At 55.6% G+C, this 139,565-nt stretch overlaps 4 protein-coding genes across 15 annotated transcripts; 2 read left to right on the top strand and 2 right to left on the bottom strand.

The window, feature by feature from the left end:
* Window positions 1-21,308: 21,308 nt before the first annotated feature.
* On the bottom strand, window positions 21,309-79,798 carry BRD1 (bromodomain containing 1). 10 transcript variants are annotated; one of them, XR_010835983.1, is made up of 16 exons: window positions 79,571-79,798; window positions 75,196-75,275; window positions 73,718-74,021; window positions 51,878-53,255; window positions 43,644-43,800; window positions 38,673-38,804; window positions 38,145-38,273; window positions 37,474-37,786; window positions 35,734-35,994; window positions 30,764-31,071; window positions 30,577-30,681; window positions 24,704-24,839; window positions 24,181-24,308; window positions 23,784-23,893; window positions 23,416-23,570; window positions 21,309-22,771 (listed from the first exon to the last, which is right to left on the bottom strand). XR_010835983.1 is itself a non-coding variant. In XM_067010456.1 (15 exons), exons 4-15 carry the CDS (start codon window positions 53,239-53,241, stop codon window positions 22,588-22,590), a joined length of 3,564 nt encoding a protein of 1,187 aa, XP_066866557.1. In that variant the 5' UTR covers window positions 53,242-53,255; window positions 73,718-74,021; window positions 75,196-75,275; window positions 79,639-79,798; the 3' UTR covers window positions 21,309-22,587. The 10 variants fall into 10 exon arrangements, 8 of the variants coding, with proteins under 8 accessions (XP_066866557.1, XP_066866558.1, XP_066866559.1 ...); XR_010835984.1 differs by having other exon boundaries at window positions 24,181-24,352; XM_067010456.1 differs by having other exon boundaries at window positions 30,577-31,071; window positions 79,639-79,798.
* Window positions 79,799-80,079: 281 nt separating this feature from the next.
* Window positions 80,080-107,871, top strand: ZBED4 (zinc finger BED-type containing 4). Of its 3 annotated transcripts, XM_059082051.2 has the most exons (3): window positions 80,080-80,212; window positions 82,141-82,222; window positions 102,719-107,871. In XM_059082051.2, the coding sequence occupies exon 3, from the start codon at window positions 103,059-103,061 to the stop codon at window positions 106,584-106,586; it is 3,528 nt and encodes a 1,175-aa protein (XP_058938034.1). In that variant the 5' UTR covers window positions 80,080-80,212; window positions 82,141-82,222; window positions 102,719-103,058; the 3' UTR covers window positions 106,587-107,871. The 3 variants fall into 3 exon arrangements, with proteins under 3 accessions (XP_058938034.1, XP_058938038.1, XP_066866562.1); XM_059082055.2 differs by lacking the exon at window positions 82,141-82,222; XM_067010461.1 differs by lacking the exons at window positions 80,080-80,212; window positions 82,141-82,222 and adding an exon at window positions 101,776-101,800.
* Window positions 107,872-118,941: 11,070 nt separating this feature from the next.
* On the bottom strand, window positions 118,942-127,764 carry ALG12 (ALG12 alpha-1,6-mannosyltransferase). The gene is made up of 10 exons (XM_059082069.2): window positions 127,575-127,764; window positions 124,790-125,035; window positions 124,585-124,717; window positions 123,052-123,225; window positions 122,271-122,465; window positions 121,688-121,791; window positions 120,881-121,104; window positions 119,994-120,163; window positions 119,830-119,905; window positions 118,942-119,753 (listed from the first exon to the last, which is right to left on the bottom strand). Exons 2-10 carry the CDS (start codon window positions 124,955-124,957, stop codon window positions 119,522-119,524), a joined length of 1,476 nt encoding a protein of 491 aa, XP_058938052.1. The 5' UTR covers window positions 124,958-125,035; window positions 127,575-127,764; the 3' UTR covers window positions 118,942-119,521.
* A 176-nt stretch (window positions 127,765-127,940) lies between these two features.
* Window positions 127,941-136,092, top strand: CRELD2 (cysteine rich with EGF like domains 2). The gene is made up of 10 exons (XM_059082079.2): window positions 127,941-128,220; window positions 128,589-128,671; window positions 129,208-129,318; window positions 129,624-129,715; window positions 130,342-130,518; window positions 131,880-131,975; window positions 132,939-133,022; window positions 133,930-134,025; window positions 134,449-134,595; window positions 135,844-136,092. Exons 1-10 carry the CDS (start codon window positions 128,098-128,100, stop codon window positions 135,891-135,893), a joined length of 1,059 nt encoding a protein of 352 aa, XP_058938062.1. The 5' UTR covers window positions 127,941-128,097; the 3' UTR covers window positions 135,894-136,092.
* Window positions 136,093-139,565: the final 3,473 nt, after the last annotated feature.

Raw genomic sequence — 139,565 nt, forward strand, 5'->3', positions numbered from 1 at the left:
TTGCTCTTCTTTTGTTAAACTTATTCCTGAGGATTTTATTCTTGTGCTGCTATTGTTAAGTGTAATCGTTTCCCTAATTTCATTTTCAGTTTGCTCGGTGCTACTGTATGGAAATACAATTTATTTTTGTATATGAATCTTGTAACCTGCAAACTTTCTGAACTTGTTTATGGGCCCCAATAGTTTTCAGTAGAGTCCTTGAATTTTCATATACAAAGTCATGTCCTCAGCAAATGGTAATGCTTTTGCTTCTTCCTTTCCAATACTGATGCCTTTCTTTTCTTTTCTTTTCTTTTTTCTTTTCTCAATGCCCTGGCTAGAACCTCCAGTGTGATGTTGGAAAGGCTATGAGGGGACATCCCCGTCTTGATCCTGGTCTTAGGGGAAAGCATTCAGTCTCTCACCATCAGGTGTTGCACGAACTCTGCCTTCTCCATAGACGCCTTTATCAGGTTGAAGGGCTTCCCCTTTATTCCTAGTTTAACTGTTTTTATCGTGAAGGGGTTTGAATTTTGCCACACGTTTTTCTTCATCTATCGAGATGATCATGTGTTTTCTGCCCTTTATTCTATTGACTTTCAGATGGGCAGAGGCTGGGCTACTTTAGTGAAGTCTGTTTCCCACCGAGTGAAGCCTTTGGTGTCACTGTCAGGTGGCTCAGCCTTGGGGACGTGCAGTCACCTGGATGACAGGCTCCCGCCTGCTGCGTCTCTCCCTGTCTCTCCGTCAGGCTTCTGCCTCACTTGGCATCACACCCAGCCTGTTCAGCTCCACTGATCACCAGCTGCTGTTCTGCTATGCTCACTGCTGGAACATAAGGTCCTCAGCAGGTAATCCAACTAAATCCAGGCCAGTCTTTGAGGTTTGCTCTGGCCCAGGGGGGCTCTTCTCAGCTGTATATTTCCGTGCTTCTTTCTAGTGTTCCGTGGGGTAGCGAGTGCTGTTAATTAAGAAGAGCTATTGCTTTTTTCCAGAGGCTTGAACTTCCACAGACTCTGTTGCAAATGAAGTAGGTTCCTCAGGGGAGCCTTCGGTGCCCTCTTCTCTAGGGACCACCTCTCCCCCTGGACAGAGTCTCTGAGCCACCACTCTGGGCAAGGCGTGGCCTGTGGTTGTCAGGCTTACTTCTCCTGGTCGGGAATCTCTGCTTGATAAAGAGCTGAGGCCACGGGGGTCAGGTCCCCGGGGGTCAGCCCACCACACCTGGGTAGAGCCTCCACCTGACGGGGGAAGGGGACCTCCGACCTCCAGGCCACTCTCACCAGGGATGCAGAGCAGGACCTCTTGGACCTGGAGTGGGTGAGGAATGCAGGGGGGCTGGTGAGATGCTGTAACGTTTGGGGGCTCGGGGGAGGGTTAGGGTAGAATGGCTTTACGTGCCTGGAGTGGGGCTTCCATCAGACTGAGCTGGCTGGGGGAGAAAGAGAGGCAGTCACGGCTCAGATGCCACAGCTCTTGGAATTCTCATCAAGTCTTAGTAAATTTTCTTGAATAAATATTTCTTCATTTGCTGTAGGCCCTGAGGACAATTTCAAGAGACTTTAAATGGTCTTTTTAAGTAGTTTTTACAAGCTTTTCTTGCTTTGCTGGGGGGCAGTGTATGAGTCCGTGGAGGTCCTTGAACTCCCACCTTGGAAGTGGAATTCCTATTATTGTCACGTTTTGAATGCCTATCTCTAGCCCAGACCACCCGCCTGGACACGCAGCTGCCTCTTGGACACCCCACCCTCTGGTTCTTTAAAATCCACGTAAACCCCCAAATTACCCTCTGTCCAGGCTCGCCGTCTGTAAAGCCTCCTCCGCCCACCAAATGGACCACGTCAGGAATGTGGGGTCCTCAGCACCCCTTTGTCCTCACGCCCCACTGGGTCCTTCCAAGCTCCATCCACAGCCTCCCCCGTCAGACCCTCACCCTCTCGCTCTTGGACGGTGGGTTATCTCCGTCCAATAACTTAACCCGTATTTACTTACCGAGGCCAGGCTGCTGCCTCAAGCTCCTCCAGGAAGCCAGGCTGACCTCGACTCCTGGGAGTGGACCGGTTGCAAGCCCCCCTCCAGACACTTGCCTGCATCTTCCCAGAGCTTATCAGAGCTCCCGTAATCTGGTGAGTGCAATGCAAAGCCCTTCAAGCTAGAACATTCTGGAACAAATCTCACATTGGAGGGTCAGATGGAGAGTTCCCACTCCGGTGAGATGGTAGACAGGACGCCACACCCAGCTCCAAGTTCAAATTCCTAGAAATGCTGGGGAAGGTGCCAGCCACCTCTGAGGACAAGCCCCCAAGGGCACAGGCAGCCGGGAGCCGAGGCTGGAGGTGTAAATCAGCTCAGCACAGGAGTGAGTGTGTAAACCAGCCCACTCTTCTGTGCAGCAGTTAAATGGATCAGCTAGAGACGCACTTATTACCGTGAATGAATCCCAAAACGTCATGCTGAGTAGGGGAAAAGGTGAGAAAGGAATCGCACAATATGATCCCATTTATGCAAATGTTTATAGCCCCCAAAACGACATCATGTATTGTTGACGGATTGATCCCCACGGCAGCAGGGCAAACATTCGGGAGAGCAGCTACCGCAGGAGAAACCAGCTGAGGAAGGGCCGGGCCACGGCCTTGTCTCTAATGCTCACCTCCGTCAAAGTGAAGCGGCGGGCAAGTGATGCGACGTGACGAAGCATTAACACCTGCCGATCTGGGTGGTGGACATGTGAGTCTATTAGATTCTTCTCTCTGTTTTTCTATATAACTGAAATATTTCATTAACTTTTTAAAGGAAATGTAAGATTATCACTGGTGAATAAATTCATACTATTGTGTAAATGACTGACTTCTCTTCCTTTCTAAAAGAGGCAGGGTGGCTGTGCGGAGAGAGCAGGGCACCAGGGCCACATCTGCCCGCCCAGAGCTCACCCCAGCCCCGCCCACACGTCCTGAACGCTGACCGCCAGGCTCTCTGTAGCCCTCAGGCTGTCCTCCACCCACCTCTGACCGCACCCAGCTGCTGCCAGGAGCGCCCCGGGGGCGGCCCGGGTTTGGTGTCTGGCTGGCGGGTGTCTTCTGGGGTCTCTGCAGGAAGAACATCTTCACTAAGAGTTGCCGTGTATCGAAGACCACCTGGTGCCCGGGCCATTCTAAGTCCTGCGGATGCAGCAGGAAACCAGAGGGACGGCGTCCGGCCCTCCGGGAGCTCAAAGTCCCCGTACAAGGAAACGGGACAACCTCTGTGCAGGAAGAGAGTTGAAGAAAGTCGTGTAGCGAGACATAGAGGTCAGACCTGTGGCTGCTGGGCCGTGGGGGGCGGGGCTGGCAGGGATGGACCGGGAGGTCGGGGTCAGCAGATGCAAACTATTACATGCAGCACGGACAAACAGCAAGGTCCTACTGTACAGCACAGGGGACTGGAGCCAGTCTCCTGGGATAAACCATCGCGGAAAAAGAACGTATATATATGTCAGTAAAACCAAAAAGAAGAAAAGAAAGCCGTGTAACAAAGCGCTCTGGGCGAGATCCAAGCGGAGGTCTGAACAGTGAGAGCTAGCCATGCCGAGAGCCCGGGAACCCCGTCCAAGGACAGGAGACACAGAAGAAATACACCAGTGGAACCCACTGGGCCCACGTGCAGGCCAGCGAGCGAGGCCTGACGGGGAGGGAGAGGCGGAGATGGAGTGGGTGGAGGTCAAGGGCCAGCCACGGGGCCTGAACGCCAGGGTCCCAGGCAGCGTGCGGTCTCAGAGGACTTGCGCAGAGGGGAGGCCCCTCGAGTGTCCTGCACGGACAGGACGGGTGCGGGGAGGGCTCCAGAGTGTCACTTGAGCTGGGAGGTAGCTAGCAGCGGGGAAGGAGCTGTTTCTGGATGGTTTGGAGCCGGCCCTAGTGAGCAGTGCTGCTCAGGGAGCTGTGAAGACCCCGGGGCCTCTGGCCTGAGCAGCTGGGCAGATGGGGGTGTGATCGCAGGAGGAAGAGAGGCCCCAGCTGTGGCCCCAAGCCAAGGTCAGCCAAGGTCAGCGGATGCACAGCGCCTGGGTGAGAATAAAGGGCTGTGACCAGGTTATCGAGTTTGTGGTGGGGATGGGAAACAGGCCTGTGTGTGTACATAGAGGCACTTAGATTTTCTAGGCGTCATAAACCCAGCCCGTGGCAGGGAGGGCAAAGGCCGAGGGAGCAGGGCACCCCCTCCGGGGCCAAGCTAAGCCCGGAAGGCAGGTTTTCAGCTGCGTTCAGGCCCCGCCCAGCAGCCCTGCCCAAGGAGGCCAGAGCCCCCAGCCCCGGCCGTGCTCCGGAGGGCCCAGGGGCCCTGGGCTGCGTCTGAAGTTGGACCAGACACCCCCGAGGTCCTGGGCTCTGCCCTTCGCTGGTGCTTCTCTAGGACAGGCTGCCCAGGGGTCAGGGACACCGGGGCAAAACCTCACCGCCCCGCCCCCACCCCCGCAACCCCGCACAGGCCCAGGACCCACCCAGAGCCGGTGCCAGAGGTGCAGAGGGCGACGCGACACCTTCCGAATGCGGGGCCACCCGAAGGGCTCCGCAGGAGCGCGGAGGGCTGCGCGCGCGAGGCCAGGACGCCTCCTCCGTCCCTCCTTCCCACGTGCCGGGAATAAGCAGCCCTGGACCCCAGACACGTGATGTCCTGGCAGCCCTGCCAGTGCGCCCCCGTCCTGCAGCCCCCATGGCACCGGGGCACCCGGACTGGCCCAGCACAGCCCTGGGGGGATGGTTCTCCCACCACGGGAGGCGAGCCAGGAGGGCAGGGCCTGCCCCCAGCACCCAGGGGAGGAGCCCAAGGGAAGGCCAGGGCGCCCCGGGCTCTCAGAGCCCTTCCCGGACACGGAGGCCCGGCCCCCTGGGCCCAGCTCAGGCCTGCACGGCTTGTCCTCCACCTCAGCAAGGTCACCTCCGGCCAAGCAGCAGCAGGGGGAGAATGAACGGTTAACGGGACGGAGGGTCTGGGACAGAGGCAGTTCCTGAGCGGGCGGGGTCAGAGCCAGGAACCCCCAGAAGGGAAGAGTTTCGGCACCGAGGCGTCCTCTGACGAGTCCTGAGAAAGCGCGGGGGTGGGGATGGAGGAGGGGACGAAGGGGGGCCCAGCGTCAGGTGGGAGGGAGCCCAGGTGGGCCTGAGGTTGCACACACAGGTGTTCCGGGGCCACGTTTGGGCTCCGCGGGGAAGGGGGCGTGGGGGGCAGGCCCAGGCCTTGTTATCTTCAAGGACAGAGCCTGTGACCACAGTCATGTATCACCTGGCATCGCCCCCCCCCCGATGGGGGAGGGATCACAGGCTCACGGCCAGGATCCCCCTGTACCCGGAGCCGGACGGACCCTGCCTGGGGCCCGGGCCGGCGGGAGGCAGACGGTGGAGGCCGAAGCCCTGAGGGGAAGAGGCTGCGAGCGAGCCGGGTCTGGGCCCCGCTTCCCGCCCTGTGCGGCCGTGAGGGGTGCAGGGCCCGCGGCTCGCTCACGAGGGGCGCAGGGTCTGAGGGGCTTCCTGGGGTTGCTGCGACGACACATAAACGGGCAAGGGGCTCGAGACGGCGCGGACGGCCATGTCACAGTCCCGGAGCTGGAGTCCGCGATCAGGGTGCAGGCTGGGCTGCGTCCCTCCAGGGGCTCCAGAGAGGGTCCCTCCTGCCTCTTCCTGCCTCTGCTGACCCAGGACTGCCTCCCAGCACCGTGGCCTGCCCCTTGCTGGTCCCGTCTGCCCTCAGAGGCCCTGGTAACCTCACAGGGACACAGACAAAGAGCTGGGCCTCTGCCCCCTGGCCACGCCCTCTGCCCCTGGCCACGCCCTCTGCCCCTGGCCACGCCCTCCAGCCTCCTGCTCAGGCCCCGCGCCCGCCCTCCTCCCCTCTGCCCCCTCTTCCAAGTGAAGCTCACTCCTAGCTCCGGAGCTCTGCCATCCTCGTCTGGGAAACACAGGTCACCACGGTTTCATCCACCGCTGAAGAGTGACCAGGCTGCAGATGTGCTTTCAAAGGGGAAGATGAACAAGACAGCATCTTGCGCCCTTGTTTCATTACCATGTTGAACGAGGGGATCTGAGCCCCCACCTTCACTAGCGCACTGCACCACCCACCTTCGGGGCGACGCCGGCGTGAGCCCCTCCACGCCAGCCCCCGTCCCCAAGCCACGCCGCGCCAGCCTCCCGCGGTCACCGTCGAGCACAGGGGACGCCCCTGCTCGGAGCTGTGCCCTGAGCCCTGTGCTCGGGGGGAGGTGGGGGGCAGCACCGGGGTGCCGCCCTTGGGGGCCCAGGCTGGGGGGAGGGGAGGGGAGAAGCCGTCACCCAGGCAGTGACCCCCTCCCCTGGGCCCTGAAGTCGCTCTGGGGGGGCAGGGGGCTTCCCAGGGGCTGCGGTGAGGGGCCGGCTGTCAGCCTCCTGCCGCCCAGGTCCAGGGCAGGGAGCCCTGTGCCCTCAGCCCTGCGTCCGCGCCTTCTCAGCCCGACTCGGTGTGCTCCAGAGATGGGGCCTGGGGGCCAGGGGACCCACCGGCCCCCAGTGTCCCCCAGCCCTGTCTCTGCAGCCCTGCCTGCGGCCCCCAACCCTGGGGTCTGGGCCCCGCCCACTGGGCCAGCGCGGGGACTGTCCCGGGTCCACAGCGTCCCGCCCACCCTGGGTGATCAGAAATCGCACACAGAACGCCCACCCGCCCCCCTGGGTGGGGGACCCCGGGTATGAAGACCCCACGGAGCCCGTGAGGCACCCCCCCGCCCGGAACCCCGGACGCCCCAGGTCCCGCCCTCCTGCTCCTGAACGCGCCGTTAATTAGCAAGGGGCACCACTTCAAAATCCAAGGGAACGTCCAAATTCTGCCCAAAATTATTATTGAAACTTTTCCTGTTATGCATTTTACGCTTTCCTCCCAAACTTTGGGTTCCCAGCAACAGTCTTGGGCTGAGGTTGGTCACAGCACCGGGTGCCCGGCCAGCAAAGAGCGCTCCTGCCACCCGGTGGCCACATGGGGAATGACGCCAGCGGAGGGAAAGGGCTTGGGGACGCCCGGCAATGGGGGACCCGGGGACCCCGCAGACAGGGGCCCCTCCGCCAGGGCAGCGGCCGAGAGAATCAACACCGACGCCTTAGATGATGCGGAAAATGTCCGCTGCCCGCCACGCTGTCCCAGGGGCCTGGGGGCCCAGTCTGCAGCCGGCCCACAACGGCCTCCCCGCTGTACCCCAGAACCTGGCGGGCACAGGGCAGATCCAGGGGAACGGGAGCCCAGGCTCAAGCACCGGGCGTGCAGGGAGGAGCCTGGGATGCCTTGGAGACCCCCAGGCCAAGGGTCTGGAAGGGACAGGTCTTGGATCCTCCTTGGGCAGGGCCATGGGCACCAGACACCTCCATGTCCTGCTGAACTTGAGGGCCCCCACCCAAGCCTCCTGTAAAGGCCCCCAGGTCCTAGTGAAGCCCCTAGCAAGGACGAAGGCAGTGCCATTCTGGACAGCCTCTGGGCCCCTTCCCTCCCCAGGCCTGAGAGGCCAGAGCAGACCCCGACGGAGCCGTGCTAGAAAAAGCAGGTGATATGATCCCTGGTCAGGTGGCCACTAGGTCAGATCCAGCTGTAGGGACCCGGGGGACGAGAAGGGCCCACCAGGTGTGCAGCCCTCGTGAGGGGTCCAGGCGCAGAGGCCGACCCGACTTTCCCCCTGGGAAAACGCTGTCCTCCCTGAAGGATTCACCCCAACTTCCTTCTCTCTTTTTTTTTTTTTTTTTTTTTTTTTTTTTGCGGTACGCGGGCCTCTCACCGCTGCGGCCTCTCCCGTTGCGGAGCACAGGCTCCGGACGCGCAGGCTCAGCGGCCACGGCTCACGCGCCCAGCCGCTCCGCGGCACGTGGGATCCTCCCGGACCGGGGCGCGAACCTGCGTCCCCTGCATCGGCAGGCGGACTCTCAACTGCTGCGCCACCAGGGAAGCCCTCATTTATTTTTAGATCAGCTACTTCACATAAATTCAAGTTCTAAATATTGTTTAATGTATTTTCTTGCTTTTAAGCAAAATTTATTTTTATTAATAAAAATCACTGCATATTGCAATGCAATTAAGAAAATCCTCCTTATAAATAGACCCTGAGCAATTTTACGGTTTGTTCCAGGAAACCCACATGGGATGGTAGACAGCCCTTGCAACAGGATCACGTTCTCAGATCGCAGGGAGGCCTAAACAGAGCTCAGAGACTCTCTGCCCTGTTCACACAGTAGGCGATTAATGGGTGTCTGCGGAATGCAGATGGTAGTGGGGCGGGAGTGCCCTCGAACGGCCGGTCCTCCAGGAGTCCTGGGCTGTCCTGGGCCCCGGGAGCAGCTGCACAGAGAGTCCTCGGGGGGTGGCTTCTGAAGGCTGCACAGACCACCAGGAGGCCCCAGGGGACCGGGGAACGGACTGGAGAGGGAGCTGGGCTGCAGATGCCCCACAAGGCTGAGCCTCCTCCTGGCCCTAGAGGACCCCCACCAGTGGGCCCAGCCGCAGGTCTCAGAAGGACCCCATGATGTCACGTGGCCTTGAGTGGGCTGTGGGAAGCCTCACCCCCCACAAACCCGCTGAGCACTGAGCACAGCTGCTGAGCCCCCCAGCTTCCCTCAGGCCGCCCCCCAGCACAGTTGGATCATTTAGAATAACAGTGTGTTTGAAGGTGGCGATTGAAGTTTTCAGACCAGGACAGTTGAGCACCATTTATGTACCTGTGATCGCTGTACAGCTGTCGAGGAGCCGAAACAAAGGCTTGGCTGCAAAGTTGGATGGGGACCACCGATTGGGCTTTAATTTGAAATGGAGTCAGACACATTTTTTTTAAGTCCCTTCAAAGCATTTTCCTGGGGACAAGTGAGCTACTGGACCAGTGCGCCTCCCGGGGCCCCTGCTGACGCCGCACCTGGCGATGGAGCAGGGCTGACAGGTGTGAACTGGAAGAGATGCAAATTTCACCACGTCCTCGGAGATCAAGATCCACAGATTAAGTGTATAGCTTGGAAAGCCTGAGAGCCAGGGTCTTATTAGACTATTTTAAATGTGAACGTTGCACCTTCGGGCTTTTAGCCTGGCAGGTAGCACTGGCTTCCGACTAGCAACTAGTGATGATTGGGTGGGGATCGGGGCTCCACAAGGAAACTGTCCAAAAAGCTGGTGCCCAGGGAGCCGTGCCGGACGTCCTCCTGTCTCACCACCCCGGACCGTGCGTAGGCCACGCGGGCCCGGCACAAACACAGACCCCGTAGCTGAGTTGGCAGGAGCCCCTCGGAGGAGCAGGTGGGCCCCGGCCCTCAAGCGCTCCTCAGCTTGCCCCAGAGCTCACCTGGTGGGTTTCACACTGAGAATGAGGAGAATGGAGACCAAAACCTCAGATGAAGCCGCAACCTCTGAACCTGAAAGGGCTGCCCCTGGGGCGTGGAGGGGGTCCCCACGGCGCCCGTGGCCCAGAGGTGGCCAACTGGCTCGCACCCCAGAGCACCCCCAGAACCCAGAAAGCACAGGCACGGAGCGTGCCTGGCACACGTGAAGGCAGCTAAGATGCTGGGAACGTCGCGAGCAGCTGGCTGCCTGGGTCCTGCCTGGTAGACGGCTGGGTATCCTGGAAGATGGGAGGGACACGGCCAGGAGGCAGCAGCCAGCCAACAAGCCTGGTGGCCCTGGTGGGGGGAGGGTCGATCCACACAGCTGGCACCTCACGCTCTGCCAGCGTCAGGATGGGGGTCAGAGAACGGACGCCCTAAGGATCCTCCCTGGCCAGCTTGGCTCCTCCAAGAAGGGGCCCTATTTCTGAGCAGCCCGGCTCTGTGTGGCCCAGAGGAGGGTCTCCATAGCTCCAGGAGGGTCGCCGTAGGCCAGCGCGCGCCTCTGTCTCCAACTCTCCACAGCTGGACACCAAGACCCTGGCCCGAGCCCCGGCAGAAGCAAAATAAGCAGACCACACTGCTGCTTTGTGTCTTCCGGTGATCGATTCCCTCAGCTCTGTACGTCTGGAAGTCTTTATTTTACCTTCAATTTTGAAAGATATTTTCACTGCAGAGTTCTCAGTTCCAGTATTTTATTCCAATACTTTAAAAATGTTGACCCACCGTCTCCTGGCTGGCATTGTTTCCGAGGCTAAACCGGCTGTCGTTTTTTTTTTTTTTTTTTTTTTTGGTGGTACGCGGGCCTCTCACTGCCGCGGCCTCTCCCGTTGCGGAGCACAGGCTCCGGACGCGCAGGCTCAGCGGCCACGGCTCACGGGCCCAGCCGCTCCGCGGCACGTGGGATCCTCCCGGACCGGGGCGCGAACCCGTCTCCCCTGCATCGGCAGGCGGACTCTCAACCACTGCGCCACCAGGGAAGCCCGCCGGCTGTCGTTTTTATCTTTGTTCCTCTGTCTGCATTTAGGATTTTCTCTTAGCACTTGTTTTAAGCAAGGCACCTGGTGTCTTTTTCTTCACGTGCTTGGAGTTTATTGAGCTTCTTAGACATGTGGATGGATGGATGGATGGATGGGTGGGTGGGTGGGTGGATGGGTGGGTGGGTGGATGGGTCGGAAGATGGATGGGTAAATGGATGGACAAGCGGAGGGATAGACAGTTGACAGTCAACATCACCAGAAATTGCCCAGAGCTCATTATGACCCTGCTGAGTTCTAAGCCTCCTCTTGCCTGGTAGGTGGGCCATAAACACTCCCAAGTAACTGCTCACTCACCTCTGAGAACTCACTCTGAGAGTCGATCACCGGCTCCCTGAGATGTGGTCCCACCCACCCATCCATCACACACAGTTGCCCACACAGTGGAGGTGACAGCCACCGGGGACCGGCTGTCAGCCCCTGGCCTGGATTCTGCACTGACCTCAGCGATCAATCACCCTCTCAGTCACCCACCCCACACCAGTCGACCAACTTCTGAACTGTGCCCCTAACCCAGATTCAGCTCCTCCCTCCAAAAGCTCCTTGAGTGACGGCTGTCACTGCAGAACTCACTCACCCCCCCTTGTGTTGTTTCACCCTGCCTTCAGCTCACCCATGCAGCCACTCGGCCAGACGTGGGAACACGGAGCCTTCCCTCGAGGAGCTCACAGGTAGAGGAGCAAGTCGAGACTGCACCAGGAGCTGTGGACCCCAGAGAAGAGGCCCCTCACTCAGGAGAGGGAGGGAGGAGTCCAGAAGGCTGCCTGGAGGAGGTGCCTCTTCACTGAGCCATCAGAAATGAGTGGGAAAGCATCTAGTGTTTCACCATTGAGTGTGATGTTCCCTGTTGGGTTTTTGTAGATGTGCAAGTTGAAGAAGTTCCCCTCTATTCCTATTTTGCTGAGAACTGTTATCAGGAATGGGTATTGTATTTTGTCAAATGCTTTTTTTGCATCTATTTTATATAATCATGTGATTTTTGTTCTTTAGCCCGTTGATGTGATAGGTTACATTAATTGCTTTTTTAATGTTGAGCCAACATTGCATACCTGAAACAAATCTCACTCGTTCATAGTCCCAGTGTGTTCTTTTATACACTGTTGGATTCAACTTGCTGACATTTTGTTGAGAATTTTTGCGTCTTATGTTCATGGGAAATATTGGTCTAGTTTCCTTTTCTTGTAATTAATATCTTTGTCTTGGTATTAGAGCGATGCAGCTTCATAGATGAGTTACGAGATGTCCCCTCTGTTTCTATTTTCTGGAACAGCTTGTAGAGAACTGATATAATTTCTCCCTTCAACGTTTGGTAGAATTCACCAGTGAAGCCATCTAGGCCTGGTGCTCTCTGTTTGGGAAGGTTATTAATTGTTCATTCGATTTCTTTTTTCTTTTTTTGCAGTACGTGGGCCTCTCACTGTCGTGGCCTCTCCCATTGCGGACCACAGGCTCCGGACGCGCAGGCTCAGCGGCCGCGGCTCACGGGCCCAGCCGCTCCGCGGCACGTGGGATCCTCCCGGACCGGGGCGCGAACCCGCGTCCCCCGCGTCGGCAGGCGGACTCCCGACCACTGCGCCGCCGGGGAAGCCCCATTCAATTTCTTTAATAGGTATTTAATCTGCTCTTCTTTTTCTAGTTTCCTAAAGTGAGAGCTTAGTTATTGGTTCCGGATTTTTCTTCTTTTCTAATGTATGCACTCTTCTGTAAATTTCCCTGTAAGCACTACTTTCATTGCATCCTACCAATTTTGATATCTTATATTTTCATTTTCATTTAATTCATAATATTTTTCTATTTCTTTTGAGATCTTTCTTTGACCTGTGCATTGTTTCTTCTCCAGATATTTTGGAGCCATCCAGCTCTCTTTCTCTTATTGATCTCTAGTTTAATTCCACTATGGTCTGAGAGCATACGTTATCTGATTACTAGGCTTTTGAATTTGTTAAGGTCTATCGTGGTGAACGTTCCATGTGAGCTTGAGAAGAATACGTATCCTGCTTTGTTGGATGGGGCGGTCTGTAGGTGTCAATTAGATGCAGTTGATGGATGGTGCCGTTATGTTCAGCTCTATCTTTATAATCGTCTGCCTGCTGGAGCTGCCCACTGCTAACAGGAGTCCACTGTCCTACCATCACATCTGTGGATGTGGCCGTTTCTCCTTGCAGTTCTATTGATTTTTGCAGCCCCGTTTTGATGCTCTGTTGTTGGGTGCAGACACGTCTGCATTTGCCCAGACGGTCGGGGTGGACAAGGAGGGGAGAGCAAAGGTCCAGGGAGTCTGGGAGGTCAGGGAGAAGGGGCCGGACAGAGGGAAGGGAGGCGAGGTCCAGGCCAGTTTGGCAAAGCCCACCAGGGGTGCCTAGACTTCCCTTCCCCGGGAAGCATGCACAGCCCGTGCTGTGGGGCTCAGGCCCCTGGGGAGTCTCGGCAGACAGACGCTGGGGGGTCCCGGGCCTCCCACGTCCAGGTGTCCCCCCTTTGCGCGGCCCCCTCCCCGTGAGTGTGGGCGGGACCCGTGACTTGCTTCTGGGCAGGAGAACGTGATACGGGTGAGGGGGCCCCTGACCACGCGCATGTGACTTCCTCACGCGGGACGGTGACCCCGTCCTGATGGGTCAGGGGGCAAAGCAGCCACGTGAGGAGCACAGCACACCAGCACCCAAGGGTGGCCTCTGGCCAACAGCCAGCAGGAAAGGAAGCCACAGTCCTACAACCAGAAAAGAAGCTGGATGGTGCCAACTGCTCGCGTGCACGTGAAGCACTGCGGCCGCGCAGGCCCTGAGCCGCGTGCCCAGCCGTGCCAACCTCCTCCCGCACGAGCTGTGGATGACGATACGCGTGCGGGGTCTGAGCTGTGGTGGCCCGCTCCACAGCAGGGGACACTAGCACGACAGCTGGCACCGCTGGCCCCCAGGCCGGGGCGCTAATGCCCAGGAGCCCAGGGGACGACATCACCAGTGGCACCGTGCCCACAGCACTGAGGGCCGAGCTCGGTTCTGAGACCTCTTGGGAAGGGAGTGGGTCAGGACCGTCCTTGTGAGCAGAGCGACAGGCGTGGGTGGGCAGCAGGGCCGGTGGGGGTCCCACGAGGCTGGGGTGCATGGCCCCCACCCCGGCCGGCCAACGGCTCCAGCTCCAGGCTCCGAGTCCAATTTCCCGGGGACGGTCAGTGTAAGTGAAAAAGCAAATGGCGCCGGTAACGAGCTGTAATGCCAGCAGACCCGGGAACCGGGCAGTGTTGGAGAGGGGCGGTGCCTCGCAGCCCAGGTATTAATACTCACAATGCACACGGCTGGGTGAGAATTACCATGTTTTTCCCATGCCTTCAAACCTTTATTTTCCCTCCACAGTCTCCAAGTTTCTCCAGCCCCGTTGCTGCTTAGTTCCAGCTAAATCTGCCTTTTCTCATCAAAAGAAAAGATCATGCATTTTATTTTCAATTAACTTTCAGGACTCTATCAGGAGCAATCCAGCTGAACCTCATCATTCACAAGCCAATTTCTCAAAACGCCAGGAGCTGCCAGGGGCAATCAAGGGTGGGCCTGGCCTCCTGCGCACCTGCCCGGGTCAGCCGAGGGGGCCGCGCCGACCCCGCTGTCTGGGTCGGGGCTGCCGTGTGCGCAGGAGGGTGGAGGGTCCTCATCACCACGTCTGACCGGGCTCCACAAGGCGCGCGTGGACCTCCCTGGCAGGACACGGGCCCTGACCGCCCACACGGGAGGGCCAGCTCTCAGAACGCAGGCGGGGCCGCCAGGCAGGTCTCTGGCCTCCCAGCCCCCCAGCAAGGCTGGAAGCAAAGCAGTCTGAGGGGCCAGCGGTCCCGTGGCTCCTGACCTCACGTCCCAGGGGCATCTGATGGGGACCCTGTGGTGGACTGTTGCTTCCCGTGGCCTGTCCCCGGGTCGCTCTGGACAAGACCTTCCCCGGGCCCCGGGTCCCCTCTGACCTTGCACCTGCGCTCAGTGTGGCCACAGAAGACTGACCGGCTCTCAGAGGCCTCCCTGTGCCCCCCGCGTGTGCATCCGCCCCGGGCACCCCAAGCCCCTGCCCTTTAGAGCCGTAGCCCCTGGGGCTTCACATAACTCGGATGATGTCACCCCCCTGGGTGACGTCCCAGTCCTCGGAGCACAGGCGCCCAGCACCTCCCCTTCCTCATCTGCCCCAGCCCCACGGCCCCTTGCCGGGTGCCCAGGTCTCTGCATTTGCCTGACCTCCACCCAGGACTGGCCACGTAACATGCAGAGCCTGCAAGACAGAAAGGACCCTCGTTCAGAAAGAACAAAGGCTTCGGGACGCCTGCCCTGTCCCGACCCGCATGTCCGCTGAGCCCCTGTGCCCGGGAAGCCCATGGGGCAGGACTGTGTCCACAGCCCGATGCCTCAGACCGGCTTCCTCTGCAGCTCAGTCCAGCCACGTCACGGCCTCCGCTTCACCCGACATGCACAACTGCCCGGCCGGCACAGTGGCCCACCTGCCTGTCCAGGTGGCCTTCCCGCCCTGCTGGGCCTCTCTGAGGGGTTCCCCCCGCCATCCCAGCCCCTCCGCCCCGCTTGACCTGGTCCATTTCCTGACCCCTCCCTGCCGTGCACCCAGGAGCGCCCCATCCTGGGAGGCGCTATGAGACACCTCCTCCAGGCAGCCTGCCCAGCATACCTGTGACTCCTCACCCTTGTTCTGGGAGCTGCCCAGCTCCTGCCTGGGGGAGGGGGTGGGGGGGTCAGCAGGCTGTCACCCATCTCTTGTCCGACATAGAGCCTGGCACACAGCAGGTCCCAGGAAACATCTGTGGACCCAGGCAGACGCATGAAGGAAGGCCCTAGGGAATGGACAGTGCTGAGGAGAGGAGGGGAGGCAGCCGGGAAGCTCGAGAAAGAGCCAGAGGTGGAGGCTGAAGGGAGAAGGGAGGCAAAGCAAGGGGGCCAGTGAGGCCGGGCCGGGGGGCTGCGCCAGGGGGCCCTGCCGGGCACACAGCCCAGGGGTCTGCGAAGGGACATGGGGAGGGCATGGCTGGCGGGCAGGAGTGGAGGGGCAGCTGGGTGGTGCCCAGCAGGGCTGCTGACGCCCAGCGGCGCCCGACCGGGGACGTGCAGTGAGGTCTGTCTCTGGGGGGAGGACAGAGGAGGTCTGGTAGCGGGTCTGGGGGAACCGTGGTGGGGCCCCTAGCGCCCGCAAGCCAGACGCAACTCCCTCCCAGGAGGCCACCGGCTCCCCAGGGCCCCCTCCTCCCAGCACTGTCCACAGAGCCCGTCCATCTTCCCCTGCGGAGCCCTCCTGGCCAGGCGTCCCTGCAGGCGGCAGGTGTGGGGCTCGCAGCCCCGTGGGGAGGCCCCGGTGGGGGAGGACTTGCTCAGGGGGCACCCGGGGCCTGGGGCACAGGCGCGTGTCAGGCTCCCAACCGGGGTGGGAAGCCGAGCAGGGAACCAGCAGCCTCTCCCCAGCCCACGGTGCCAAGCCCCCGGGTCCACAGCAGCCCCCAGCCCCGGGGAGCCCCGCTACGGCAGGCGCACCCACGGCTCGGAGCACCTGCCCGGCTCCGGCCCGTTTCATACACACAGAGGCCGCGATTCACCGGGTGAGCCAGCGAAGTTGGAGCATCTGCTACGTATAAATTAAAACAAATCTGCTGCCTCTCTAAGGACGCTCAGCTCTCATAGGCGTGGCCAGCACATCATATACTGCGACTTACGCGCAGAAAGCTTCACGCCGAGCGCAGAAGCGTCAACAAACACCAGGAAGACGCCGCTGCCCGGAAGCCACGATCAGGGCTGCCCCTCAGCAGCGGTGCCAACTGGGCGCAGAGGTCCGTCCTGCAGTCCCCACCCCAGGGCGCAGCCTCAGCCCTGCCGACAGGCAGAGCAGAAGCCCAGACGCCAAGTTCAAGTTCACTCACCGACACACGCACACGCACACGCACACGCACACACACACACACACACACACACACACAGTCAACGCTGGTGTGCGTATATATTTATGTTTATACATGACTATTATTTATTCATCAAACCACCACTTAAAGGCCAGAAATGCAGTCCTCGAGGGACACAAAGGTTCAGGCAGCTTCTCCTGCTGAGCCGAGCACGGCTCGGAGGTGCCTCGACTCCTAGCTTGACTCTGGGGGCTGAGAGGTCAGCACGGACCGGCCTGTCCACAGACCTTGTCCGTCACCCGACAGAGACCCCACACCCGCCGCAGGGACAGGTCACGGAGGCTGGGGGGTCACAGAGCCAGCGTGGAGGTGGAGGCGCAGGGGGCGGGCGGCGCCCCTGTCCCACTTGGGCTGTCTTATTAATATCGGCGGGAGGGCCTGGGCCTCCCGCCCACGCCAGCCCCTCCCCCGGCCCAGGGCCCTTCGCGCAGGGTCCCCCCACCACCCTGGGGGGCCTCTTCTGGTCTAGCAGGTGGAGGGAGGCGTGTGGGCCTGGAGCGGCTGGGGCTTCAGGTTGGGAGCTGGTACCCCAAGAGGCGCTCTTCATGTGCAACAGGAGAAGCCCTGTAATGAAATAAGGTAACAGAACCCCGTTAAAAGTGACAAGAAGAACGTTTTCAGCACACGACAGCCCCCTGTCTGTCCACACCAGCCAGCAGGCAGCCAGCGGCCGGGGCACCGCTTCCTGCCTGGGGCTTGAAGCATCACTCTGTGTCCTGGGAACGGGAGCCCAGCCCTCCCAGGCGCCTGGTCGCGGTCCGATGGACTTCCCAGGGAGCCCCTCTCTCTGTAGTTTCTCCCCAAATCTGCAGCAGAGAGCCAAGTCCCCCGCCAAGCTTGACAAATCACCACTGTGTCTCGGTGGGCCACAGATGGAGTCTCAGAGCACTCATGAATTTTTAATTTTCAATATCTTTGTGTATATTGCTTCTTAAGACCAAAGAAAATAACTCCACCAGGATATCAAAGCACTTATTTTTAAATACAAGTCTCGTGTGTGAACTGGCGGAGATAACCATGAAATTGTGCCCACGCTGAGCCCTGTAACTCAACAGCAACCAAGTGTTCTGACCACACGACAGCCGAGTTTCTTTTTATTGAAATGATGCCTTTTTAAAGTGAACGTCTGGGTTATAAACAGCTGGGATGGGAGAGGAGAGGAGGCAACACGGTGTGCCCCGAGGAGGCCCCCCGCCCCCTCCGGGCCATCCCAGTGTCCCCCGACCCGAGGCCCATTCCCCGCAGCCCCTGCTGCCCAGCCATCCAGGGGAGCACGTCTGCCCACTTGGCATCCCCGTGCTTTTACACGGAGACCAGGCGCGGCGGCGCGGCAGCCTTCATGGGACCCCAGGCTGGGCCCCGCCGGCCTCATTTGGAGGGACCCTCTCGGCCACCTGGCCCCGGACACACTCCCAGGGATCCGGGTCTCTGCACTCAGTTCCCACAAACACAAGCAAGTCCCCTCTTGGACACAAACAGCGGCAAACCCTGCTCATTTTTCCCCGCTTTGCTTTTTACACTTTATTTTGCAGATTTTCCGCATCAGTATATAAAGCTCTTCCTCACTCTGCAACAGCTGCCAAGGACTCCACCATGTGGCGTCTCCACTGATCTTGGCAAATCCCCTGTGGACAGACATTTAGGTTGTTTCTAACCTTTTGCTTTTACCAAAATGCTGCCACCTGACAGAGTCATGTCACACGGGTGAGAATATATCGGAAGGATAAATGCTCAGAGGTGGAACCACCGGGTCAAAGGGCGTTAGTCTGATGACGGGTGTGGATTCCTCCCCGGGGTATCAGCTCGGCCACTCAGCGACCAGCAGCGTCTGAGAAGGCTCATCTCCCTCCCTTGGACATTTCCTGTGGTTTTGTTTCTTTGCCAACCCAACAATTTAAAAATGGCCTCTACGGTGCAGTTTTAATTTGCATTTCTAGTACTCTGAGTGTGAAATGAAGCATTTTCTAATATGTTTAGAACCATTTGTATTCACTTTTCTGGGAAATGAGTCCGTTGTTTGCCCATTTTTTTCTATCCTATTGGCGGTCTTTTTAAAACTGATTTGTAGAACTTTTATTTCTTAAGGAAATGAGCCCTCTTTCTGTGGTTTGAGTTACAAATATTCTTCCGAATTGGTCTTTTGACCTTGTGAGTGATGGGATATTTTTGACCATGCCCGCACAAATTTTTTAATTTTACATTGTTAAATATGTTGATACTTTCTTTTATGGTTTCTGGAGGTTGTGTCATATTTTAAAAGATCACCTTCACTCCATGGTAATAAATATACACGCCACGATTTTTTCTGGAATTTTAATGATTTCATTTTGACCGATTTGAGATTTGCCTGCTCTAAAGAAAACAACTGTGGCTTTAAAAAGGCAATGTTTCTATCACATAACAAAGTCTTCAGGCCTGGTAGTGTCGACAAAAAAATTAATCAGTCTAGGGCTTCCCTGGTGGTGCAGTGGATAAGAATCCGTCTGCCAATGCAGGGGACGCAGGTTCGATCCCTGCTCGGGGAACTAAGATCCCACATGCCGCGGGGCAACTGAGCCAGCTGGCCACAACTACTGAGCTCGCGCGCCACAACAAGAGAGCCCGCACGCCACAACTGCAGAGCCCACGCAACCTGGAGCTCGCGCACTGCAACTAGAGAGAAGCCCGCTCATCACCGCGAAGAGCCCCGCGCGCCGCAACAGAAAGATCCCGCCTGCCTCAATGAAGGTCCTGTGCACTGCAACTAAGACACAACGCAGCCAAAATAAAATTAAATTAAAAGCAAATAAATAAAGAAAAATTAATCGGTCGATCTACAAAAGAAATGGAACATTTTATTCGAGCCAAATTTGAGGATTATAACCTGGGGAAGAGCATCTCAGAAAGCTCTGAGAACTGTTCCACCCACTCTAGAAGTCAAGGCACAGTTATATAAGGTTTTTGAGACAGAGGGCTGTACATCAAATGACGTATTACTGACAATTTACACAATCCAGATCTAAGTGTCATCGTCGTCTCATCGTGGGCCCTTAGGAGGTCAAGAAGGAAATTTATCTTTAAGGAGTTGTCTTGTTGCTGCTGGGAGAATATTGTTCTTTATGGTTGAGCAGGCATTTCTACCAGTGGGGAAGGTGTGGTTGATGCATCATGCAGATACACAATGCGCAGTTAAGGGGGAGAGAGACGGCCAAAGGACAGAAAAAAATTTTTTAATGTTTTTTGTCTTGCCATAAAATATGAATTGTATTTCACAACAGGAAAGCTCTGTGCTTACATCAAAGGCCCAAGCTCCATCGAGCTTGTGGCTCTGCCACTTTCCACATGGTCCAAAATGGCTGCTCCAGTTCCAGCCACCACATCCACATTCCAGCCAGCAGGAGGAAACTCCTCCCATGTGGAGGACATTTCCTGGAAGTGATGCTCCCAGTTACTTCCCATTGATCTTGTCTCCTGGCCTCACCTCACTGAAAGGGAGCTCCCCTGGGGGTTCCCTGGAGGGGCCGGGGTCCAAACAAGGGTGGCAAGACCTGACCCCACAAGTCTGTGGGGTGCGGGGGTGTGTGGACAGTCTCTCCCCAGCCTGGGGTCAGCCTCTGGTTTGGGGGGAAGTGTTTGGGGGAGACCTCTGCCCCCCTGTCCCGCAAGAAGCCAGACACACCTGGTCCAGGAGTGGGGAGTCTGCCCTACCCGCAGAGCAGGCCTGGAGGGTGAACATGGAGAAGACACGTCTGGGGTGGGGGACCCCTGAGAGGGCTTGTTGGGGGGACGCGAGGATCCCTGTGTGCTTCAGGGAAACCCTGAGTGCCGCCCACAGAACTGGGGAGGGGGCCACCCCGCGTGGTTGGACCCTGCCTGGGGGAACAGGGCCGGGAGAGCCAGTCACATGATGAGCACCGTCTACACTGCCTCGGACACGAAACGCCCCAGCGTCGGGCTGTAGTTCTGCCCCTGCGCTGGGAGCTGGATGCCGGGGCCACGCAGGCCTGCCACATGGGGACTCCGGAGGCTCGGGCCCCGCCGCTCAGACCATGAGACCCCAGTGTCCCCCAGAGTCCCCAGCCCTGTGGCCTCAAGTCTGCAGGGCCAGGGTCCCGGGCAGCGGGTCCCACGGGACTAACTGCAGGTCTCAAGGAGAGACCGCCGGCCTCCCGCGGGCTGGGCTCCAGCCTGAGGCGCCCCAGCGCCCCAGCGCCCCTGCTGGGTCCTTGCCCCCGGTTGCCCTTACAGACCCCCCTGCACTCTGAAGCTGCCCTTTCTGCCCAGAGGCCCTCCAAAAAAGAAGGAAGCCACAGACAGGAGCCCCAGGGCCGCCGGAGCCGGATCCAGGAGGGCAGTGGGGCCCAGGAGGCCCCGCTAAGTACACGGGGCACCCTCAGCGCCGCCTGCCAGGCCCCTGCTCGGAGTTGGGGCCGCGGCACTGCCACGCCCTGGGTGGGGTCGGGCGGCCAGTGCTGGGCCGAGTGAGCTTCCGAGACGGGGGCTCCTCGGGGCTGCCCCGGCCTGGCAGGGGCCCCAGGTACGGGTGAGGAGCTCCCGGGACGCTGACTTCGGTGCTGACACCACAAAGCCCCGGGCGAACGGGGCAGGCTGGACCCCCGCCCAGTGGCTCCAAGCGGCGGCAAGGGCCAGCTCCAGCGGGGCGGGCAGATCAGAGCGCGCAGGAGGCCCCACCACGAGCCCGGACACGTCCCGGCGGCCAGGGTGGCGGGGCTCCGTGGAAACCACGGCGGCAGGACTCGGCGCCAGCGGACGCCGTCAGCAGAGCTCAGGCCACAGCAGCCCCTCGCGACCTTCAGCATGACGGTGACTTGGGGCAGTGGGGGCAGAGGAGGCCCCGGGTGCAGCTCCCGGCTCTGGGGCAGGAGCTCCGGCGAGAAGACCCCGTCCCTCGGTCCCTCCCTCCCGTCCCTTCTCCGACCACAGCCGAGGGCCTCGCCCACGGCGACGTGGCCCCAACAGGCCTTCCTCGAGGACCCCAGAACCACAGCAGAGAGAAAGCGTCCGTCAGACACGGGACAAAACTATCAAAGGAAGATGTTTTATTTTCAAGTTTCTATGGAGATGTTACAAACGATGCAGACTGAAAAGAAAAAAAAAAACATTTAAAAATTTTAAACTACCATTTTAAAATAAAAATATGATTAGGTAAAATAATAAATAATGACATCCCGTGACACTTTTTGAGATGAAGGTGTGTCGCGTGCCTCAGCTGCAGGGACCCTCGCCCCAGCCCCGGCCGCCAGGCTGCACGCCCACCCGGCATTCTAATGATGTAGGAATGAAAGGGACACACCGTCCAAATCTTGATTTTATTTTTTAATATAAAAAATGCAATTTTGGAAACCCACCCTACCTTTTCCCCTAACATAATGCTTTACCTCTTAAAAATAAAAATAAAGTACTAATTCTATATACATCACGTGTACCATACAAAAATGTATCCAAAGTTTCTATTGCTACCAAAGTGTTCTAAATTAAAACAAGTTACAGAAAGCCCCTCATTGTAAACAAAAGATTACAAGTTACAAAATCAAAGAACACAGCCAGAGTCATTTATACAACAACCAACACATCCTGCTCCCGAAGCAAGTTGAATTTTTATGTGCCTGTATAAAAATGCATATCAATATACTTCTGCAAATTTATCTTTCATTATAAAGCAAATGAATACACTTTCTACAATAAATAATCCGCTAGGAGGCACACCCGTGGGAGGCTGGAGCGGACAGGCGGAGGCTGGCGAGTGGTCGAGGCTGGCGAGGCTGGCGAGGCCGGCGAGGCCCGGAGGAGGCGCCTGCCCCAGCCCTCACGGGGGCGGCGGAGTGTTTTTGGTGATTTGCAAGTGATGCACGCGGCATAAATTTATTCTCCACCTCTTTCCACAAAGTACCATTCAAAATAATGTCATTTTCTTTCTTAAAATACACATTTGTCATTGTAAATTTACATCCCATCTATTAAATAAGTGGTACTCTGTGTAAAGAGTATGATTTACAAAATTATTAAACATTCAAAAGTCTTTAAAAAAAAAAAAAAAAAAACCAGCTACAGATCAAAGAAAGTGACGCCGGCAGCGCCCCCTGGAGTGACCTGTGAGGGGCACAGAGCCACACTTGGGGGAGGCGCCCACGCCATTCACAGAGCGCCCAGATGGGGATGATTTCATAGAAAACTGGGAAATAAAACCTCCCCCTCCCTGGGAGAAAGAATTAAACTACACCTAAAAATCAGAATAAGTTAAGTGGGGAACAATATACAGCATGTACAGCGTATCGACACTATGCACAAGGCCACGGCCGCGTCAGTCTACGTCGCTGAGGTCGCTGGCCGGCTCCCCATGCACGCGGCTCAGGTGGTCCATGGCGCGGTCGAAGGCGACCCTCACCGCCTTCCGGATGCTCGAGTTCCTCCCCTCCATCATCTTCAACTTGTCTATCGTCTCGTCAAGGCCGAGGGGAACCATCTTGGACTTCGGGAGCCACTGCCTTCGAAGGAAGAGAACGGACTGTGAGGCCGCGCAAGTGTCAACCTGCCCCTCGGCCACACCGCGCACACACCCAGCCTCCACGCCGTGGGGCACTTCAGGCCAAGTGGCATCTCGGAAAGCGCCCGAGCACGGAATCAGCGGTCACCTCCTCTCCTCGGCGTCACTTCCCGAGGGGCCGCCACGGCACTCAGCCGTCCACGCCACACCTGAGTGGCCACCAAGGGGCACGCACACGCGACGACACACACACACACAGACATACGTACGACACATGCACGCACATGGCAAGCAGTGGTGGGCAGGGCCACGGGTCTGGAAGACCCTCTGAGCCACAGGGAACCCAGCAGGGGGGCGGCCCGGGTCAGCGGGAGGGAGATAAAGATGGGGGCAGGGGTCAGCAAGACACACAAACCCAATGCAGCTGCACAGGACACCGCAGCCAGCTCCCCACCAAGCAGCCTCGGGCACAGAAAGGGCCACAGCACAGAGGGCAGAGGAGCCTGGCGCCAGAAGGGCGGGCGGGGGGGGCAGTTCCCGCGGGCACGCAGGCCGGGGTATGGACCGCGGCACGTCAGGGGCCGAGGCAGGGGCATCCCCTGGCAGAGCACAGGGGGACCCACACGGAAGGCGGCGAGCGCTCACCAGCTCCTCTTGTTGTCAAAGAACAGGACAAGGAAGAGCTTTTCGTCCACCTTGGTCTGCATGTGCTCGCCGACCCTCAGCACGTCCAGCGGCGGGGCCGGGATGGTGACGCCGTTGTGGTGGCCAGGCACACGTGGCATTTTGGGGTCGATGATCTGCCGGGGAGGGCACGGGGTCACGGCGGAGCCCTCGCACCCCGTGCCCTGGAGCAGGCCAGGGCCCAACGAGAGGGGGGTCTGAAGGAACTCCGCCCACACCGACACCCCCGTGTGCATCTCCCAGGAGGTGGTCGTAGGACGCCTGTCCCAAGGGCCCGGGGACACGGCCGCGCGGTTCGGCGCCCCCGCCCCACTGGCTCCGCGGCTCACCAGGGCCGGGTACGAGGGGTAGCCACTGCACTTGGCCCACACGACCTTCAGGGGCTCGAGGACAGAGGCCGCAGCGTCCGTTGAAATCCACATGCTGTTCTGACCAACTTCTGATTAGAGGGAGGGAGAAAAGGGAGTCAGAAAGTCAGGGCCCCCGGGACCCAACATGCGCACAGCTGAGGCCGCCCCAGGGTGGCAAGACGGGCCTACGGGGTGCGCCCGGCACGGCCTGAGGGCGCGAGAGCCCGGTGGAGGCAGAGGGCCGGCCCAGCACCTGCCCTCAAGCTGCGACACCGCCTCGCCCTGCACCCCACCCCTCCCGCAGCTCCAAGGCCTCCAGCCCCCGGGACCCCAGCATCTCCCGCTCCGCGCAAGCCGGCGGCAGGCGTGGACGCACCGGCCGCGATCCGGGCTGCCTTGGCGTAGTTCCCGTTCTCGATGCAGGAGATCAGCGCGCTGCGGTCCTCCAGCGTGTGCCTGCGGACCAGGGCGGGCTTGCCCCGGCCGCACGGGGGCGCGCTAAAGCTTCAGGAGGGAAAGAGGGGCCCGTCAGAGCCCAGCCGCGGGCCCTGCATGAGGGGAGGTGGGGAGGGGTCAGGAGGGAAGGGAGATGGCAGGGCCGTGCTGGCCACCTTTTTTTGGGGGCCCCACCGTGTGGGATCTTAGTTCCCCGACCAGGGTTCAATCCCAGGCCCGGCAGTGAGTCCTAACCACTGGACCACCGGGGAATTCCCAGCCACATCTTGGTAAAGGCAAGACTCAGCAGGAAGAAACCAAGTATAGATGTAATTCGTGCATTCGCAACTCAAGTTAGACTTCTATGGGGTCTGCCTTCCCACTTCTGGTGAAGTTCTACAAAGCAGATGACTGTGGAACAGAGACACTGCCCCCGAGGGCGGGCAGCTCGGGGCGGGGCCCACCTGGAGTCGCAGAGCGGGCTGCTGCTGGAGGCGACGCTGGACTCGGAGGCGCAGCGGCGGCGGGGCGCGGCCGTTCTCCCCGGGGCGCCGCCCAGCTCCTGCTCGCCCCTCGCGGCCCCAAAGCCATTGGTGAGACCTGCAACACAGGCGCGCACGCGGCCCTGAGCTCAGCTCCCGGGGCAGATGCCCGCGCCACTGCCCTCTCTAAACCGGGGACAACGCCAGACCAACGCGCCCTGCCCACCCCGGCACCCAGCATGCTCAGAACACGGGGACAGGGGCACAAGGGGCACCGAACGGAGATGACGAACCCCGGCAAGGTCAGGACACACCGGTCTCCAGAAGGTGCTCTTAAAAAACAGGCCCCACAAAGGCAAGGAGGGCCTCCCGCGACTCCTCCCTGGACGGCCCACGCCCGCCAACAGAGGCCCCAAGTCTGGGCGGGGGCCCCGGGGGGGGCGGGGGGGGCGGAGGGAGGGAGGGAGTCCCGGGCTTCTTCAGGACCGGCATGTTCATATCTAAGGAAAACCTTCTTTCAAAATAAAGCACTAGCAGGAACCCCAAAAACGCTCGCGACCTCCTGAAACCCAAGACGAGCGTCTCGTTCACACGGGCGCCCCGTGTCCAGACGCCACTGAGACCATCAGCAACAAGGCACACGGGTGAGGACGCGCCACCAGGGGGCCAGAACTCACAGGGGTCCGAACACCCAAGCAGCCCAACAAACCAACAGCTTCACCTTAGCACCTAAGAAGTATTTTAATAGAGGCAAATCTCAAAGCCAAACCACACATCCTGCCCCTGGAAAGTCTGATGCCAGCAGGAGGCAGGAAGGACACCCCAGGTCAGAAGGTGCCGCGAGCTGCTGGCCTGTGTCCAGCGCCGCCAGGCCCAGCTCAGCCCCTCTGGGTGCGACGGCTGCAGGGGGAGGCATTTTTTCCCCAGAAAAGAAACCCACTCCTCGTGCTTCAACATTTTTTAAATCCATTTCTTCAAAAAAATTTTTGAAGTAGTCAGATTACAGGGTTTTCTCACCTGCTTCACGTTACTTTCCTGTAAACAAAGGGAGGTGGTAAACCTAGACAGCCGGCCGCTGGCAAGTACAAACGCAGGAACAGAGCGCGCTCTGCCGCTGCTGAAGAGAACGAAGCCCCCACCTCTCCTTAAGTGAACGGCCAGACGTCCTGCTCCATCTCCATCAGACCCGACACCACTGGCTACAGGAAAAGCTTAGCGTTTTCCATTTTAAACCTAATTCGTATTTATAGGTAGTAACCTGCAGGCAGTGGAGGGTGCTGCACTCATTTTCGGAAATTGGACCAAACCACCTCAGGAAGGCAGGCCCAGGAAACGAAGAGTCTGGGCCAAGGCTGCGGGGCTGAACCACGGCCGCTTCTCGTGGTCCCAGCCCGTGGGGCCCAGGTCCACCGGGAGGGGCCGTGCTCACGCAGGCGCACGCCCAGCACCAGCGCTGCTACAACACCCCACCTGTGCCCCCCGGGGAGGCCCAGGACAGCACCCAACACTAGGCCATGTCCAGATGCACCGCGTGGCGACAGCCCAGGGGTCAAGAACACGCGGCCACCAAGCTGCTGCAAGCACAGCAAGCGGGGACGGCCTTCCCCTGCGCCCACCCTCCCAGCGGCAAAGCGGGCTGCCCGTCCGCCTCTCCTGGCAGGGCAGGAAGAGGGGCCCTAGAAGGTGACAAGGAGTCTCAGCGCCTGGGAAGAGCTGGGGCGAGCAGTGCGTGGGCCTGCCGTCCGCGACCCCCCCCATCCCAAGGCAGGAGGCGGCAGCCAGGAAGGGCGAGAGGAAGGGCAGGGCGCCCGTCACAGGACGCGCGTGGTGAAGGTCAAAGGACGGGCCTCCTGACTGCGGAGGAAGGAGGGGAGACCGGCCCCGGCTCCAGGGCACCGAGCAAGGCTGCACTCACGTCGTCCCCAGGGAGACGGCACGCACATCACCCACATGGCACGCATGGTGACAAGTGACGCCAAGGGGAGAAGACCCAGAAGTGGGGAGTCCTCAACTGGGAAACGAGGACGTGCACGTCTCCGTAAGCACTCAGAGCACACATGCCCCCAGGGTGACCTGCGAGTCACATATGGCTTTCCCCGTGTCACCCACTGAGCAGCAGACAAGCCCAAGGGCACGAGGCCGCGTGGCCAGGGCAGGGCCAGCCTCCGCAAGCCACCCCACGCCACGCAGGGACCTGAAATGACACTCAGTAGGGCAGGGTCACAGGTCTGCACAGAGGTGGGCCCAGGGCCACAGGCACACACAGGTGCCCCCACAGTGCCTCTGAGAGCCAGGTTAGTGCCCGGTGAAAAGGGCCTTCAGGGACAGGCTAACGCCCCCCAGACATGAGCTGCACCCCCAGAGCCCCTGGGAACCAGGGCTGAGGCCTCAGGTGATAGAGGAGGCACCCCGGAGCCTAAACTCCCTTCTCTGCCCCAAAGGAGGACACGCCGAGCGGGGAGCCCCGGCCCAGCCGCAGCTCAAGGCCGTCCAGGTGCCCCCGGGGCCTCCTGACACGCGGGCCTGCGGTGGCTGCAGCTACCTCCATCCTGAACGCCTCGCACCTGCCGGGTGGCAAGAAGCCTCCGGGTGCTCCCACAGGGGTGCCGGGCACCCGAGGTCCACCCCGCCACACCCTCGCCGGGCCATGAAGACCTCCTGGACAGCAGCCCAGCCAGAGGCACAGCGACAGGAGCGGCTGTGCTCCGCCAGCCACACGGTGTGGACGCAAGCGCTCCCCTCACACGACGCAGCGTCAGGGCCAGCGGGCACGGGGACTGCGGCCGGCCTCTTGGAGCAGGGCGCATGCCCGGCATTTTGGTTCCAAGTTTTTATTTTTACTGTTGGCAACAGAATTCCATTTTTTATGCGTTTTTCCACCTTTCGATAAAAACACAGAAGCACATCAAGTAAGATCCCAACACCCTGCTTTTGCCCAGACCGGCTCCAAGAAGACGCAGTAGCATGGAAGGCTCGCCAGGATGCCCAGCAGGCCTGCGCCCCCAGGCCTGCAGCCAGGACGTCCGCTTGTGGCAACCAGAGACAGAACTGTGCCTCCCCGAGAGCCCCAGGGATGAGCGAGAGGAGGAGCCAGAGGAGAGACAAGCGAGGGGGGGGGAGGCAGGCGCTAACAACAGACAGCGACGGGAGACGGGGCTGACGCTACATGGTCCGGCGCCGTGTGCAGCCTGCACGGTCCTCCCCGAGCCCAGCGCCCAACCCAGAGCCCCTGGTCATCTCAGACCGGTCCTGTGCCGGCCGAGGGTGGGTCAGAAGCTCTGTCCACGCGAGTCATCTGTGGACGCAGCAGGCTCTCCAGGCATCTCGGCCCAAGGCTTCCTTTGCATTGTCACCCTATCCACAGGGAGGCCGAGCGACGTCCCAGCCAGGTCCCAGCCAGCTCGAGGACGGGTGCCGGCCCCGGCACCTGCAGGCATCTGGCTGACTTACAGAGGGGCAGGTGGGGTGGGGCACGGCTCCTCCAAGGGCTGGTGTTTGTGTTTTTGTTTGGAGGGCGGCTGAACGGATGCTTCCAACGTCATCCACAAGAACTGGGTGAAATGCAAGGGTGCAGGGATCCTTCTGTGTTCCAAAATGACCGCGTAGCAGAACCCCAGTCCACGGTGAGTAAGAGAAAATAATTAGGATCCAAAGAGTGAACTACCCAGCATGTTAGTAGTTAAAATGAGAACCTGGAAAACAGCGAAAAAGCCATTTAGTCGGACTGCAGGCCCCGCAGAGCAGCCTCCTGCCTGAGCAGCCTGCAGACACGGCGACAGACGCAAGCGCACACGGCCCGCCACGCGCACGACGGGAGCCACGCGCAGGCATCTCAAGCGAGGAGACGGGCAGCACGGTGTCCCGGCCTGAGGCTCACGAGCCGGCGGTCACAGAAGGAAGACGGGAGGCCACGCAGGCGCTGGCGGCACGGCTCCAAGAGCTGCAGCCAGTGTGCCAACGCTGCCCGCGGGTGCTTCCGAGGAGAGGCCTGAGTGCCCGGAGGGAACGAGGTGGGGTTCACCCTAACCTGGAGGCCTTGCGGCACGCTGTGGACACCCGTGGGCTCCCTACGAGGCAGAGCACGCACACGGACCCTTGGAAAACAGAAGGTTCGGGATACCCCCAGTCCCGAGACGGCAAAGACGGCCGCTCAGGGGAAGAGACCCGGCCGCAGAGCCCACGAGACGCCCGGGCGACGGGCCAGCCGAGGGCCGAGCAGACCCTGAGGACTCACCACACACCACTGAAGGCACCGCCGTTCTGGAATGGGAAGCAGAGGGCTCCGCTGGAGCCAGGCCACGGGGGCCGACACCTGGGACGCGCCCCGGCCCTCACGCAAGGCCTGCGGGAAACTCCTCCTGGCCTCAACCATAACCACTGAACACCTGCAAAATCCTCGGCTCAGACGCGGAATCCGGAAGGAGGGGACGTGATTTTCTACAAGGGACCTTTGGTGAGGGAGTCCAAGGGGCCCCCGAAAGCCCGACAGTTGAAGGCCTACGGCGGGCGACGTTTCCAGAAGAACAGCCGGGCGGCGAGGTCCACGTCGGGGCCAGGCAGCCCACCCCCCAGACACCAGCTTCGCCGGGGGCCCTTGACCGCAGTGCCCTGCGCACACCGCACCAGAACATGACGCCCTGACTCGCCTCCGGGTGCAGACGCCGGGACCCTCCAGTGCGCCTGTAAACCAAGCCGAGGGTCTTTCGCTAAATTCGGCCGAGAAAGGCCCCAGGGTAGTTAAGGAGCCCCGAGCACTGACACAGGCTCCATCTGTGTCTCTGTCCTGGACACACTCAAGCAGCTGGCAGCACTCAGAAATAAAGTTTTAACAAATTATCAAAAAACACCAGTTTGACACTGATCCATCGAGCTACACACTCAAAATGTAACGTTTCAATAACCCTAATCAAGTGCAGACGTTTACTGTGGAAGAACAGCCAGCCAGGCGACACACCGCCCTGCACGCCGGGCTGCAGCCGCCCCTCCAGGGCGGACGCCCCGGACCGAGGCACCCAGCCGGCCCCACGAACCCGTGGCTCAACTCAGCCAAGCTCCGAGGAGGAGACGCACCGCTCTGTCTGGCTGTGGCAGACAGAGCAGCAGCAGAGACACAAGCCGGCTCTGGTCCACGTCCAGGACCAGGGGGCGCACAGACCGCCCGCCCCCAGGAGACGGCCCACGGGCCCGCCGTGCACGGGCGCCCATGGCAAACGGCTAGGTTACCAGCACAGAAGCCCCTTGCCTCCGGGCGGCGGGAAAGCTGGAAACAGGCTTTGAAAGAGCAGGAAGGTGCCTCCTGCAAACACAGCTGGAGGGAGATTCCTGAGGCAGCGCCAGCACGTGGATGTCTGGGTGAGTTAATTAGACGAGCTTAAGCCATAAAAGCTTAGTAGTAAATGAGAAACACTTTCAAGTGTTATCTCAGCAGTCGTGCGTGTACCAACCAAGCCACACGGGACGGCGAGAAAATAAAGTCCGCTTTAAGCAAGTGGGTGACGTGCCGCGTTCAGCCCAGACCCTGTGGGCCTCAGAAGGGAGGCCTGCGGGACGCCCGCCGTCACCCACTGCACCTGGACCCGCCCACACGCACAGCACAGCCAAGCACCATCCACGCTCGGAAGCTGGCCTGGGTCCAGACTCTCCAAGGGGAGGGACGAGCAGGGCCCCCAGCCCCCGGGCCCCCCAAGGTGGCGCCACCTCAGACCTATGATTCAGGGCTTCTCAAAGAAAAACACCATCTGTCTTCTTACGTGGACAACAAAGTGCAAACCACCGAAGCTGCTGGCACACCCCCCGCCCCCCGCCCCCCCCTCCGGCCCTGCCCCGAGACAGAACGCGGCCGGCGCGGCATTTACCTGTGTCCAGGCGCTTTCCCGGGGACCCCTCCTCCACCTCGGAGTCGCCGCAGGTGCTTCGCGACCTTTTTCTTGGCTGCAGAAGAGTCTCCAACCTCGGAAGGACTACAGACAAAAAGGTTTTGGTCCCTAGCTGAGGAGAAGTTGGCTGGGTTTCAGTGTTCTTGGCAGACTTTGGGGGGCTTACACTTTTCGATTTGCAGAAGAGAACAGAAGTGCGTCTGTTTACATCGCTTGATGGCTCCGCCACCGCGGAGGCCGCCGCCGGCGCATCGCCACTACTGGCGAGGGTGGGCTCTGGAGGGTGTCCGATTACCAGTGCGCTCTGAGTGCAAGTGCTATGTGATTCATTACCAAATGTGACTCTTTTGAATAGTTTACTCTGCTCTGGGTTGAGTTCTACTGGTTTGAGGGTTGGTGGTTCTGAATTAGTCTCCGAGTTTGAAGGAAGAGGTAATGCATCTGATGGTTCAAGTTTAGGGGGAGATTTATCTCCTGAAAAAATTATAAATAAAGTGATTTTTGAAAATTGATAATTATAAAATCTATTATAAAACTTACTATAAATGTGAAGTCCACCAAAATACTAATTCAATTAAGGAAACACAGCATCACACATAACTGTCTGCAAGCAGCCGCGGGTTACCCTGTGTGCACTTCCCTAACACCGAGGCCGCGGCGCCTGGCGCCCAGGTGTCCAGAGTTACCCTCTGAAGACAAGCGTGAAGATCACCGCACATGTGCCAGCATCAAGACATCATTCGAGTTCATGACAGTTTCTGCAATCAACATTCACTTACCTTGAGAAAGAAAAATATTTCACGTAACTAAGGGGTTCTAAGCGGGCATTCCCACAGTCCTGACCTGGTCCACAAGGTTAGCAGACAGAAGGAAACAGCACGTAAATCTGATTTCTGACCAGGGCATTCTAAGTCAATGTCAAAACCAGGGAGTGGTGAGTGGCTGAGAACGATCCAGGAGAGCAGGAAAACTCCCCACTCTGTTCTCAGATACGCTAACTTCTGTGCCACCTCCACAAACATTACAACCTAAGTTCTTTCTTCTAAGTCTGACTCGAAATATAAAAACACAATCTTTGGACAAAGACTAGTTTAACCTCTTTAAAAAGGCTTTTAAAAACCACTAACGTAGAAACAAGACGCCTGAGAGCCGGCCAGGCTCGGGCCCCGGGAGGCTGGAGAAGCCTCTCCAGGGAGGACGGGGCTGGCAGGGGCTGGCCGGAGCGGGCACACCCTCTGGGATAAAAGCCACCGAGGTTTCTCTCCAGGCAAGGCTTCAGGATGTATGACATAAAACAAGAAGGACACTAAGTAGCACATATCATCACAAAGTACAGTTTCTATTTTATGAAACCTGAAAATCTCCCCAAAACCGTCTAGAACACATAAGGTTAATATTTTAAAATCCAAAGTCATTTTGCAAATGAAAAGCTGCACAACTTCTAAGGTTCGTTTATGTCTCCGAGCAAATGTCTCGAGAATTCTCCCAACTTATGGTGAGGAGAGCCAGCCAGGCTCGGAGCCCAGGAGGGTGGCACCGAACCGCAGGAGCGCTGTGCCCAGGCCGCTGCGGCCAGGCTCTGCCCCAGAGGGGGCTTCGCTTCCAAATGCCACTCAAAGCCTGTTAAGGCACGTGACAGCGACTCATAAAATGAGCGCAAGGCCTCTCCTGGACCAAAAGCTGTTAGAAACGTCAGTTTCCGGAGGAGACTCGGACTCATCTCGCGCCCGTGTGCAGACACTAGGGTGTGACTCCCACTGAGGGCGCGCGCGGCTGCTGAGGAAGCTCCCCCGCCGGCTGTTCGCGAGCACGTGGGGAACACTGACCAGGTGGGAACTGGGGACGTGCAGAGTGATGGCTCGGTGGCTTCCTGTCACTCACCAGGAACGCCAAGGGCATCTTCCCAGGGGTGGGGCCCTCCCTCCCTCCCATTCCGGCAGGGGTCTTCTCCTCCCCCCACCCGCCCCCAGACCCACAGGGGCTCTCGTGCTGACCTGACACCAAGGTGTCAGCATCCGCCGCAGCCTTGGCGGGCAGGGAGACGTGGGGATGTCAGCGCTGCCCCCTGCCAGGTCCCCCACTCGGCACGCGGGCTAGGCGACCTCAGGCCCCACCCCCAGGCTTGGCCGCTCCCGCTGGGGCAGCCACCGCCCCCCCCAGGCGCCCAAGGCCCTGGCCGCGCACACGAGGCCCCGGACCACGTGGTCCACGGCCACGGCGGACCGCGCCCACAACCAGCCCGTGCCAGCCGCAGGGGAGGGGGGGCTCATCAGAGGGGCCACCCGACCCTCACCCTCCCCAAAGGCTACGCTGTGGCACAGGGCCCTGCCGTGCGTGTCCCAAGCCTCTGGGGGCCGCGCGGATGCAGAGTGGGCGTCAGGAAAGAAGCTGCTCAGGTGACCGGTGCAAACCACCCCCACCACCACCAGCTGTGGGCCCCTCGCAGGCCACCAGCCCCAAGCCTCCGTGTCCTCGTCCATCAGACGAGAACAGCACGACGACCACTGACCCCGCCGCACTCGCCACACACGGAGCCGACACAAGACTGCAAGTCCCTGTACGGTCACTGGCTGCAAACAATCACACTCCACTTAAACACTCATGAAAAACGCTCGATTAACTTCTAGAACAAACGCTCTTCGTTCATGGCATAAAAGAATGCAGAGCACCTGAAATCCTGTTCACAGGAGCTCATCACACACAGAACAGCCCGGCGGCTCCACTCGGGGCACCCCACCTGCCCCACTGCTCCGTGGAGTCTGCAGGGCAGCTTCCCCACCGTCCACACCCGTGGTGCCAACCCGCCCAAGAGACGCTTCCAAACCAAAGCCACAAACGGCCTGGGCACCCAGCGAGGCACCTGTCTGGGCGCCGTGCCACCGACCCTCCCGAGTCCGAGGCCCCTGTCCTCACTCGAGCGTGACTGCGCCGTCCAGCCTCAGCTGCGCTGACCCTGGCAGGCCCTCTGGAGCCTCCAGGAAAGAGACGGACGCAGTCTTAAAACAGCAGAGACAGGGCTCGAACCCGACACTGGGCCAAAACCCCGACAGCTAGAGGCAGAGGCCCCTCAGCGACGCAGGCCCACAGCCTCGGCCACACCGTCCTCACTGCCCTGCACCCCGCTGCTCGACGGAAACCTCACTGTGTGTGAAACTGACGACCCGGGCACGAGGCTCCCCGGCTGACGGCCCCAGACCAGCACCGCACAGACCGCGGGCAGAGTCCGCGGGCGCCCGCCCCAAGCCGCGCGGAGTCCCACACCCGCCGCCCCTGGCACTTGACACCAGCGTCTCCTCCCTGCTCGAGTTTCCAATGGAAACCCGTGAACATCAAACCACAACTAAGACCGCGTTTGATGTTGAGAAATCACTACTCTTTCAAGCATGATGGATTGATATTGTGGTCTTGAGTCTTTCAGAAGATTCTTGAGTTTTGCCCCAGGACCTTGATCCCAAGTACACGTTTCTACACTTGCTCACAAACAGCTGCTTCCGCTGCCTCCACCAACCTCTGCTGTCATCCACACGACCCCAGCCCCACTGTCTGGAGGCCACGCCGCCGCTTCACGGGGGGCGCCCCCACCCTCCCTGACAAGCCCGGCTGTTACTCCTCTCCACCCACACCTCTCCTTCCACGTGTCGCTCCTAACCAGCACGGCTCCAGGCCTCCCTGCTCACGTCTGCCGTGCCTCCACCTGCTTCCCCCGATGTGGGCCAGCCCCACGGGACAGCAAGAGAGGCCACCAGGGACGCCCGCCCAGTGGGAGAGCTCAGAAGCTGATGGCGGACCAACCTGTCGACACATTCTCCCCCCACGCCACTCTTTTGCACAGAAAGAGAAACGCATGCCCTCAGCCAGAGGGGCAGCTCGGGCAGCAGGAAGGGGCCGGCTGGGAGGCAAGCAGGCGCCCACGCCGGAACCCACGCTCCAGGCCCACCCTGCACCCCGAGGACCCTTGAAGGTACAGAAAGGGGCACAGCCCGGGAACCCAGGTAGGCCCGGCTGTCGAAGGGCCCCTTGAGCAAGAGCTCCTCAGAACCAGAGCCCCAACAGGCAGGGCCGGCGCAGGTGGCGGCAGGGAGGCTCCCCCAGACTCTACAGACCGAACGTAACTCCCATCACCCAGGAGAAGCTGCAGAGCCTGCAGCTGACAGCGCAGCCACGCACACAGAGAGGCCATCCAGAGGAAAGGGCTGCAGGAGCAACGCACGGTCACTCTCTAAGGGAAGAGAAAGCTCAGGGCTCCAAGTCCTTCCTGCCCCACTGCTGCCTCAGGCAACTGGATAAAAAAGGAGGGGGACACGCAGGACACTGCTGGGCCAGAGGGATGCCTAGAGCCAGCCCACTCACGGGCGCCCACGCAGAGGCACCGCAGTCACCGCCAGGACGTGGCAGGTCCACAAGGCTGGCACCCGTCCACAGCACACCACAGTCCTTTTAAAAAGATAAGCTGTAGAACAACTTGGCTCTGGTTTGATTAATGTTTTTGTTATTCTTATCTGGACGCGGTGGGGAAGAAAATCAGAAAGACCGTAAAACAGCTGCCAACTGCTGTGTTGGCAGGGAGTCTGACTCCACGGCCTATGTCACTGCCTGAAACGTGCTGACCCTCAGGTGAGGCAAGGAGAGCACGAGGGGAGGGCCCCTGGCCCGCCCTAGAGCTCCAGCCCCTGGAGGGCACCTCCCAGAGCCCAGGCTGAACTGGCGTCCACGGCCCGTCCTGCCGGGGAGGGGCTCCTCTGGGCGCGCGTCCGGCCCAGCCCCATGCCCCACACGCCTGGCCCACGACCGAGCACGGCAGGGACCTTTGCACCCCCCAGGCCCTCCGCCCTCCCAGGAGCGTGTCAGTGAGGGCTGAGTGCAGCCACGCGGGTCACCAAGCACCCAGTGCAACGACTCTGCTCCACTTTCCCGACCCAACACACAGTCGTGCCCCCCCCGTCACTCTCCAACCACCCTGGCCAGGCCGTGGACGACCTAAACGGTGCTCCTGAAAGAGCGTTCCAGAACCGAGCTGAGAAAAACATCTCATTCCACGCCCTAGACTCCCGTTAGTGCCCACATGCGGCGCGGACGGCGCGGCGTTTGCCCGGAGGTTTCCGAGCGCTCCTGGCCCGCGCCCCCGAGCGTGCTTACCTTCCTCCCCAGTCTCCTGCCCCAGCTGAGCAGCGTCCTCTTCGAAGCCTGCAGTACCTGACTCGGCGGCCGGGGGCTGGCTGTGCCGCTGGCTCAGCTTGCTCCGAAGGACGGCGATCTCCTTCTTCAGCAACTTGGCGCGCTTGCTCCGCGACCCGCTGGACTTCATGGAGCGCGTGAGGTCCAGCGCGTCCAGCAGCTCCCTTAACTGCTCCTCTAGGACCATGTGGGCCCTGCTGGCCGGGTTCAGCAGCCTGTCCACTGGAAGCAGAGGCACGGCCATCAGGAGCCCCGGACCGCCCTGCCGGCCCCGCCGGGGAGCCCCGGGCCCCCACCCGCGCATGGCGCCAAGAGGGCCGCCACCAGGGGTGCGCACGAGAGCGGGGGCGGTGCCCAGGGACCCCGAGCCCTCCTGCCGAGCCCAGCCTCCCACGCTGAGCCAGGACTCCAAGGAAGGGCCCGAGGGAGGTGTGGACTCCCGGAGGGCCAGCGTGGGGCGTCTGCGCACCGCGACCGGTGTCTGAGCTCAAGTCTCGGGCCCAGGCTGTTGTGTGGCTTTTTTAAAACTGGGCTGCAAAATTCAAAGATCATTTGGAGTTTGGGGCATATTTACTACAGAAATTGCTAGCAATTTCCATTTCAGCCAAACACCAAAACTCCTAAGACCCACATTATCTTAAATCAGCGAGAAGCGACCAAGAAACAAAACGAGTCTACAGAAGCCCCTGCAGACAAAACTGGGACAGAAACGGCAGCACAGCCGTCCAGACAAAGGAACACACCTCCCTCCACAGGCAGACCTTTTACTAAAGCACCGCCTTGTCCACGGAGGGAACGAGACGACGGTACAGGGAAAAACAAAGCAGAAAGCGTCCCGACAAAACCCCGCAGATAAGAAGGTTCACGGAAACAGAAGGCGCGTCGCTTGAGGAGCCTCACCACAGCGTATGGTCCGCCCTCGTGCCACCCCAACGCTGAGGGAGGAGCGAGCGGATTAGACTTTGCATCCCTAATTCTATCCTCAGTGAAACCTGGGCGTGGAGGCACACGCAGGCACTCGTGGCAGCTCGCCCGGCTGTTTCCTGCAAGGCCCGACCTCCGCAGCCCCGCGCCCCTGCCCGCCCGGGGCTCCTGTGGGGGCAGAGCCGTGCAGCAAAGCAGCAGCTTCCACGGGTCGGACGAGTCAGCGGACGGCAGGCCCCCCAAGGCCACGGCGCAAGGAGTGCACCGCCGGGGAGAGGGCCCCGTGCCTGGGCCCCGCTCGCTTCCAAGCACAGCGACAGCCTTGCTCTGGCCACAGACGCCCTCTCAAGTTCATAAGGGCCCACGTGGGCCCAAGGCCCCGGCTACACTGCTTCCTGGTCTGTATCAGGCCGACCTAGGCCGTCCTGCTCGGGGCCACGGGCCACGCGTCTTCTCCCAAGTGGGACCCTGAAACGTGGCTGCCCCGAACAGAGATGCGCTGAGTGTAAAATACACACTACACGGCAAAGAGGAAATGAGAAGCCCGTGGAGGCAATCCTCCGTAATTTTTGTCGCTTACACGTTAGAATCACCATACTGAGACACAGTGGGTTAAAAATACGTCACTAAAATAAGCTTCCCGTTTCCCACTTTTTCACGAGGCTACTAAGAAACCTCAAGTCAGTGCGTGGCTCCCACCCCCTTTCTCCTGGGCCTCCCCGCACGGCGTCTGCGGGGGAAGCACCCTCCCGCCTGTTCCCGGACAGCCGCGCTTACCGTCGTCCCAGGAGAAAGGCCGCCGGGGGGCCGCGGGGGGCCGCTCAGGCAGGTGCATCCCTGAGGCCTCCTCAAAGCCGACGCTGTCTGCCTGGCGCCTGGCCTGCCTGAGCACCACACCACCCTGGTCACGCAGCCGCACGGCGGCCCGGTAGAACACTGTGTCCTTGGCGTTGTACTTCATGCAGTTGTCCACAATGAGGTCAAAGTCCTCCTCCAACTCCCTGAGAGTCCGGTACCCTTGCGCTTCTAACCGTTTCCGCATCGTGGCAAAGTCCATAGGGTGTTTAATGTGATCCAGATAATCCGGAACCTGATTCCAGGGCAGAAAACAGCTGTTTACAGACAAAACAGGATTCATTCATGCTACATAACCAGCACACCTGCCAGGTGAGGCAGCCACACGTGCACATACATACGTGAACACACACACACACACACACACACACACACGCACACTGCTCACACAGTACCGAGAGGCAGCAGTGAGAGACACACCAAACTGAAGCCTGGATCCTTCCAAGGACCCTCCCAGCCAAGGCCCCTGAAGTACAAGTGCAGGAACCCGCCCCCTGGCCAGGTAGACGTGCACTGAGGAGGGCTCTTTCTTCGCCCCTTTGGTCATCACAGACAGGAGGAAGGACGGGGAACACAGGGGCGAGGACACCCACCTCCTTCAGGCTCACTGGCTGGGCAAATATCCGGGCCGGGTCCTTCTCCTGCAGCTGGTCCAGCACGGAGCGCAGCAGCACGGTGAGCGGGGTCAGCCGCAGCTCCAGGGCCATCTGCTCCACCTTCACCTGGGGGCCAGCGCACGCGATCTCAGGGCCCGAGGGGACCCTCCCGCTGAGAAGCCGCTTCCTGCCTCAAGGGCTCAACACCGCCCCGCGGCCGACGGGGCCCACTTTACAGGCACACACGCTGCCCCTTCCTGCCCATGCGTCCCAGGACCACACTGGACCCCACACTGGACCCCACACCGCCCCAGGCCAGCCAGCCTCTTTCAAGACAGAGGTCAGTGCCCCCCACACCCAGGGCAACAGTCGCCCGGCCTGCACCCCTCACCAGGGAGGGCAGCTTGGAGGAGGCAGGGAGGGGGCAAGGACTGCGGGCCCAGGGGACCAGCGGCTGCACGCCCCGCCCCGCCCCGGACGCCCCGCCCCGCCCCGCCCCGCCCCACCCCGCCCCTGCGGCCTCACCTGCTCCCGCTTGAGCTTCTCGCGCTTGCGCAGGAGCTCAATAAGCAGGCGTGCGCGCTCCAGGTCGTGCCGCAGCCGCTGCCAGTACTTCAGCTTCTCTTTGGCAGCTTGAATCTCCTCGTCGTTTTCTCTCTGAGGAGAGGAATGGAGTCGGTCTCGTCCCCTGCACAGACCCGCCGAGGAAGGGCTCCACGGCCCAGGAGCCACCTCCCCAGCGTCTCAGCCCCGCACACGTCCTTCCTAGGGACACGCGTGCGCACCCTGCCAGCCCATCACCAGGCCAGCGCTGGCAGGGAGGGATGCGGCTGAGCAGCGAGAGTTGGGGAGCAGGGCACGCCGGTGGAGAGACCTGGCTGCCCAGGCAGCGCGCCCTCCAGGCGGCCTCGGCTAGGGCGCTCCCAAGACCTTCGCCTGGCCAGGCCGCCCAGCCCCCCACCACGCGCACGTCCTCACTTCCTTCCCGCCCCAGCTCTGCGCAGGCGCTGGGGCCCTCGGCACGCTCCTCCCGGAGGGTCAGGGCTGCTGCCCGTCCCCAGCCCCGGGTGCCCACCCTCCGCCTGTGCCCAACACCACCAGGAAGCCCACGTGCCCAGGCTCAGCCCACCCGGTGCCGGCATCTCAGCTGAAGGCTTGCCTGACCACAGCTCCGGGAGGAAGGGGCAGTCGGGCTCCTCAGCTTCCCACACCAGCCCCTCTAAGGCTCCCAGTGGGTGTCTGGGGCCCTCCCAACTACAGCAGTCCCTAAGCCGGGTCCAACTCTATGCACGGGGCTCCCCTTCCCTGCTGCCGTCCTGGACACATGCACTTCCAGCCTCAGCTGAGGCAGCAGCGCCGGCACTGTTGCCGGAACACACGGCACAACTCTCAGGCCCTCTTCTCTCCCCGGCCCCTTCTCTGCCCCTCGGGTTTTCACCCCCCAACCAGACAGAGCAGAAACAGCACAGCCAGCAGGCGGGGTCCCGGCCCCCAACGCGCATCCCAGTCTTATCCCAGTGCGAAGCCTGAACCTGGCAGCAGGGAGCACTCCGCCCTGAGGGCAGAAACGGTGAGGATCAGCCCTGAGGCCACACACATGGGCTGACACCACCCTCTAGGATCTCGGGGTCTGAAGGCAAAGAACCCATGACGAGCTGCAAGGCATCTCTCTTCTCGCTCCACTGGGAAATGCAGCAGAGCGAGAGGCCCAGGAGGCTGCGTGGGGGACGTGGGCCGGGCCTGAGCCTCCTTTCCGCGAGGCGTCCTCCAGGCTCCACCACATTCCAATCACTGGCCTTGTTTTTACGTTATCTGAAATTCTCAGGCATCAACCAGGAGTTAACAGTAACATCAGCTGTATAAACAAAGTCAGCAAATACACTGAAAAGTGGGTTTAGAAAACCAAATTCCCCAAGAGCATCTGAAAATCATCTTGTCCATTAGTTTGAAATAGACGCTGAAAATATCAGCTAAGAGGATGTTTAGCTGATATGAGGGAGAGGAAGGCAGGTAAGTCCCAACAAGTCCCTGGTGCCCACCTGCTGTGCTCACTGCCCGCTCACCGCCAGGCTGCAGGACTCGAGGGCCGCCAAGGGCCGCTCTCCCCGCACACAAGGGCCCCACCACGCAGGAACCTGCTGGCAGGACCTGACTGAGGCCCACGCCTCTTCTGCACAAAAGGGCCTGAGTTTCTGACTCTGCTCAAGCGGTCTTACTTCACCTAAAACCAACCCTGAGAAGTTCCATAAACTGGGGCGGTAATGAAGCCATTTCTGGTGCCAAAAAACTCTCAGGAAAGAGGATCTTAGAGGACGGCTTGCAATCGAGCCAAGGTCCGCCCAACAAAGGAGGGGAGGACACCCACTGCCTGGAAGGGAGACGGCCAGGCCCCACCCCAGGGTCAGGATCACCTAGGTCGGATCAAAGCCCTGTGCTGGAGGGACAGGGCAGGCCAGCTCTGCGGGGTGAGGCCCTGGCACACCCACCCAACTCCCCGGACATCACCAAGCGCCAAAGACCCTGAGGGACAGCCACCCCGGCCCCTGAGGCTGACGTCAGCGGCAGCAAGGCGGACAGCAAGAGGTCCCGTGCCAGCAAAGCAGGACAACCGTGCTACCCCAAAGCCACCAGAAAGCGGACAGGGGACACTCTCCCGCCAGAGGGAGCGTCAGGGTGAGCGGGTGGGCGTGCGGGACAGGGGCCGCACCCCACCCCAGCACACGCCGCAGGCCCTCAACCCCAGCAGGCCCTGCAGGATGGCGGAGGACAGGCTCCAGGGAGGGTCACCGCCATGGGGACCCGCTCTGAACAGACCACCGAGAAGGCAGCACCCAGCAACCCGAGGCGCCTCGTCTGCCCCAGGCCAGCTCATTCCATCTGTCTGTCTGTCCCCAACCAGAAGGCGGCCACAGGAGGGAAGGGCTGCACCTGCCCTTTTCCAGGGCCCGGCTCAGCACTAGGAGTCAGCTTAAACTCTAATACCAAGTAATTATAAGGTTCCAAAGAACATCAAAAATCACACCAAGCCTTAAACGTCCCATGTGGAACATTAATGTCTCGGACGTCCCCGCAAGTCAACCTTCGCTAGAACGCGATGGGAAGAGGAGCTGGGTGCCGCCCTTCCACCCGTCCGCCTCCTGTCCTTCCCGGGAAGAGGAAGCTCACGCCCCCAGCATGGCGGGTGGCAGGCCGCCCCGCGTCCGTGTCCCTGCCCACACAGACCACACAGCTGGGCTCTATATGACCCAATCAGAGCCCTCTCCTGGCCAAGCCAAGGTACACCTCAGGGCTCAGTGTTAAGTCATAAGGACACAGGTCTCTGTGGTTCCTCCCAATTCCTTCCTCCAAGAGAGCTGACGCTTCCCTTTCCCGTTTCCTGTGGGTGAATCCTCCCATCGTTACAAATTTACCTCCTGTGGGGCAGGATGGGGATACAGCACGACTGGTCTCGAACCTTCATGCCAGCCTCCTGAGAGCACGTGCTCCCCCAGGAGTGCCCCCTCCCGCTCCCCTGAGATGCAGGCAGGCCCCTCGCGTGCACACGCCCCCCAACCCCCCAGCTTCCTGCCCCCAAACCCAGCCCAGGTCCCACTGGCAACCACAGAGGCCCCGGGCCGCCACTCCCAGCACAGTTCACCCCGCGCCCCCCCGGGCCCCGAGACGAGACTCCTGGGGCTGCTTTCTCCGCATCTCCCATTTCTCTGCCGTCGCCCGGGTGAGGACAAAAGACTCCGTCCTGCCTCGCTGCCCCGATCTTGCGATGCCTGCTGCCTTACCCACCTTACCCCAGAGGCCCAGCACCCTCTCCTGGCACCCAAGGCCTGCAGGCTCTGGGCCCCCACCCCGGCCCCCCTTTCCTGGAGCTCACGAGACAGCACCCAAGCAAGCCAGCCAACCTCAGTCCCTGTGGCTCCAGCCCTGCGGCCTCCTGAACGTCCCCCAGCCCACAACTGGCCCTCCCGGCCCACGGGCACGTGTTCTGACACAGCCTTGACCGAGACCCGAACTCCAGGCCCGGTGTGGAGGAGGGAGGAGCGTGAGGTGCGTCACTAACAAAGGCCCCGGTCTGACAGAAGGTTGAGGATGAGCCCCAGGGGCCAGACCCCCACCGGTGAGCACGGGAGCCCCCGACCCCCAGGGTCGGCAGCACCACCCAACACAAGCAGTCAGCGGTCTGACACTGGATGGAGCGGGCAGGCGGGCACAGGACCGCTGAGCACCCGGCAGGCCAGCAGGGCTCAGGGCGCGGCCCCTCCCGGCCTCTCTATGCGCACGTCCACCGTAGCCGCAGCCCAGGGCTGAGGGAGCCGCTCGGTGTGCAAGGTCCGCCCCAGCAAACAAGGGCTGCAGCGCTGGGTCTGCACAGAGGCCTGTGCCCCATCTCGGGGGAGGGGACTCAGATGGCACTGCGGGCACCAGGACCCCAAGGGGAGAGACGGCCCCATCAGCACACCCTCGGGGCAGCGGGTCTGAGAAGCACACCCTGTAGCCTGTGGTGCCTCCTTTCCCGGAGGTGGACGAGGGTCGGGGGCACGGCCCACCCCGCAGAGGCCCAGGATCTTAACAGTTCCTCTGGATTTCAAAAAGCCTTAAAACGTTAAACTGAGCATCTGAGTGTGTCAGTAACGTTAAGTGACCTACGCTGTCAGCACGACAGGATCGGGAAGATTAAGAGAAGGGGCTCCCTAGCAAGGACACCGCGGGGTGCCGAGGTGGAGAGAGCAGAGCTCAGCCCGGGCCTCGCGCCGCGACCAAGGAGGAGCGACAGCCAGTCGGGAAGCAGCAAACCCGCGACACACCGGGATGAAAACAGCGGCTGACTCCCTCAACGGAGGGACCCCAGGGACGGGGACCCTCACAGCCGCCAGGCAGCCCCGCCCCGACCAGAACTCAGCGGAGGGAGCTCCCCAGGCGCCGGACGCAGCGCCCGGGCCCCCTGACTGATGATGCCCAGGGACAGACGGCAGAGCCTTCAGGGCGCGGCGGGAGCCACAGCGATCCAACGGGAGCCGGTCGGGAGGGGGACCCCCGCTGTGCGCCGAGTCTAGAAGACTGCGCCCCTCAGCACACACGGGCAGAGGACCCTTGTTTGTTTTGGGGAATCTCACAGACTCGACCCCTTCCTTTCTAAATCCATCCTCTCAGAGAAACGCTCTGCAATACCCGATGGGTCTATGAACACAGATCAACCGCTAAGACGTAAACGCTAGTCTGGTTTTGTTCTTTGCCCCCCCCCGTCACCTGTCTTGGCCCTCGCCGCCCTCGGCACGGCCCCCAAGTTACATGGCTCCTGCACGGCGCCCCCTGCCCCTGCCGCTCCACCCCCGGCAGGCATCCCTGCGTGCAGGGTCAGGAAGAGGCGAACGGAGGCACTGCCTGCATCCCCCAGGCTGACGCCGGCACGCGGTCCCCTGGCCCAAGAGGCCGGCCACGCACCTGGGCCTGCGTCCTCCGAGCCCCTCGGAGGCTGCGGGACCCCGGGGCGCGGGCACGTACCTGCTGCGTGTTTCTGTGGGACTGCAGGCTGGACTGGAGTCTGCGCAGCAGGGGGGCTCCGTTCCTCGACAGCCTTTTGAGGAGCCAGTAGCTGTGGGCGCGCTCAACAAACTGCTTCTTCCGCTGAATGGCCACCTGATTCGCAATCCTATTTAATCTAGAACACGGAAAAACTCAGAGTTTAGCTGTAAAGCAAGACACGGCGTGCTCTCATCATGGAAACGAGAAACCACAGCGTTACTGTTAACACACCGCATGCGTCCCACCGCACCTCTCAGCGCAGCGGCGCCCCCACGGCCACCGCTGCCTCCCTGGGTCTCCGCCTACCCGCAGGCTGCGTCCACCTGGGGTCACTCCAGCAGCCCTCAGGGCACACATCTAAGAAGAAAAACGGGTGGAGCCCTGGGTGTTTCCACTTTCTCTGAGTCGCGCATCCACACGCACCGACCTTCACCAGGTGTGGCCGACCCTGCAGTCGCCCACTCTCGTGGGGTTCGGGGCCGTGGCGCCCCGGTCCCCTCAAGAGGGAAAGCGACGGCATAAGTGGAGGCAGAAGCAGCGGAGGGGGGCGGCTACCCTTCACCAAAACGACCGTGAGCGTGCCCAAGCCGCCTGCAAAACTCCACCCTTTCAAGGATGCAAAGCGTGAAGGATTTGTAACGACACCTGCACGAGGGGACGCGAAGACAAACCCCTGGAGGCTGGCCGGACAGCTTCCCGGTCCCTGCCATCAGCCCTGCTGCTGAAACGTGCCTCGGGAAGACGACCGAGGCGGCCAAGCACTAAACCTTGACAGGACGAGGAGGCTTCCCCACTGTGCACCAAACATCAACATTTCAGGTCAGAAATTAAGGAATTTCAAGGGCACGTTTTTTGAAAAGCACAATCCTGAGTTGCACAGAACTGTGCCAACACCCTCAGCTCTGCCGCGTCCAGACCCACGGCGGTCCTTCTATTTTTTTTTTTTTAAGATGTTGGGGGTAGGAGCTTATTAATTTTATTTATTTATTTTTGCTGTGCTGGGTCTTTGTTTCTGTGCGAGGGCTTTCTCTAGTTGTGGCAAGCGGGGGCCACTCTTCATTGCGGTGCGCGGGCCTCTCACTATCTCGGCCTCTCTTGTTGCGGAGCGCAGGCTTCAGACGCGCAGGCTCAGTAGTTGTGGCTCACGGGCTTAGTGGCTCCGTGGCACGTGGGATCTTCCCAGACCAGGGCTCGAACCCGTGTCCCCTGCATCGGCAGGCAGATTCTCAACCACTGCGCCACCAGGGAAGCCCCAAGGTCCTTCTCTTTATAGAGCAGTGGCTGCGGCTCGAGCCTCGGTGCCGAAGGCCACGCACCACACGGGGCAGCCCTGCACGGGATGCCCAGGGGAGACCCACCGAGGGGGCAGCTCCACACCAAGCACAGGCCGGGGTCAGCGAGAGCAGCCAGGCAGACGCAGAGCCCAAGCCCCAGCATGTCCACAGTACCACCCGCTCGGGACACCTGGTCACTCGGTGCTACCAGAGGCAAGGCTGGAACGCCTGCCAGCGGTGGCCAGAGCATCTCCACTGTCCCACGCCGGCTCCAGTAGAAGGCACCGGGGACCCCAGGGCTCCTAGTCTGCGGACGGGGCTGTGTTCACCTTGGGCACCTCGGAGGCGCCCTTCTGTTGGGGGCTGTTTTCACCTTTTTGACAGCGGCTTGACGGAGGGGCAGCAAAGTGCATGCATCTTTAATGCACAGAGCTCGGGGTCTCTACACACGCAGACGTGTGTTCTAACACGCGCTCAGTCATCGCAACAGTCAAATGGGGCAGCATAGATAAAAGGCTGACTCGTAATGTGCTGAGCACCCAACTGAAGAAGTCAGGAAAAGACAAGAGAGGAAGGTCCCAGGGCCGCACGCAGGTGGCGGCAACTGCCCCCAAGGCCGCGCAGCACCCTGGAAAGCTGCTGAGGGGAGCTTTCATGTTCTCCCCACCATAGCAACAGTGACTATGGCAGGTGAAGGACGAGCGAACTGACTTCCTTCTGCAAACACTCACAACATATAAGTGATTGGAATCATCGCACTGTACACCTTAAACGTACAATGTCATGTGTTAATTAAATCTCAATAAAGCGAGGGGAAAAAAGACAAAACAAAAAATCATGAAACAGGAAACAAGAACACACAAGAAAATCTCAACAAAACCAGAACCGTGCTCTCTGAAAACACTAGTAAAGAAACAAATGCGACTTCCCTGGTGGCGCAGTGGTTAAGAATCCACCTGTCAATGCAGGGGACAAGGGTTCAAGCCCCGGTCTGAGAAGATCCCACACGCCGCGGAGCAACTAGGCCCGTTCGCCACAACTACTGAGCCTGCGCTCTACAGTTCTTGAGCCACAACTACTGAGCCCACGTGCCACAACTACTGAAGCCCACACGCCTAGAGCCCGCGCTCCGCAACGAGAAGCCACCACAATGAGAAGCCGGCGCACCGCAACGAAGAGTAGCCCCCGCTCGCCGCAACTAGAGAAAGCCCGTGCGCAGCAACGAAGACCCAACACAGCCACAAAAAAAAAAGAATGAGAAGATAAGCTGAGAAAAGACACGTGATGAGCACAAGCAAACAAGCTGCCACCCACAGGCTGAGCCGGGAAGAGAGAGACCCGCCGCCGGCCTGCATCCAAGGGCATCGCCCACGCCCACGGCAGACCGCGCGGCCCCCAGGGCAGGAAAACCAGAAAAACAGGCCTCAGAGGAACCCACCCCCATTTACAACGAGGGGTTGCTGTGACCGGCAAGTGGTGGGCTGATGGGACAGGGGGGTCCCAAAAGCGAGTTGGTCCTTTAACGGTTTTTGTGGGGGTTTTTGCTACACTCGATAAATCAATGTTACTCTCTAGTTTTTTGTTTTTAAAGTTTTTATATAAAAGTCATGAGAAACAGGCAAAGATGGCATTAAAAGCCATCCCTACCTGACACGCACAGCCACTGGAGGAGCACCTGGGCTGCCTCGCCGCCGTCTGTGGGGAGCGGGGCCCACCCTCCCTGCTCAGCAACTTCTCAGCCAGCTGGGTCTCCACCACAGGCACCGTACACTTCCAGAACAGCCTGGACGGAGGTCAGGGCACGTGAGTGACGTCCACCCACCAGACCCAAAGAGCCCGGAGTCGGCCTCTGGAGGGAAGCGGTTCTGGGCCACACTGGCTCTGGGGGTGCCCCCTGCCCCACCGCATGGACCCTGTGGTCCCGGGGCATGAGCCCCAGGACCGCATCCACAACTCCCAGCCAGACCTCACCAGCACCCATGGGCACGGCCACAGCCAAGGCCAGGCTGCCGACTGGCCCAGGGGCCCGGGGGCCTCCCCTCAACCACTAAGCAGGTTGACAATGACAGCCAGCTGGGCAGAGCCTCGTTTGCTGAGAAACCCCTCTCAAGCTGCCCACCTCGGTGCCTGGGCCCAGGGGGCAGAGCCCTCTGACAGCCACGCCTGCGGGTCCGCGACGGCAGGGAGAGAAGGAGCCCGCTGAGGTGGGAGCTCCCTTCCAGCCCTCGTGGGGAAGAAGGCCAGGAAGAAGAGAGGGACAGGCCATGTGGAGAGGAGCCACGGCCTGCAGGGGCCCCCAGATCCCGGACCCGACGCCAGAAAAATCAAGAGCAGAACTCATCTGGTAGAGGCACTGGTGACACCTCTGTCACCCAGAAGCAGGGGACGTCGCTGCCTTCAGGTGGGGACGCAGGGGCCCCGCAGTCCCAGGCGCACCTCTGTGAGCCGCGAAGGCCTGTCACAGGAGGCACAGAGGTCTGGGGATACCCAAATCAAAGGAGGCTGAGTGGGACTGGTCCCGACTGGAGGCAGGAAGGCTCCAGGGGAGGCCGGCCCCACCCCAGGAGACACGCAGGGGCGCATGGAAACCACCCCCAAGAGAGTAAACAGGTTATTAGCAAGAGGGGACTCTAGGTAAAGAGCATTTGGGTGGGGTTTTTTTCCGACTTTTGCAACATTTTATAAATTTGAAGTTATTTCTGAACAAAAAACTGAAACGGAAACGAAGACAAGACGAGATGCAATGCCGGTCTCTGTGCCTTGGAGGGGGAGGGTGCCCAAAGCACCAAGGTCCATCCCACCATCCACTCCAGGCAGTGACTCCAAGTGCTAGGGTGAAAGGAAACTTCAATGAATGTCCGCCCCATCTCTGCGGAAGCAGATACAGTGAACGTGACCAGAAACTGCCAGATCCCACGACCTCGGCAGACCCTCCCCGTGGGCCAGGGCCCGGGGATGCCTGGCTGCGGGAGGTGTGAGCACAGAAGGCCTGCTGAGCCGAGGTGACGCCAGGGCCGGTCCCAGCAGAGACCACCAGGCAGGGCCCGCGCGGCTCCCACCAGGAGGAGGGAGCCGGGGGTGGGGGGAAAGCGAGCAGGACACGGGCCGGGGGTCCACACGCCCGAGGGACACGGGACGCAGCCCACGGCACCACGCTCAGCACTCAATTCAGTCCTACGCACACAGGAATCCCTGAGGCTGAAACGCATCAGAAGAGCCTGCAACGCAGCGGAGGCACGCTGTGAAGCACCCAGATTCCTCCCCTGCGCTCTTTTTTCCTTTTATTCACATCAGCCTTTTGGTCAAAACACATCCACCCTGGGACGCGCCATCCCTGCACTCCCACGCTCCCCGCCCCACCCCAGGAAGGCCCTCGCAGGTGCAGAGCCTGGAGCCGGCAGCCGGGACGGGGGACCTGCCCGGGGAGACGCCAGTCTCCCAGTCCCCGGTTCAAAACCAAGGAAAGCAACGAAGCCACAGGAGGGTCAGAACTAGCACACTCAGAGCAGCTCTGGGGAAACACGCTGCACGGCCCCACATCAGGCAGCAAGAGACGCCAAGGCCGCCTCCATTGGGCTCGCCCGACGTGACCGGGAGGGACACCTGGAGGAGCAGGACATGCGGCCCAGCTTCTCCACACCGCGTGCGTTTCACGACCCGCACTTCTGACTTCTGGCTGGGTTTGTAGGGCTTCCCTCCAGGAGTCGCTCCTTAAACAGCCCTTCCCCGAGGACAGGGACAGGTGGGCGGGAGGGCTGCCCGGCGGTGCCCACGGAGCAGAGGTGGCGCCCACATGCACAGGGCGCCCAGAGCCAGGCTCCCACCTGCAGGGGCTGACAGGCTTCTCCCATTTCCCCAGGCCACGACCCATGAGAACTTCCATAACACGTAACAAAGTTAACTGCCAGAAACGTGAAAAAAGACATACAAAATTCAAGTCCAAACTTCTTGCTGTTATGTTCAACAGGTATTAAATTTGTCTACCCAACAGCTCCCAAGCACCCGCTCTCCAGCCGTCCTCACCTGGTGTCCCAGCGGCGCCCTCAAGGGGACAGAGCCGTGACCTGGATCCTCCGTCCTCATCACGCACTCTGGTAACAGCTCATTACGCAGGAACACGCACATCAATGAGGACAGGACAGGCCGGATGCTCCTTCCTCGAGGCCCTTCCTCCCCAGGTACATTGGGACACCCGCAGCGCAACCAGAGAGAGCAGTGACCAGGTTAATCACCCCAAGGGACCAGGCCTCCAACTCCACGCGTCCCTTCACCTGGCCTGGCCCCTCCCCGTGCCCACCTCCACTGGCCCCTGCCTTCCTCCCGTGAAGCAGAGGAAATGGAGAAGAAGCAGAGAGGATCCAATCAGAAGAGCGGCTACTCCAGGGACAGGCAACGCTTAACAGAAAAGAGCGGCAGCAGCACGGCCAGGGAACGGAGAACATAAGCCTGTTCGCTCTTCTTTGGCCCCGACTTTTCACGTCCCCCCGACACGCCCGTTCGCTCTTCTTCGGCCCCGACTTTTCATATCTCCCCCACTGTAAGCATGTTGCTTCTGGGCTGGGAAAAGAATTATTCTGATCTGAGAACAGGTGCCGGAGGGGAGACCCAGGCAGGCACAGCTCCACGCCACTGGGACGACTGCTCAGGAGCAACTCCTCCTCGCCAAAGGCTGGACCCTCACAGGCAAAGGGACCGAGTGGCCACGAGGACCCCGCCAGACCCAATCCACCCAACCAAGGGCAGAACACAGCACCCCACCAACGTGCCAGCGCCCCTCCTGGACCTGCGGCAGCCTGCAAGGCCTCGACCGCCCCGGCCCGCCGGCCTGACCACAGGCTCGGAGTACTGGAACAGGTGGGCGAAGCCTCAGAACACCCACATCTTTGTTCCGGACTCTATTACTAAGAGACAAAAAAAGCCGTCTTTGTAACGCAGAAACACTAAACAGTAAAACAAATTAAACCAACCATCTTCCTCTTGTTAAGAACAGACTATGATCTCAAAATTAGTTGGTCTGAGTTATCTTTCTTGAAAACTTTTAAACCCCTCAAATTACAAAAGCGCTTACAGTTCCTGCCACACGCCCCCAGCCTTCTCACAGCCAACCCTCCTTCCTCTCTGCAGGGAATAAGGGGGAATCCTCCTCTTCTTACATCTCCAAAGCACCTCTTCCAGCCCCCCTGCCCTGGGCTGGCTCCCAAGCTCACTCAGAACGCCCACCACCCTGGTGGCAGCTCTAGACGGGTCCTGAGCCAGAGGGCGAAGAGGGCACCCAGCTTTACTCCCATCTACACGCCACTGTACCTGGGTCCTAAGAACGGGACCACCAGCCCAACCGCAGCTCAGGCCACTGCTTCCGGACAAGAGCAGTGGCTGTGAGCCTGGGCCTCCCAGCACGTGTCCCGACACCCCACAGGTGGTCTGATGTCAGGGTCTCCCGGAAGCTCGGGCAACACTGACGGCAAAGCCTGTGGTCGCGAGCACTCATCCAGGCGCGTCGTTTACGCCTGCTCCAAACCGAAGTAACAAGTCAGTTCCTAAATTAGGAAAGGACACGATGGAGCGCGGCCCAGCCCCTCCTCCAGCGCGCAGATCAGCCCCATCTCCTGTGCTGAAGTGTTTGCTCCAGAGCAAGTCCTCCTCTCCGTCAGACCGGGTCATCTCAGACTCCAGGGGCCCACGTTTTCCCACCGCAAATGCTTTCTCCTGCGGACGAGCTGGCAGACCCTGGGGCAGGGAACCAGGCAGCGCGGGACAGACAAGGCAGCACCTCAGACTTCTGGGTTTTCAATTTATTAGATCACATTTTCTGCTTCATTTACTTCTATTTCAGTAAAGCTGAAAATTTCCAGCTCTTAGATAGAAGCTCTTGATACAAATCCTACACTTTTTGACCTACAAGTAGAAATGCAAGTGAAACTGTCTTTTACAAGTGAGACGGGCTTATTTGCAAGGAGACACCCTGACTCTAACCGAAGCTTCTCTGGATAAGAGGGACCGTAAGCTCTTTGTATTCACTCTGAACGTACTGATTCCGTAACACAGGCCACACTTCTCCAGCAGAGCTCCCACCACGTCTCACGACCTGCCAGCGTCCCAGAGCTGCTCTCAGGAGCAGACACCCACTCGCGTCCTCCCTTCACCATCCTGCTGCTTTATTTTCTTAACCAGACTGTTCTAAAGACCCGAGCCCTATCATACAGGGCTTTACTTCCTCAAAGCTCAAGCAAGCGTGAGTCTTTCCCAAACCACCCCCGGTGAGAAATTCATCAAGCCACTTACCTCGTATTCCACACCAGAGCGTTCTTAAATACAACAAAATAAAAAGAACAAGTCAGTACCAGGAAGAACGAGCAGAGGAGGAAACGAGTCCAGGGACGGGGGTGGCCAGCGGGGTCCTGACCCCACCACCGTGGAAGGCTCTAGGCAAAGAACCCGACACTGACCACACAATGCTGATACCACAAGAGAAACAATCAGGAAAACCAGAAAGCCTGTCCCACGACAGGAAGGAGGCCAGCATCTCCCGCCTCGCGGCTCCTGTCAGCCCCACTCTGATCTCTACCCTGAGCTCAGCCTTACCCAGCCACGCTGCTTAAGTTTCCAACAAATTTAAAAATCCCACAAGATTCCCAAATTTGGGGGAGGGAGCAGGGTGAGGAACGGCGTTTTGTCACATCCAAGAGGACAACGACTCCTGGGGCGCCGCGGGGCCCCACACCGGGGTGGCTGCAGTCAGTGTGGCCGCGGGCCCGCGTGGGCATCGAGGAAACCAGACACACTCCCCCGTCTCACAGACTCAAGTCTTTTGCAACATCCATGCTCCCGTGAAGCGGAGACTGAAGGAGGCCACCTTGGAGAGGACCGTCGGGGCCGCACAGATAGCACGCGGTCAGACCCCGCGCGCCCTCCCAGCAGGCCCGGGCCCGCCACGCTTACCTCTGAGGGGGAATGTAGGGTGCGCACACAGGTGGCAGGGCCGCACAGGGCTCCCGGAGCGTCTTCTTGGCCTTCTTCGCTTTCTTCCTGACCTTGGACGTGGACCTGACTGTTTTGGCTGAGCTCTCCTTCCGGCAGACGCCATTTTTCACCTCGACGTCCCCGTAAATGTTCAGGGGCCTCCGGGTACAGCCCGGGGGCGTGTGGACGTCACAGTACGCAGTCTTCCTGACGGAGAAGGTGGCAGCACCGCCAGCCAGCTCCTTCACGGGCTCCATCTTCATGTAGAGGCCGGCCCGCTGGGCGCATGTCACGTGGAAGGCGGTGTAGCAGTTGGCCTTGTGGCACTGGATGCAGGCGCCCACGCCCTTCTGCTTGCAGAGGTAGCACGTCAGCTTCCAGCGGGCGGGGGGGATGTTCCGCACGCCGTCGATGGGCTCGATGAACACCGTGTTGGCGAAGCCAACCTCGGGGATCCACAGGGCACACACCACGTGGCCCCAGCGGTCATCGTCCGTCTTCTTGAAGGCTCCGCCCTTGTTGGGGCACAGCACGCAGTCAGCCGGCCGGGCCCGGCACTGCAGGCAGTGGCGGCAGAGCCACTGGCCCTCGGGGATGTAGGGCACGCCGTAGCACTCCTGGTGCACCGCCAGGTTGCACAGGTCGCAGAAGAGGATGGCGTTGCTGTTCTGGCACTCGCCGTCCATGCACACGCAGCACACGGCATCCTCGTCAATCAGGCACTGCTGCTCTCCTTGCTTCTGCTTCTCGCAGTGCGACGCCTTCTCGAAGCGGTCCATCAGGAACTCGAACGCGCTCTGCGACACGGCGGCCACGCAGTCGCCCCTGCGCTTCTCGTTGACGATCTCTAGCCAGGCGTAGTCCTCCTCGTCCATGTCGTACTCCACCTCGTTGTCCAGCTCCTCGGCCGACTTCTCCACGAACCTGTAGTACACGGGGGGCCGCCGGGGTGCCGCCGGGGGGCTGTACTCCACCACACGCACCTTGGGCTCGGGGAGCGTGCTGGCCGAGGCGGGGGCGCCATGGGCGCTGGGCGGGGCTTCATTTTTTTTCTTGACCCTGTTGTTCTTGTGCCGCTTAGTTCTTAAGCACACAGGCGGCCTCTCGCTGTTTTCTTTGTTGCTGTTGCACTCGCTCATCTCCTGAGCAGTGAGGTCATCTTCTAATATGATCTCCAGAGGGTCGAAAATACTGATCCTGTGCAGGCGGCCCTCGATCTCGATCTCCACCATCCTCTGCGCTTGCGCGTAGGTCAGCGTCTCTCGCGTGGGGGAGTGCTTAGTGCTGCCGGGGGAGGAAGGGTGCCTCGCTGCAGCGCGATGACCTCGGCCTTTCCTCCTCATTTGGTACTGACTCCCTGAAACGGACGCAGAGGACATGTTAACTCCACACAGAGGACACGAGAGCCAAAAGCCACCAGGTACGCTCGGGCAGACCCAACCAACTCGCACTAAATCGAAACAAAACTCCCGGCAAACCTATCTCTCAGGTTTCCAAAATCACTCGTCCCCGGACTCACAGTGGTATCTCAACAACCTTCAACAGCCTGTTGCCACCAGGCTGCCCCTCCCCAGGGACTCCCGGGACCAGAGGAGAGGGCAGGCAGTGCAGAGGGGCTCCCAGAGGCACACGCGATGACAGGTCCTTCCAGGATGCTGACGCCCACCGCTCGCCGGGCACCTTCTTGGATCCACAGGTCACCAAGCCGACTGCCACATCCCTCACAAGCAGGAGTCAGGGCCCTGAGCCCAGGGCAGCACACACGGGGCCGGACCCCGGCAGGCTCTGGCCGCTGGCTCCCCTCCTACTGCCGCCCAGGAGAGAGCCCTGAGCCCCAGAGTGGCTGGCCCGTCACCACCCCCAGGGAGCCTGGAAGCCTCAGCAGCCTGACCACAGCCCCGTTCATCCTCTCGACGAACGCGTCCTCCACAACCGTGTTGAGGCACAGGGCCACCAACCACACCAGGGCTCAAGAGAGAAGCCCCATACTGGCCTGGAGGCAGGCTGCACCCCTGGGAGGCCTCCACCCAGCCTCTACTGGGCCTCAGGAATGGCCACCACGAAACCCCCCACAGGCCAGCCACCTGCTGTGCCCCTCGGAGCACTTCTCAGCTGCTGGCTTGACCACGGTGCCAGGCCTGCCCCTGCCACAGCAAGGGCCACCCCAAGACCCCCGCGCCGCCCGCAGAGGCACCCCCCAGCCCCCCCGTTCTCGGGTGCCAGCAGAGGCTCAGGTGCCCGAAATCTGGGCCCCTGAGACTTAGGAGGATTTGCTCTTTTCAGATATCTGCCGTCTGTCACCGACCGTGTCTACCTCCAGTCTCACTCGTGTCATGACTCCGGACTCTGGACCATGGCCCGCCAAGCCGGGGGGCACCTTAGGAACTGATGACGAGGACCCCTCCTCCCTCCAAACGACCACATTTTACTGACAGGAAGCAGAATGATATTTAAGAGACTGGCTGACAACATCCCAAGGTGGAGCCCAAGGCCCACCGCCGGATGTGACCCCGGAGGAGCCGGCACAGGGCAGCGCCACCACACAGCGACCCACCTGGTCTCCAGGAAAAGCCCTCCCAGGGCAGGCTTCGCTTTCTCAAACCTGAGCGGAAATCCCAGCAGACCCTAAACGCCCTTTTTAAGAGAGATCCTTCAGATTGTGATTCTCTCTTTTGTCAAATAGAAATCCACGTTTTACGGAAATGTGACAAGAATCCCCTACAAGGAGGAGCACGGAAAACAGCAGGGGCAGCCAACCCGTAGCTCCCCTGCATCCCAGGGGTCTCCAGGGGCCCACGCAGCCCTGGACTCCTGTCGTGCGGTCAGCCAAGCCGCTGCCCAGCTAGCCCTGGCCCCGCCATCCCTTCTGAGGGAGAGGGGCACGGCCCCCCCACTGTCAGCACCGCAGCCTGCACGGAGGGGACGCCGGTGCGCCAGGGCACAGCGCACAGCTTCAAGGGTCCTTACTGGGGTGGGGCAGAAGCGACAGTTGGTTACTCAGCAGATGCAAAGCAAACGTGTAATTTTCTCCTCGAAAGCAGAGAGCCAACAGCACTAACCAAAATCGGCCCTTCAAAACCCACACTCTCCCAAAGGGCACTGAAGCTCTGGACACTTAGTACCCCAGGAACAGCACTTAACGGTCGAAAGCTAGACGGTGACAGGGAAGGAAGGCGCGGATCACTCTGCAGACCACCCCACCCGGCCATCACTTCCCGATCTCTGGCCCTCGGGCTCCACCCACACTTGGCCCTTCCGCGCGGGGACAAGCGTACCCACGAGGAGGCGATCAGCAGCCTCTCCAGACCCTACTGATAAATGCACCTTGAAAAGCCATGTGGCCCCAAGAGAGGCAGTCGGCACCCAGGGCTGGCTCACCTTCTCAATCAGTCCTTTTCCCGCCTGGCTTTGGACAAACCACTTACACCCTGTGCAGGGACGGGACGGCAGGCAGCTCCCGGCCCGCAGGTGAGTGCACGCAGCGCCCTCCACCCACGACCCTTCCCGGGCGGTGGGCGCCTTCTCCACGGGGGCGCGGCCTTTCGTCAAAACTCCACTGCGCACCCGCAGCGCGCGCGTCCTCCGTAAATTACACCTCAATCAAGTTACTTCTTCCAAAGGGCCCCGGAGGCCGCTGGGTCCACCACCGGCTCTCAGCGCGGGACGGGGGGCGGCGGCCCGGGTCCGCGCGCCCCTCGAGTCTCTCAAACGCGGCCCTGGAACAGGGAGTTTCCCGTCCGGGCTCAACGTGCCCAGCGCGTCCGTTACATAACGCGACCCTCGGGCAAACGCTCGGCCGGTGGACCCGAGACCCCGGCCCGCTCCCGTCTCGCCGGGCGGAAGGCGCGGCGGGCGGGACGGGCCCCAGCGCCCAGACAGCCCGGCCTCCCTCCCCGTCCGGCTTCCCGCCCGCCAGCCTAGCCTCCCTCCCTATCGGCCTCCCCGGCCGCCCAGCCTCCCGGTCCGGCCTCCCTCCCCGGCCTTCCAGCCTCCCGGCCCGGCCTCCAGGCCTCCCCACCGGCCGGCCTCCCTCCTTCCCGGCCGCCCAGCCTCCCAACCCGACCCGGCCGCCCGGCCCGGCCTTCCAGCCTCCCGGCTCGGCCTCCCCGCCTCGACAGCCCGGCCTCCCCCCTTTACGGTCCTCCAGCCTCCCCGCCGCCTCCCTGACACCGCGGCCTCCCTCGGCCCCGCCGCCCGCCGCCCGCGGACAATGCGCCGCCACAGCGGCCGCCAAACATGGCGGCGGCACCAGCACCGAGAGGCCGGCGGCGGCGGCCCGCGGGAGAGGCGGGCGAGACGGCGGCCCCGGCCCCGGCCTGTCCGGCGCACTCACCTTTGGGGCCGCGGCCGCGGGAGCCGGGCGGCGGGCGCGGGGGCCGGCGCGGCCGAGGCGGCGCTAATGGCGCCCGCGGCTCCTCCGCCAACGGCCGCGCAGGCCCGGCCCGCCGCCGCTCTGGGCGCGGGCTCCTGGCGGCGGCGGCCCGGCCCGGCTCGGCTCGGCGGCCGCAGGCTCTCGGGCGGCGGCTCGCGCGGGCGGCGGGGCCGGACGGAGGCCCGGCGCGGGGGCCCGGCCGGCGGGCGTCGGCGACGGCGACGGCGACAGGGCGCTGGCGCGGGGCTGCTCGGACAACCGGGCCGGCTCGCTTGCTCCCCAGCGAAGCAAACAATGCGGCGAGCGCTCCGCCCGGCGCGCTGCGTGCGAAACGCGCCCCGCCCGCCGCCGCCATGACGCGCGGCCGCCGCCGTTGGGGGGGGTGAGGGGACGGGAGCGGAGGGGAGGAGAGCGGAGCGGAGGAGACGGGAGGGGAGGGGAGGGGAGCGGAGGGGAGGGGAGCGGAGGGGAGGGGAGGGGAGGGGAGGGGAGGGGAGGGGAGGGGAGGGGGGAGGGCCTGGGGGAAGGGGCTGCCGGGCATAGGGGCCACCGGCCGGGCGATGGGGCGTCGGATCCCGGGGCTGGGGCATCATCGGAGGGGGTGCCGGGCGGGCGATGGGGTCGCCGGCACCGGGGCTGGGGGGTCATCTAAGGGGGCGCCGGACACCGGGGCTTGGAGGCCTGAGGGGGCGCGGCGTTCAAAGGAGAGGGCAGCCGGCGCTGGGCAGAGGCGCTGGGGCGCGCCTGAGGGGGCACGGGATTTGAGGGAGGGGTGCCGGACATGGTGTCTGGAGGCATCTGAGGGGGTGCCGGGCGGGGGAGGGGCCTGAGGGGAGGCCTGGGGGGAGGGGATGAAGAGGTGGGGGCCAGAGCGGGAGAAGGGGGCACTGCACGGGGCAGGCCCGGCTGAGTGTTCGGGGGACCTGGGGGAGTGCCGGGCGTGGGGCAAAGGGAGCCCAGACCACAGCGTGGTGGAGACCCGAGTGGGCACCTCGTGGGGTCGGGCTGGGCGAGGCAGGGGGTTGGGGGGAGCCTGAGGGGCCCGTGCTGGGCAGGATCAGGCGCTGGTGGAGAGGAAGCAGGTGCTGGTAGGGGTGGGGGAAGCAGCGGGGCGCACTGGGGAATGGGGGCTGCAGGGCGGCCCAGCCGGCCCTCCTCCTTCAGGAGTTACAGGCCTAAGATGGGGCCAATAGGTCCGGACCACCCTCTCGGGCTCCAGGTAGAAGAGAAAGGGCCCCTGTGCAGCAGTAGTTCAGAGACCTGAGTCTTGGTCGCTGCCACTGGCTGCTTCCAGCGTGGCCTTTGCTTCAACGCCAAAATTCAGAGGTTTCCTGACAGTTATCCCGAGATTAATCCCGAAGTGCTTTGGGAGGAGGGAGAAGCCTAGATGTTTCCTTGGTTTCCGTGAGGATTTGAGGTTAGTGCAGTGGCCGCCGTGAAGGAGCCCAGCCCTGGGGAAAAGGAGCAGCAGGTGCCCGCCTCCCTGCCCCTCAGTAGGAGAAGGAACATGCCCCCCAGGCAGAGGCTGGGTCCTTCTGAGCTGGTGAGACCTTACCCCGCGTGGGTAGGCAGGGCGGGCTCCGCTGCTTAGGCTCTTCCAGCAAACACCCTCTAGAGAGCAGGCTGGCCATGTCCACCCAAGTGTCCTAGCTGGGGGCCCTTTGCTGACCAGAACTCGTGCCCCATTGCATCCAGTGTACAAGTAGGAAAGTGAAGGCTTGGAGAGTCACCCAGCCAAGGTCACCCAGTGATCGAGGTCCTGAGCAAGGTCCCACCTCCAGACACATCCTTGGGCCAAGGTGAGGCAGGCCCAGCAGTGGGCCCCAACCACGTCTGCACCAGATGCACGAGCCACAAGTATGTCCTCCGCTCTTCCAGATGTCTGCTATCTGAGTCAGTGGAGAGCAAGCACACGGGACCTGCACCCTTCTCCACCCCAGGCAAGGCAGATGCAAACCAGGAAGCTGGAGGCCGTCTTGTGAAAGAAGAGAGACAGGAAACAGGAGAGAGGCAGAGAGGATGGCTTCTCCACCAACCGAAGTGACGCCCAGGAGGAGTGAAGGCATGTCATAGTGGCCTTCTGGAATTCCAAGGATGAAGAGACTAGCTTAAAAACCGTCAGAGAGGGACTTCTCTGGTGGTCCAGTGGGTAAGACTCTGCACTGCCATGCAGGGGGCCAGGTTTTAATCCCACATGCATGCTGCAACTGGGGAAAAAAAAAAAAAAAAAAGATCCTATGTGCTGCAACTAAGACCTGGTGCAGTCAAATAAATGAATAATTTTTTTAATTAAAAAAAATTAAATTGGAAAGAAGAATAAAGTTTTTTTTAAAAAAAAAAACCCTTCAGAGAGGAAGGATCTTCTTTAATCAGACTGAACCTGATTGTCAGTTGGCAAAGGGGTGAAACTGTCAAAATCCTAAGAGAATTTTTTTTTTTTTTTTTTTGGCTGTGTTGGGTCTTCATTGCTGCGCTGGCTTTCTCTAGTTGTGGTGAGCGAGGGCTACTCTTCGTTGCGGTGCACGGGCTTCTAATTGCAGTGACTTCTCTTGTTGCAGAGCACAGGCTCTAGGCACACTGGCTTCAGTAGTTGTGAGCTGTGACACGTGGACTCAGTAGTTGTGGCTTGCGGGCTCTAGAGTGCAGGCTCAGTAGTTGTGGCTTAGGGGCTTAGTTGCTCCGCAGCATGTGGGATCTTCCCAGACCAGGGCTCGAACCTGTGTCCCCTGCATTGGCAGGTGGATTCTTAACCACCGCGCCACCAGGGAAGCCCATCCTAAAAGAACTGAACCTACAATTCCATACACAGTGAAACTAGCATTCAAGTGAGAAGCAAAATAAAGGTGTCTTCACAACCTGAAAACATCCACACACTAAGTCTAAAAAAGGACTGAAAGACATGCCCAAGCAAAATGAGAAGTGAACCCAAGAGAAAGACCTGGACGCCAACAAAGAAACTAGCTTAGACTGCTCAAAGAACGTCAAATAACAACTTGAGAGAAAATCCCGCATGAGATCAACATGGCATATGGCAAGGGAAGGGAGGAGCAGGAGGAAAAGCACATGGAAGTTCTTGTATAGCTAGAGGATTTTAGAATCAGAATCAATAGGAAAAAAGTCTGTAATACCCAAGTTTCCATGAGAAAAATGGAAACAATTTACAGATTTCAAAACAGCTGGGAGAAAACTGAAATGAAGAAAAATTGACAGTGCCAACAAAAAGCAGAAAAGAGAGAAAGATAAACACGTGATAAATGAAGAATACAGCATGAGGCAACAGGAGTAAATTCATCAGAGACATGATGGAATTAAAAATTCATCTATTAAAAGACAGAAACTCTCTAATTAGCATGTAAATACTGTTAAATACTGTTTACGAGAAACACACCTAAAAATATGGATGAAAAGTATGTGTCATACAACTTATGTTCCTCAGAAGACCATCAAGAGAATGAAGAACCAAAAGCTAGAAAGTATTTGCAACACATACACCTTGCAAATGATTAGTATCCAGAATATATAAAGAACCCTTCCAAATCCATTAGAAAAAGACAAAGACACCAAAAGAATGATGGACAAATCCTGTCATCAGTCTCCTTGCAGAGAAGAACATGGAAAGGGCCAATAACCTCACTAGCAGTTTTGGAAATGCAAACTAAAACCACACTGAATGAGCACAACCGTTAAAGTTGGATGCATACCCTGCTGGCCAGAGCATCAGGTGGTACAATTATCTTGTAAACAATATGGCATTCTCCAAAGAAATCAGGTGTGTGCATCAGTTAGCTGTTGCTGCATAACAAACCACCCCCCAAACTTTGTAGCTCAAAACCACAACAATCGCTTCTTTCACTCATGGATCTGCTATTTGGGGAAGATTCAGCAGCACAGCTGGTCTACTCCACGCTGCAACCGCTGGGGCATCTCCACTGGGGGCTGGACAGGCCACATCCAAGATAGTGCACCCATGTGGCTGGCAAGCTGCTTCAGGCTGTGGGCTAAGGGCCTGGGGGACGTCCTCGAGGGAGGGTGGCCAGGTTCCAAGAGCAAGAGTCCCAAGAGAACCAGGTGGGCCCAGTACCACTTTTCATATCATTGCCTCCGACATCATGTAGCATCACTTGTGCACAAACCTGTCCAGACTCAGGAGATAGGGGGACAACGACTCCTAGTTCCTGTGGAAAGAAGCGTCAGAGTCACATTTTAAGAGGAGCATGTGGCAGGGAGAAGTGGCTGTGGCTGTTTGGGAAAATGCAAGCTGCCTCGATGGGCACACCTGTTCCCAGCTCTAGGGTTAAGCCAACATACATTCCTAGGTACATCCTCTGCCTAGCTGCATGCCAGAGAAACCTGCACTGACCCATCAGGAGACCTGTCAACATTCAAAGCAGCGCTGTTTTTAATAGCAAAAATACTGGGGGGGGGGGAACCCTTAAATGTACGTGGACAATAAAATGAATAAAGTGAGATACGTCTACACAATGGACTAGCATATGCAGTGACTGAAATGAATGAATTGCACCACGTGGATCCACGTGGCTGAATCTCAGCACATGATGCTGAACAGGAGAAATATAATGTCATAATGATGACACAAAGTGTGATTCCATTTGCACTCAGCAGAGAGAGCTCGGAGTGTGTAAGTATGTGCACACGCAAACACACACCTGTATCTTTTCCGATATCTATAAACAAGTCTTGAGCTCATACTGACAGCTTCAGTTCTAACAAGACAGATCTCATTCTGTCCTTCCCCCTTTCTATGTTTAGAACTCAACAGTGAGAAGCCTCTATGCTTTCACCTGGTAGCTCCAGCCCCATTGTCTGTCGGGCTATACCAGCCAGACAGTTGGCCCCAGGCACATCAACCACCGCCGCCCCCCCAGTTAGATGCATCAGCCCAAAGCTCAGCTCTGGAGACGTCCCTGCTTCCTGTGGCTGCGTAGCCCTCCCATCCCCACCCCATTATATCTGCAGCGGAAAGCTTGGGCCCAACAAAGGCAAGGAGACAGGTATGGGTGCTTTTTTGTAAGTTTCTATTTTCTGGCAGAAGTAAGATAAAAATCCTTCTTCTTTCTTGTCTCTAACCTCACATTTAGTAGACTGTGCTTTTGCAAACAAATGCAACATTTTTTAAATGGTGTTTTCTTATTTCAGAATTCAGGAAAAATCGTTTTTACTGACTATTCAATTTTAATAGAAATCTAGTTATTTGCATAGGTTCCATAAAAATCAGTCCTCTTTCTTACCAGTATATAATGAGACACAATGATTGTGCTGCTGCAGCCCTAAGCGGGTGTCATATTTGAGAGCACGTCTCCTGTGATTCCGGATGACACACCCACCTTCGGAACAAGGATTGTAACCTCTGCGTTGACCCAGTGCCCGCAGACCCACACCAGTGCCCGAACGACGGTGTACCAGGTCTCAGCTTCACAGACAGTCAGACAGGAACTGTGGCAGACACGCAGGTCCTCGTGAAAAGAGCAGCTCACCTACACGCACAGGTGCTGCAGGCAAGAGCGACGTGAACCTCAGGCATGCCAGAGGCTCCGCCGTACATTCCTCACGATGACGTCTCCAGACACAAGTGGAGTTTGCGGCTTTGGTCCCTGGGAAACCCCACGTGGCTTAGTTGTAACCAGCCCAACAAGGAGGCTCAGACACGCTAATTGCCACTTCTTTCAGCACCTGTGTAGATGAATCAGGTCCAAACACAATAAGACCAGCTTTCTGTGAAGAACCACCTCCGTCCCAAGGCGGGGGACTAATAAAAATTTTCCAAAACATGCATGGGTGACAGGATGGCGGTGGGTCCTTTCGGTGGGAGGCTGAGTGTGGTCCAGCAGACCCACCAAGGGTACTTTTTGATTCTCTACGGTGTGCATCTGTTTTACTGCCTACTTACTATTGATTATGATTTCTAATAACACGGTAAGCGTAGGTTTTAACTTGTAGAAAATGGATGGCTAGGTTATGTGATTCTTGTCTGGTAGCAATGCAAAGGAACTTTGCCCAGTGGTAAGTGACAAAAATTATCTCTGTAGAAAAGATTAGTTGGAAGAGGCTGCAGTTTTACGGCCTGTAGAACATTAACCAGTTTTTCATCTAAATTAGTGAACTCACTCAAGCAAGCTTGTCTTCAGCCACTACAAATCCTTTCCTCTCTCCAATGTTTTCAACCAGCCTCACCGTTATGCTGGTTTCCTTGTTAATGATTTAAATAAATCTTGGACACATCCTCACTTTAGAGCTGTAGAGTCATATTTTTAACTTTGGAAAATCATGCTTTGGCAGCTCCTGCATCTCGCTGCCTCCTCAGCATCTCTGCTGTGATGGCTGACGGACATCCCAAACTTCACAGGCCTGATGCCCAGCTCTTGGCCTCCGTCCCTAAACTGCCCCCCTGTTGTCTTCCCCATCTGTTGTGGGTTGAATTGTGTCCCCCCCCAAAAGACAGGTTGGCATCTTAATCCCTGGTGCCTGAGAACGTGACCTTCCTTGGAAACAGGGTCCCTGCGGGCGATCAGGTTAAGAGGAGCTCACCGGGGTGGGCCCTAACCCAATGGCTGGTGTGCCTATAAGCAGAGGGAACTTCGGACACAGGCTCCAGGGAGAGGGCCACGTGACAAAGAGAGGCAGAGGCTGGAGGGACGCAGCTGCCAGCCCAGGAACGCCAAGAGTGACAGCCACCAGAGCCACAAGGGGCAGGAAGGATGCTCCCCGACAGGCTTCAGCGGGGAGGCAGCCCTGCCGACACCTTGATCTCAGACATCCAGCCCCCAGGACCGGAGACGCGAACGCGCCTCTGGGGTGGAAGCCGCACGGTCTGCGGCGCTTTGTCCCGGCTCCCAGGGTACCAATCCACCTTCTCAGCTAATGGCGACGCCATGCCTCCTGAGTGAGAGGCAGTCCTACTCCCCACATCTGATCCATCAGCAAATCCTGTTAGCTCCCCCTTCAAAACATGGCCAGAACCAGCCCTCTGTCACCACCTCCCGTTACTACCCCAAGGCCAATCACTGTCACCCCTCACCTAGATTATCTAGGTGTCCGGACTGGTCTGTCTGCTTCCCCCTGGCACCTCTGTAGCTTTTCTCTGCACAGCAACCCACATGATACTATCACTCCTGTGCTTGGAATCTCCCAGTGCCGCCCCATCTCTCTCAGAATAAAAGCCAAAGTCCTCAACTCAATAACCAAAAAATAACCAAATTAAAGAATGGGCAAAGGACTTGAATCAACACTTCTCCAAAGAAGACATACAGACGGCCAAGAAGCACGGGAAAAGATGCCCGACAGCATTAGCCATCGTGGAAATGCAAATCAAAACCACAGTGAGATATCACCTCACACCCTCTAGGACGCCTAGAATCAAAAAGTCAGGGGAATTCCCTGGCGGTTCAGTGGTTAGGACTCCAAGCTTCCAATGCTGGGGTGTGGGTTCGATCCCTGGTCAGGGAACTAGGATCTTGCAAGGCAAGTGGTGCAGCCAAAAAAACACCAAAAAAAAGTCAGATAATAACAAGTATTGGTGAGGATGTAGAGAAACTGGAACTTTCTTGCATTGCTGGTGAGAATGAAAAATGGTATAGCTGCTTCAGGAAACAGCTGAACAGTACCTCAAAATGCAAACCATGTGACCCAGCAATTCCACTCCTAGATATGTGCCCAAGAGAAAGGAAAACACATGTCCACACAGAACTTGTACATGAACATTCATAGCAGTATTGCTCATAATAGCCAAGAGGTGAAAACAAACCAAATGTCCATCGACTGATCAAGGATAAATAAAATGTGGTCTATTCATAAATGGAATATTATTTGGCAATAAAAAGGAATGAAGTACTGAAATGTGCTACAACAGGAATGAATCTTGAAAAACGTCCTGCAAAGTGAAGGAGACAAAGGTCACATATCATATGATGCCATTTATATGAAATGTCCATAATAGGAAAACCCATAGAGACAGAAAGCAGATTAGTGGTTGCCAGGGCCTGGGGCACTGAGAGAGAATGGGGAGTGACTGCAAATGGGTGTGGGGTTTCTTGGGGGATGATGAAAATGTTCTAAAATTGACTGTGGTAAGAGTTGCACAACGCTGTGCATATACTAAAAACTAGAGAATTTTACTTTTTTTTTTTTTTTTTTGGTCACACCACATGGCTTGTGGCATCTTAGTTCCTTGACCAGGGATTGAACCCGGGTCACAGCAGGGGAGGCGCTGAGTCCTAGAAACTGGACCACCGGGGTCCCTTGAACTGTACATTTTAAATGAGTGTACTGTAGGGTATGTGAATTATATCTCATTAAATCTGTTTTTAAAATACATTGAATAAATAATTACATAAATTAAAAAATTAAAAATAACACCAGGGAGTAGATAATGTAGACTCATCTCTTCCTGCTCCTCCAACTAAATATAACTTTAAAAACTGGGAAATAATACAAGAGACAAATTACAGACCTCTGGTAGGAAAAGAAAGGTAGGCTGGCTGAAGACCTCGGATTGAGGAAGAACAGTGCAGCCTGGGGTCTCCCATCCCCCCGCCACCAGTAGTACCAGGCTGCCCAGGTCCAGCAGCTCCTGGCCGAGCAGGTGGCAGAAAGCAGCCCACGCCCAGTGTGTTCCCACCCTCCCACCCAGCCGCTAGGGGAAGTCCGTCTATCCCCCCACGGGGAAGTCAACGGAGATTGAGCAGGAACCCTGGAGGTACCAGGTCTCAGAAGCATCCTCCATCCCACAGGTGCAACCTCTCCCACTCCCCACCCACTGGCTCTAGGCAGCCTGGAGAATCTCCCCTGTTCCCACAGGCAGCACCAGCCGAATTAAGTGGAAGCTCCAGTGGCACAGACGCACAGAACATACCAGAATAGAAATGCGAGGGCTCTGAAAACTGAATTATCATTGGAACCACAACCCCCAGAAGTAGGCCAGGATGTGCTGCACCTGAACAGGAGAAGGATGACTGCCTGCTAGAATAGAAGGTTTCCACAGGACCCAGAGGTTCCCAACATAACTTCCAAACTTGTCAAACCAAGAATTTAAATGAGGGAAAAACAATCAACAGATGCCAACAGCGAGATGAATCAGATACTGGAATTATCCAACAGAGATTGTAAAGCAGCCACCACAAAAATGTCTCAACAACCAGTTACAAATTATCTTGAAACAAGCAGAAAAATAGAAAATCTTAGTGCATAGAAACAAGTTATCTAAAAACCAAATGGAAATTATAGAACTGAAAAATACACCAACATTTAAAACTCAATGAATGGGGGCTCAATAACACAATGAATATGACAGAAGAAAGAGTCCATGAACCAGAGGACAGAAGAGTAGAAATCACCCAGTCTGAACAACCAAAAGAAAGTAGACTGAAGGAAACAAAGAAACAAACAAACAAAGCTTCAGGGACCTCTGGGAGTATTAAAAAAAAATAAAATAAATCTAACATTTGTGGAATCGGATCCCAGAAGGAGAGGAGTAAAGAGCAGCAGGCTGAAAAAAATATCTGAAGAACTTATGGCAGAAACTTCCCAAATTTATAGGATTACCAACAAGGACCTACTGTAGAGCACAGGGAACTGTACTCAATATTCTGTAATAACCTATAAGGGAAAAGAATGTGAAAAATATATGTATGTATGTATAACTGAATCACTTTGCTAACACAACATTGAAAATCAACTATACTTCAATTTTAAAAATAAGAAACTTTCCAAATTTAGCAAAAGACACAAACCTACACATTCAAGAAATTGACTGAACCCCAAATTAGATAAATCCAAAGAAATCTATGCCACACACATGATTAAACTTCTAAAAACTAGTGACCAAATAAAAAACTCTTGAAAGCAGACAGAGAGAAATAACACATTGCCTATAAGGGAAAAACAATTGGAATAACATTAGATTTTTTTATCAGAAACCTCAGAGGCCAGAAGGAAGTGGCACATTTTTCAAATGCTGAAAGGAAAGGACTGTCAACCATGAATTGTATATCTAGTGAAAATATGCTTCAAGTATGAAAGGGAGGGAATTCCCTGGCGGTCAAGTGGTTAGGGCTCTGTGCTTTCACTGCTGAGGGCACAGGTTCAATCCCTGGTCGGGGAATTGGGATCCCACAAGCCACACGGAATGGCCAAAAAAAAAAAAAAAAATGAAGGGGAAATAAAAACATCCACAGACAAAGAAAACTAAAAGAATTTGTCACTAGCAGAACTACCCTTAAAGAATGGCTAAAGGAAGTTCTTCAAACAGAAAAGAAATAACAGAAGGCTTAGAGCTTCAGAAAGGAAAGAAAAACAATGGAATGGGTAAGATAGAGGTAAATATAATAATTACCCTTCTCATCACCAGTTTCTTATGTCATGTTGGGTGATTGAAGCAAAACTGGTAACACTGTCTGATGTGGTGTTAAATGTATGTGTAAGAAATATTTTAGACAGTTATATTTTTTAAATGGGGATGGTAAAGGGAGTTAAATGGAAGTAAGGTTTCTACACGTCACTCAAAGTGCTAAAATTATATCAATAGACCGTGATAACTTAGGAATGTGTAGTGTAATACCCAGAGAGTCATTGGGAAAACTATACAAAATATTATACTCAAAAACACTATGAAAAATCAAAATGGAATTCTAAACAATGTTCAGTATCCCACAAGAAGACAAGAAAAGAGAAAAAAAGGAATGATTAAGAGAGGAAACAAACAGAAAACAAATAAAATGGCAGACTTGAGCCCTAATATACCAAAATTGTAAATGTAAACGCTCTAAATACACTGAACAAAACACACAGATTGTTAGAATGAATTAATAAAAAAACACAACACAACTATATGCCATCAACAGATGGCAAACATAATGACATACGTAGAGTAAAAATAAAAGAATGAAAAAATATTTATAATTCAAATATTAGCCAAAAATGTAGGAGTGGCCATAGTATATTATTTTTTATGTATTATTATATACATTATGTATTATTTATTATATATTAAAATCATATAAAGTAGATTACAAAGCAAAGAAAATTACTAGGAACAAAGAGGAACATTACATAATGATAAAAGGATCAATCCAGTTGGAAGACATAATGATCTTAATTATTTGTGCACCAAACAACAGAGTTAAAAATATATAAAGCAAAAAATGATAGAGCTGCGGGCTTCCCTGGTGGTGCAGTGGTTGAGAGTCCACCTGACAATGCAGGGGACGCGGGTTCGTGCCCTGGTCCGGGAAGATCCCACGTGCCGTGGAGCGGCTGGGCCCGTGAGCCATGGCCGCTGAGCCTGCACGTCCGGAGCCTGTGCTCCACAACGGGAGAGGCCACAACAGTGAGAGGCCCGTGTACCGCAAAAAAAAAAAAAAAAAAAAAAAAAAAGAGCTGAAAGAAGAAATAGACAAATCTAAAATTATAGTTAGGGACTTACACATCCCACTCTCAGCAACTGATAGAACTTCTAGACAGAAAGTCAACAAAGATATAGAGGAACACAACACCATCATCAAGCAACAGGATCTAAATGACATTTATAGAACATTCCACCAAACAACAGCAGAATGAACATCCTTTTCAAGCACACATGGAACACTAACCAAGACAGACCATATCTTGGGTCATAGAACAAACTTCAGCAAATTTAAAAGGATTGAAATCATATAGAGCATGTTCTCTGATCATAACAGAATCAAACTAGAAGTCAATAGCAGAATACCACAGGAAAATATCCAAATACTTAGAAACAAAACTAAATAAACTTCTAAATAATCCATGGGTCAAAGAGCAGTGTTCAAGGAGATTTTTAAAATATTGAACTGAATAAAACAGAAATACACTATATAAAAATTTCTGGGACACAACTAAAACAGTGCTGAGAGGGAAATCTGTAGCACTAAATACATATTTGAGGAATGAGGGAAAGTCTCAAATCAATTATCTAGTTCCCACCTAAGAACCTACACTTGCACAAACCAAAAAGAGCAAAATAAGCATAAAGCAAGCAGAAGGAAGAAAATAAATAAGAGTAGAAATCAGGACTTCCCTGATGGTGCAGTGGATAGGACTCCACGCTCGCAATGCAGGGGCCTGGGTTTGATCCCTGGTCTGGGAACTAGATACCACATGCATGCCGCAACTAAGAGTTCACATGCCACAACTAAGGAGCCCACATGCTGCAACCGAGACCTGGCGCAACCAAATTAATTAATTAATTTTAAAAAGTAGAAATCAATGGAATTGAAAACAGAAAAACGAGAGAAAAATATTGTTTTAAAAAAGATGGTTCTTTGAAAATATCAATAAAATTGTCAAATCTCAATCAAGACTGACAAAGAAGTAAAAAGAAAAAGGGAAGACAAATTACCAATATCAAGAATGAAATAGGGGGTTTCCCTGGTGGCGCAGTGGTTGAGAATCCGCCTGCCGACGCAGGGGACACGGGTTCGTGCCCCAGTTCGGGAGGATCCCACATGCCGCGGAGCGGCTAGGACCGTGAGCCATGGCTGCTGAGCCTGCACGTCCGGAGCCCGCGCTCCGCAACTGGAGAGGCCACAACAGTGAGAGGCCCGCATACCAAAAAAAAAAAAAATTTGTTTAAGAATGAAATAGGAAGGACTTCCCTGGTGGTCCAGTGTTTAACATTAAATGCTCCCAACACAGGGGGCACAGGTTTGATCCCTGGTTGGGGAACTAAGATCCCGTATGCCACAAAGCGTGGCCAAAAAAGAAAAAGAAGAAGGAAGGAAACAGGAGATATCACTCCAGACCCTACAGATGTACAGTAACAAGAGAGGTATGATGGTTAATTTTATGGGTCAACTTGACTGGGCCACAGTGCCCAGATATTTGGTCAAACATTATTCTGGAGGTTACTGTGAGGGTGTTTTTGGATGAGAGTTAAATTCAAATCAGTAGATTATGAGTAAAGTGTACGGCCCCCATAATGTAGGTGGGCCTCATCCAATCAGTAGAAGACCTGAATAGAACAAAAGGCTGCCCCATGCAAGAGGGACTTCTTCAGGAGACTGACTGCCTTCTGATTTCATCTGCAACATCAGCTTTTCCTGGTTCTATGGTAAACTACCTTTGGACTTGAACTTTAACTCTTTCTTGAGTCTCCAGCCTCCCTCATCAGATCTTGGGCTCACCAAGCCTCTGCAATCTCATGAGCCAGTTGCTTAAAATAAATAAACATACACACACGCGCGCGCGCGCGCGCGCACACACACACACACACATCCTATTGGTTCTGTTACTCTGGAGAACCCTCATACAAAGAAGAAGAAAAAAAGAAAGACAAATTAACAATATTAGGAAGAAAATAGGGGATGTCACTATGAGCCCTACATACAGTAAAAAGATAATAAGCAAATACTATGAGCAACTCTACAGACATAAATTTGACAACTGAGATGAAATGAACGAATCTCTTAAAAAACACAAACTACCACTACTCACCCAAAATAAAAGATAATTTAAAGAGCCATATATCTATTAATGAAGTTGAATTCATAATTTAAAACTCAAAAAAGAAAAGAAATATCCAGGTCCAGATGGTTTCAGTGGAGACTCTTCCCAAATGTTTAAACAAGAATTAACACCAATTCTACACAATCTCTTCCAGAAAACAGAAAAAAAGGGAACACTTCCAAATTCATTTTATGAAGCTAGTATTATCCTGATACCAAAACCAAATAAAGACAGTATCAAAAATGAAAACTATAGACCAAAGTCCCTCATGAATATAGACACAAAAATCCTCAACAAAATACTAGTAAATATAATTCAGCAATGTGTAAAAAAAAACTATACACCATGACCAACTGGGGTGTATTCCAAGGCTGCGAGGATAGTTCAATATTCAAAAATAAATTAACGTGATCCATCATGTTAACAGTCTAAAGTAGAAAAATTACACAATATCAATCAAATATATTTGATTGATAAGAAAAGGCAATTCAATAAAATTCAACATCCATACATGATAAAAACTCTCACAAAAGTAGCAACAGAGGGAAATGATCCCAACTTGATGAATATCATCTATAAATAAACTATAGCTAACATATTTCATGGTGAAAGACTGAATGGTTTTCTCCTAAGATCAGGAAAAAGGTACATATGTTGCTCTCACTACTTTTAATCAATCACAATCATGCTAGAAGTATCATCCAGTGCAACATGACAAGGAAAAAAAATGCGTTTATCTCTGAAATGAAGAAATAAAACCACCTCTATTTTATTTGCAGATGACATGATTATCTACATAGAATATCCCAAGGAATCTACCAATAAAACTCCTAGAAATAAAAAGTGAGTTCAGGCAGGTCTCAGAAGACAATATAAATATTTTTAAAAAATCATTTGGGGGGGGCTTCCCTGGTGGCGCAGTGGTTGAGTATCCGCCTGCCGATGCAGGGGACGCGGGTTCGTGCCCCGGTCCGGGAAGATCCCACGTGCCATGGAGCGGCTGGGCCCGTGAGCCATGGCCACTGAGCCTGCGCGTCTGGAGCCTGTGCTCCGCGACGGGAGAGGCCACAGCAGTGAGAGGCCCACGTACTGCAAAAAAAAAAAAAAAAAAAAAATCATTTGGGGACTTATGTGGTGGCACAGTGGTTGGGAGTCTGTCTACCAATGCAGGGGACACAGGTTTGAGCCCTGATCCCAGAAGATCCCACATGCTTCAGAGCAACTAAGTCCATGCACCACAACTACTGAGCCTGCACTCTAAAACCCATGCCTCAAAACTGCTGAGCCCACGTGCCACAACTACTGAAGCCCACGTGCCCAGAGCCCGTGCTCTGCAACAAGAGAAGCCACCGCAATGAGAAGCCCACGCACCACAACTAAGAGTAGCCCCCGCTCGCCGCAACTAGAGCCACAGGCAGCAACGAAGACCCAACACAGCCCAAAATAAATAAATAAATAATTTTTTTCAAAACATCAATTGTATTTTTACATACTAGCAATGGACACAAGGACATTGGAATTAAAAATATAAGGCCATTTACAGTGTCTCAAAATAAAATTAAAATGCTGAAAATGATAAAATCCTGATTTAAAAAATCAGGGATCTAAATAAATGGAGAGACATACCACTTTCATGGTTAGAAGACTAGTGAAAATGTCAGTTGTCTCCCAACTGATGTACAAGTTAACTCAATTCCTATCAAAATCCCAGCAAGGTGTTTTGTAGATACAGACAAGATTGTCCTCATATGTATATGGACTGGCAAAGGAGCTATAATAGCCAAAACATTTTTGAAAAGAAGAAAAATGTGGGGGGACTCGGTGTACCCAATTTCAAGACATTATCACTATGGTAATCAAGATGGTGGTGTTGGCAGAGGGGTAGACACACAGAGCAACAGAACAAAATAGAAAACCGAGAAACAGACCCACATGAATGTGTCCAAATGATTGCTGACCAACGGGTAAAAGCATGTCAATGAAGGAAGGGAAGGATAGCCTTTTCAGCAAATTGTGCTGGAGCAATGAGACGTGGGAGGAAGGCAGGGAGGAAGGGGGCCGGGGGTGGGGAGGGGAGGAGGGGGAGGAAGAGGGGAAGGAAACCCAAGGGTTTCACAACTTATACAAAACTCAAAATGGATTATGAACTTTAATGTAAAGTCATAAAACTTTTAGGGAAAAATGTAGGAGAAAATCTTTGGGATCTCGGGCCAGCCAAAACGTTCTTAACTTGACACCAAAGGCAAAAGACCAAAAGGAAAATATTGATCAAGGAGATCTCACAGAAATTTAAAACTTGCTCTGTGAAAACCCTGTTAGGAGGAAAAGACAATCTGCAGACTGAGAAAAAAATATTTGCAAGCTGCCTATCTGACAAAGGACTAGGATATAGAATGTATAAAAACTCGGCAGTAAAAAAATAATACAACTTTAAAAATCAGCAAGAGATATGAAGAGACATTTCAGGGAAGAACATATACAGACGTCAATTAAGCACATGCAGGGAATTCCCTGGCAGTCCAGTGGTTAGGACGCCACGCTTCCACTGCATGGGGCACGGGTTCAGCCCCTGGTCGGGGAACTGAGGTCCCGCATGTCGCGTTAGCCTCTAAAACACGATGAGATATCACACCTATTACAATGACAAAGTAAAAAGTTATGACCACAACTGATGCTGGCAAGGATGTAGAGAAACTGGATCACTGATACATGCTAGTAGGGATGTCAAAAGGTAGGGCTTAGCAGTTTCCTCAGGAAGTAAGCATGCAACTACCATATGACCCAGTAGTTGCTCTTTAGGCATCTATTTCAGAGAAATGAAGACTTCTGTTCTCACCAAAACCTGTACACAAATGTTCACAGAATCTTCATTTGTACTAGACCCAAACTGCAATCAACCCAGATGCCCTCCAGCAGGTGATGGCTGAACCAACGGTGGTCAATCCACGCCACGGAACGCTATTCAACCGTGATGCCTGAACAAAGGGTGATCCAGCCACATCACAAAGGGACGGGTATTGACACTCCCACAACGACGACGCAGATGAGTCTCCGGGGAATTATGCTGAGCAAAACAGCCAGTCCCCAAAGGCTACTTACTATTTGATTCCATCTATGGAACACTAAAATGACACAGTTTTAGGAAGGGAGGACACATTAGTGGTTGCCAGGGATTAGTGACAAGGCCAGGCAGGAGGGAGGTGGGTGTGGTTATAAAAGGACAAAATAACAATCCTTGTTGGAACTCTTCAGTATCCTGATGGAGATGTCACAAACCAACCTGGCTGATAAAATTGTACACAATTTCACACACACACACACACACACACACACACACACACACACACGTAAAACTAGGGAAACTGGAACAAGATCAGTGGATTGTATCAGCATCGCCCTCCTGGTTGTGATCTTCTACTTTCATTTTATAAAATGTTAGTTACCACTGGGGAAACCTGGCTAAGGTGTCCAAGGGCTCCTTTTTAGTATTTGTTAGAATTGCATGTGAACCTCTAATTATCTCTGTAAAATTTTCAATTAATAAAAATCCTATTGCTAGTAATGTTCTCTGAAGAAATAACCAAAAGGCAAAGAGCATAAGAGCGTCGTGCTCCTGTGAGAACTGTCGATGCCGGGGAACGGGGCACAGCTGGCGTCCTCCCACAGAGTCGTGGGCTCGCCGTTAAAAATGACTCCATGCGCGGCCATAATTGGTGTGTCTATGTGTAAGGAGCTATTTTGTTAAGCAAAAAGAGTACATATAGTAAAATCTTTTTTTTTTTTTTTATCGACAGCCTTGTTTATAAAACCTGAGCAAGATATAGTCTAGTTGTTTTCAAAGTTATCTTTTCTGGGGTATGATCATAGATATAGATAGTTCTCCAGTTTTCTTTATTTTAGTGTTGGCTGGACTGTTAATAGGGGACAGCATTCCTGTTACGATTAGGCTTGCTAGATGAAATACAGTATACCTGGTTACTTTTTTTTTTGGCTGCGTTGGGTCTTTGTCGTTGCGCGGAGGCTTTCTCTAGTTGCGACGAGCGGGGGCTACTCTTCGTTGCTGTGCACGGGCTTCTCATTGTGGTGGCTTCTCTTGCTGCGGAGCACAGGCTCTAGGCGTGCGGACTTCAGTAGTTGTGGCACGTGAGCTCAGTAGTTGTGGCGCACGGGCTTAGTTGCTCCACGGCATGTGGGATCTTCCCGGAACACGTCTTGAACCAATGTCCCCTGCATTGGCAGGTAGAGTCTTAACCACTGCACCACCAGGAAAGTCCCCTGGTCACATTTTTAAATCAAGACAAACAACAGTTTTTTAGTATGAAGATGTCCCAGGCAATATTTGCACTTTTATCTGCTAATTCTGGCAATCCTAGTTATAATCATAAACTCCGAGTCATTTCCACCTTGGAAAATAAAACAGAACTAGCCATCATGGACTGGTGGCCTCCATGCCTGACGTCTGGGGGCCAGTGTGTGAGCCTGCCTGAACCCTCTGCCCCAGTAAGGGCCTGCTCCCACCTGGGCATCCCCTCCCCAAGCCCTGAGTCCCACGTACTCTCCCCAAGGACGCCTCCTGAGATTTCCTCGGCTCTCTCCAGCAGCCTCTCTCCCACGAGGGTATCCTGTCTCCATCTCTTGTCCTCCCTGGACCCCAGGGCCCTTTGTCCTCAAGCCCCTCAAGCCCCTCCTTGATCTGGCCCCTTCCTACCCGGCTCACTGTCCCACCATTCACACGGATGTCTCCCCTGCCCCAGGGCCTTTGCACCTGAGCACTCTGCATGCGCCCTCCAGCACCCCACCCCGGCCACACTTCCCCTCTTTCCCCTAACTGGTGGCACTTACGGCTGTTATGTCTCCCTGCCTCCTTCCCTCAGGAAGGTAAGTGAAGCTCTGTTCCCACACACTCCTGTCCCACGGGGGTCATCACTACTTGCTAGGCATCCCACCTGCAACTTCTCTCCAGATCAGTGCCTTACCGAACCCGGCCACTTTCTCTCCAAGGCCCTCTGGAGTGCCTCCTGCAGGGACTATGCTCCGCACCTCAGTGCCACCCCAGTCCCTCAAGTGCCCTCCTCTGCACCCCAGGAAGGGGCCAAACTCCAGCTGAGCACCCCGGGATCTGTCCCATCGTCACTCCCACGTCCCCACCTTCTCAGCCGGCTGGGTGGCTCCAGCCTTGGGCCCCGACCTGGGCAGGCTCTCCCCATCCTTTGAGAGGGGGCACCGGTCTGGAGGAGCAGGGCACCTGGCAGATGCAGCTCTCCCCCCCCACCCCTCACTGTCCTCCTCTGCCCCATCCAGAGGTGGTGGCACTACCATCATTCCCACTTCTCAGGTGGGGAAGCGGGGCCCCCAGAGATCCTATAGCTGCAGGGTCGACCGGGGGCCCGGTGGGTGGCCCGTGACGCCATCAGTACGGGCTCGGGGTCACTGTTCCTTGCATACATACCCTGTGCCGGGGGGCCCTGGATCGCCTGTTTCCGGTCTTCACTCCCCAAGCTGGCAGCACCAGGACATCAACAGCACCTCCTGCGTGGAGACAAGGACCATCTGGTGCCACCGTGAGGTCCCAGGGCCGGAGGAGTTAAGTGTAGGCCCGGCAGCTCCTTAGCCCCAAGGGAGGAAGGCCACGCCCAGCCCTGCGGCCCCTCCGCCCCAGAGAAAAGCCACCAGGACACGTCACACGTCTACCACAAGGGCTGGAGCTCTCCTGCCTCCCACAGCACAGCACGAAGTGACGATGAAACCGGCTCAACAGTGGAAGCCGCAGAGGCACTTCACTTCCTCTCTGCTGGGCCTGGGGGCCTGGAGCCCCACTCTAGGCCCCGCCTACCCCAGGAGACTGGAGGGGTGCTGAGGTGATACCTGGTTGCAGGGGTACCTGTGTGGGGATGGTACGGAGCCTTGCCCCCTCCCTGGCTCTCCGGCTGGCTTACTGGGGCTTGGAGCCTGGAGCAGGGTGGGAGCAAGGCCACGGAAAGGCAGGTGGGCTGGTGGGCGGTCAGGAGTGAGTCTGTGGCCTTGGGGTCCTTCCTCCCATCCCCAGTCCCTCCTGTAGCCCGGACCCAAGCCTGGGGGGGCTCACTCTCCCCCCTCCCTCTTCCACCACCCCCACTCCAACCTTGCAGCCCCCCAAACCCTGAGGGCATCATCCCACCTGGATTGGGCGGCCACAGAGCACCCAGGGAAAGTTTCTCCTCCCCAACCCACGCTGCCCAAGGCCTCCTTGTGCTCCAACACCCCCACACACTTCCTTCCAACCCGCAAATGCCCCAGCTCCTGGGAGGCCTAGGGTGGGCGCAGGGTGGGGAGGGCAAGCCTGGCCTTGAAGGGCCCGCCCCCAGGTGAGGAGCTGGGGTCAGCGTTGCAGAATGACTCAGGGGTTCAGTTCAGAAGAGCCTTGTGGAGGGCCCCCCAGGCGACCCCGCTGATGCCTCCGTGGCGCGGGTGGTCCTTGCAGGGGTTCCCAAGCCCCTGCCCACCTGGACCCAGAGTCACACCCGAGACCGCGGACAACTCGCGAGCTCGCCCGTGGCTGGGGCTGTTCTCTTCCTGCTGCCCCGATTCCACACCAGCTTCAGGGAGACACCTCGGAACCTCCCCATGGGGCCCCAGCACGGCGCCCCAGACCTCGTGTGAACCAGCCCCGCCCCTGCCGGCTCTGTGACCTCGGGGAAGCCCTCACCCGCCTCCAGCTCGGGGGCCTCGTCCCTGACGTGAGCAATGACACTGCCTTCTGTGTGGGGTGTGGGGTCCCACGGACAACGGGGACAACGTGGTGAGGGCCTGGTAGGTGCTCGGCGCCCTGGAGCCCCCTCCTGCAGCCTGACGGCTTCCCTTCCACCTGGACCCACCTGGGGTCTTCTTCCCCACGTGGCCTGCTGACAGAGCTGTCCTCCTCCTGCGCGCGCGCACGCACACACACACTCTTGCTGCCCTGAAGGAAAGGCAGGGACACGTGCTGAGGACAACAGAGGTGGACCCCTTTCACGGTCCCAGAACCACAAAGCCCCGCACTCCAGGAGGAGGTAACCGTGGACTCTGAGTTCTCAGCTGCAGGGCTGCCCACGGCACCCACAGCAGGAGACAGGAAGGTGTCCACCCCCAAACCACGGTGCTCCATGGTGCAGCCGCCCTCACTTCAGGCCCGGCCCTCAGGACCCTAGAGGCGGTCACCAGGGCCAGGGGGCCCAGCTGCTTCCACACGTGACACCATCAACCTCACGGTCCCCGAGCTGGGCTTGCAATCTCAATTCACATGTGAGAAACTTGCCCAAGGTCACGTGACCGGGAAGCTGAACACGGGGTGAAACCCCTCCGAGGCCCACAGTGCGGCCCACATGGACAGAGAGCCATCCGGGCCACCGCGGGTGCTGCAGGTCAGTCCTCTGCCTCGGTGGCCTCAGTGACCTCAGAGCAGGTGGTCGGTCACTCTTTATTCCCCACGTTGCCTGAGCGTGCACTACACATAGCGCTCAGTACCAGGCAGGGCACAGACCCCTCCCTCTTTCCTGGGTCTCCAAGTGTGTGCTCAGAACTTGATAAAATCCAGGTCACACTTTTGTTCAGTTTAAATTAAAAATAAGATCCAGCATCTTGGGCACACAGCAAGTGCTCATCAAGGATTTGAGACACGAATGCCCCGCAGATGCTGACAAGGCCACACGGTGTCCTGACTCACTGGAACAGTCCAGTTTATGTCGGTGTCAGTCTCATGAGTGTAGCGCCCTATTTCATGCCCACGGTGGCCCCATATGGCCACCCTGGGTACAGAACAAAATCCTTCCTAGGTGAGGTCAGGACAGGCCACACCTGACCGACCGGCCGGATGTGAAAGGTACACGTGGATGAAGGACAGAGGATGGACCCGGTGAGCCCCTCGGGGAAGAGCCGCTGCCATTCTGCCAGGAGAATCTTTTATGTCCACTTCAGATCTGTGCCGGGCAAGGGTGGGGACTCAACCAACCCATCCCACCAAGACTCAGGGAGCACTCCCTCTTCTCAGCACTGGGCATCATACGTCGCACAGGAAGAGAAGGCCCTGCTCTCCTCGAGCGTTCATTCTACACAGGGAGTCTGACCGTGAACAAGTCAATGTCAGAGAAGAATGAGGCTGGGTGGGGCACTGCTTTACAGGGAGAGACCAGGGAGAGCCCCCCGCCCCAGGACAGCGACATGTGGGCAAAGATCTGAAGAGGTAAGGGGTGAGACGGACAGACACCCGGGGAGGAGCATTCCAGCCGGGGGAAGAGCCAGTGCAAAGTCCCTGAGGTGGGACCCACAAGAGGACCGTGTGGCTGGAGCAGAGTCAACCAGGGCCGGGCAGCGTCAGGGCAGCAGGAGTCAGGCAGTGTGGGCCTGGCCACCATGGCAGTAAGAACTCTGGCTTTGACTCTGAGACAGGGACCCCCTTGAGAGAGTCAGTGGAGGAGTGGTCAGCGGGGGAACCAGGTAAGAGGCTGCTCGTTCATCTAGCGCAGGAGTTGGCAACTTTTTCTGTAAAGGGCTGGACAGCAAATATTGCTAGCTTTGCCAGTCATAGGGTCTCTACTGAAGTTCCTCAACGTGGCCTGCATGGCAAAAGCAGCTGCAGGTGGTCCATGAAGGGCTGGGCACGCCTGTGCTCCAGGAAACCTCCAGTGAGAACACCGACATTTGCATTTAACAGAATTTTCATGTCGTGAAATATTATTATTTTTCTCCCCAGCCATTAAAGACTGAGAAAACATTCTCAGCTCGGAGTCTGAACCAAAACAGGTGGCGGCAGGATTTGGACTGTGGCCATAGCTTGCTGCCCCCTGAGCTTTACAACATCCACCACTGCCCTGGGCCAGGCAGCATCCAGCAGGCAGCGCCAGCAGTGAGAACAAAAGAGCAAAACCCTGCTGCTACTGAGATTTGGTAATAAATAAGTAAATTAGAGGGTGTGAGAGGTCCTAAGTTCTCCCCTTCCTGGCTCAGGCACAGAAGTCAGGTCCCTGAGGCTGGAGTACAACCAGTGGCCAAGGAGGCAGCCCGAGTTGGGAGCGGGTGGCGGTTGCGGAGGCCGCGGGAGGTTGGGGAAGGGAGCCACGGGGTGGGGGGGCGTCATGGAGGCTGCGGGAGGGTGGCAAGGCGAGCCACGGAGGGGGGGGGGCGTCATGGAGGCCGCGGGAGGGTGGCAAGGCGAGCCACGGAGGGGGGGGTCATGGAGGCCGCGGGAGGGTGGCGAGGGGAGAAGGGCTCTGGGGAGAAGGACCCCTTACATGCCCGACTCACCCCTCTGAACTAGGCCAATAATTGTTGAAAGACTTCCTAATCATTACATTAAAACTTAGGAAATGAACGTATTTGTCTCGTTTTCATACAAAATAAGTTGTAGTCTAAAACAGGGTGACAAAGAGGGGCCTCTGGGCCAAAATCACTGCAGAACTTACTTGGTCTGCGCATAAATTTGTATTAATAAGCTATTCGTGAAATGTCCGGATCTTACAAATAGCGAAAGCGAACCTGAGTTCCGTGTGTTCAGCACCTGCTGCGCTGGGCCTCCCCCGAGCGGCTGTTCGGAAGCCCCAGCCCGCCGGCCCGGGGCCTCTCCGGCGCCAGCCACTTCAGAGGAAGGGGCTCTGTTCCCCCGGCCCCCACAGGGGTTAAGTTTTAATCCCTGTTCTCCGGCGAACGAGGCCGCGCGTGGCAGCACCTTATCGCCTTAGACTTAAGGGCTTAAGTGCACCCAGCACGTCGCGCAGAGCCCTTCGGAGCCCCTCTGCGGGAAGGACGCTCGGCGTGTTCCGGGGTAAGCCGAGCTCAGGGCTCCCGCACAGGTGGGCTCCCCAGCCTCTCACCTCCCGAGGCTCCGCGGCCGGCCGCTCTGGGGGCCGCGCCCCGCACACCTGCCGGCACCTGCGCGCACCTGCAGGCAGAACCGGGCGCCCGTCACGCCGCAGCCCTCGGCGCCCCGGCACGTATGCGTCCGGTCCGCCGCCAACGGCCGAGCCACCAGCAATACCGCGACAACCCACCCCGCCGAAGACTCCGACCCCGCAGCCGCCCGGCTGGCCCGACCCGGGAGCGGGGGGCCGGCGCGCTTGAACTGCGCCTGCGCGGTCGGCCTGCAAGGGCCCGGGGATGGGATTGCGCCTGCGTGGTTGACCCGCAACGGCCAGAGGGCGGGACTACGCCTGCGCATTGAGCAGCGCCTCGGCCACTCGAGCGGCCGGACCGGCCGGGCCCCAGGGAGGGACGGCATATGGGCACTGCGCCTGCGCGCGCTGGCCCCGCCCCCTTCCCCGCCCCGCGCCGCGCGGGGCCCTGGGAGGGGTGCAGCGTCCGGCGTCGTCGAGGGCGGGCGGGCGGTGGCGGTGGCGGCGGCTGCGGCGGGAGGGGCGCGGGGGCAGACAAAGCCGCGGCTAATGAATGGGAGTGAGTCCGCCTGCGCGGCCGTCGTCCGCAGCCGAGCGGGAGCCGCCCCACGCCCGGCGCCCGCGGTGAGTGCGCGGCCGGCGCCGACTCTGCCTCAGCCGCGAGCTCGCGACCCGGGCCCGGCCGTCTTGGCGCGCCGTCGGGCCGGGCCCGGGGTCACGGGGGTCGAGGCCGGGAGTCCGGCTGGGTACCAGAGGTCGCGGGGGTCGGGGAGCCGGGCCGGGGCCGCGGCCGGGGTCGCCGCGATGTCGCCTGCGCGGGGCCGGCGGTTGGGGGGCGGGGGCGCGGCCTCCTGTCTCCGGGACCCCGCCCGGGCCGCTCGACTCGACCACGGTGCCCGAGCGCCGGGCCTGCGCCCGCGGCCCCCGGCCCGGCTGACAGCTGGCGCGCGGTGGGACCGCGGACGGTCGCACCCGGGGCGCGTGTTCCGGGCTGCAGGGTTAGGTGGAGGAAACACCTGAAGTGGTGGAAAGTTGGTGCGGACACCCGGCCTGGCCGCAGCCGCGGGGATGGGATAGACGGGGCGCGGGCCCAGGGGCTCGGGAGAGCGCGGGGGCAGAAGTGCCTGGCCGGTGTGAAGTTTACGCGCTGACCACGCGGGCGCCTGTGCGCGCGGGGCGGGACCGGGCGCCGCAGTCGTCGGGGAAGCCCAGTGCTGGGGTGGGGGTCGCCGGTCGGCGGCCGGGCAGCTCCGCGCAGCAGCAGACAGGTGCTCTTTGGGAGTCTTTCCTGAAGTCCTTTGCCCTCCGCCACCACAGCGAATCTCCTTACAAGTTACGTTTTTAGGATTTTCCTCTAGATACAGTATTTTCAGTGCACTTCCAGGAAGAGTCAACCAGGGGCCTTATTTACATATGTCTTAGGAAGTAGATGAGACCTTCAGTATTACTACATGCTTCTGATGCTTTTTAGCTATTGTACGTGTTTCTGGGTAGGACCATTCAAGTTTAAGTAGTGAAAATATGAATCAAATTGCAAAGCATAATTTCAAGTGTTTTTTCCAATTGCGGTTGTTTTTCTAGACCGAAGTAAAGGGGCAGTCATTTGTGTATCGTCTTTTGTGTTTTTTCTGTGACCTACACCATTCCTGTGGCTGAAGAGAATTGCCAGCCACCTTGACTCTCCTTGTATTTTGGGTGACTTTCAGTAGACAAATACATGCACCTCTCTGGAAGCAAGTCCCTGCCAAGCTGAGCTATCAGGAGAGACTTCTGTTGGCATTCTCATGTTCATAAAAAAGGGAAGTTACTTGCTTTGAAGTTAACTCTGATCAGATCAGTCCATATGTTGTTGTTTTTTTTCTTCCAGCTTTAAGATCAAGTCCATAGTTTTGAAAAATCCACTTTAGACTTTCATGAGACCAGTGTGATAATGCAGCAGTATGATAGTGGCGCATTCTTGTGACTTTTTATATTAATTTTTGATGTTTTATCTATATCATGGTGATAAAATTAGGAGACGACGAAGGATTTAGTTGGAGTTTTTAGAATTTCAGTTGTGAATTAATTTCCATACAAAGTTCTCTTGTGAGAGGAAACCGTACTCAGGGTTTTCCAATGGGCTGTCCATGCAGGGATGCACACTTCCTGCAGTCCTTAAACAGATTGTATCTGCTCATCGTGATTTACATTTTCTAGGGAAAAGATCTAGAAATCTTAAGAGAGAGTCTATGACTCTTCAAGAAGGTAATCTCCTATCTTGGAAGAAAGCTCAGACTTGAGTCCACTTCACAGGTGTTTACTTGACACCCCTTCCTCCTCCACTGTGCTGGTTAATTCCTGATGTTTTGGGACATGAAAACTCTGGCCTGTTTTTCAGTGTCACCACACAGAGGAGGAGGTTTGTGAGTAACTCAAGCTGTGCAAAGAATGTTCCTAACACATTGGGAAAGGTTTTAAGTGAATTATTAGTGTCACTGATTGAATTCTGTGTCTGCGCAAAGGAGCTGATGCGGTATCACGTAGTGAAGGAAACGTGTGTACCTGTATTTCAGATCCCTGTCCGGCGTAGAATTTGGAGAGTGGCCAGAACTGGGCGGTGGAGGAGCTGTTGCAGCACGAAGAGCAGTGATGCTGGTCAGTGTGTCCGTCACTCTGTGCTTGTGTTTCTCTTTGCCTGGCTTCAACTCCTCCATCATCTGGACTCTGGTCTGACCTCCTCCTCCAGTGTGAGGACTGCCTGGCGAGGGGAGGGGGGCAGGTGAGCGACTCCGGGGCACAGTGAGGAGCCTCTGGTGGTTGGCTGGGGGCCCCCCGACTCTCCCTCACCAGCATTCTGTTTCCTTCTGAGCTTCTCTGCACAAGGCTTGCAACTGAGACAGCGACTGTCATTCTTCTAGTTACTGTTTGATGTTTAAGGTGCTATTTAAATCTCAGGACTTGACATAAGTAGGAACCATCATGCGTATTTCATTTTGTGTTTGACTGGATTTAGCTGCACAAAAAGGCACAGTTTGCCTCTAGCCCTGACGGTCCTGCAGCTCTCGGTCCGGCCTCCCTTCAGTGTCTGGATGACAGCAGATTTCTTGTCAGTTACCTTCCAGGTGTTCGGCCCTTTCCACATCCCTGTCTTTCCTGCCCTTCTCCCTTGCCCTACTTGTCATTGCCTGACTGCACCATTCTGGAATAGTTCAGATCACTTCCTAGCTAACTGTTTGATGTATGCTTTTGGTAGTTCAAATCCTGGAAGGCATTGTTAGGAATAAAATAAAGCCTTTTCTTCTCATGCCCCCTATTTCTGAGGTAGAGGGGACCAGGAGAGACAGAGGTGCCTGACTCTGCATGAGGTTTTCTCACCTCTCTACTCTGCACCTGGCGCTGTTCTACCTGCTGGGGGCAACGGTGGTTTTTAAAAGAAGGCCCTGCCATAGGAGAACTTAACATAGTGATGGTGCGAGGGACTCAAACCACAGAAGGGTGCTCCGGGAAGGCCTCTGTTAGAGGGGAGGACCTTTGAGCCCCGCCGTGCAGGGCTGGGGGTAATGGAGTGCAGGCCCTGAGTAAGCAGAGGCATGTGTGGGAGAGGCTGTCCCCTCCGTTTGAGCCCGTGTCCTGGCGTACAGCCCCTTCCCAGCCTTGATCAGGTGCCCGCTCTGCTTGGTTTCTGCTCGCATTCAGGTGAAGGCCTTCCAACAGCCGGGCCCCGCCCTCCCTGCCCCCCCCCCCCCCCCGCAAAGTCTGTGCCGTAGAAACCACTGATGCTGGGCTGGGGTGTCCCCCGCTGACCCACCCGCGTGCTCTGTGTGATAGCTCTTTGATCTGTGTGGCCTGCACCTGCTCTGTCTTGCCTCACCCCTGCACAGATGTGAACCAAGGGGCTGCGTTTTCACCCAAGGCCACGGCTAACCAGCCTTACCCTGTGGCTCTCGTGCAGCAGAGGCAGCCGCGGAGGGAGCTGTGTGCTGTTCGGTGAGGGCTCCGGTTACTCTGCCACAGGCCATGTGCCACACCGTGGAAGTAAAAGGACTCTAAACGCTCTTCCAGCAGCTTCCAGCCACCGCAGCAATTTCAAACCTGTCACTGGTGGGACTGCCCTGTACCCCGGGGGAGAAGGTGCTGGTGTTGGGTAAAGGGACCCTCAGAAAGACAGGGCAGAACACCCCAGATAGCCCTGGTCTGTGACCCAGAACATGTCAGGGGTAGAACAGGGACCAGCCGACCCACACCGAGTCCGTTTGCCCCTCTGGAGTGTGCTTTGTTTCCAGGGTGGCCTTACCAGGTTTTCTGACCACATCGCGTGGAAGTGGCTCCGGTTCTAGGGTTCTGGGTTTACCTCTTTGCAGCGGGCTCTGGCTCTTAGTCTGGGTGCTCCGCCTCAGCTCGGCCAGGCCTGGGTGGCGGTTTCTCCGTGTGAGTGGGTGCTGGCACTTCTGCATGGGAGGCAGTTGACGCTGTTGCCACCCTTGGAATATGTGAGTCATGGTTCTCCACCCTCAGAAGGTGCTACAGTTACTCTCAGACGTGGACCAGATCTTAATGTATAGCCTCGGTGGAGAGACTACCACGTCCAAGGGTGAGCCAGGCAGGGGCGCCGGCGGCGGCCCTGATGCCCTCGGTGGACTTGGCAGCTCTTGGGAAGCACGTGGACTTTGAGTTGAAAGCAGATATGCTCCTGTGTTTTAGAGGCTGTGTTGTGGAGAGTTGGGAGAACAGTCCGTGGCGCTCTCCGACCTGCCCCAAGATGGAGCACTTGTCACGACATTGCCACGGCTGCCACCTTCGCCCGTCTGGCGCTTCCAGACTCGCTCTGAGGAGATCGCAGATATCACGGCACTTCACCTCTAAGTGTCCTTTTCTTCTCAGGAAAGGCAAAGGGAGGCGTTCCCTGGCGGTCCAGTGGTTAGGTCTTGGTGCTTCAGCACTTCCATTGCCGTGGCCTGGGTTCAGTCCCTGGTCAGGGAACTAAGAGCCTGCATGCCGCAGAGCGTGGCCCCCCAAAAAAAGAAAAAGAAAAGGCAAAGGGATGTTCTTTCTCACCAGTAGTACAGCTGTGAAGGAAATGAACGATAATCCCTCATAACGCTCAGTGGCCAAGCCGCAGTCAGATTTCCCTACTGTGTTTATCAGCTCGTTTGTTCCAAACCAGAATCTAGTCCAGGTCATTGCACTGAGTCTGTCTCTTTAGCCTTTTTGATTCTGGAACAATAACCCGCCCCCATTTTTTTCCACGACACTGACTTTTTGAAGAGACTAGGCCAGTTGTCTTGCGAATGTCCATGTTTGGGGTTTGTTTGCCATTTTCCTTCTTTGTCGTTTACAGTTGACCCTTGAACAACGTGGCAGGCGGTTGGGGGTGCCACCCTCCGCATAGTCGGAAATCTGAGGATAGGTTATAGTTGGCCCTCGGTGTCCACAGCTGCTTCCCATCCTCGGACGCCACCAGCCTGGGACCTGCACATCTTCACGTGGGTGGTGCTGGGCTTCCTGTTTGCCGCCCTCAGAGGCTGTCCTTTGGGGACTGACGCCCACTTTCTAGGGCTGTTGTTCTTTCTTTCTGTATTTCATCTGTGTTTCCCTCGTCCATTACATTCAAGGAAGGCAGGAAAAATGCTGAATTCTGTCCTTGTATTACCTCTTTCTGGGGAGCAGTGGCTGTAATATTCACCCGCATTGTGGCAAATGTTTTTATTTGTCCTTTTTTCTTCTTTGAGTATCAGTGCTAACAGGTTTTCATTTATTCACTGCATTGTAATCTATTAAAGTCCTCTGGTTCCGTTTTTTTGGAGTTCAGATGGTTGTGACTGAGCCGTCGGACGCCCCGGCGAAGCCGGCTCCGTGCGCTGCTTTGGCATCATCCTGACAGCACTTCCCTTGTGCCACCTTCCGTTCCTTTGCCAGAGCTGCAGTCAGCTCTTTCTGCAGAGCGCTTTGGTTCCCTTCAGTGCAGAAGGTATTTAGAAACCAAGATCTAGGTATTAGACCTGTTTGTTGTCTTTGTGTATTATTGCAGCTTTAAGTGCTGGTTTGGTGCACAGAGCTAGGATATGTATTTTTTAAACATCAAGAGGTATACTGATATTTTCAATGCAGATTTAAAATTATATAGTTTTACTTAACTTCTTTGATATTTTAAAAATGTCTTTTTTTTTTTTCTTTTTTAAATTTATTTTTGGCTGCGTTGGGTCTTTGCTGCTGCGTGCGGGCGTTCTCTAGTTGTGGCGAATGGGGGCGACTCTTCGTTGCAGAGCGCAGGCTTTTCATTGCCGTGGCTTCTCTTGATGCGGAGCACGGGCTCTAGGTGCGCGGGGTTCAGTAGTTGTGGCGCACGGGCTTAGTTGCTCCATGGCATGTGGGATCTTCCCAGACCAGGGATCAAACCCGTGTGCCCTGCGTTGGCAGGCAGATTCTTAACTGCTGTGCCACCAGGGAAGGTCCCTCTGTCTTTTTCTTATCCTGAAAATTTTGATTATTTTTTTAATTAATTTTTATTGGAGTATAGTTACTTTACAATGTTATGTTAGTTTCTACTGTACAGCAAAGTGAATCAGCTATAGGTATACATATATCCCCTCTTTTTTGGATTTCCTTCCCATTTAGGTCACCACAGGGCATTGAGTAGAAAATTATGATTCCTTAATGCCATTGGCATGATTACTTATTTGTTTTATGCTAAAGTACACAAAAAATGGGTCAAATGACAATATTATGTTACTACTGCTAATGAAATCACTTAGCAAAATTTAAGGTGTGTTTTTGTTTTTAAGTTCTTTTTGTCTTTAGGATACATTGTGCTTTGGATGAATAAAGTCCTGTGTGTTAAAGCCCCTTGGTGAACATTCTTTGTGTTATGGTTGCTTATTTGAGACACAATTAGGCCTATTTGTTTCAGATTTGGACTTTTCTAAATTTTAAGGTGCAGATAATCACATGGCTCAAGAGTCAACATTATGTAAAAGATCACGGTCAGAAACCTCACTTGCATTGCTGTCTCCTCCACTCTTGATAGGCAACCTTTTTTTTTTTTTTTGGCTGTGTTGGGTCTTAGTTGCTGTGCGGGCTTTCTCCAGTTGTGGCGAGCGGGGGCTACCCTTCATTGCAGTGCGCGGGCTTCTCGTTGCGGTGGCTTCTCTTGTTGCTGGGCACGGGCTCCAGGCGCACGGGCTTCAGTAGTTGTGGTGCACAGGCTCAGTAGCTGTGGCTCGTGGGCTCTGGAGCGCAGGCTCAGTAGTTCTGGAACACGGGCTTAGTTGTTCTGCGGCATGTGGGATCTTCCCGGGCCAGGGCTCGAACCCGTGACCCCTGCATTGGCAGGTGGATTCTTAACCACTGGGCCACCAGGGAAGCCCCTATAGGCAACCCTTTTTATTTCTACTTTATCCTGCAAAAATAAGCACACACACATATATTTGTAACTTCCCTTGTTTTCCCTCTTGTCTTTCATAAAATGTAACAAATACTATTTATGCTATGTGTCTTGCTTTTTCTTCAACAGCCTGTGTATGTATCAGTCCTTATTGGTGGGTGTTTGAGTGGTTTTCCATTCTGGCTGTGAACTGCAATGACTGACCTTGGGCAGGAGTGTTTTGTATTTGATGGGGCCGTCTCTGGGGTCTGTGCCTGGCGGCGGATTGCTGGGTCCCCGGGTGAATGTAACTTGGAACGTGTTTCCCAATTCCCCTGCAAAGGTGCCGTCCCGCTTGCTCTCCATCAGCACTCTTCCCAGCCCCACCGAGAGGCGCTACCAAGGTTTGGGGTCTTTCCAGTCTCATCCGGTGAGACTTAAAGTAGTTTTCCTTTAATGTGCTTCAACTTCAACGTGAAAAATGGAAAAGTATACTTTACTTAAGTTGGCTATGTCTGGTATCAAAGCAGATGAGGGCATTGAGTGAAAGCTGTAAGTCACAGAACCCGGCCGGCCTCTGCAGGGTGAGAACTGGGAAACGCTGCCCATGGGAATTCATTCTGACACTTACTTCTGCAAGTACAGTAGTTTGGAGCACAGTTTCTTCAATTCTTAAAATAAAAACTAACCATATATTCTCTAAGTCAGAACACATGCCTGAAATTGAGAATTTTCCATACATTTTGGTTTTTTCTAGCCCATGGAAAGGATCCTCTGATGAGCTACCTTTACTTTTAGGTGTTTTCGGCTTTGAAACTAAAAAATTCAAGTGAATTTCAGAAAATGTGGGTTTTGGATGCCTCCTCTCTACCCCTCACCCTCCTCTCCCCGTCTCTGCTCATAGTTGAGATCACTGTGCTCACCGCTCAGCGCGCCTGTGTTTTCCTAACCTCCTCGGCGCTTCAGAGCGGTCCGCCAGCTGTCAAGAGGTGGGTGGGGCTGAGTGAGACAGGGCGGCCTCTGCCCTGGGGGGCCAGGGGCTGTGGGCAGCGTCCACAACGAGGAAACTGACTGGACCGCTTCCCTTATTGTCATTGATTGCCCTGTTTAATATTCATGCCAATTGATCTTATTTTAGACTAAATCTGATTCGCTGGAGAACAGAAGCAGAACCACGGAACGGCTGGTTCCAGATGCCATCCAGATGCACGGTGAATAGGTAGCCCTCGCCTTTCAAGGCCACAGTAGCCTCCAGAGTTTTAGGATAGGTGGCAAAAACCAAATTGTTATTCACACACATAGAAAATTATCAAATATGCCTCCGCAACATAATCCTTTTGTGGTTTGAAAATTAAAGCTAACGTGCTTTTTTGTCTTTTTAAAAATTTGGTGCTAAAATAGTAGAAAAATTATTTTCTTCAGTAGTAAGCTGCTAGAGCAAATGATAGCATTTTTCCTAAAATAGAAACAACAGGGACTTCCCTGGCAGTCCAGTGGTTAAGACTGCATGCTTCCAATGCAGGGGGCCCTGGTTCCATCCCTGGTTGGGGAACTAAGAGCCCCCATGCTGCACAGTGTGGTCAAAAAAAAAAGAAAAAGAAACATCTTTGTTATCTATGATTTTGAAATAATATGTACAAAACTAGCCCATTAGTAGAGAAATACATAAAATAGAAGGTGAAAGTCTCTCCTGATGACCACGTTCCAGATGCACGTTCACATGTGTGGGTGCTTTTACACCCAGGGCCTGCCTGACCCTCCCGTCTGTGCCGAGGGCAACGGGGTGGGGCCTCCCTCCTGCTGGGGTGGTCCTTGCCCATGTCACGATAGTTTCATGAGGTGTTTTTGTGTGTGTGTGTGTTTTTAAAGTTGGAGAAAATATTTTATATATTTATTTATTTTGGCTGTGTTGGGTCTTCATTGCTGTGTGCGGGCTTTCTCTAGTTGTGGCGAGCGGGGGCTACTCTTCATTGCGATGCGCGGGCTTCTCATTGCAGTGGCTTCTCGTTGCGGAGCACGGGCTCTAGGCTCGCTGGCTCAGTACTTGTGACTTGCAGACTCTAGAGCGCAGGCTCAGTAGTTGTGGCGCACGGGCTTAGTTGCTCCGTGGCATGTGGGTTCTTCCCAGACTAGGGCTCGAACTCATGTCCCCTGCATTGGCAGGTGGATTCTTAACCACTGCACCACCAGGGAAGCCCCTCATGAGGTTTTTAAAAACCTTTTTATCTTAAAGTATAGCACAGGGGGACTTTCCTGACGGTCCAGTGGTAAAGAATCCGCCTTACAATGCAGGGGACTCAGGTTCGATCCCTGGTCAGGGAACTAAGATCAGACATGCCGCGGGGCAACTACTGAGTTCGTTCGCCTCAACTAGAGAGCCTGCGTGCCGCAAACTACAGAGCCCACGCACCCTGGAGCCTGCGCGCCACAACTAGAGAAGAGAAAACCCGCACGCCACAACTAGAGAGAAGCCCGTGCGCCACAACGAAAAAGATCCCGCATACCCTAACAGACATCACACATGCCATAACTAAGACCCAACACAGCCTAAAATAAAAATAAAGTATAGCACAGAGACAAGCTGCATAAATTCATAGCTTGATGGGTTCTGATAAGGTGGACACTTTTGTAAACCATCCCTTGGGTCACGAGAGAAAATTTTGCCCTCCCTGGAATCCTTCCACGTGCCCTATCCCAGCCACATCCCTCCCTTTGATGCCAGATACTTCCCTTTCTTCATAGTTTTATGACGGGATTGCACGTCTTTAAGCAGTAGTTAAGCGTTGCTTGTTTTTCACGTGACGTTTCAGTCCCTAACCTACAGGGCACCCCCGCCTCCCGTGGGAGTTTGGTGTGGAAGAAGCCAGGTGGCTGGACTCGTGTTTCTCAGTCTGGATTTTGCCGGCCACGGCCCTCGGGTGTGGTTTAATGCGTTTCCCTGCTCTTGGTTTCTTTAAATTGCCGGTGGATCTAAGGCCTGATGAGGTTCAGCCTCCTTCCTGGCTGCTGTGCTGCCCCCTTAGGAAGGACCTCGTGTGTGAGGCTCTCGCTCTCTTTGCTGTTGGCAGCCAGCGATGCACACACCTGCAGGCTTTAATCGGTAAGAAGTTACGGGACAGGGACGTTTCGGCTCAGTTACTGCGTCTTTGTTCATGAGCTGGGCTTGGAGTAAGAGGACCCTGTCCTTAGCTCCTCCGTGGTTATCTGGTGCTGTAGTTTATGCAGGAAACTGAAGAAAAATGCTTGCTTCTTTCTCTGTATCAGTTTCCTATCATCCTCCAAAGGTGACCAATTGAGCATTTTATTTCGGTGTTATGCACTCATAGATTTAACATATCTGATGTGTTTTAATGCATTATTATGACGATCCTTATTTACGTTCAAATTATCTCATTTTTTTGGACAGTGGGAGCCCTTACAAGTTGGCGCCTACATCCTTCTGACACAATTCTCATCCTCTCTCAGAGGGTCCTTGCTCTCTGGTATGCCAGAATGTTCTAGGCTCATTTTGTATTCTTCCTGCCCAAGACCTGCAATCGGCCATTCCTTCAAAAGCCCTGGTCTTTAATGGGAAATGATGTTTCACAACCATAGTCTGGATGTCAGATAAGCTCATACCCATCGGGTTGGTCACTGTTTTTAGGTCTTTGCAGTGAGCAGAGCTGGGGTCGGTGCCCTGCTCACCGACTGTAGGATGTGCACTTGACCTTTCTTGTCCTGGGTCTCTGTCTCTGTCTGAGGATGCTGGTTCTCAAGGACATGGGAGGTGAGAGCCTTGTGCTATCGCTGGTCACTCCTCTGCTTCACTCTCACTGTACACAGCTCAGTCTCCGAGTAACAGTGGCCATGTCGTTACTGAAAACAAGTTGGTGCTTTTTGCCTAAGACTTCCCATTGTCTTCCCATCCCTCTTTGCAGCGATTCGGGCTCTGCATGGAAGCGCGGTAGCCATTGCCTGCTGTGCGTGCTCTCTCCCGGAGACCCTGACTCAGTCTTAGGCCTGCAAGGAAGTATATACTGAGCGCTCACAGTCCTTTCGTCAGTGTTTCTCTAGACTTTTTGGTTGAGGTTTGTTCTCTGTTAGATTTCTCCAGAAGGACTCCAGGAAAAATATTTCCTGAATCCTTGTATGTTGATAATAGTTTTTCTGTGTCCCTTATACTTGAAAGCCAGGTTGACTGGATATAAAATGCTTGGCTCACATATTTTTTCCTCAGATATCTTAAATATGTTATTCTATTGTCTTATATAGAACATTGCTGTCAAACTCATGACAATTTTATTTTCTTTCCCTTGTACATGACCTTGGTTTTCCCCTCAATGGCATTTCTTTTTTTTTTTAAGTCCAGTGATTTTCCTAGAATATACCTCAGTGTTAATTGTTAAGGATGGATTTTCTCAGCTTTCCGGTATGCTCTTTCGATATACGTAGTTTTACAATTTTTATTTCAAACTGTTTAGTATTCTCTTCTTTTGCTTTGTGCCTTCCTTTTTCTGTGGGGGATGCTCTGATTATACATGTGTTGGATCTTCTTTGCCTGTGTTTTCAATTGGCCAGTTTCTCCTGAGTCTTTTTTAGCTCTTCATTTCGTCTTCATTAAAAAACTTTATTTTCTAAACTCTTCTGTCTATCTTAAGAAATCATCTGTGGGGTTTATTTGTTCTTTTGTTGCTTCTAACTTTTATTCTTAAAATGGCATTTTACTTTTTGTTATTTTTTTGAGCATGTGTGTTTATTTTGCTGAAGATTTCAGGTTACAGGGAGGCCATATACACAGCCCACGGCTACCACCCACCACCCCTTTTTGCTGGCTTCATTCTCTTGTTTGAAAGGATAGAGCTCTTTCTCTTTCTTCCCCCTCCAACTTTCCCCTTTTTCTCTCCTAGCCTCATGCTTGCAATTTGTAAAATGACATTTTACTTTTATTTGTAATATTTTCTTAGGATCCATAACCTCATTTCAGTGTTTTTCTATTCTGATTTATTTTGTTCTTTTGTATTAATTTCTTTAGCTTCTTTTGAAATAAGTTATAGTTTTCATTTAATTTGTGCTTATATTTTTCTAATGTGCTTTCATTATCTGTAAAGATGTTTTTCTGGTCTTCATTTTTTTTCTCTCTTATCCTTTTGTAGGATTTGACCTTAATTCTTTTCTGTTGCTTATTGTTTTAGTTTTCTAGTGCTGCTTTAACAAATTAATCACGAAGTGGTTGAAAACAGCATAAATTTGGAGGTCAGAAATCTGAGGTGGGTCTCACTGAGCTTAAATCAGGATGTTGGCAGGCTGCCTTTCTTTCTGGAAGCTCTAGCAGTGAATGTTTCCTTGCCTTTTATACTTTCTAGAGGCCGCCTGTGTCCTTGGATGTGGGCCCCCTCCCTCTGTCTTCAGAGCCAGCAACACTGCATCTCTCTTACCTTGTGAAGTCATATTTTCCTCTGTCTCTCTTCTGCCTTTTCTTTCCACTTTTAAAGATCCTTGTGATAACATTGGGTCCACCCCGATAATCTAGGATAATCTTCTTATCCTGGATCAGTAACCTTAATTCCATCTGCGTCCTTATTAATAATCCTACTTTGCTGTGTAACCTAACACAGTCACAGATCTGAGGATTAGGACGTTAACTTCTTACTCTGTCTGCCACACTCATTTTTATCTGATACTATTTTTGCTTTGTTTTTTGAATAAATTTATTTATTTATTTATATTTTATTTTTGGCTGCGTTGGGTCTTTGTTGCGGAAAGCGGGGGCTACTCTTGATTGTGGTGCACGTGCTTCTCATCACAGTGGCTTCTCTCGTTGCGGAGCACGGGCTCTAGGTGCACGGGATTCAGTAGTTGTGGCTTGTGGGCTCAGTAGTTGTGGCTCGTGGGGCTTAGTTACTCCGCAGTATGTGGAATCTTCCTGGACCAGGGCCTGAACCCATGTCTCCTGCACTGGCAGGTGGATACTTAACCCCTGCACCATCAGGGAAGTCCTGATACTAGTTTTTAACATTGAAGAAGGAGAGGTGGCTGAGGATAACTTGTCCTAACTCATGGTGCTTCCTATTCTGCAGTCTTTATCTACTACTGAAAATGTGGCAGCTTCATTTTTATGTTTTACGTTGTGTATCTAGGAATACCTAGTTTTCTTGTTATGTCTTTGGCTTTGGTACCCAGGTGATACCGACCTCTTAGAATAAACTGGAAAGTATTCTCTCCTCCTCTTTCAAAGAGTTTATGGAGTATTGATATCACTTCTTCTGTAAATGTTTTATAAAGTTCACCAGTGAAGCCATCTGGGCCTACATTTTTCTTCATGGGAAAATTTTAAGTTACTAATTCAATGTCTTGTTATAGGTCTATTGTGATTTTCTGCTACTTCTTGAGTCACTTTAGTTAATTTGTTACTTTCTAGGAATTTTTCCATTTCATGTAAGTTGTTGAATTTATTGGTAGACAGTTGTTCATGGTCCTCTCTTATATATCATTTAGTTACTTTTTGTTTGTTTTAAGGTTTTTTTGATGTGGACCGTTTTTAAAGTCTTTACTGAATTTGTTACAATATTGCTTCTGTTTTATGTTTTGGTTTTTTGGCCTTAAGCCATGTGGGATCTTAGCTCCCCAACCAGGGATCAAACCCACACCCCTTGCATTGGAAGGCCAAGTCTCAAGCACTGGACCACCAGGGCCAGTCCCTCATTTAGTTTCTGAGGAGGCAGTGGTAATGCTCCCAGGTCTTTGCAATCTGTGTCTTCTTTTTTTCTTGGTTAATCTAGCTAGGGATTTGTCCATTTTGTCAATGTTTTCAAAGAACCAACTTGCAGTTTCATTGAAGTTCTATATCACTCTTCTGTTTTCTATTTCATTAGCATCCATTCTAATCTTTATTATTTCCTTTTTTCCGCCTTGGTTTGGTCTGTTCTTTTTCTAGTTTGCTTTTGTTTTCTTTTTATCAGGAGGTGAATGTTTACATTATTGATTTGAGATCTTTCTTTTCTAGCATAGGTATTTAAAGCTGTAAATTTCTCTCTGAGCACCAGTTTAGCTGCATCTCATGTATTTTGGTTTGTTGTGTTTTTATTTTCATTCAGATGAAAATACTTTCTAATTTCCCTTGTAGTTCCTTTTTGACCTGTGGATTATTTAGAAATGTGTTATTATTTCCAAATATTTATTGATTTTTCACATTTTCCTCTGTTACTGTCTTGTAATTTAACTTCATTCTGGTTGAAGGATATATTTGTATCATTTCAGTTCTTTTAAATTTATGAATACTTGTTTTATGGCCCAGCCTCTGGTCTGTACTGTGGAATGTGTTGTGTGCAGTTGAAAAGAGTAAGTATTGTGTTGCTCTTGGATGGAGCCCTGTGTAGATCTGCCAGTTCAAGCTGGTTAATAGCATTATTCAAGTTGTCTTTATCCTCACTGATTTTCTGTCTTGCTGTTCTAGTTGACCTCCCTTCAAGTTTGCTGATTCTTTCTTCTGCTGGCTACCAAGCCCCTCGAGTGAATTTTTTGTTACAGTTATGCATTTCAGCTCCATAATTTCTAATTTCATAACTGGTTCTTCATAATTTTTCTCTGTATACTGATACTTATTGGTGAGACACTGTCCTGCTTTCCTGTAGTTTCTTTATATGTGGTTTCCTTTAGTTCTTTCAGCTTATTAGAGTAACTGATTTAAAGTCTTTGTCTAGTAAGTCCAACCTCTGGACACCCTCAGGAACAGTTTCTTGGTTTATTTTTCCCCCATGTATGGGCCATACTTCCCTGCTTTTTTTTTTTTGCACGTCTTGTAATTTTTTTGTTTTTGTGGAAAACTGGACATCGTTTGTTGTTATTGCTGGGGGTTTGTTTTGTTTTTGCCTGTTTGTTCCTTTAGTGACCTTCCTGGACTAATTCTAAAAAGTCTGTACTCCTTGTAGTGTTTGGACACTTCCGTCTCTGCCTGGTTAGCTTGGTGTCAGTGATTTCCTGAAATCCACTGAGCTGAGTGATTTCCTTAATGCTGCCAACAGATGCACCCGCCATCTTTGCCAAGAGCTGTGTGTGTGCCTGTGCCTGTGTGTGTGTGTGTTGGGACAAGCATTAACCTTCTCCTTGCACAGGGCTTCAAGGTCAGCCAGAGGTGAGAGATGGTGTGACCCCTCAGGTCTCTCCTGGGCTTGTCCTTCTACAGCTGCAGGAATCTGTCAGAGCCTTTCGTAGCTCCCTGCAGACATCTCGTCCCCCCATCTTCCTTCTCAGCCTTTGGCCAGGCTCTTGTTTACGCCAGTGGAGTTGCAGGGTTAGCCAACTATGATGTTACAGAAGTGCAACTGTTTAATTTCAGCAGAAGCCCAGGGAGAGGGCTTTTCCCACTGAAGGCTCTGAATCAGGTCAAATAACTACCATGCCCTGTGAGCAGGGCTTTTCCAGGGACCTGTGACAAAGGTCAGGTGGTAACAGTGCTTCACACAGTGGGATGGTCTGCCCCTCTGGTGGCTGCAAGGCTGCTGTTTTTCACAGCTACTGTGGTCCCGTGGTTCCTGTGGGGAAGGAAGGATGGGAGTGAAATGTTCTAACGAGCTTCCACAGTTTTTCTTAAATAAATGCTCCTCAGATTGTTGCAAGCCTTCGTTTAACCCCCGGAGTTGCGGACAATTTGATGTTGACAACTGCCTATAGCACTGCCTTTGCTTTCCTGCAGCCACTAGGTTATGGAGGTCCTCACCTACCACTCTGAGCAGTGCTTGCGTCATGAGATTTCTCCTCCCTTCCCTACCCTTCCTTTGCATCTTCTTTTGTCCCTGAACTGCTCAATTTATAGTCTAGTCCCAGCAGTTCCTCTTTGAAATGGGTCTTTGCCCTGGAGGAAGCATGAGCTGGGGGGTTTTTCTTCAGCCTCTTTGGACCTTACCCTGGACTCCTGACGTACATCCACTCTGATGAGTGCAGAAAGCTCCTCCCAGTTTCAGCAGCTTCCTGTGAATACCTGTTGGCTACTTTGGGATTATCGGTGATCCCATGCCCAGGGCTGCTTTCTTGTTCTGCCTGTACAGATCTAATACCACGTGGGCCTTGCGTATATTCTTGGCTTGTCCTCTTGGCTTATATTTTGGAGTTAAGGAAATACCTCGTCAGGCTTGTCTTCTTGTTGGTCTCGTCCATGAGATTGTGGTTTTGCTCTTTTATTTCTGTGCTGTATTACCAACTGAAACAATGAACTTCACTGAAGTTCAAGTGAATAAAATAACTACACTTAAGAGAAAAAACTGACCCAAGAAACTCTTGGACACAGTGCTTGTTTATATACCCTCAAGCCCAAAGACAAAAATGTATAAACTAATATTTCTGTTCAAAAGCTTTTTTTTTTTTTCCCTTGGTGGTATGGGTTAGCATTCTGAAACTACTTTCTGAATGTAGTAGGATTGAGCAAATGAGCAAATCTTTTAAGGCTAGTGGGAGCCAGATTTCTCGCCATTGGAGAAAGAAGTTACAGATGTGGAAACGGAGGCTCGGATGATCCTGGGATGTTGGATGGAAATTGGAGGCATCGGCGTGAACATGTGGTTTTTATCCACCTGTGCGTGTGCATGTAGGTGTATGTGTGTATTAATGGTTTTTACTTAACTCCATTGAAAGGGCCTAGAAACGAAGGCCCCCCAGTGACAGTGGGCACACCGTGCACCTCACTCTTTACCCACACCGTCATTGTTTTTATTAGCTCTTGTCGTTTTCTGTGCGTCACTGAATTTCCACGTGGGATTATTTCTGCCTGAAGAACACTCTTGCATTTCCTTCAGTACAAGTCACCTGGTGACGCATTCTGTGTCTGATTTGTGTGACAGTGTTTTTATTTCGTATTAATTCCTGCAGGAATATTTTTGCTGAGTACTGAATTCTGGTTTGGCTTTTATTTTTTTCACAACTATGAAGATACCATTCCTTTGTCCCCTGGTTTACATTGCTTCTCTTGAAAAGTCAGTAGTCTGTTTAGTTATCTTTTCTTAAAATAATTCCTATGGAAATGGTGTAATATACACTAATGTACTAACCTGTGCACTCATCACCTGGCTTTACCAACACTTACCGACTCAGGGCTGCTCTTGTTTTATCTGTATCCCTCACCCACCCAGTTCTGTTAAAGCAGATACCAGAAATCGTATTTCATCTGGATATTTTTCTGTAAGTATCTTGGAAAGATGGGATTCTTTGAAACGTTTTATCTACAATATCTTTATACCTTAATAAACTAAGAATTACTTAATATCAAATGTTAATTCAGTATCCAAGTTTCCCACATAGTCTAAAAAATGTTCTTATACAGTTTGCTAATTCAGATCAGGATTCAAGTATAATTTGTTTTGTTAAAGAAACTGGGTGGTTTGTCCTATAGAATTTCCCATAGTCTGGATTTTGCTGATTTCATCCCACTGGTGGTATTTAAATATGTTCCTCCATCCCTTGTATTTTTTTTTTTTTTTTTGCGGTACACGGGCCTCTCGCTGCTGTGGCCTCTCCCGCTGCTGAGCATAGGCTCCGGATGCGCAGGCTCAGCGGCCACGGCTCACGGGCCCAGCCGCTCTGCGGCATGTGGGATCTTCCCAAACCAGGGCACGAACCCGTGTCCCCCGCATCGGCAGGCGGACTCTCAACCACTGCACCACCTGGGAAGCCCCCCCTTGTGATTTTTATCTCTTGTTTTTAACACTTTTTTTTCTTTTTCTTTAAATTTTGCTTGGGGTTTGTAGGGATTCTCAAATCTGTGGTCTGAAGTCTTTGATCTGAACTGCTTTTTTTTTTTTCCTGTTTTTTTCTCTGTCGTGGTTTATCACAGCATATTGAATAGAGTTCCCTTTACTATACAGTAGGACCTTTTTGTTTATCCATCCTATAGATACTACTGTGCACCTGCCAATCCCAAACTCCCAATCCTTCCCTCCCCCACCTGCCCTCCTCCTTTGCAACCACAGGTCTGAGTCTGTTTTGTGGGTAGGTGCACTTGTGTCATATTTGAGATTCCACACACAAGTGATCTCACATGGTATCTGCCTCTGTCTCACTCACTCAGTGTGATCGTCTCCAGGCCCATCCATGTCACTGCACTCACAGCCACATCTTTTCTCCTTCCTGCACTCTTGTCTTCTGTCCACCGCTCTGGCCCCCCAGGGCTTCCAGTGCTCGCTTCTGGATGTGAGCAGTGGCCTGTTTCCACCCATGTGCCCTGGGCACGTTTCTCACCCTCTCTAAGCCTCAGTGTCCTCGTGTGTAAAAGGAGAAATATCAAACTGAATCTTCCTCGAAAGATTTTCATGTCGTTTAAATGAGACAACACAGGTTGAACCCACGGTGAACAGTCACTGTTGGCTCTCCCATTCTTGTGTCACCCAAGCTCTTGCCCCAGGAGCATCTCCAGAGAGAGTCAAAGTCAGCCGGGAATGTCATGTTTGCCGTGAAGGGAGAAGAGCTGGTTTCTCCCAGACCTGGAGAGAGGAATGAGGACAAGGCTGTCCAGGACCGAGAAGACATCCGGGCACCGAGGTCGTAAGGGAAGGAGCAGCAAGGCAGAGTGACCTTGAGCCTGTGACCTTCCTAAACGAACCGAGATCCAGTACTTCTTCATAGAGGCCTTATAACCTTCATTACATAGATGACTGTGTCTTCTGTGACTAAAGCAGCGTGACCTTTCCTTCCTGACCTGCCTCTTGCCTGGACCCCCAGTGCGACACTGGGTATAAGTGTGAGGCAGGCGTGGGGGGGGTCCTTGCCTTGTTTCTGAGCCTTCCCCGCCCAGTGTGATGGTAACCGTAGAGTGTTCCTAAAAGCCCTTGTAAGGTTGAGGAAGTTCTCCTCTCTTCCTATCTTGCTGAGAGTTTCTGTCGTGAATAGGAATAGAAATGATGTTAAATGCTTTTCTGCATCTAATGACATGACTCTATGGTTTTCCTCCTTTTTTTCCATTAATGTGGTGAATTCTGTTGGTTGATCTTTTAATGTTAAACCAGACATGCTTGAGATGAACCCTCTCACTCACGGGGTATCATCTTCAATGTCGTGCTGAACTTGATTTGTTAAATTTTTAAGAACTTGCTACATTTTCTTAAGGTTTTTCTATGATCATAGGGATATGAATCTCATTCTTTTCTCATAATGTCTTTGCTGGTTTGGGAGTCAGGGTAATACTACCTCATAAAAAAAAAGAGTTGGGAAGTGTTTCTTCTATTTTCTGGAAGAGTTTGTGTTTTACTAGGTTTTTTTTCTTTAATGTCTAGTGAAATTCACCAGTGAAGCTGTCTTGGCTTGGAAGTTTCTTTAAGGGAAGGTTTTTAACTACACGTTCAGCTCTTAAAATAGATAGCGGGCTGCTCAGGTTATCTCTTTTGTGAGTTTTTGTAACGTGTGTCTTTCCAGGATTTACCCGTTTCATCTGAGCTGCTGAATTTACCATCATAAAGTCACTCATCTATTTCCTTACTATCTTTTTGCATCTGTAAGATCTTTGGTGAAAATCCCCTCTTTAATTCCTGCTATTGGTACTTTTATGTCTTTACCATTTTTTTCTTTAATCAGTCTGTAGAAGTTTGCCGATTTTGTTGATCTGTCCAAAGAACCGGTGTTAGGTTTCATTGATTTTTTTTTTTTTTCTCCCCTGCCTCTTCCCCCACGCCCCCAATTTCAGTGATTTCAAATCTTTTCTTTATGGTTTCCTTCCCTTTGTTTGCTTTGGGATTAAATTTGCTTTACTTTTCCTTGTGATTTTTTTTCTTTAACCTTCGGCTCAATATAGAAGTGTTATTTATTTGAAGATATTTAGGATTTTTCCAGATATCATTCTGATGTTGATTTCTCCTTCAGTTCCCTTATTGTCAGAAACCATTCTTTGTTTGATTTCAGTTCTTTTAAATTTATTGAGATTTGGTTTACTGTCCAGAGAACAGTCTATCTTGATGAATGTTTTGTGTCCACCTTTAAGTGATACTCCATTGTCGTTTGGACTGTTCCATAAATGTCATTTAGGTCAAGTTGATGATAGTGATTTAAAGTCTTCTGTTATCTTTACTGCTGTTCTGTCTACTTGTTCAGTTAACTACTGAATGGGGGTGTGAAATCCCATCTGTAATTTTGGTTGGTCAAGTCTCCCTTTAAGTCTTTCAGGTTTGCTTCATGCATTTGGAAAATCTGTTGGTAGATGTGTGCATGTCTGATGAACCGACCCCTGGTCCTTTTATGTGATGTCCCTGTCACCCTGCTGTGTCATTCTTACACCCTCATCTCATGCGAACTGAGGCACCAGCTCCTGGTTTGTGTTAGTGTGCCACTCCTTTCCTGTCCTTTTGCTTTGAACCTGTTTGTGTCTTGATGTTTAACGTGTTTTTTGTAGGCAGCGTATAGTTAGTCTTACTTTTTTACCCAGCCTGACAATCCCTGCCTTTCTTAAAATACAGCTTTATTGGTTGTGTAGGCTGCGTCCTGTGTCTTCTTTCCTCTGATGCTCTGCTCCCAGAATGCTTCACGTCTGGCCACCGATAGGTGGTCTTGTGTCCCACATCGGCCGTTCTCCAGCACCAGCTGGCTGTCCCTCGGCTCAGTTCTGACACCACCGCCTGAAGTCACCCTCAGATCCCCCGGCTCGGGGCCCAGTCCCGCAAGACCGCTCCCATTCAGACACCAACCCCAGCTGTCCCCTGTATTTCTGACCAACCAGCTTAAGTCTGGGTTCCCACAGTAAAGTGCTAGGGTGGCTTACGGAACTCAGGGAACCCTTACTGACGTTTATTGGTTTATTGTAGGAAAAGGATACGATAAGGGACACAGATGAACAGCCACATGAAGGTGCGCACACAGAGCGAGGTCTGGGAGGGCCCAGGGTGCAGGGGCTTCTGTCCTCCTGGAGTTGGGGTGCGTCACCCGCCCGACACGTGTTCGCTAGCCCGGCAGTTCCCCGCGCCCCCGGACCATTGGGGTTCTACAGAGGTTTCATCACGTGGGCGTGATCAGTATTAACTCAATCTCCAGCCCATCCTGGGGGGTGGGGGGGTGGCTGAGAGCTCCAAGTTTCTGGCCACGGCTCTTTCTGGTCACGGGCCTCCATCCAGGAGTCACCTCGTTAGAACAAGAGATGTTCCTGTCACTCAGGAACTGCCAAGGGTTTAAGGGTGTCAGGAACTGGGGGCACAGACCAGTGTACATATATATTTCATACTTGTTCACATTGGGTGTAATTGACATTCAATAAACTGCACTTATTTAAAGGGTACGATTTGCTCAATGTACACACACACTTACATCATGCTTATATACATAAGCAGTTTGCTGCCAACATTTGTGGACAAATCATATGGGCATAGGCACTCATGCAACTAATTTTCAGCAAAGTTACAAAGGCGTCCTTTTGTTGAGAAGGATGGTCTTTTCAACAAATGGTGTTTGAACAACTCGATATTCATATGCAAAACAATGAATTTGAATCTTTCAAGATCTAAGTATAAAATATAAAACTTCTAGAAAACACAGGAGAAAATCTTTCTTGGATACAACCCCAAAAGTACAATCCATGAAAGAACAAATTGGTAAATCAGACTTCACTAAAATTAAGGGCATTTCTTTTCCAAAAATACTGTTAAGAGAATGAAAAGACAAGCTACAGACTGGAATCATATACCTGATAAAGGGCTTCTTTCCAGGCATGTCAAGAACTCTAAGAAAATACACAGTCTGTGAAAACGCGGGCAAAACACGTGAATGGATGCTTCACCAGAGGAGAGAAGCAAATGGCAAATAAACGCACATAAAATGTCCAGCAGCATCGGCCGTTCAGGAACTTGCCAATTAAGGCCGTAATAAGATACCTTTACATACCTGTTAATTAGAAGGGCTAAAATTAGATTGACGGAACTTACCAAGTCTTGGTATTTTCTCTTTACCACCTTTTTCTCACTTTTTTGGATATATAGTAGTGTGTGTATGTTATTCCCAAATCCCTGATTTATCCCTCCCCACCTTTCCCCTTTGGTAACCATAAGTTTGTTTTCTATGTCTGAGAGCCTATTTCTGTTTTGTAAATAAGTTCATTTTTTTTAGATTCCACATATAAGTGATATCATATGATATTTGTCTTTCTGACTTGCTTCACTTAGTATGATGATCTCTAGATCCATCCATGTTGCTACAATGGCATTATTTTATTCTTTTTTATGGCTAGGTAATATTCCATTGTGTCTATGTACCACATCTTCTTTACCCATTTGTCTGTCAGTGGACATTTAGGTTGTTTCCATGTCTTGGCTACTGTAAATAGTGCAGCTATGAACATTGGGGTGCATGTATCTTCACCTATGGGTTTCTCTGGATATATGCCCAGGAGTGGGATTGCTGGATCACATGGTAGCTCTATTTTTAGCTTTTTAAGGAACCTCCATACTGTTCTCCGTAGTGGCTGCACCAATTTACATTCCCACCCACAGTGTAGGAGGGTTCCCTTTTCTCCAGCATTTATTGTTTGTAGACTTTTTGACGATGGCCGTGCCGATAGGTGGGAGGTGGTACCTCACTGTAGCTTTGATTTGTGTTTCTCTAACAATTGGTGACGTGGAGCATCTTTTCCTGTGCCTCTTGGCCATCTGTGTGTCTTCTTTGGGGATATGTCTGTTGATAAGGTATTTTCATTGTGTAAGTGGTTTGTAAAAAAGTCAAGGGACAGACTTTTCTGTTTTAATTTCCCATTAGGGAATTCCTTTCTCTGCTTACATTGAGGCTCATATATCCATGGCAGTGTAGATTTGAAATGTGCCTGAGTCCAGTGTCTGACTTGATTTCGTCTTCTGTAGATAATGCAGAAGGATCACTGTGCCATCAAGATGACGGCGATCCTGTGTCTGAGACAAGCAGGTCCCCGCTGCGTGAACGCGTGTCCACACCGTGGAGTGTTTAAGAGTAGAACTCCTGGAAAGCAGCGGTCCGCACCCTAATGACACGCTCGCGAGTTCCCTAGTCTGCTCCTCAGTAAGATTTATGATTAGCCGTATTCATAAACATCCCGAAAGATAGGAGTCTTTTGAAAGAACTGAAGAGAACGTACATTTGGGGGCACAAATGAGCATTTGGATCAGTTTCCTACCAACCTAGGAGGTCAGCATCATGAAGCAGCCAGAATAGTTATGGTCGGTCATGGAGAATCACCAGGAGACTCATCCCAAAGGGGATGGTGATTTTGTTTCTGATAAAATAAATTTTAAAATAGAAGAGGAAGATGATGATCCAATCCCTAATCACAGTTTGGAAAGAATGGACTTTAGAAACGAGCAGGAGGGCAGGAAACGGGCTGACAGCGGTGACGGACGGGCAGAGGGCAGAGAGGCGAGCTGCGGCTGCCAGCCCCCCGGGAGGCGCGTCTCCCCTGACCCCGAGGACGACTACGGGGCCCTGTTGTCGCAGTACGGCAGCACCCTGTACAGCGTGGCCATGGAGGCCGTGACGCAGAGCCTGCTCTCCGGCCGCGGCATCGGCTCCAGGAAGAAGTCCCCAGCTTGGAAGCATTTTTTCATCTCACCCCGGGACAGCACCAAGGCCATCTGCACGTACTGCATGAAGGAGTTCAGCAGGGGCAAGAACGAGAAGGACCTGAGCACCAGCTGCCTGATGCGGCACGTGAGGCGGGCGCACCCCACCGTTCTCGTGGAGGACAACGGCAGCGCGCCGGCCCCGGCCCCCCTCCCGGCCCCCCCGCCGCGGCTCCCGCCACCGCCTGCTGACGCCGGGGACCCGGGCACCGTCCTGTCGCCCGGCAAACTCGTCCCCAGAACGGCCTCCAAGAGCCCGTCTCCCCATCAGGTAACAGAGGAACCTGGCTCTGCGGTTTCTTCCGAAGAGGCCCCCTCCGAGGTGTCAGTCTCTGAGAGGTACAGCAGGGATGAAGCCCTGGCGGGGCCGCCCCCCCAGCCCCCCAGCCTCCACTGCGACGAGCCTGCAGAGAACGGGGCTGAGAAGACCCCGCCCCTGCCCAGGAGCGCCTCCGGGTCCAGGAGGAGGTCCGCCGTCTGGAAGCACTTCTACCTGTCGCCCCTGGACAACTCCAAGGCCGTGTGCATCCACTGCATGAACGAGTTCAGCCGGGGGAAGAACGGGAAGGACCTGGGCACCAGCTGCCTCATCAGGCACATGTGGCGGGCACACCGCTCCATTGTGCTGCGGGAAAACGGCGGGGGCGCTGGCGTGCCGCCCCCCTACTCCGCGCCCCCAACCCTGCTGCCCACCCCGCCGCCGCCCGACGGAGAGCCCAGCCCCGGGTCCTCGTCTCCGGGGAAGCCGGTCCAGGACTCCGCCTCCGCGCCCTCCTCCCCCGACCGGCTGGCAGAGGACCCGCCAGCGCACTGGAACCCCGGGGACACTCCGGTGGAAGACGCGTGGGTGTTGTCCTCCTCCTCTGACGTGGGCGAGGCCTCGTGGGCGTCGTCTCCCGAGAAGCAGCCGGGCGACGCGCCCAGCCCTCGCCCTCTCGAGTCCGGCGCCGTGTTCCAGCAGAACAAGAAGGTCATGAGGAGGCTGAAGTCGGAAGTCTGGCATCACTTCTCGCTGGCCCCCACGGACAGCCTCAAGGCTGTGTGCAGGCACTGTGGCTGCGTCATCAGCCGGGGAAAGAAGGGTGACGTGGGCACGAGCTGTTTGATGCGGCATCTCTACCGGCGCCACCCGGAGGTCGTTGGGAACCAGAAGGGCTTTCTGGGGGCCAGCTTGGCGAATTCGCCATACGCCACCTTGGCCTCTGCAGAAACTTCCTCCTCCAGGCTAACTGACCTGCCGACCATGGTCACAAAACACAATCAAGCTACGTTTCCCGTCAGCAGCAAAAAGACCTCGAAGTTGTGGCATCACTTTTCTGTCTGCCCCGCAGACCCCACGAAGGTCGTGTGCTTGCACTGTGGCCGGACGATGAGCAGGGGCAAGAAGCCGGCGAACCTGGGCACCAGCTGCCTCCTGAGGCACCTGCAGAGGTTCCACGGCGGCGCGCTGAGCCCCGACGCCCCCGGGACGGCGCCACCCTCCCCTCCGGGCGCCCGCGGGCCCCCGAGCTCGGCGTCGGCGGGTGCCTCCTCCTGCGAGGACGTCAACGAGAAGCTTTACGATTCGCACCCGGTTGCCAAAAAAATAACAAGTCTCATTGCTGAAATGATCGCACTTGACCTCCAGCCGTACTCGTTGGTGGACAGCGTTGGCTTCAATAGACTGCTCGGATACTTGAAACCCCAGTACTCTCTGCCCCCTCCGTCCTACTTCTCCAGGACGGCCATCCCAGGTATGTACGACAATGTGAAACACATCATCATGTCACATCTCCAGGAAGCCGAGAGTGGCGTGGTCCACTTCACGTCCGGAATATGGATGAGCAGCCAGACCCGGGAGTACCTGACCCTCACCGCCCACTGGGTCACCTTTGAGCCGTCAGCCCGACCGCACTGCGAGGACCACCACTGCTCGGCGCTGCTGGACGTGTCGCAGGTGGACGGCGACTACAGCGGCAGCAGCGTCCAGAAGCAGCTCGAGTGCTGGTGGGAGGCCTGGGTGACGTCGAGCGGCCTGCAGGTGGGGATCACGGTCACCGACAACGCCAGCCTGGGCAAGACGCTGAACGAGGGGGCTCGCTCGAGCGTGCAGTGCTTCAGCCACACGGTCGGCCTCATCGTCAGCGAAGCCATCAAGAGCCAGAGGCTGGTCCAGAACGTACTCAGCACCGCACGGAAAATATGCGAGCGGGTCCAGCGGTCGCCGCGGGCGAAAGCAAAGCTGGCGGAGCTGCAGGAGGAGTACGAGCTGCCGCCCCACCGCCTCCTGCAGGACGTGCCCTCCGAGTGGAGCACGTCCTTTCACATGCTGGAGCGGCTGATCGAGCAGAAGAGGGCCGTGAACGAGCTGTCCGTCGAGTGTAACTTCCGGGAGCTCATCAGCTGCGACCAGTGGGAGGTGATGCAGTCCGTGTGCCACGCCCTGAAGCCCTTCGACGCCGCCCGGCGGGAGATGAGCGCCCACGTGTCCACACTCAGCCAGGTCATCCCCATGATCCACATCCTCAGCAGGAGGGTGGAGATGCTGTTCGAGGAGACCATGGGCATCGACACCATGCTCAAGTCCCTCAGGGAGGCCATGGTGAGCCGCCTGTCCGCCACCCTCCACGACCCGCGGTACGTGCTGGCCACCCTGCTGGACCCGCGCTACAAAGCCTCCCTCTTCTCCGAGGAGGAGGCCGAGCGGTACAAGCAGGACTTAATCAGGGAACTCGAGACGCTGAATTCTACCTCAGAGCCCGCGCCCGCCCCCAGCGGACGTGACCCGGGCTGCCCACCGGGAGACCGTGCCGGGGAGGAGAGCCTGTGGTCGCTCATGGCCAGGATGAAGAAGGCCGAGCCCGCGGGCAGGACGAGGGTCCCGGAGGACATGGTGCTCGCCTACCTGGAGGAGGAGGTGCTGGAGCACGCCTGCGACCCACTCGCCTACTGGAGCCTGAAGAGGGCGGCCTGGCCGGGCCTCTCCGCCTTGGCTGTGCGGTTCCTGGGCTGCCCCCCGAGCATCGTCCCCTCCGAGAGGCTGTTCAGCACACCCACTGAGAACGGCAGCTTTGGCCACTCCAGGCTCATGATGGAACATTTCGAGAAGCTTATTTTTCTGAAAGTGAATCTTCCCTTAATATGCTTCCAGTATTGACGCTCACAGTGGAGCCACCAGACGAGAGACAGCATCTGTCCCGGGCTGGCGGCTCGCTGCGGTCGGGGCCCTGCGGGACAGCGGGCCGGGCGCTCAGGTCCACATCCACGGGAGGCTCCCGTCCCGGCCCTCGCCGTCATGTCCACATGTGCCTTACCCAGTCCTTCAGGCCAGGTACCACGGTGTGTTTTTTAAGAAGTCCAGTAGAAACAGCCTGTCTTGTCAGCTGTGAAATACAATGATTAGGTTTTTATTCGTAGCTGTAAAATTTTTTAAAAGTTGGGGGTTAGAAGTTTGTTTTACTAGAATGGCAGAGGAGATACAAGCAGTTTTATTCTGTAGGCTTTTTATTCGATTGTGTAAAAACCACAAATCAGGTACTGTATTTTAGTTTTAAATTGCTTTAATTGCAACAAAACAGCTTTTGTGGCTGTCAGATAAAATCTGTATATAGGAGGTGGAGTTCAAGCCATCCTGACGGAGCAGTTCCTGGCTGCGGGCTCTAAAGTACGTTCAGGGGACGGCGAGGATTCTGGGAGGCGACTGTTTACACAACAGAGACGTGGCGTTCGAAGACGAGCCTGCACTCACACGTGTGTCACGGAATGTCAGTCGTGTAGGGTTCAGGGGAGAGAGCACTCTACCGTCTCAGGGGTTTGCCCTCTGTGCCACGTGGGCCGTTAGCTCGGACACGTCCCCGCCGTTCACAGTGAGCGCCGGCGGTGCCTGCTGTGTCGCTGGTGCACAGTGTGACACGTTTACAGCATCCTGTTGATGGAATCTCCAAGCCTCTGACTCAGTGGCTCTACACTATGAAGCTATCTTGAAATTTGTGCACTGACCCCCAATTTGATCAAATTATGTATACAGTCCTTTTTAGAAGAGGTGGCTTATTAACAGGGAAGAAGATTGCTATAATACAGTTGTAAGAATAGCCTTAGGTGTTTAGATTTTGTTTTTGACAATAGGGAAGATTCAGCCATCAACGGGATATGTTAGAATCCCAAGGACACCGACACGGAGTATCAGTCATCAGGTTTTTTTAACAATAATACGTCTTCAAGGTTTTTGCCTCAGTGTCTAGAAAAGGGTTCATTTTCTTATTTCAAACCAGGTAAAATACTGGGCGAAACAAGTCACTGATTTGCCTGTGACCTTTTAGAAAAGTTGTCGTTTTGTTAAAATACTGTACCTATTAATCTGAATTTGCATTGACTATGTTTTAGTGTATTTATAAGTGGTGAACTCAGTTTCTGAAATTAAACTTTTTATTTGCAATTTTCTACTGCTGGAGGACACTGGCTTTTTATTCTTAGGGTAACAAAACAGTCCTACTCTTGGGGGCCAACATACACAGAAACCACATTCATGCAGCCTGTGGATCTTCACCTTAGCCCCAGGTGTGGGACCCAGGGGAAGTGGAGGAGTAATTCTTACAACGGCATTTCTGATAGTGGCAGTGATGCTTGAGAACTTCCCAGGTCTTGTGTTCAGAGCGAGTGCTGTGCAGCCTGTGGTGTTGGAGGGGAAGAGCAGCCACTGTGGACAACAGAATAGAGGCGCCTCCGAAAACCGTGTGCTGCCATACGACCCAGCAGTCTCACTCCTGGGTATTTTTCTGAGGAAGGCAAAAACACTAATTTGAAAAGATATATGTACCCCCGTGTTCACAGCAACATTATTTATGAGAGCAAGATATGGAAGCAACTAAAGTGTCCATCAACAGATGAATGGATAGAGGAGATATGGTGTGTGTGTGTGTATATATATATATGTATGTATACAAATATATATACATACACAATGGAATATTCCTTAGCCATAAAAAAAAATCTTGCCATTTGCAACAAAATGGATAGATCTGGAGAGTGTTACGCTAAGTGAAATAAGTTGGACAGAGACAAATACCACATGATTTCACACAAATGTGGAATCTAAAAACAAAATGAAACAGGAACACACTCACAGATACAGAGAATAAACTGGTAGTTTCCAGAAGGGAGAGGAAGAGGCACAAACTTCCACTGACAAGACGAGTCAGCAGGTTGTAATGTGCAGCATAGGGCATACGATCACTAATATTGTAAAAGATGTGTGTGGTGACAGGTGGTAACCAGACTCATGGTGATCGTCTTTATAACGTATAAAAATACTGCATCACTCTGTGGTATACCTACATCGTATGTCAGTTATAGTTCAATTAAGAAAAATCCATTAGCGTCAGAATGAGAAAGGGTCCGGGAAGGTGGCGCAGTAGGAGCACCGCGAGTCCCCGTCCCCGCCGGAATCGTCTGCCGTAACTGTCGGGAACTCTGGAGAGTACAGAAGGTTTGTCACCCTCAGGGGAGACGTGCAGGGTGGCGGCTCCCCACCCCCCAGCCCCAGCCACCTGGCAGGCAGCTGTGCATGAGTCCTAGAGCAGCTTGCACACAGCTTGCAGGAGCCAGGGCAGGGAAAGAAAGGACCCTGTCCTCCAGATATTGGGGATCTGTGCTCTGTTAGCTCACCACTGCTTCTGATCTCACAGGTGCAGAGAAAGAGGCAGGTGCCCCTGTTGTGCCTCCCGCACCCCCGCATTGTTGCAAGACCCTCTTCCCCTTCTCCAGTGTCTTCCAGGGGATTTAAAGGGGCAGAGCCCTTTTTTTAAAAAAAAATATTTTTTATTTATTTACTTTTGGCTGCATTGCGTCTTCATTGTTGTTCCCGGGCTTTCTCTAGTTGCAGCGAGTGAGGGCTACCCTTTGTGGCGGTGCGTGGGCTTCTCATTGTGGTGGCTTCTCTTTTTGTGGAGCACAGGCTCTAGGCACACGGGATTCAGTAGTTATGACACATGGGCTCAGTAGTTGTGGCTCGGGCTGTAGAGTACAGGCTCAGTAGTTGGGGTGCACGGGTTTAGTTGCTTTGCGGCACGTGGGATCTTCCCAGACCAGGGATCGAACCCGTGTCCCCTGCATTGGCAGGTGGATTCCCAACCACTGCGCCACCAGGGAAGTCCCCAGAGCACTTTCTTAATCCCCTGTATTTTTTGCTTTTCCCCTTTCAGGAGCCAGACATTAAAGACTAAGGACATATAAAAATAACTGCATATATGGGGAGAATTAGAATGTGACTACTTGTGCCCAGGGAACGGCTCAGAAAACACTTAAGAAGACATTAAGTTTACGCCTCAGGCTGACCCTTGGCACAAAGACAATCAAAAAACCTAGGGAAAACACAAAGCCTAGGGAAGAGGAAGAATCTGATTTCCAGAGTCACCAAATTGTTAGATGAAAATGTCCAGTGCACAACAAAAAAATCGCAAGGCATACAAAGAAACAGGAAAGTATGGTCAAAATACTTTTTACCCAAAGGAAAAATATAATTCTACAGTCTCTCCCTGAAAAAAAGACCTGATGGTGGATATACTGGACAGAGACTTTAAAACAGCAGTCTTAAAGATGCTCAAAGAACTAAATAGGACATGGAGAAAGTCAAGAAAATAATGCATGAAAAAATGGAAATATCAATAAAGACATAGAAAACCTAAAACACCAAAATGAAATTTGGAGCTGAAAAGTACAACTGAGATGGAAATTTCACTAGAAAGATTCAAAGGCAGATTTAAGCAGAATGAATAAAGAATCAGCAACTATGAATATAGTACAATGGAAATCATCAACTTTGAGAAACAGAAAAAAGATTGAAGAAAAGTGAAAAGAGCTAAGGGATATGTGGGCACCACTAAGCAAGCCAATATATGTACTGTGGGAGTCCCAGAGGAAGAAGTTATGGGTGGGGGCAGAAAGAATATGTGAAGATATAATGGCCGATAGCTTCCCAAATTTGATGAAAGACACAAATATAAACATCCAAGAAGCTCATGAACTTCAAGTAAGATGAACTCAAAGAGACCCACACTGACACATTATATAATCAAACTGTCGAAAGGCAGAGAATCTTGAAAGCATCAAGAGAAATGACTCACCACACACAAGGATCATCAATAAAATATTAGCAGATTTCTCACCAGAAACCTTGGAGCCCAGAAGACAATGGGCTGATATATTCAAAGTGCTAAATGAAAAAAAACTGTCGATCAGGAATTTTATATCTGGCTAAACTATCCTTCAAAAATGAGGGAGAGGGATTTCCCTGGCAGTCCAGTGGTTAAGATCCCACACTTCCACTGCAGGGAGCATGGGTTTGATCCCTGGTCTGGGAACTAAGATCCCGTATTCCACGTGACGCAGACAAAAAAAAAAAAAAAAAACGAGGGAGAAATTAAGACAATCCCAGATACACACAAGCTGAGGGAGTTAGTGACCACTAGACCTGCCCTGCAAGAAATGCTCAAGGGAGCCCTGCAGGTGAGATGAAGGGACATCAGACTGACTCAAAGCCATGTGAAGAAATGAAGTGTTCAGAGAGGTAAATATATATGCAGCTACAAAACCTAGTATTATTGTGAAGATGCATTGTAACTCCACTTTTGGGTTTTTTTCCCCCCATGTTTAAGAGACTAATACATTAAAAAAGAAAAAATATATATATATATATACATTCACACACATATATATATACTTCCAGTTTTGAGTTCTGCATGTGAGGAGCTTGGCAATTGCAACTCCATGCTAAAAGGTAAAAAGCAGAACAATCTGAAAAATCAAAAACTCTTCTTGGCGGACACAGGTCAAACTGTTGCCCCCAAGACTGGGGAGACAGGCAAGTACAGTGAATCATGGTTTCCCAGAGTAGAGAGTCAGGATTGCAACTTGGCCTGGGAAACCAGTTCTGGGGCAGAAAATCTTAAACTGCGGTTGATGTATTTTTGGAGACTCAAAAGTCCTCAGCAACTGTGAGAGTTAAGAACTCCGGGGGAGCCAGTCATAAGGGAGCCCACACAATACTGTGAGATTTACCCCTGGAGCATGATCAGGTTCCCAAGTAAATATCAGAGCAAAGTCCCCTCAGGCTTTCTGCAGGGGGAGGGAAGGAACCATTTCCTAATGTGACAGAGCACTCTGCTCTCCTTAACAAGGCTGCTCTCAAGGAAAACTTGTTAACCAGAGCCTGACCTGCTGGGGTGTTATCAGAGCCTAACTGACCAGGGGAAGGGAAATGCCCAGCTCCAGCCTCCTCTGGGCAGCCTGTCCCAACCAAGGGGAGAAAAAGGACTGAGAAACACTTGTGAAGGTCACAGTCCAGAGGCACAGGCTCAGTAAAAGAACTGAGGCCTGATCACAGGACCATAGAAGGCTTCCCCCTCTCCCACACCTCACCTCCACATTATTAAGGCCTATTTATAGCAGTTCCTTTCACCCAGTAGTACATCATGTCTGGCTATCAGGAAAAAATTACAAGGCAAATTACACAGTTAAAAGGCAAAAAAAAACACAATTTGAAGAGACAGAGCAAGGTTCAGAACCAGATATGGCAGAGATGTTGGAATTATCAGACTGGGAGTTTAAAACCATTATGTTTAATACGCTGAGGGCTCTCATGGATAAAGTAGACGACACACAAGCAAAGATGGACAATGTGAGCAGAGAGTTGGAACTCCCGGAAAAGAGCTGAAAAGAAAAGCTTGAGATAAAAAAACACTGTAACAGAAATGAAGCCTTTGATGGGCTTATTAGTAGACTGGACATGGCTGAGGAAAGAACCTCTGAGCTAGAGGATGTCTCAATAGAATCCTCAAAAAGCAAAAAGCAGGGAGAAAAAAGACTGGAAAAAACAATGATCTATGGGACAATTACATAAGGTGTAACTTGTATAATAGGAATACTGGAAGGAATGAAAGAGGAAGAAACAGATGATTTAAAATAACGACTGACAATTTCCGCAACTGAAATGTCAGACACCAAAACAGGAAGCCCAGAGAACATCAAGCAGGATAAATGCCGATAAATAAATAAATAAAACAAAAAATCTACACCTTTACATATCATTTTTAAACTAAAGAAAATCAAAGACAAAAACCCCAAAGAAACCGGCAGGGTTGGGGGGGGGAATACCTTACCTACAAAATAACAAAGATAAGAATTACAACTGACTTCTCAGAAATCGTGCAAGCAAGAAGAAAGTGGACTGAAATATTTAAAGTGTTGAGAGATAAACCCCACCAACTTAGAATTCTATACCCTTTGAAATTATTCTTAAAAATGAAAGAGAGGGGGCTTCCCTGGTGGCGCAGTGGTCGAGAATCTGCCTGCTGATGCAGGGGACACGGGTTCGTGCCCCGGTCTGGGAAGATCCCACATGTCGCGGAGCGGCTGGGCCCGTGAGCCGTGGCCGCTGAGCCTGCGCATCCGGAGCCTGCGCTCCACAACGGGAGAGGCCACAGCAGCGAGAGGCCCGCGTACCGCAAAAAAAAAAAAAAAAAAAAGAAAGAGAAAGAAAGACCTTCTCAGAAAAACAAAAGTCAAGGGAATGTGTGGCCAGTAGACTGCCTGACAGGAAATGTTAAAGAAAGTTCTTTAGAGAGAAGGAAAATGATACAGGTCAGAAACTTGGATCTACATAAAATAAGAAAGAGCTCAAAGAAGGAATCAATTAATTTTTAAATTCTTAATTGATCTAGGAATTAACAGGTTCAAAATAATAATACCAACAATGTATTCACTTCTGTATGCTTATACATGTATGAATATATGAGTGTATATTATATGTGTGTGTGTGTGTGTGTGTGTGTGTGTGTGTGTGTGTAGCTTCTATATAAGTGAAATGAGTGCCACCAATGATACAAGTGATCAGAGGGAGGCACTGTAAGCCTGCACATCACACAGGAAGTGGCATAGTATCGGCTTGGCCAAAAAGTTCATTCGGGTTTTTCCATACATATTTTTGGCCAACCCAATAATTTGAAAATTGACTTGGATTAGCTGTAAATATATAATACATTGCAAACTCTAGGGCAACCACTAAGAAAAAAAGTACAGAAGAAGTATAACCCATATGCTAAAAAGAAGAGAAAATTTTATCATATAAAATGCTCAATTAGGGCTTCCCTGGTGGCGCAGTGGTTGAGGGTCCGCCTGCCGATGCAGGGGACATGGGTTCGATCCCTGGTCCGGGAAGATCCCTTATGCCGCGGAGCAACTAAGCCCGTGCGCCACAACTACTGAGCCCGCGCGCCACAACTACTGAAGCCCGTGCGCCTAGAGCCCGTGCTCTGCAACAAGACAAGCCACTGCAATGAGAAGCCCGCGCGCTGCAACGAAGAGTAGCCCCTGCTCGCCGCAATTAGGGAAAGCCCGCACGCAGCAATGAAGACCCAATGCAGCCAAAAATAAATAAATAAATTTATTTTTTAAAAAAACCTGAGGCACACAACACATGGCTCCATTTGAAGTGCAGAGAAAGGAAGCAAATGTAAAGATGCCGTATGAAGTCCCCACTGCATGAATTAACTGTAGCACCTACAGTAATAATGCTGCAGCCACCCCTGCTGCTGCTTCCGGAGCGCGTGTTCCCCGCATCCGCCTACAACACCGTGTGCGCTCACCCCCTCCGGAGCAGGTGGTCTCTCCAGTAAACCGCAAACTCTTGTGGCTCTTGCGGATTGTTTCATTGTATTTAGTACAACACCAGGAACCTTGACCACCACCACGGGACCCACGAAGAGCCCTGGCAATGCTGCAGGCACTCCCAAGACGCAGAGAAAAGGCAAGACGCGAAGAGAAAAAGCTGAATGGCTTGATGTGCATCGCAGAGTGAGGTTTGCAGCTGCGGCTGCCGCCACTTCAAGATGAATGTAAAAAAGAAAAGGAAATCCACGAAGCTGGCACTGCAGCTACACCAGCAGGCAGAAAACCTTGCACTTCTTGTGAGATACCTCTTTATTTTCATTTGAAAAAGCAGCTTTTATGTGGGCGCAGGATTGCCATAAGAAAGGTGCACCTATATAGAATCTAATAATGATTCCAGAAAAAGCAAAGTCATCATACGACAACTTAAAGCGAAAGGGAGGGGAAGGTTGTAAAGCTGGAGAATTGAATGCCAGCAAAGGATAGTTTGATGATTTTAGAAAGAGGTTTGGCTTTTAAAATGTCAAGGTAACGGGAGAGGCAGCGCAGACAAGTTCTCAGACGCTGTTAAGAAAATCACTGGGGAGAAAGGACATCTGCCTGAACAAGGTTTTAATACAGATGAAACTGCCCTGTCCTGGGGGAAAAAATGCCACAAAGGACACTCATCAGTAAGGAGAAGCGGGAAGCGGGTTTCAAGGCAGGAAGGAATGGGCCATCTCTGTGTCCTGCACAAACGCGGTCGGGCTTATGGCCAGGGCTGCCCTCATCTGTAACGCTGCTGAGCCTCAGCCTTGCAGGGAGAAGATGAACAGCAGCTGCCCGTCTTCTGACTGGACACCCAAAGGGCCTGGGCAACCAGAACACCTTTTCTGGATTGGTTCCATCGATTCCTTGTCCCTGAATTCAGGAAGCACCTTGTCAGGAAGGGACTGCCTTTTACAGTTCTTTTGATACTAGGCAACGCGCCTGCGCGCCCAGAACCCCATGAGTTCAACACCGAAGGTGCTGAAGTGCTGAAGTGGTCTCAATGTCTCTATTCAGTCTCTAGGTCAGGGGGCCATAGGACCTTTAAGGCTCATTACACACAACACACTATATAGAAAGGATCATCAACGCTATGGAAGAGACCCTGATACAGAGACTGTCGTGAAAGTCTGAGAGTCTGGGAGGATCATAATATTGAGGATGCCATCGTTGTTATTAAAAAAAAAAAAAAAAAAAAAAAAGCCGTGAGAGCCATCAAGCCCAAAACAATACATTCCTGCTGGAGAAAAATGTCCAGATGCTGTGCATGACTTCACAGGATTTACCACAGACTCAGTCAAGGAAATCGTGGGGGGCTTCCCTGGTGGCGCAGTGGTTAAGAACCCGCCTGCCAGTGCAGGGGACACAGGTTCAAGCCCTGGTCCGGGAAGACCCCACATGCTGCGGAGCAACTAAGCCCACGTGCCACAACTACTGAGCCTGCACTCTAGAGCCCGTGAGCCACAACTACTGAGCCCACATGGCACAACTACTGAAGCCCACACGCCTAGAGCCTGTGCTCCGCAACAAGAATCCACTGCAATGAGAAGCCCACGCACCGCAACTAGAGAAACCCCGCGCACAGCAACAGAGACCCAACACAGCCAAAAATAAATAAATAAATAAATAAAAATAAATCAAGAAAGTCATGAAAGAGATTGTGGGTTTGGCAAATAAAGTGGGCAGGGGGGGTGAACGGTTCTGAGATATGGGTCTTCAAGAAATTCAAGGACTGGGACTTCCCTGGTGGTCCAGTGGTTAGGGCTCCGAGCTTCCACTGCAAGGGGCCTGGGTTCGACCCCTGGTTGGGGAGCTAAGATTCCACAAGCCACGTGGCACCGTCTAAAAAAAAAAAAAAAAATTCAAGGGCTACTAGGCAGCACACCAGAGGAACCCACAGAAGACGACCTGATGGAGATAGATGAGGGCTCCTGAGCCAGAGGCAGACGACGAGACAGGCAAAGAAGAAGCAGCGCCAGGAAACAAACTGACATCAGACAGCCTGGCAGAACGGTTCCAGTGAGTCAAGACGACTTTTGGGGCTTCCCTGGTGGCGCAGTGGTTGAGAATCCGCCTGCCGATGCAGGGGACACGGGCTCGTGCCCCGGTCCGGGAAGATCCCACATGCCGCGGAGCGGCTGGGCCTGTGAGCCATGGCCGCTGAGCCTGCACATCCGGAGCCTGTGCTCCACAACGGGAGAGGCCACAGCGGTGAGAGGCCCGCGTACCACAAAAAAAAAAAAAAAAAAGTATCCCCTTATACATCATTGTAAAGCAATTATACTCCAATAAAGATGTTTAAAAAAAAAAAAAAGTATCCCCTTTTAAAAAAAAAAAAAAAGACGACTTTTGACTTGTTTTACAATATGGATCCTTCCGTGATACGGGTAGTGAAGCTAAAGCAAGTGGTGGCAGGATGGGTAGCATACAGAAACACTTTAGAGAAGTGAGAAAGCAAAGAAGTCGGGCAGAGATTATGAAGTATTTCTGCCAAGTTCACCGAGTGCACCGGCCTCCCCTGCGTCCACCCACGCCCCACCTCTGCCGCCTGAGACAGCAAGACCTGCCCCTCCTCTTCCTCCTCCTCCTGTCTCAGCGTGAGGACGAGGAGGAGCGGTGAACGATCATCATGTCGCGGCTAAGAGACCTCTCTGTCGTGTGTCTCGATGCGAAAATCGAACAGCTGTACGCCGTGTAAAAGACTTATATGGAAGTGGACGGTCCATCCTCACACAGGCATAAGCTGAGTGATACTAAGTATAAAATTAACAATGTGGTTTTGTTTTATAACTTTGCTTTCAAAGAATTAGGTACAGTCTCCCTCCCTCCCTGACTCCTAGTTGGAGAAACTGTGTAACAGTCTAGTATCATCATAGGTTTTTTTTTTAATGTAACAATGTTCCCAATGCTGTATTATGAATATGACTGCAATACTATGTGCCATAAAAATTTTAGGACGATCCATCCATTAGCGTATAGGCTGGGCTGCCTGGAAGTGATCGTGTCGATTACACGAGGCAACCGTAGCAGTCATGTTGCTGCTGCTCCATTATCAATGCGCGTGTCATTGTACCTGTAAATAAATGTGAATTTCTTTTTCAAAATCTTTTCATTATTGTCTAGTATTAGTTATATGCGTAACATCTACAGCCTTTCGTATCGTCTAAGATAATAATGACATAGGTACTCACAGACTATTCATCTTGGAAACACATGAAAACTCATGATGTTGATAAATACAGTACAGTATTATAGTACTATAAATATTTTTTTTATGTTTTTTTTTTTTTTTGGCCCACCGCGCAGCTTGCAGGATCTTACTTACCCAATCAGGGATCAAACCCGGGCCCCCAGCACAGAGTCCTAACCACTGGACCGCCAGGGAATGCGCTATGATTTTTTAAAGTCTTTTACTGAATTTGTTACAATATTGCTTGTTTTACGTTTTTGGTTTTTTGGCTGCAAGGCATGTGGGATCTCAGCTCCCCGACCAGGGATCAAACCCGCACCCCCTGCACTGGAAGGCAAAGTCTTAACCACTGGACCACCAGGCAAGTCCCCCTATGATTTTCTTAATTTTCTTTTCTGTAGCTTACATAATTGAAAGAATACAGCATCTGACATATAACATACAAGATATGTGTCATCGACCGTTCATGTTATGGGTGAATCTTCCACTCCACAGGAGCTATTAGTAATTAAGCCTTGGGGGGAGGTCAAAGGTGATATGAGGATTTCCGACTGCGTGGGGGTCGGTGTCCCTTGACACGGGTAAAACGTATGCTGATGTCGGGGTCAGGGTTCTCACTGCAGGGACAGGACATGCAGACGTGGAATGAGGGAGGCCAACAGACGCCCACAGAGATGGGGTGTAACTGGAGGTGTCAGCATGGTGCTGTGGCCTCTCACACCTGTGCACATGCGTAAGCGTGTGCCCACGTGCAGGTGCGCCTGTCCCCCCTCTCTCCGCAGAAAGGGCCTAGAAACACGGGCATCCTGCTAGCAATGAGCACACTGCACCCAGATCTCGGTCTCTGAAACCAGTCCCTGCCAGAGGAGCCCGGGCCCTCCAAACGGCCGACTCCTGGGTGGAGACAGAGAGGCCCGAGGAGCCTGCGTGGGACTCCTTGTGCCAGGAAGCAGGGTAACGACGGGGCACGCAGCCGGGACAGCACAGCTTGACAGGCCCCCCGGGGGAATCTGCAGTTTGAACACCAAGGCAACCGACGGGGCAGCTCAGGGCCCATCGAGGTCCGGCAGCAGACCACGCGTGCAGGCTGACGGCCGGGGGCCACATGTGAACAATGAGAACTGCCGATGACAGATCAGTAACAAACGCTCACGAGAAACAGGCAACGGGGGAAGGTGGGAGCCTGCTGAGCGGCGGGCGGCCGCAGCAGGAATCACCAGTGGGCGCTGTGTCGGGGAGGTTTGGGGAGGGGCCGCACAGACTGCTTGTCAGCTTCGATGGAAAAAAACAGAAACTAAAGGTCAGGAAGCGCCACCTCCTTCCGAGGCACCAAGGCACTCGGGCTGGAGGCCAGGTGTAGGCAACTCCCTCTGGAATGGCTCGGGAAAGACTGCCTGTCTCTACGCACACGTGTGTAGCGTGTGCATGCGTGTGCAGTGTGTGTGCACGCGGGCAAATCACACTCGGTTCCCTGCATCGTCTTCAGTGCCCGGTGAAGTCAGACACGTGTCAGGAACTCAGTAAACACTGTTCATTAAGGTGGGAAAGTGCCCAAATCACTTAAACAAAACCCAGGTGGAGGCAGTCTCTGGAAGCATCACCTGAGATCAACAATAAGACATTTACAATTCGATTCTCACTCTTTTTGAACGCGTTTATCTCCTAAAGCCTCATCTGAAATGGAAACGGCTGCCTGTGACCACAAAGGAGGCCCCGCCCAGAGGACTAGGTGCTGGTGGGGACGAGTCCAGCACGAGGTGAGTGCTGAGTTTCTGCGGTTACGCAGCCCCAGGGGGACGCCCTTTCAGGGGCCGAGAGGCCACAGCCTGCGGCACACAAGCAGCTCCGCGGGCAAGATCCACATCCCGCTGCCGTGAACAGCACTGGCTCTGCACGGTAAACAGCACCCCACCCACCGTCTCCCTGGCAGAGGTGCCAGGCCCCTCGTTCTCACAAGCGGTGGGCGGCGTGGACGGGGGAGTCCCGGCTGTGGCTGTGGACGCGCCCCCGCGAGAGCACGCCCCCGCGAGACCGCGCCCCCGCGAGAGCGCGCCCCCGCGAGACCACGCCCCCGCGAGACCGCGCCCCCGCGAGAGCACGCCCCCGCGAGACCACGCCCGTGGTCCTCTGCGCGTTTCCTGTTTCCCGTTTCCCGACTCGTCCCCTTCTGTCGGAATGCCCGACGTTCCTGGAGGGCCTCTGGCTCCTCCTCCTCAGGAAGGCTCGAGAAGTCTCTCCAGAAGAACCAGCTTGGTCTGCAGGTTCACGTCAAAGGGGGGCAGCCGGCTCAGGTTCAGGCTCAGCCCGGTTGTGCCTGGGACGCTGGCCAGCACCCGGTGCGTGTCCCGGTAGGGGGCCAGCTGCCCGGGGGCAGCCTCCGCGAGGAGGTGCGTGTAGGCCAGCATGCGCTCGGAGCCGGGCTGCACGTCCTCTCTCTTCTCGTACCTGCAAACGAGAGCGAGGCTGTGCATCGCGGGGTCCGTGGCGGCCCCGGGAGCCCCTGCGCGAGACGAGGACGTACCTCCAGGCACTGTTGACTTCCAAAAACCGGGACACACCTGTCTGGGCAGCGGCCACGTCGATGTGCACAACGACATCTGCGGAAACCGCGGCTGCTCAGTTAGCGCTGCGAATCCGGCACCTCTGGCCAGGGCCGCAGCCGGTAGCGGGGGGCTGAGCGCCTACCTGTGCGGGGGGGCACCAGCTCGTGCAGCCTCTGCATCGCCACGCCGCCAGGGTAGTTGAAGTGGGACACGTACAAGCCTGTGGCCGAGTATGTGGCGTTCACCACGAGGTGTCCTATCACAAGGAGGGACCCCACTTTATACAGCCAGGACTTCTTATAATTATTCAGCCTGTAAAAGAGCAGTGCACCTTGCGGAAAGGCAACGGCAGCAGCAGAGCAGAAACTATCGTTAGAAGCCCGCTGCCTGCTGTCGCTGCGCGAGAGTTACCAGCAAGCAGGCAGACGTGACACTGGCTCTCTGAAACTCCACCCAGATGCCAATTTAAAACTTATATTGCAGGGCTTCCCTGGTGGCGCAGTGGTTGAGAATCCGCCTGCCGATGCAGGGGACACGGGTTCGTGCCCCGGTCCGGGAAGATCCCACATGCCGCGGAGCGGCGGGGCCCGTGAGCCATGGCCGCTGAGCCTGCACGTCCGGAGCCTGAGCTCCGCAACGGGAGAGGCCACAACAGTGAAAGGCCCGCGTACCACAAAAAAAATTAAAAATAAAACTTATATTGCATTTTCAAGCATCCCACGTCATTACTTGGGTCAGAGCGTAGCCTCCGGGCCAAATACCGCACTGCCTATGTGTAAGGGAAGCAGACGGGATAAGGCCGCTGTCACAGTGCGCGGGCAGGACCGTGAAGCCCACGGAGCGAGGCACTCGCCATCTGTCATTTACAGGCCAGTTGCTGGCCCTGTAGACTCAGGCTGGACCCTTGACCAAAGCCTGGCCAGGCGCCCAGTTAAACACGTTGGTTTACCCTAAGCACCTTCCCCTTTGTGAACCGGTAAAGCGCCCCCAGGGGAGCCCAGGCAGCAGCGTCTCGGTGGCGGCACTCACACACGGGCACAGCCCCTGGCGGCCACCACATTGAGCAGGGGGAAGGCATAGATGATGAAGCGCAGCTCCTTGTGCGGGAGAAGTGAGTACAGAGCCACAAAGCCCAGCGCTGGCAGGAGCAGCGCCAGGGCCCTTCTGTCCACGGCGCCCAGGGGCACAAAGAGCAGGCTGCAGCCCAGGCCACGAGGCAGGGCTGAGTAGAAGTACCAGAGCAGTGGCGAGGTCTGTGGCAGGAGGGTTAAGGAGGCCACGTGCCAGCCACAGCTGCCCGTCCCCGGGCCGAGCTCAGGAGGGAGCCAGGAGCGTGCGGTAGATACAGCCCTGATGGCGCCCCTGCCTGCAACACCTGGGACCCTCGCGCCTCGGGCCACAGCGTGAGCCCTTCACACATGGACAGAGGCTGGGACTCGGGTGTCGGTGCCAGAGCCAGACCGCGGGTGGCGAGTGGGGCTGCGCAGAGTTCTTTAACTTTTCTTTAACTTTTCCCTCCATTTTTCACTGTAAAAACAGATTGTCCCAGAGTGATGGGCCCACTCGGGACTCAGTATTCTATTTGCGTGTGTTTAACTACTCCAGAATAAAATGTGAAAAGAAAGCAGATCATCATGAGGACAAAGGAGACGCTTCGGCTACACACACCGACCGGGTGGTGGCCACTGGACCAGGGGAGGCCCAGACTGCAGGGAAGAAGGCGCCAGTGCTGGCGCTGCAGCAGCCACCATGCTCCATCAGGTGTGGACACAGGAGGAGAGTGGCTCATCGCGCAGCCCCGCCCCGTGGGCCACCGTGCAGACACTGGAAGGATACACCCCAGTTGGAACTTTTGTTCAGGACGGTGTTGTACCAGAGCACCTCTCCTTCTGGCCACACGAGGTAGCGCCAAAAATAGGAGTCCACGGCCACCGTCAGTCCTAAGTAAAGAAGACCTCAGGAAAGAACACGGGCGCCTGGGAAGCTCGGATCTCGACGCAGCTGGCTGAACGGCAGCCGCGGAGTCCCGGTCACAGGTGGATGTTCCCGAGACACAGCCCCGCCAGCACAGAAACCAGGAGCCACCAGCAGCTTCACGTCAAGGAGGTGAGGCGTCGGGACCTACTCCCCGAACAAGCCTCTTCACGCAGGTCCCTCGTGGCCGCCCGGCCTGGCTGAGACACACGAGGAGAGGAGCCCCTGATGCAGGCCCCGGGCAGCAGGGGGTGGGGGCCCTCGTGGGGGACCCTTGGGCAGAGCAGCCAGGGACCTGCACCCAAACGTTTTAACACCACTGAAGGTGAAGGTAATTTCATTTAACGAAAAACAAAGATAAGAAAACCTCCCGAGTTTCGTCTCCATAAAACAAGACGAAGCAAGCACAGGCCCCAGACAGCACGGCCACGGTGACCCGACTCACCTAGGCAGAGCACCCCCGCCGGCACGGCGCAGCGCAGGGCCCTGGCCACCGAGACCTTCCGCAGGCAGAGCGGCGCCAGCAGCGCCAGGCCCAGGAGCAGGCTCAGCTCGGCTCTGAAGACCAGGATGGCGAAGGCCGAGAGCCGGATGAAGCGCGTCCACCTCTGCTGCAGCCAGGCTGCGAGCGCCGGCAGGACTGCAAGGCACAGGCCAGAGGCAGGCCGCTCGCTCTCCCCGCAGCAGAGCCGCACGGAACCCTCCGGAAGACAGCCGGCACCTCTCAGAGCCAGACCCGCCAACGCGGGCCCGAGGCTGCACCGCGACAGCCCCCCGCCCGGCCCGCGTCCGGCGCTGTGACACAGCCCGAGCCACTTCCGCAGGCCGGACGGCCCCGGACGGCCCCAGACGCCGGCGTCCACGTGGCTCCCCGCCTCCTCCGCGGCCTCGCACCCGCGCAACCAGCGCCAACCTCGGCCGCCTCCTCCCCTTCCCCTGCCGGCTGCCTCTGCCGCCCGGTCCCCCCGAGGTCCCCGCTCCCCGCACTCGGCCTCCTGAGGCTCCCAGAGCGTCCCCACCGGCCCCGCGCGTGGCTTGCTCTCCTCCCAGCTCCGCAGACCAGCTCCAGCTCCGGTCCTGCTCAAGAGAAGCCGAGCCCTGGAAGCCGGGCCTCAGTCCAGCACCGAGGACAGGGCCCTGCTCCCCTCGCAGGGTTCCTGAGACGCCTGGTGGGGAGCAGGCACCTCGGAGGGCCCCCCAGGCGGGCCGGCCGGGCGGCTACGTACCCACCGCCAGGGCGAGCACGTTGGGGAGCGTCCGCGTGCAGTAGAACATCAGGTGGAACTGCGAGGCCGTCACGCAGCAGAACAGGGTGGCCACCGCGGCCCCAAACTGCCGCCTCACTTCCTTTTGTAAGGTCCAGAGTCCAAAGATCACGCCAAGTCCGAGGACGGCCCTGACTGAACAGAGAGGGCGCCGTGTGTGACAGCAGCGGGGCGGGGTCTCGAAATGGCCCTGAAGGAGGGGAGCTGCCTTCGGTACTAAAAACGGGCTGCGTGTACGCGGCAGAATAGTACTCGGCCATAGAGAAGGAAACCGAGCCGCTGCAGCAGCACGGAGGAACCTAGAGGTGATCAAACTAAGTGAAGCCAGCCAGACAGAGAAGGACAAGTATCACGTGGTATCACTTATGTGTGGAATCTAAAACATGACACAAATGGATCTATATACGAAACAGAACAGACTCACAGCCACAGAGTGTAAACTTACGGTCACCCAAAGGAAGGAGGAGAGGGATAAATTAGGAGTTTGGGATCAACAGATACACACTACTGGATATAAAACAGAAAATTAACAAAGATACACCGTATAACACACCGAACTGTATTCAGTATCTTATGACCTATAATGAAAAGAATCTGAAAAATATACATATAACTGAATCACTTTGCTGTACATCTGATACAATGCCATACTGTGAACCAACTACACTTCAGTTAAAAAAAATAGACACATAAAACGAGTGAAACTATTTAAAGTGACAGTATATTTTTCACTGAAACTAGCCTTAGGCGAATTTGTTCATTTTGTGTTTCACTCGCTATTCACTGAATTCTTTTAACTTGGAGTGTGGTGGCCCACATTTCGTGTCCTGTCACATCGTTTATTGAACACCTTTGAAACTGTCAAAAAAATGGGCTGGCCGTGGAAGACGGACAGCCTCGACTCTGGCCCCCCCGATCCTGAAGCTGCACTGTGCCTGGCGTCCCCGAGGCAGGGGCCTGCGGCACTCAGTCGCTGGGCAGGGCAGGAGTATCAGGGCGACAGCCCGGCACTGACCCCAGCAGCCCCGCCACCTGGCCAATACCTCCAGGGCGTTTACCAAGGAGCTGATGCTCAGACGCGGCCCCCAACTCTCCCGTCCAAGGCTTCCTGGCCCCCCACGTGACCACAACAGCCTAGAACGAGGGTGGATTTCCATCGCCTCATCTGCCCTCTCAAGAAGCACAACTGCTTCTTCCCCAGGAATGTGCAATTTTTAAAGCTCTCCGTAGAGGCCGGACCAACCAGCCGTGAGATGCATTTGACTCAGCTGGGAAACATGCTGCTTCTCTCGGGGGGTGGGCCTCGGCCCCCACTGCAGTCACGCGGGCACAGCCCGGCGGGGCTGACGCTGTCCCCGCTCTGAGTCCCCCTGCCGAGTGGCCGAGATTCCAACAGGTGGACCCTGCTGCACGAGGGACCCTCAACCTGGGTGACTGAGACCCCGTGACCACACTGCAGTTCTCCACCCCGTCCCCGTATGAAGACCCCCTTACCTACTAGCTGAGAATAGAACTTGGACACTTCCAAGAGCGAAAGCACGTAAACGGCGGGGCTGGAGAGTGCCGCGATCACCAGCGGCCCAAGGAACGTCCTGGGGACCACGCCAGGGAACTCGAGATGGTCAAACTGCAGCGAGAGGGCAGGTCAGCAGAGGCCCCAGGCAGCGGGGGTCGAGGCACGGCTTGGGCGGGAACTCACCTTCTCCACATCCAGCCGGTGGTAGAGCAGGTCGTGCACGGCCTGCAGGTTGAAGCTCTCCTCCACCTTGGTGTAGGGGCACGCGAGCAGGTGGACGGCGGCTACCACCAGCAGCAGCCCCAGGAGCCGGCGCTGCTTGCCCAGGCCCGACGGGCTCTTCCCGGGCATTCTCACGCTCGAGTTAACACCTGGGCAATGTGTTTGCAGGGTAATGGGAATCCTTTGGACTGCTGCAGCTTCTGTAATCTGAAAACACATCAAAATAGAACGTTGAAAGACAAATCATGCTAGAGAAGCTTTCGTACTTTGACCAGCCTTCTTCCGCTTTAAGCTGTGCGAACCCTTTTCCAGGAAGAAAGACCTGAGCTGCAGAACCGTGCAACTGAGTTTAGTCCCCTGTGCAGCGGGCCTTCGGCCAGCCCAGCGCTGGACAGCAGCAGGACGACCCCCATGCTCGAGAAGCTGAAACCTGGCCGGAGAGTTAGCAACAAGCTGGGCTCGGCCCGCACGGTACTGGCCGAGGGAGATGGGCCGGGAGGCTGCGAAGTGGGAGGGCGGGAGGGGTGCGCCTGGAGAACTGCAGAGGGACAGCCACGAGAGGACAGGAGGTGAGGTGCAGGGCTTGGGGTGCCAGCGAGGCCCTGCACCCCAGGGATGGTGAGACAGGGCCGTGGACCGCCACCCACTGTGTGCTGATCTTCACCCCCCGAGCCTCTTGGAGCCCCGGGGAGCACCACGCTGGTCGCGAGCACAGACACGTGGATGGCAGGAAGCAAGAGTGGGTCCCCGGGGGGTGGGGATGCAGACAGGTGTGCCTGCAATGGACCAGCCAAACACTGACAGGACTCTGCGGGGCACCCCACGGCACGAAGCTTCCTGAGAAAACCATGGAAGTGTCTGGGGCAGTTCCTACTCGTGGAAAACCTCCATCTTTCAATCTGGCGAGGAAAGGAAGATGGCAAACTCTTCCTGTTTCTGGCTTGTCTGAAAACAGGTTTGCTTTTATTTGATCAAAACCAGAAGGGCAGGGCTCCCCTGGTGGCGCAGTGGTTGGGGGTCCGCCTGCCGATGCAGGGGACACGGGTTCGTGACCCGGTCCAGGAAGACCCCACATGCCACGGAGCGGCTGGGCCCATGCGTCCGGAGCCTGTTCTCCGTAACAGGAGAGGCCACGACAGTGAGGCCCGCGGACCGCAAAAAACAAACAAACAAACAAAACCCAGAAGGGCAAGAAGTGAGAGAACCACAGTGCTTACTGTTTTGGTTGGAGGGAGAGGTATGAAGTCTGTACTCTCCTAGGATAGCAAGTGGGGAATCAACAAGTGAGGGGGAACAGGAATCCTGTTTGCTAGGGTGGTGGTGGTGAGGTGAGGGAAGTAAGGGGGTCAAAGAGCTCTAATAATTAAGAATTACCAAAATAACATGCAGTTTCCAGGGAAGTAACAGAATTCTTCCCTTACCACATGTAAGGGCGAGATTCTTCTGTCCCCCGCTCCCCACTGTAACCTCAGCAAGGATGGGCTCTGGTCATCACAGGGGGCATCTGTCTCCCCTGCGGGGCTCACAAGCCGAGGGCAGGGCTGACTCACTGCTGTACCAGCACAGCCGGTGCCCAACAAACTACTTGAAGAAGAAATTCATAAAAACTAAGCGTGGATCTCATCACACCAGTTTACATTTTCATTAAAGAAACGTTAACGCTTTAATTTCCAGTGAAGCCGAAGAGACCACGGAACGTTCATATACTCCTCTCTGTTCCTCTTACTGTTCGAGGGCAAAAAGAGTCTAAAGAACTAGGAAGCCTCTCTAAGGCCAGGCGGCTGGAGCAGCTGCGCAGGTGCTCCGTGGCAGGAACCTCACCTGGGCTCACAGCTGTCCCAGGCCAGTCCCCGCACACCCCACTCCACGCCTCTGCCCAGAGAGGAGGTTCCCCTGCGGGAAGATCTAGACTCTGTTATTTCGTGAGCTGTGGGGTGAAAAGGTACCTGCCAAACCCCGCTCCAGGCCCCAGGAGCTTCTCACCCAGATAAGAGTGTGCTCCGTGCTAAAGACCAAGGGCAGAAACCAAGTGGCAAAGCAGCTGATTCTGGAAGGCGCTAGCGGGTGCCGCTGCATGCCCACCCGGGACCACGAGGAGACAAACAGGACATAAGCAAGTACAGAAACCATGGTCAACCCCCCACCGGGCCCGAGGCGGTCAGCAGACGCACCCGCACCGGTCCACACCTGCTTGCAGCCGTTTGGGTTGTTAATCTCAGGCACCCACAGGCTAAAACAGGCCACGACTTTAAAACATGTCGTTTATAGGATGGTGACCCCTCAGATTAGGTGCAAAGGCCTTCTTGTCCCCGTCTATTCGGATTCTAAGGTCTCTACTGAAACTGGTCAAGTCAGATGGTCACGTTATTAATCCCTGGCTGGAAACACAAAGGAACTGGTACAAATTCGGCCAGAGAAAACTCTATCATTTGTACTGCTTCCTTCTGGCAGTTCTGTCCTACCAGAAACCAGGTAACGCCCACCTTCGTTCTTCCTAACTTAAACCACGGGTTCCGGCGCCAATTGCCTCGGGCACGTGGGGAAATGCAGATGTCTGGAACCCCAGAAACACACTCATCAGGCCCCCGGCGAGGAGCCCCAACCCCAGGTGAGGAGACTGCCCTCAGGTGAGGAGCCCAGCGGTCGTCCCGCGTGGACACGCACGGTGAGGCCCAAGGAGCACCACGACAGCGCCGGCCCAGGGTCCCCACAGCCCGTCCCTAGAGCCCCAGCCGCGCGCGCTGACCTCGCCAGTCCACGGCGCGGTCCCTCGAAGCGCTTCCGCCTGCGCTGCCCTCAGCCGGAAGTCGGACGGCGGAAACAGAAAATAGAGGCGACGCTCTTGCCCGAACCTAACATGGCCACTAAACCCCGGCCGCCGTCGCGGCGGGCGCCCTCTCTTTCCGGAGTAAAGATGGCCGCCGCGGGCGGTGCAAGCGAGAGGCCGGAGCGAGGGGCGGGCTCGGATCTCCACGCCCCCTGTGCCCAACCTTCCCGGCTGGACGCTGACCCGGGGCCTTTCTATTGGTCGCCTCTCGTGGCGAGCCCGGATTGGGCCACATGGGGACGGGGCGGGCCAAGCAGACCAATAGCGATGCGAGGGCTGGGGTGGGGCGGGGCCCCGGCCGGCGCCGTCAAGTAGCCCTGGGAACGGCCGGCGCTTCGGAGCCGGTGGGCCGCCGGAGGCCGCAGCGCTCGGCCGGTTCCCGCTGGACCTCGGCCAGTGCCCGTGCGGCCGCGTTCCGCAGCACTGTCCACGTCGACCCGCCATGCACCCGCCGGCCCCGGCCGTGCTGGGGCTGCTGCTTCTGATGCTGCTGTCGCCCGGCGAGGCCACCAAGAAGCCGACGCCCTGCGAGCGATGCCGGGAGCTGGTGGACAAGTTCAACCAGGTGGGCCGATCACCCCGCGGGGACACGAGGCCAGGGGTCTGGCCGAGGTCGCCCCGCCATGGACCAGGAGTAGGGTTGTCCACCATGGACTAGGGTTGTTCCGCCGTCTACTGGGGTTACCCCCTCCGTGAACTGTGGTCACCACACCAGGGACCCAGAGTTGCCCCACCATGGACTGGGTCATCCCACCACGGATCTGGGGTCATTCCACCGTGGACTGGGTCACCCCCACCACGGATCTGGGGTCATTCCACCGTGGACTGGGTCACCCCCACCATGAACTGTGGTCACCCCACCATAGACCGGTCACCTCACCATGGACGGGGTGAGGCAGCAATGCTGAGCCCTGTGCGGCCGTCTCCCCGCAGGGAATGGTGGACACAGCAAAGAAGAACTTTGGTGGTGGAAACACGGCTTGGGAGGAGAAGACGCTGTCCAAGTATGAATTCAGGTGGGCGCCCTGCTCTGACTGGCCCAGCGCCTGCCTTTGGCGCCTGACGTGTTCCCGGCGGCGTTGACAGACACAGAGCGTCTCTTGGGGCTTGTCACCTCTCCTTGCCTGGGGCTGGCGCGCTGGCTCCTGGCTGGCCTTTTGCCTCGCACACTTGTCCCACTCGCCCTCCACTTGGCAGACACGGTGGTTTCTTAACTACACAGGTGGGGCTAAATCCCTCCTGCCCCCGCCCCCTGAGCTCCGGCCTCCTCCGGCCCCATTGCAGGGCTTCCCCTGGCACACCGCACACCCGATGTCCCACCGTGAGGACGGACAGGCCTCCCTGACCAGCCCCACCCTCCATGTTTAGTTCTCTGCCTGGCACTGACTATCCCCTGCCCCAGCTGGGTGTTTGCTGAGGGTCTTTCACTGAAGTGCCACTGTAGTTGTGGCCTGGCAGCAGGCGGGGCCTCGGGACATCCCTGGGGAATGGACGCTGACCACCGAGGTGCCCCTTGCCCCGGCCTCGCCGTGCTGACGGCCTTGTGTTTCAGCGAGGTCCGCCTGCTGGAGATCATGGAGGGCCTGTGTGGGACCAGCGACTTCGAGTGCAACCATGTGGTGGAGGAGCACGAGGGGCTCCTGGAGACCTGGTGGCTGCGGCTGTGAGTGCCCGAGTCCCCGGGGACCAGTGCCAGCGACTCCTGGCTTTCGAAATGATGTCGGGTTTAAAAAGCTACAAAAATAGTAGGGGTTTCCGCCCACCCGTTTTCTTCCTTACCCGCATTCCTATCCTTTATCACCAAAGCGCGACCATGCAGACGAGGGTATCAGCTGGAAGCCTTTTGGCACCCAGACCCTCGTCTCCCAGATCCCATGGAGCTCAGAAGCCCGTTACATGTTCAGCCGTGTTTTTGTTTTGAGGAAATCTGCCGCGTGAGATTTATTGAACGCTTTTTAAAATCCTCAGGAAGAAGAAGTATCCTGACTTATTTGAATGGTTTTGTGTGAAAACGCTGCAAGTTTGTTGTGCTCCAGGAACTTACGGGCCAGACTGCCTGGGTGAGGTTTCTGCGGGGACGCGCGAGCGTCCCGCGTGGTTCCGGCTGACCCTGTAGTGCTTCCCGGCTGGGCAGGAGCTCGGGTGGGAACGTGGCCCTGTACAGCCTCCTCCCAGCAGTAGAGGTCTTCGCCTCTGGGTATCTGGGCCCAAGTATGCTCAGGGCTCCACGGACACCCTTGTCGCCCCCCTGGGTGCTGCCCTCTGGGTGCGGGGAGGTGGCCCGTAGGCCGCGGAGCCCGTGTGCGAGGCCGGGCCCAGGGGCGTCCAGCCTCCGGGGCTGAAGAGACGGAGTGAAGCCATGGCTGCCACCCAGGCGTCACCAAAATGTTCACGTGGATCAACGGGGCAAAGGGCACGATCCTGGCACCCAGGCCCCACCCTGGCCGAGGCTGCCCTGCTTGTCCCGCTGGTGTGGTGTCACAGCGGGGGTCCTCACTGTCCCGTCCTTGGCCCCGTGTCCCGGGTGAGGCCAGCCGACGCCTCCTCCAGACACCTCGCCAGTGTGGGGCTCCTATGTCCCCAGACGGAAGGGGTGAAGCAGGGCTGGGGTCTCAGCGAGACGCAGAGAGCTGTTTTTATGAACGTGTCACGGGGTGCGCTCTGAGCGGGCTCGGCGTCCCCGCAGCGTGCCAGGGCGGGTCCGAGCGGCCCTGCAGCGGGAACGGCCACTGCAGCGGAGACGGCAGCAGACAGGGCGACGGGTCATGCCGGTGCTACCTGGGGTACCGGGGACCGCTGTGCGCCGACTGCACGGACGGCTACTTCAACTCACTGAGGAACGAGACGCACAGCATCTGCTCAGGTACCTGGAGCTGCCTGTGTAGACGGGAGGGGGACGCGGTGACCGCTGACCCAGGCTTCCGGGAGCCGCGGGGGAAGGCGCGGGCCCTTGTACCATGTGAGAAGGGACATGACGGGACCAGCAGCCGGGGATGGTCTCGCTTCCTGTCCCCAAACCAGCCCCAGGAGGGAAGTGTGAGTTGCTTTCCCTCGATGTCCTTCTGGAGACGGGCTCAGAGGGTGGGCGGTGTGGCGCCTCCAGCTCCGTGGTGTCCGCGCTGGTCCCGGGGCCCCAGACCTGCACCTGGAGTGTTGGGCCCGAGCTTGCTCTCCCCGCGGCTGTCCCAGCAGGAGGCTCGGGTGTCCTTGGGCGCAACGCGGGGATCAGAGGCTGGCGTCCCCACGGTCACTCAGGCTTAGGGTCTCGGAGTGGAGCAGAGGCAGAGGGCCGAGTCTGGCCACGTCAGGGCACCAGCAGGGTGGGGAGGCGGCCCAGGTCAGAACCGGGACAGCGGGGGCCACGCAGTGTGACCGCCTGGCCCCAGGGCCCCGCGTGGAGGACACGCCGTCTTGGGCACCCTGGTGTCGGGTGAGGTGGGCTCTCCCACCTGGGTCTTCAAAGGTGCCCTGGCTGTCGTTCTGGGCACCCCCGTGAGTTCTGAGATGGGCCCCGCGGGGTTGCACGGATGGAGCCCTCTCAGCTGCGATGGGCACGCTTCTCCCTTCCGGTTGGGGAGGCCCATGCCCCCAGGATGGCGTCCTCTGACGGGGCGTGCATGTGTAAATCCAAGGAGGAAGCCACGAGTGGTGCCCTGTCTCGACGTGCTTTCTCGTTGGTTGTCACTGATGTACAGGAAGAGCTTTGGGGTGTCAGCAGTCACGTTGAATTCTCCTGTCAGGGCTGGCGGCGGTGAGGCCGCGCTCCCCTGGGCTGCCCCGTGGAGAATGTGCTGGGTGTCTGGGAGGCCAGCCCCTCCGATTCCTACCCCCAGGCCTTTCCCGGGCCCAGAACGTCCACGCGCGTTGGCGGGCGGCATGCATGTTCCCAGCTGGGTGTGGGCGCCAGCATTTGGGAGGCTACCTCTGCCAGGTTACAGCGATTCCTCTGGAGTCCTCATTTGCTGAGAATTTTATCACCCCCGGGCGTGGAAATCCCTGTGTGTCCTCTTCTCTGGTTAAGTCCAGGGATGTTGTGAATCACACGAGTAGGTTTCTCTATTGTTGACCGTATCTTTTTGCTCCTCTGGGATTTTTTGCTGGTTTGTGGGTTTTATTTTCACCCTATGAATGTCAGCTCCTAATTTCCGAAACGCCCTTTGCATCGAGTTCACTCCTGAGACGGGATCCCCACGTACTGACGGCCGTCCCACCTCTGCCTTCCAGCCTGTGACGAGTCCTGCAAGACGTGCACGGGCCCTACCAACAGAGACTGCGGCCAGTGCGAAGTGGGCTGGGTGCGGGAGGACGACGCCTGCGTAGGTGAGGTTGGCGGGCTGCCCTCCCCCACCCCTTCCCCCCACTCTCTCGTGACATCTGCGCAGCCCCCAGCTACCCTCAGGACACCCCACTCCTGCTCTCTGCCCCCTTCTGACTCGTGAGGAAGCAGCCTCTGACGTTCCAGGCTGTATTTTAACGGGTCACAGCGTGGAGGCTGGGCTTGCCCGCGTGCGATCTTGCCTGTGGGCTGGTTGCTGCACGTGAACCCTCTGTGGCCTGGACTCTGGGCTGGGAAGGTGGCCCCTGTCCCCCGTCCTTGCCATCAGGTGGCCCCGGTGGTCCTGTTGGCTCAGGGCCCGGGAGGGGAGCCTGGGACTTAGGCCCAATCGTGTGTCCTCAGGCCCTGGTTTCATAAAAGAGACAGACGTGGGGTGGGGGGCTCTGGCCGGCAAGCGGACACTGCGGGACATGGACAGCCTCTGACTGTGGTGGACTCTGCATGGCCCCTCGCTCTGGAGGCCTTAGCCGTGGCGCGTGGCTCTCCCTGTCCACCGTGCCCGGCCAGCCGGGGCCCCGCCTGTACCCGGGGTGTCTTCTCCTCAAGCTGCAGCCCGCAAGTGCTGCCCTACAGCCCGGCCGCCCGCATCTCGGCCCCGCCTGAGTCCGCGCAGGCCCAGGTGCTGGCGGGGGCGGTGGGGCAAGGGGTGGGTGGCCGCCGGGCTGCCGTCCTCCCGCCAGGGCCTCGGTTTTGGTCTCATCCTCACAGCTGCTCAGCCGCGGGCAAGTCAGGGGCCTCCCGTCCCAGATTGAGTGGGGAGGGTGGTGCCCCCGCCAGCCCCGCCTTGGAGCTTCACCAAGGCCCCGTGGAAGCGCTCACGGGTCAGCCGCCGGTCCCACCTGCGCACAGAGGCCCCCGAGGATGACTGACTGTGCGTCTCCCCACGGCGGTCCCTCTGGCCAGCGGCCGGGCGCGGCCGCCGCCCACAGCTGTGCCGTCCTCTCCAGATGTAGACGAATGCACGGCGGGGCCGCCCCCCTGCGAGGACCAGCAGTACTGCGAGAACCTCAGCGGCTCCTTCGCGTGCCAGGGTGAGCGCGCCTCCCGGCCCGCCGCTTCCCCCAGGTGTTCGTGGTTTGTCAGCGTGACCCGTGTGTGCAAAAGGTGACAACCACCCACTCCCCGGGGAGGGGCCCCGGGCAGGCGGCGCGGATCTGAGCGGGGCCTCGTCACCTGTTTTTCATTCAACAGTCTCGTGACCGCCTTTGCACGTCACATTTTTGTACATCGTGTTAATTATTTTGGAGCATGCTGTTACTTCAGTTTTTTCCAACAATCTGTATCACTGAACATTTGTCATACAGTTTCCCGCAGTTACAAACTTTGAAGACCCCTGTAGGTAAAGCTTTTTACATTCTTCACTGTTTTCTTTGGATGAGTTTCCGAGTTGCTCGGTTCAAGGGAATGTGGATTTTAGGGCCACCCACCCCCCCAAAAGGTTGAAAGGTGGTGCCGATTCCCCGCCGCACCCCCTCACCGTGTCCGCGGCCATGCCGTCCTGTCCCCATGTTCGTGGACACACGGCTTCAGTGAGACGCCCCCGAAGCATCACACGTTCCCTGCTGTCCTCGGCACCAAGCTCCCGGCTGGCCAGTCGGCAGCGTCACAGCTGGAGGCGGGTTTTGTTGGAGGAAAGATGCCGCCCCCCATCCTTCACGTGACAGAGGTCACGGAGGGGCCCCGTCGGTGCTGCTCCGGCAGCCCGGCCTGCACCGAGGTCCCTCAGCAGCACGGTGTCAATGGTCAATCGGTCAGTCGCAGCAAGTCCGCACTTTGCCTCAAGCACGCGCTGTCTGCTCCCCACCGCCCCCAGGCTGGGGACACTGGGCTCTCCCGGCCGCAGGGCCTCCGCCATCTCGCGTGTGTGTGGTTTCAGGTCGCGCTTTGCCCACAAGACGGGGGTCTCATGTCATCATCTCCCTCCCCTCTTGTTTCCAGAATGTGATTCTACCTGCGTGGGCTGCACAGGGAAGGGCCCTGGGCGGTGTAAAGAGTGCGTCCCCGGCTTCTCGAAAGAGAGCGGCCAGTGCACAGGTCAGCGGGCGCGTCTGCATTCGACTCGGGGGCGGGAACCTTCCCAGAGGCCACGTGCGCCGGTGGGGACGGGACCCTGGGCTGCAGACTCCAATTCTCACGCGCCCACGGGGGTGGGGGCCGAGCGAGGGCCTGTGGGCCCCGGCTGGACGTCCGCCTTGACAGTCAAGCCCGGCTGGAACCCGGCTGGAGAACCACCGGGCTCCCGCCCTCACGTTTGCTTGGACCGGCTCTTCTTCCCGCCCCCGATGGCCTGGCTCTGGGGCTCCTGTTAAATCCTCCCCTCTGTCTCCTTTCTCTAATGGGATGGTTCCGTCTCTGCGCTTTCTGTGTGTGAGTGAATCATGACGTGTGAATCCCCCTATCCCCGATGGGTATGTTTGCCTATGGAAGTCGCTTGGTCAGCGGAAGGCTTTTATCTAGACATTGACGAGTGCTCGCTGGCGGAAAAGCCCTGTCTGAGGAGGAACGAAAACTGCTACAACACGCCCGGGAGCTTCGTCTGCGTGTGCCCCGAGGGCTTCGAGGAGGCTGAGGACATCTGTGTGCAGACGGGGCCGGCGGGGGCCGGTGAGTGACCGTTCGCCCCACGGCCGCCCTCTGCCCTCGGCCGCAGGGCCTGGGTGCGCTGCCACCTGTCCCCAAGTTAAGAAATTTACACAAAAAGTGGCCCTGGGATGATGGGAGCCGGGGTCCCTGGAAGACAAGAGTGTAAAGTCCTCTATGGGGACAAAGCCCCGGGGCGCTCCCTCTTGTATGGAGGGAGGTGGACGCAAAGGAAGGTCAGCAGATGGGCCGCCAGCCGAGCAGCCCCCGGGTCCGGCCGAGACAGACGTGCAGGGAGGCGGCGGGAAGGGCAGGCGGCCCCACGGGGGCTCCTGGGAGCCGGGACAAAGCGCCGCAGACCGTGCGGCTTCCACCCCAGAGGCGCGTTCGCGTCTCCGGTCCTGGGGGCTGGATGTCTGAGATCAAGGTGTCGGCAGGGCTGCCTCCCCGCTGAAGCCTGTCGGGGAGCATCCTTCCTGCCCCTTGTGGCTCTGGTGGCTGTCACTCTTGGCGTTCCTGGGCTGGCAGCTGCGTCCCTCCAGCCTCTGCCTCTGTCACGTGGCCCTCTCCCTGGAGCCTGTGTCCGAAGTTCCCTCTGCTTATAGGCACACCAGCCATTGGGTTAGGGCCCACCCCGGTGAGCTCCTCTTAACCTGATCGCCCGCAGGGACCCTGTTTCCAAGTAAGGTCACGTTCTCAGGCACCGGGGATGCCAGCCTGTCTTTTGTGGGGGGACACAGTTCTTCCCACAGTCACCTCCTACAAGTTCTAGAACAACACGGAGAACGTGAAAGAAGCCACGTTAAAAAAGACCATGGCTGAGAGTTTTCCCGAAGCAGTAAGACTTGGCCCAGGCTCCAGAAGCTCCCTGGGTCCAGGCAGGATAAAGAGAAGCTAATCCACATGTAGACGCGCTGTAGGAACCGAGGGGCCTCACGGTCAGCGAGGGCCGCGGAGGGGCCGCAGCCACGCACCCTCTGTCCCCACACGTCACGCAGGCTCTTGTCTCGTCCCGGCTGGTTCTGGGAGCACCTCGCCGGCTCCCATCACCCCCGTCTCTCCCACAGCGGTGTGGCGGCTCTGGGGTGCCGTCGGGACACCCCGGCCGTGGGGCGCGTGGGGCTGCTGCATCCGGAGGGAGCCTGGAGCCGCCCCACGGCCGTGGGCAGCCTGTCCACGCGTTCCCACGGCCCCAGCGCCGGCCTCGTGGCCGCGTCCTCGGCACCTTCCGTGCTAGGATTTTTACGGGCCGATCTGTTTGTTTTCTGACAGAAGTCACAGAAGCAAGCCCGACGCAGCCGCCGTCCCACGAAGATTTATGAAGTCACACCCGCCCCTTAAATTATTCAGACTGTCGTCCTGGATGTGGCCCTTCACGTCACACCGTCGCCCCAGGGGAAGCTGCTTTCATTGAAACGGCTGACGCTTATTTGACCCTTAAAGCTGCATTTCTTGGTTGTTCTTAAACAGATTTGTATATTTTGATACCGTTCTTTATAATAAAATTGGCCACTGAAGGTAGATGGGCGGACGACAGGTGTGCGTTTGTCTCGTTGGAAGCGTGTGGACCTTTAGAGCGGAGTTTGCCCCGTCCTGCTGGAGCCCCCAGGCCTGCGGGGGTTCTCGAGGCAGCAGAGCCAGGCTGTCCCCAAGGGGCTCCCGCCCCCCACCCAAGCTTGCAAGCAGCATCAAAACCTTAACTGGGTGAGTTTCAGGGCCCCACCTGTGGGCCCCGAGAGTGAGTGTCGCCAGGGACCCTGGGGGCTAAGCTGGAGAAAACGTCAGTCATGAACCCCAGGTCCGTCAGGTCACCAGGTCGTCACGTGGGAAGAAGGCTGCATGGACCCCCCGCAGCCCAGCGCAGCCCGTTCCCACCAGCCCGTGTGGCTGTCAGACCACGGCTTCCGCCCCAGCCCCGCAGGCTACTCCCCGCTGAATGCCCAGTGCTCACCACCCCACCCACTCCCCTCGCTCACGCCCCCCCCGCCCCAGGCCTCACGCCATCCCTGTAAACGTCTCCCACTGTCCTGGCGCCAGTGACCATCCACCTGTCCCCTTGCTGCACCTGTGCTCCCCGCGCCCGAGCTGGGCCCTCTCACCCGGGCACCGGGACAGGGCACCTGCAAGGTGGGTCTGCCTGGGGGTCCCTGGTGGGAAGGGGTGACCACAGCACCCAAGGGCCGCAGGCGCTGGCCACACCCCAGCGCACCTCGGGCTCTCCCCGATCTCTCGTCTCTGCCATGGGGGAGGTGGAGCTTCCAGTCCCAGGCCTGGGGGGGGGGGGCGAATCCCTAGAGGGGACGTGGAGTCCAGCGTGCTCAGCAAGACCGAGGAGCAGCGCAGGTTGGGGGGCTGCTCTCGTCGGGTCCAGGCCTGGGGGGGTCCACACCGGGGGATGGCCAGTCACCAAGGTGACACACAGTCCTCTCGGAGACAGACACGGCGGTGCAGGCCGAGGGGCAGGGCACATGGGAGGGTGCGGCCACCAGGAGGGGGTGATGGGGGTGACGGCTGCGTGTGGAGGGCAGCGCGGGACCAGGCGGAGGCAAGGGGGTAGGGCTCCCCGGGGAACCTGCAGTTTGGCGGCTTCCAGGAAGCCGTGTGCGCTGGGGCCCTGCGGATGGATGTCAGGTGTGTGTGGCCGGCTGCCGGTGGAGCTGCTGACCGGTGGGTGGACGAGGAGAGGGAGGCTTCTGGCCTGGGCTGCCTCGGGGAGGCGTGGCTAGAAGGCTCCCAGGAGAGGGAGAGAGGGGAAACCTTCCCTGTTCAGCTGGGGGGCTGGGGGGCGGGGGCAGCTCCAGGCCAGGGCAGGTGGTCCCTGCCCAGCTCAGGTCCTGCACGCGGGGCCCAGGCTCAGGTGCCAAAGCCATCCCGCGGGTGGGGCCTCGTGACTGCACCGGGGAACTGACCCCCTCTCCAGCTGGAACCGGATGGCCCCCGTCCTCACTGCAGGCCCTGGGACTGAGCTCACGGTCCCTGGGTGGCACTGCCTCCCCACACACGGTGGGGTCACCTGGGTGGCTGCCCTCCCCTCACCGGAGCTCTGTGGGTGCCACTGCCCCCGCCCCCCTACAGGTGGCATCGGTAGGTGTCCGAGGGGGCCAGACAGTCGCTTGGCAGTGGGGAGGGGGTGGGCTCCGCTGCTTTGGACACTCGAAAGCTGGACCCCGGCCTGAGCCCTGCAGCTGGCTCCCCTGCGACCACTATGCTGGCCCATGGGGCCCGAGGGATCCCCTACCCGGCCCCTACGCTGCCTTCCTGCTGGTAGACCACCTCCCTGGGCACTGTTGGCCCTGGGTGGCCTGGAGAGGGATGAGGCCCCTGGGTACCTCTGTGCCGACGGCAGCTGCGGCCACAGCCCGGGGGGGGTCCCTTGGCCCTCACGTCGTTCTGCTCTGGGACCCCCACTCAGGCCCCCCCACCCTGCCCCGGCCCCACTAGGGCAGCGCAAGTCAGGCTGACCTGGTTCCTTGAAAGTGCCATGCATGGTCCCACCCCAGGGCCTTTGCACTGCCGTCCCTCCTGCTGGGAACACGTGGGAGGGTCCTGCTCTTCCTGCTCTCTCCCTCCATGGGGGTCTCTGCTCAGCTGTCACCCTCAGAGGTCGGCCCTAGCCCCTTGCCCACGTTGCACCCCTCTGTGAGCCCCCAGTGCTCCCCAGGCCCGTGTCTCTGAACCCAGCAGGGGATCCTGGACGCCTCTGAGCCCAAGGTCTGGAGTCAATGGTGGAACACCCCCAGTCTCAGCTTTCTCATCTGTAAACAGGAGGATATTCCCAGCCCAGGGAGCTGGGCCAGACAAAGTGGAGGTGGGTGGTGCAGACAGGGCAGGGAGGGGGACTCGGCCCCAGCAGGACGGCACCAGGCCGGGCTAGGGGCTCAGGATGCAGGCAGGGTCCCTGGGACTACCACGGCTGGGGGTCCACGTGCAAGGGTGTGGGGATGTGGGCGCTGGGGGCCTGAACGATGCTGTCCTTTCAGAGGCTCTGGCTCCGCCTGGGGCAGGGAGGGGTGACTTGGCGGTGACCCCTGCGGCCTCCCCCTCTGGCCAAGCAGATGCACAGGTCCAGCCCCCTCGGTGGATCAGCCACTGGGCCCAGGGCCGGAGGGGCGGGTGCGGCCAGCAGGTGGCGCTGTGGGACCACCCCGGGCCCCTCGGCCTGGACGGGCGTGGCGGGGTGCTAGCCCTGGGTCAGGAGGTCCCGGGAGTAGAAGGAAGCGGGGCGGAGGCGGGGCTGGGACAGAGCCTCAGAAGCCCCCCCCCCCACCCGCCCCGGGAGCCCGGAACCCTGGCCGCTGGAGTGACCCGGTTCCAGCAAGGGCTGCGCCTGTGCTCTCTCATCCCACCTCGGGTGCTGCCCTGGGACGGGAAGGGACGGGGCTGCCGGGGCAGTGAGTCACAGCGACCCCCATGGTCCCAACTGCAGGGACCCTCCGCACACCTCCTCAGGGTCACGGCGCGCAACGCCGCCCTCCAAGCCGGACAGTCTGCCCTCCTGCCAGTCAGGGTCAAGGGCCCTGCCCCGGTGGCACTTCCGCCGGCCCGCGGGGCCCTGCCCCGGCTCCTGGCAGCCCAGCGGGGGCGCTCTGACACATCCCTCGGGGGAGCCGGGACTCCGCGGCTGTTCCCCACTCGCCCTCGACACCTGGGCCCAGGTGTGCACCACACAAGTGCAGGTCCTGGGGTGGCTTCCCTCCCCACAGAGGATGGCCATCCTCCTGGTCTTCAGCAGGCTGTTGTGCACCCCGTGGGTTAGGAGCTTCTGGAAGTGTGGTGCCTGAGTGCCCGTGGTCCCAGCCCAGCCCTGTCCTGGCTTTGCTGTAAAGTGGGTCCCCTGGTCTGACTTGGGATCCTGTGTTACAGGATCAAACGCTTTGGAAGGCAGCGGTTCTCAATGGGTGGCGCCAGGGACACGGGCAACGTTTGGGGACACTCGTCTCAAGGGGGTAAGGGGGTTTCTGGCTCAAGTGGGTAGAGGCCAGGGATGCTGCCCA

This window comes from Kogia breviceps, chromosome 12 (assembly GCF_026419965.1).
Source record: "Kogia breviceps isolate mKogBre1 chromosome 12, mKogBre1 haplotype 1, whole genome shotgun sequence".
Classification (NCBI taxonomy): Eukaryota; Metazoa; Chordata; class Mammalia; order Artiodactyla; family Physeteridae; genus Kogia; species Kogia breviceps.

What these genes read in the sequence shown, in the direction of transcription:
- ZBED4 (XM_059082051.2), top strand. Translation starts at nt 103,059, where the DNA reads ATGGAGAATCACCAGGAGACTCATCCCAAAGGGGATGGTGATTTTGTT.
- CRELD2 (XM_059082079.2), top strand. Translation starts at nt 128,098, where the DNA reads ATGCACCCGCCGGCCCCGGCCGTGCTGGGGCTGCTGCTTCTGATGCTG. An exon ending in CTGTCCAAGTATGAATTCAG is followed by an intron (nt 128,672 to 129,207) that starts GTGGGCGCCCTG and finishes CTTGTGTTTCAG; the next exon opens with CGAGGTCCGCCTGCTGGAGA. An exon ending in GGAGGACGACGCCTGCGTAG is followed by an intron (nt 131,976 to 132,938) that starts GTGAGGTTGGCG and finishes CGTCCTCTCCAG; the next exon opens with ATGTAGACGAATGCACGGCG.
- BRD1 (XM_067010456.1), bottom strand. Translation starts at nt 53,241, where the DNA reads ATGAGGAGGAAAGGCCGAGGTCATCGCGCTGCAGCGAGGCACCCTTCC. An exon ending in GCCTTTCTCCTGGGACGACG is followed by an intron (nt 35,995 to 37,473) that starts GTAAGCGCGGCT and finishes CTCTGCTTCCAG; the next exon opens with TGGACAGGCTGCTGAACCCG. An exon ending in ACCCCTCGTACCCGGCCCTG is followed by an intron (nt 23,571 to 23,783) that starts GTGAGCCGCGGA and finishes CCTCCCCGGCAG; the next exon opens with ATCATCGACCCCAAAATGCC.
- ALG12 (XM_059082069.2), bottom strand. Translation starts at nt 124,957, where the DNA reads ATGCCCGGGAAGAGCCCGTCGGGCCTGGGCAAGCAGCGCCGGCTCCTG. An exon ending in ACCGGCTGGATGTGGAGAAG is followed by an intron (nt 124,718 to 124,789) that starts GTGAGTTCCCGC and finishes CTCTCGCTGCAG; the next exon opens with TTTGACCATCTCGAGTTCCC. An exon ending in ACAAAAGTTCCAACTGGGGT is followed by an intron (nt 121,105 to 121,687) that starts GTATCCTTCCAG and finishes CTCCTGCCACAG; the next exon opens with ACCTCGCCACTGCTCTGGTA.